Source organism: Pongo abelii, chromosome 12, assembly GCF_028885655.2.
Source record: "Pongo abelii isolate AG06213 chromosome 12, NHGRI_mPonAbe1-v2.0_pri, whole genome shotgun sequence".
Lineage (NCBI taxonomy): Eukaryota > Metazoa > Chordata > Mammalia > Primates > Hominidae > Pongo > Pongo abelii.
In genome coordinates, this window is record NC_071997.2 from 114,409,130 (window position 1) to 114,553,308 (window position 144,179).

The 144,179-nt window shown below is 38.3% G+C and overlaps 1 long non-coding RNA gene across 1 annotated transcript; it reads right to left on the reverse strand.

Annotated features, from left to right (window-relative positions):
• Positions 1–7,022: 7,022 nt before the first annotated feature.
• LOC129057597 (uncharacterized) lies at positions 7,023–113,442 on the reverse strand. The gene is made up of 5 exons (XR_008522236.2): positions 113,148–113,442; positions 24,006–24,060; positions 23,473–23,739; positions 13,397–13,491; positions 7,023–7,247 (listed from the first exon to the last, which is right to left on the reverse strand). It is a non-coding gene; the product is annotated as an uncharacterized LOC129057597 (long non-coding RNA).
• Between the last annotated feature and the right edge of the window lie 30,737 nt (positions 113,443–144,179).

The window sequence follows — 144,179 nt, forward strand, 5'->3', positions numbered from 1 at the left end:
GCCCCAGGGCTGAGATCCAGACCTTGGTGGAGGGCATGATTATGGATGGCAGAGAAGTTCTGCCACGCATACTCATCTATCCTCTAGGGTGCTGGGCAAAGGTGGTTTTCCTGAGACACTGTGCTACAAAATCACTTGCTGCTGAGTACTGAGGATAGCTGTGCAAGTGCTGGGGAAGTTGTCATACTCAAGGAGCCTGGTGCTGGGGACGCTGTGCACTGCAGGAACCTGGTGCTGGGGAAACTGTGCATACTCAGGAGCCTGTTGCTGGAGAATCCATGCACTGCAGAAGCCAGGCACTAAGGAAGCTGTGTGTACTGCATGACCCAGGCATGCTGCAGGAGTCTGCTGAGAGAGCACACTAGAACTAGAAAAGACTTGCTTCCTCCTAGAAGGACTTTTCAGTGTCTCGTACTGACAAAACTTAATATCATGCCAGACAGCAGGGGGAATAATTATTTAAAAGGCCTATTTATGTTTTTGCAAAGCAGATAACAAAGGGTAAATTTGAAGCTGACAGGTCATAAATTGATAACTGACAAAGAACCTCAGAAATGAAGCACCTTCTAATGTTATGCTGAGAGCCAGGTCACTGTCACCATGGGTGTGAGACCCTTTCTGTATCCTGGGTGAAGCCTCAGTAGTTGTGCCCTCTTCCCCATGTGCCACTGAGTTATTCTTATGTTCCTAGGCTTCTCCTTTCCTCCTTTTACAAAAATGCTCGAACCTCTATCAGGAATAATGTGTTCAATATCTGCCACTGTAAAACAAAACAAAACAAAAAAAACTCTATTCTGTCTGGATTTATTTCAATCAAGTGAGAAACAGTGTACATGTATCATGCGCCTATTATGTGTCAGGCACTCTCAAAAGGTACTTCTCTGTCTTGTTTTAATCTTTAAAGAATGTAGGTATTTCAACCCCATTTAATAGAGGTTCATTAACATGGTTCAGATTAATCAGCTATTAACTATATGCTTAATGTTTTACGTGAATTTAGTTATCCACTTATAAACTATGTAAATTTTGGAAAGTAACTTAAGCCTTTGATGCCTCAGTTTCCTTGTTTGTATAGTAGAGATAAGGGTAATATTGACCTCATACAGTTGTTGCAAGGATTAAATTAGATAATGGTCCAAAGTCCTCAAAACTATGCATTGCACATTATATGAGCTCAATAAACATAAGGAAGTATAGTATTAGTGGCGGCGGTGATATAAGTTGCAGTAGTATTCAGGCCCAGATCTACAGACCTCTGAAGCTCATGATCATTTTCTCATGCATTACTGCTAACCATTTTTTCCTTTTTTACACAATCAGTTTCTACAGAGTATAGCTCTAATTCTAGAGGTCTGAAGCACATAAAGGACTCAGTGGATGGATGTTATGAGAAAACTGCATTAACTCTACTAGGATAAGCATTTCAGAAATAGACATCATAAGAAATTGTCGTGTCAATGAAGTTTGTATTCTAATATATCCCTATTCTCTCCTCTCATCTCCAACGTATGCTCTCCATCTTTAAACCAGCTCTCAGGCTCTTGTTAGGCTGTGGGTCTCATGCATGGTAAGAGCCAAGCTTATGATCTTATCTTGGATCCAGGAACAGTGAGATTAGAACCTACAGTAAATAAAAGATGTTCTGAGAAGCCCACTGCCTTTCCAGTAACAATGGGACAGTTCAAACCTTTGGCCGTATTTGTCTCCTTCTTTCCTTCTTACCCTATACAACAAATAAGTTGAGGTTTCTAGTTTGAAAGTTTATTATTGGCAGGAAGGTTAAGCATAATCCTCAGATCTGCCTTTGGCAGGAATTATCCTGTAAGGTCAATATGATCAGCTTTCAAAATGGCTGGTTCCAGTAAATCTTGTTACTATTGAAGCTCTGGGTTCAGTGTATCCACTCATAGAGATGTGTCCTATCTCTGCCAGTTAGCAGGTATCTAGCCAAAGGGGTTACTTAATCACTCTGAGGCTCATTTGTTTATAATATATGCATAATAATAGTAACTACCTTAAAGGGTTTTGTGGACAAAGATTTATAAACTATTTACATTCACAGATATTTGCAACTGTGCCTAGACCACTGTAAAGTACTCATGATACAGGCCAGCTAGTTATTTTACAAACTATTTTTCTCCTCTGGAATATAAATCTAAACTACCATTCCAAACTTCCTTTATGTGTGGCCAAGGACTGAAAATTCAAAATGGACAGAAGTAACATATAGCACATCCAGCACTGACTTGTGAAAACCTCTCGTGTTATTTTCCATTCTCTTCCTCCATCTGCTAGCTGGATGTAGACATCCAGCAGAGGACTCCAAGGCCCTGGGATTGGTAGATATACAGATGGAAAGATGCTGGGTTCTGAAGCACTGCGTGAAGGCTGCCTGCCAAATCCCCACATTGAAAATCATTTGAGTGAGTACATAGAACTCTACTGTATTAAGCTACTTAGGTTTTGGGCTTCTTTCTTAGAGCAATAATCAATGACATTCTGGAAAATGTTTAAGAATCAGCACTCTGAAAAATGATTCCTGATTTGTAGTGTTTGCCAATTTCCATGGTGTAAATACTCTCACCACGGCCAATTTCAAGTTACCAATGTGACATTACTGAATGCGGAGTTGCAAAAAGTGTGCATAATTAGTCCTCATGAGCTGGTGAGCGCCAGCTCCAGGACACCATACTCAAAGTAATCATTTCCTGACTAATATTGCACTCAATAAATAGCAATGCTTGTTGCAGAGTCGTTATATAAGTTAAACTTTAAAATAAATCTTAAGCCAGTAATAACTGATGGAATATAGGGATTTTTGTACTTACTGACCATAAATTGAAGTCTTTGTCTTGTAACCTGAATTCCTACTCCAGCCTGTTGCTGTTGTTTTATGTTTGTTTGCTTGTTTTTCCATATAAGTACTAATAGCATAAAAGAAAGTGAAAGAAAGAATTCAAATTCTGACCAATATATTCTGGCTCCTCAGAACACATGGAAGGTAGTTTTCTCATATATATTTCTCATGTATATTTCTCTGAAAATATGCCAAAAATTACCTAACAAAGCAAATCAAATAAATGAAGACCCTAAAGTCTTAAGACAACAAGGAAACAATTAGCCTACACTTTGCTGTCCTTCTGGATTAGCCTTTAGAATTTCTTCTTTTGTTTATCCTTCCTTCTGGAATTAAAAATTGATCAAGGATAAATAAGCTTCATCCATAAGGCATTACATCCTCTCTGTTGGTGCACAGGCCCTGGTCAGGTAGTAGATCTCCTTACAAATTTATCTTTTCACGGGTTTAACATAGGAAATGATCTGTTTGAATTAATTTATTTTTTTATAAAATATGGTTTTCAAAATGTTCAAATGCTGGTATTGTTATGTTAAACAGAAGACTCTCATCTATTTGCCCTTTTATTTTGGAAATGACCTGCATTGGTGAACTTTATTTTATTTTTTGGGGAGCCAAAGACAATCCTAAAGAGAAAACTGTATAATTTTTGTTGTAGAGTCGTTCAATAAAAATCGCTTGTCATCCAGTAAAGTTTGTGATTTGCCTTGTATTTAAGAAAATAAACAAACTTACAAACATAGCGTATTAAAGGGATCTACTCTCTTTTCCACCAACATCACATCATTCACACAGGCTGTCAGTGGGTTCTCCAGAAGGGGTGTGTGAATGTTAAGTGAACATCCAGACTGTTTTGGGATGAGCTGCACTGAGGTTCTTCTCTCCATCTGGGTGTCCACAGGGTCCACAATTGTTTAGAAGAGGAGAGGATGAGCACTTAAAGGAGTGCCTGCAGCAGGCACCATCCCATGTGCAGCCTCAATCATTTCTCATGACCGTCTTATGCGAATGATAGTATTATTGCTATCTTATAAATGAAAGACTGAGATGAGAAAAAAATAATACATCCCATGGTCGCAGAACTTAAAAGTATTGAGCAGGGATTTCAATGCAATTTTGTTAGATGTAAGGCCCATTCTCTTTATACCATACCACTCTTACATTCTCTAAAGCTAAAAAATCTCAATTAAAAAATGAATTCCAAAGAAAAGAGATACAAAATTTCCTTCGACCAAGCAATTGTGAGAAAAATAAGTTATGTATTTCCATGTAAAGTATAGTGTAGGTGGAAGTATGCTTTAATATGCAAAGAGTTTTTCCTTAGTAGGTAATTTAGAGAAACAACAAAACATTTAAATTAAAAAAAACACCAAAATTCTGATCAAATTATTTAATTTTAAAACAGATTCTTAGCTTTATAGCATACTCAGGTTTTCTTTAAATAACCAAATCTGTTAGTGTGTTGAAAACACTATTGTTGGCACAACTTTAATTAGTGAATTTTTAATGAACACCCTTTACATATGCATCCTTGTGCATAAAATCACTTTATTAACTTGAAGAGTGCAAACTAACAGGCAATTTTAAATGCCATTTATGATCAATTGTAAAAACAGATAAGAAAATGAAAATTCAGAGTTTAGGGAGGTTTTTCAGTCACACAGTTAATAAGTACTGGGCTTGGATTAGAAGCCAAATTAATCCAATACCAGAGCCCTTTAGCTTTACCATAGTGCGTTTCCCAAACACAACAGCATCATCATTATTTTTATAATATTCTCAATGATAGAACAAGAGTATCACCATCTTAACGAGACTGCACCATCTTAAAGTATCAAGTTTCCATTTCTCAGAACTGTTTGTTGACACTTGGCCAAACTGCAAATGTCAACCCTGACCATAGCTTCAACAGAACATAAGGGCCCTAACTGTAACAGAACAGCCAGCACTTTCCCAACCCCTCCCTAACAGAATCTTGCTTCAAAGCACACTTCTCCACCCGGCCCTTTAAAAAAGGCTCAGGCTGTAAGAAAAGTTTTCTCCTGACCCTGCCGGCCAGAAGCCCTTCTCAGATTTACTGTCAATAAACCTGTCTCAACTGTAGATCTGCCTTCTTGCCTCTTCTTTCCTTAATCTTTCTATTCCAACATGCAACATACTTATTTCCACTGCCCCCTTTTAGTAATGGTGCCAGCAATAAACCCTCTGTCTTCATACTCTGGCTGAAGCCAATCTCCTCAAAGCACCCCCTGTTTCTACCACTCTTCACCAAGGCTCGTCTTTCCTTTACATCCTGCCTCCTCCACAGAACCTTCCTTGAATACATTAAACTACAAGAAATTCTTATCTCTGGACTGCCTTGGTTTTATTTTACCCAAAATTTAATTTGTCATTCAAATTATTGCTTATATTAGTCATTATCCTAATTTTTTCCACTTTGTATTCTTAACGTGGATTGTATATTTAAATGTGTACAGGGCTGGACACTGTATGAAATGTTCTACGTCTTCTACAAGGAAGCATATAACACGGGGGTGCCAAGAGGGACTGTATTTACTCAGGTGCTCAATAAACAAATGTTGAATGAATATCATCTAATTATTGGTGAATATTCTGGGTTATGAAATCATTAAGGGCACAGCAGTCAATGCATACAGCATTCATTTAGTCACTGGTTCATAACAATAATTGAATTCCAGGGATGTGCCAGCCATTAAGCATAGATGCTGCTATGTATAAGTCATAAAAGGTTTGGAGAATTCCAGGCAGTTATACAAGCTAGGCAAAACACAATGTAGGCCTGAACTAAGGCAGTGTGCAGGAGGGTGGAAAAGAAAGCATAAACATGAAGAATTTCCTAGGCCTAATGACTGATCAGATAGTCAGAGTACAGGGCAGAAAACAGCTTAGGAAAACCCCCAAGTTTGTAGTCTGGGTCTCTAGACTAAACTAAACTGATGATGAAGTACAGGTAAAAAGTAGGGCTAATGGGATTGACCATTAGTTTAATTTAGGAAATACTAAGGATAGGACCCAAGGAATATCCAAATAGACTAGATAGTCTTGATAATTGTAGAGCTGAACTTCTTTGGAGTGGCAAGCCTGAAATAAAGGTTTGAAGTCATCAATATATAGTTAGCAGTTAAAATTGTACAGGTGGATGAGATTGTGCAGAACGAGTATGAAGGACCAAAGAAAAGTGAGTCTGGTAACGGACCCAAGAGAACACCAATACTTAAGGAACAGGTAAAGAAAGAATTGTCAGAGAAAGAAACTAAGTAGGAACTTTAAAAACAAATAGTGGCAGAAGCAGGAAAAAGATGTCTTCCTCGACGTTCATCTTTCTTATTCCACTCAACGGATGTTTAAAATTGTTTGCATTCTTCTCAACAGGGACACTACATTTGTACACCTCTAGGCGGTGCCATTTACATAGGATGCAATGTAAACGGCCCCTTCAGGGAGCTGGCAGCTCTATGACAGTATGTATTCCCCAACCCCTTTACCATTCGACTTAATGCTCATGAACAAGCATTTGTCTTAATTTATACACATTAAGAACAAGCTTTCTGCTCCCACTTCCTTCCCACTATCACCTCAATCTCTTCATCCACTTTAAAGAGGTTTCTTTAGGTCCTCTGCACATCATGGAAGCCAACTACTCTATTAATGCTTTCCTGATGATGCAGCCCAGTTCTGCATACAGTTTGTACAGAAATGCTATATTTATGGAAACAGTTGAAAAATGAAATGTCAATATACCCCTAATAGTCATTTCTACAAAGGTGCTTTGTCAGTTCATTTGGGACTTGCCATGATTGTGGTGTATTTCTTCTACTGTAATGATAAAATGTTCAAAAGTATCATCAGATAGAGAACTCAGTACGTGCTCTATATGAAAAGATGTTCCCTTAAAGATGCTGTTCTTAATGTGCAGTGTAAAATGCTTGCAGCTTTTATTATGTCTTAGATGGGAAACATGTTTTACTGCATACCAGAGTAGCAGACGTCAACTCACTTTTCAAATTGAGAACAGCTTTTCATTTTGTTCTGTTCAACAATTTCTGGGTCCTAATTCAACCCTTCCCTCCCTCCATCCTACCTCCCACTACCATGAATTTGTACTAGCAAAACAATGTCACAAGCTGCTTCTTCTAACAGCAAGGACAATATGTGCGAGGTGACAGGAGGAAGATTTTGGAGACAGGAATCTACCATGCTCTCTCTCCTTTTATATACTAAGAATAAAAAAGGGGAACTGGAAGGTGAAATATTTATTACCTCAACATTGCTGATTGAACACAATCCACAGGAAACCCAGATGTCCAGAGAAGTAGATCAGAGAGGGAATATCATGGGCCTGTAGAGCCAAATTTTGATTTCTAGCCTCCTGTGTAAGTAAAAAAAAAAAAAAAAAATGACCATCTGTGAGGCTATTAAAACCCAATATGGGAGCATCTCTCACAATCCTCTTCCAAATGCTACTTCCTTGTTTTCTGATGACTACTAAAACAAGTTTATTCCTTATAAACTTTACATATCACTGAAAGTTTCAATTTGATTTATATAAAATTTTGATGTATTAAAATAAATTCGTGACTTTGTACTTCTTAGAGAAAAAAATTCAGATCTCATTTCATTTTGTAATTGAACACAAACTTTGAACCAAATACTATTAATATATCTTAAACACAAAGTTGATGGAGACTAAACAGGGTGTAACACAGACATTCTCTTTATAAATGTTCTCTGCTGGTGAAAGAGACTTTTGGTTTTGTTTTCAAAGAGAAGAGAGCCCACACTCTAAATGTAATCCTCAAAATTAGGAGGCCTGAGTTCTAATCCCAATCCCGAATCTGGATGAGTCTGTAACTTTCTGTACCCCATGCAATTCCCCAAATGCAAAATAGGAAAGATATATTAAGTTTGCTCCAAAAAGCCATTACAAGCAGAGGTGAAGTAATTGGTGTGAATGTACATTGGCTTCCTCAAAGAATGGTGAAGAAATGCAAGACAATGAATTTTTTTTTGCAACAATGGATAATTATTTTCCTTCAGCTTTTTTAGATAGCCAAGTTTAAAGTCAGTGATGCCCATTTAAGAAGCAAAATCACAGAAACATGCAGAAAAATTTGGAATCAATTTATTTAAAGACATGTTCTTTGCAGCTGTTGTTCATTAGGATACTTTTATTGACGTGTCCAGAAATCTTTCCTAGTAGTTTAGGCATGCGGGGGCTTTGAGCCCTATGAAGTATAGCAAATTGCAGATGAATTGGTCCAGAAGTATAGGTTTGCTTTAAAAAAATGCTTTGTAAAATAGAATATTCTCAAGGGAGTGATTGGTTTGGGGGAGGGAAGTATGTACTGACACTTAAAAGATCCTTGACCTTCTGGAATGCACATCTAAACTTCTGCAACAGTAGCCCAAAAGGACTGAAACTCAGTGTTCAAAAACCACTTTTAATAAAGCCAGGTTTCTCCAAGGATCCCAAACCAAACGATCCAGGGATAATTAGTTTATAATAAGGCAATATTTTTTTAAGAGACCTTTTTTTTTTTTTTTGAGCAGGCTTTGTTTTGGTGTACCACAAATTTTTCGGGTCTCAAGAAGTACAGGAGTTTGCCAGGTGAACTTGGAAAAAGGTGGAGAAGGGAAAAGAGCAATTTATTAGATGGACTAGCATATTCAAAGACACGGAGGCTCTGAACACAGAGCTATTTTGGAAGAACTATAATCATTAATTAATTTATTTATTTGTTCACTTATTCTTTATTCTTCATGCATATATTGAGCTCCTACTACATGCTGGGTACCACACCAGGTAACTGATACAATACATAACTGGCATCAAGCAATTGTTAATACAGTGGAAGAGATGGACATACAAATAATTTGAATATAGTGGGTTAAGATTTAGATGGAGAAAAGAATTAGTCCTTTTCTCAGTGGTGGAGAAAAGAGAAAGGAGAGGGGGAAAGGGGTGGTATCAGCAAGAAAAGACTTCCCAGGAAAATGTAGCACCTGAACTGTGTCCTGAAGTACAAAGAAAATGTAGCTATGTGGAAATTGGGAGGAAAGGGTCTTCCAGGTAGAGGATCAACATAAGGAAATGACCCAAAGCTAGAGAAAATTGGTGGGATGCAGAAATTACAAGTAGTCCTGGTTGGAGGTTGAAGTATGTGGGAAGGGGTGATGGTGGGGGCAATAGATGAGAGAAAAGGTGTGAAGATAAAGTAAATAGAAGAGACAGATGGGAAGGGGTGAAATCCCATACAGGGCCTTGAATGTCATAATCAGTTAAAGAATTTGGGTTTGAAATTGTATTGGAAGGTCTTTGGCAGAGGAGTATGCTGATTGAATTAGCTTTCAGGAAAGCCTCTCCCTAAAGGGTGGGGTAAGAACATCAGTGGGGAAGACCAGGGAAGGTTGGTGCTGAGCCTCTACATATGGGCTACAAAGTTAGCAGAAAGTTAGTGAGGCCCAAGCATCCATAGGACTTGGAGCTTAGCAGTATTTTCCTCTGGCCACTCCCACTGACGCTCCCTGAAGGCTCTGTCCACCATTCCTGGAGCTCATTATGATTATAGCACACAGGTCTGCCTGTTTATTTAAATTGAGCTATTTGAAAGGAGGAACTGTGTTGTAGTTGCTGCTTTGTTTCTGGAGCTTAGAGTCTTCAAGAGTAATTAGCGATAGGAGAAGTGGAAGTCACAGGAGGAAAAGAGGTAGGCTGTGCACATAATAGGTGTTTGGAAACACCTGCTGAAGTGAATTGATAACTCTCACCAGCATTCTCACTTGATAATGAGGCTTCAGAAAAGCAGGGACCTTGAAAAGAGACAAGATCTGGCTGTTATTTGATCCTGCTGAAGTGAAGGTAACATCTTCCTTTTTGGATTGTGACTGGACAATTAGATGTAATATATGAAAACGACAAGGCAGGTTTTTAGATCCTGAATACACTGTTGATTTTATTTGTAAATAAACAATGAGAAGAGATGATCAATCCCTTTCATCTCCCAGTTTCTGAAATAGGCTCTCCTCGACTGTCTTCCTCTGGTAGCCCTGCTTTCCCATCTACTTCTCCACAGCTAATGACTTGTTTCCTGATTTACTAAAATATGAAAGTTATTACAGCAGAACTCATTTATCTTCCCACAACCCAAACCACCCCATCTCCTATATCAGTGCCCATACTCCCTGTCTTCATCCCGTCACCTGGGATGAAGTGTGCTTGTCTCTGTCTGAGGGCAACACCCTGACTTGTGCACTGGATCTCATCTGCACTGACTACTTGAGAGTCCTGTAATTAATCTTTTTCCTGCACCATCAACTTTTCTTTCTCTACAGCATCATTTCCATCATCCTACAATCACACTATAATATCTCCATCTTCAAAAACAAAAAAAACTGTCTTTTGTCTTCAAATCCCCATGGGGCTAACACCTCATATCTGCTGTCATTCTTGAAAGATTTTCTTAACTTCTTTCTCCTCATTCCTTCTCACCTCACTTTCTGTCCTTCATCTCTTCTAACTGGGATCCTGTCTTGCCATACCACTGAAGCTGCATTTTTTAATCACCAATGCCCTCTGAGCTGTCAAATCAAACAGCTTCTTTAGTTTTTGCCTTGACCTCTCAGAAGCATTCAGAATAAATAAATTTTTGAAACTCTTTTTTCTGTTCTTACTTTCGTAAAGCTACTCTTTGCTGATTTTGCCCCCACCCCATACCTTGCTCCTTGTCAGTGACCTTTGCTGAATTATTCTCCTCTACCAAATCTTTAAATGAAATAATACCCAATGCTATCTGACTGGTTCTCTTCTCTATTTGAGTTTTGGTGATTATATAGAGCCTATAGTTGTATTTAAATTCTAGGTAATCTCATCCAGTCAATAGTTTGCAAAACTATCCCTTTGCTGATGGCTTCTACACTTACCTCTCCAGCAATGAAATCTCTCAATTGCCTACTTGACTTTTGTACTTAGAGGTGTAATGGATATCTCAAAATTTGCATGTTAAAAAAGAAAGAACTCTTTATTCATTATCTTAAACCCAGTCCTTATTATCTCAGTAAATGACTCCTCCATATCTAGTTGGTATCCTTGACCATTCTTTTATTCATCTGTGCAAACATTCTATGAGCAGGTTCCATATTTGTTCATTATTTTCTCCATCCAAAGATGCCATTCTAATTCATTTCCCTCCATCTCTCTCCTGGACCACTGTAATAACATCCTAAATAGCATCCCCATCTACTTCCACTTCCTCATAATCCATACTCCATACAATTCCAAGAGTGATATTTTCAAAACTTAAATAAACTATGTCTGTCCCAACCATAAAGTTCTTTAGAGACATTCAATAGCACTTAGGATCAATCTCGTACCCTGGTGTAAATATCCTACTTCATCTGGCCCTGGACCAACTTCTTTCCTCCTTTAGGACTACTTGTAACCTTACCTCATACTCTAAGTCTCTTTCATTTCATGAAACACACAAAGCTCAGTGTTCTTCGTGGTTTTTCTGCATGCCTGGACCTTGACAGGGCTACCTCTTAGCCAAATGTCACTCAAAGACAGCCCATTGTGTTGATCACACCATCCTCTAACAGTTCTCTACATGGCAGCCTCATGTTATTTGCCTGTATTTATGTTTATCTGACCACCCAACTCTCACCTAGGTTTTTTGTCCATCTTTTTACAACTATGTACCTTCAACACATAGAACAGTTCTGAGCACATAGTGGGGACTCAGAAATAAGTATTGAATGAGCCAACTGACCTTCTTTTTGTGCGAGAATGGACCTCTGAGATCAGCTCAGCCCCATAACCTCGTTTTACAGATGAGGAAACTGAGGCCTAAAGAGGAATAGTTGTTTACTCAGAATCACTTGTTGGCAGTATGAAGGCTCTTTCCAGTTGATGCCATTAGAATCCTGTTTATTTGAAATAATACCAGAGCCCTCCATGTAAAACAGCAATACATACAAACCCTATTCCATTTTCTGTGGAAGTATCTCATGGGACAGGTCAGGTCTACATCCTGGTCTCAGCAATGAACTCTGATAGGAGGCATGTCTCCTAATAGGTAATCTCTAAAATTCCAAAAAGGCCTAAACAATAAAAAGCTAGGCTTCTGGAAGCCCTGGGCAACCATAGGTCTCAAAATGGGTAGATTCTACATTTATGTCAAGAGAGGACAAATGCTGAACTTTGTCAGAGTGATCGAAAACACATGTGTTGTCTTGCTTCATGTCCCAAGGAAGTTGGCTAAGACTTAGCTTTTAGTTTCCATTTCTTCCACCTTAAAAGACCAAACATGTGCACCCTGGCTGCATCCCAGACATTTGAGCAATGTAAGGCTGGAGAGTTAGGGTCAAAAAGAAAAGCTTTGAATGCCAATAGAAGGTGTTTGGCATTTTGAATTTCTTTTCTGTGAAGTCAGCAGTCTGCCATTTAAAATTTAAAGCAGAAGAGATGTGACCAGGTCTATATTTCAAAAGGATTACTCTGCCTATATTTGTGGAGGATGAAATGGAGGGAGATAAGATTGACAATGAGGGGGCCAACTAGAAAGTAGTTCTACTGATCTAAGCAAGAGATAAGAGGGCGTGAAGGGAGAAATGGCATTAGAAATAGAGGTAAGTGGACAGATTTGAGGTATAACCATACTCAGTACATATGATTAATAGGACTTGATAATTTTTCCTTGTTTCCAGATGCAGCCATGAATTAATTTCAGGCCAGTGAAAAGAAAGCAGAAACAACGTGTACAACTTTCAAATCATCTTCTCAAGGATTTCTATCCTGGGTTCTCTAGCCCTTTCTACTATCTACAATTTTGTAGCAGTTAGGGCAATCTTAGAAGCCACATTTACAGAATGGCAATGGCTCCATTTTATTTTAAGGTTTTTACATGAAAAGGAAACATCCTTCTATTTAAATCCCTGTAGTTTTAAATTTTCTAATAACTTTTTCTTGAAACTTTGTGTTCCTTGTCTGTATCCTAACTTATCCTCTCATCCATCCAACCCAGGCATAGGAGAAAGAGCATCTGCAAATCCTGAAGGGACAGTAGTAAGAGGGGTTCCTGCAAGGACCTTAAAGAGCCAATCAACACAGGAACCAGCAATTAAAGGCTCTCCATGAAAACCTTGTTTTATAATTTCTTCAAGGAAAGTTGGAGACGATGTTGTGAATTTTTGAAAGCTTAATAACATTCATATCCTTTGCTACACTTGTATTATTTAAGCCCAAATAATAAACCAGAGGTGTACACAAAGAGTACATAAAAGGGCATTTATTACACACTTGTTTTTATTAGCAAAAAAAACCCTGAAATCAACATATACACCTAACAACGTGCAATGACATGATTAAATAAATGTGATATATTTTTAAAGTGCGATACTCAACACTCATTAGAATCATAATTCAGAAGAATACAAAATACTGTATTAGTCCATTCTCACATTGCTATAAGGAACTACCTGAGACTGCATAATTTATAAAGTAAAGAGGTTTAATTGACTCACAGTTACACAGGCTGTACCGGAAGCACGGCTGGGGGACCTCAGGAAACTTACAATCATGGCAGAAGGTGAAGAGGAAGCAGACACGTCCTACATGGCTGGAGAAGGAGGAAGAGGGTGAAGAGGAAGGTGTTACACACTTTTAAACAACCAGGTCTCATGAGAACTCTCTCATTATCATGAGAACACCCTGCAGGGTAGGGCTCTTAGCCAGAGCCTCTAGGAATCAATGTAATGGTACAATCACCACATTAAATATATAAATCATCATTAACCATGATTCTCAGGGGATGGTTTGCCTTCTGGAAAATTAATTTACTTTCTTCATTCACTCAGTAAATGTGTATGGAATGCCAGCTATATACCAGGCATGTTATAAGTGAGACAGAACAGTGATAAAAATGGCCAAAACCTCTGTCCTCATGGAGCTCACATTCTTGGAGTCTGGAGCAGACAATAGAAAGGTGAACACATAAAATATTCAGAATATAAGAAAATGATAAGTGCTATGGAGAAAAATGGAGGAGGGCAGATCAGGAAGGGAACCAAGAAATGCCATGTTGAGAGGCAGGAGTTAGGAGTATAGGAGGGCTGTGTTATTTAAATAGCACAGTCATAGAAGGCCTCACTGATAAGGTGATAATTACACAGACATCTGGAAGAGGCAATTCTTATTGGAGCCTCAGTTTAAAAACAAAAGTGTTTCAGAAGTCCAGGTGTTATAGAAAACAAGGTATTACTTACACTAATTTGCAATTTCACTAGTTTGCTGGGGACTGTACGCATTCTCTGATAGTTTCCCCATCTTCGCATAAATGTTTGGACTAGATGATGTCTGAGGACACTTCTGGCTCTTAAAGTTTCCGGTTTAAGCACAGGGGTGGAGAGGGGGGATCATTCTGTGTTCCAAATATTAGACTCATACATTCATCCAACAAACATTAAGTGAGAGCCAAATGTATGCTGGGCTTGTAGGCAGTACCGTTAACAAGGTTAGGAAGCTGATTCCACCTTCCAGAAGCTCCCAGTGGAATGAGGCAAACATGTTCATTGTGACTTGGAGGCTGTGCCTGCATTTCTCTGCTGCTGGCTGAGAAGCGAAGACTCTCTGCCCTCCGCTCCTCCAGCCATTCTGCACACTCATCTAGGGAAGCCCAGGACCATCCATCACCCAGAGGCTAGGGCTGGGCACCATAGCCTCCCCAGGGCCCAGCCTCTCCCTTCAAGAGAAATGTTTCCTGGATGGGGGAACTGTCTCCGAGGCTGATGATGATGATGGATGGGCCAAGGAAAGCATTTTTCATCCTCAAGCAGCACACGTGTGCATTTTCATTCTGGGGCCAGGTTCTGGCTGGGATGCCTGCAGTTCTACGTTTTCTTAGCTGTTGTCACCTTCCCTCTTTCCTGACAAATGGACCCATTTCACAGCCTTAGTGACTCATGACTGCTTTAGGAAGTCTAGATTAACCTAGTGTGGCATAGGAGGAAAATGAAGACTATTATTTTTAACTTGACATCTTAAACCTCCATCTTCATCTTACCATGCCCCTGTGAAAAAATCTACAATGATTCTTTCTTGTGCTTGGGATATGATCTAATATTCACTTCCATCTGGCTTAGACAATTCCAGCCTTCTCTCCCACTACTAAACTGTGCAAGCAGAACTCTATCTCCCAAACATGCCATGGATTTTTCTACGTTCACACCATATTTAAATGGTTTATTCCTACCAATCCCTTGCCCAACTATGAGACCTTCTCTGGGAAGCTATCTCTGACCGCCCCAGGCCACTGTGATGTGTCCTTTGAGGGGTCACCCTGCACCAGCTGCACAAAGCCTGGGGTGCAGAGTGCTTTTTTCCACAGATGAAAGTCTTAAATTATCTGTGACTTCTGGGTCAGAGGAACCGTATCCTATCCATCCCCTCCCGGCCAACCGCACCAGGCCGGGTGCCCAGCACATGGAAGTTGTTGTATAAAATCTCATTAGCTGATTGATTCTTTCAGTGGTTCTAATTCCATCAGCAAGCTGGCAGAGGACCAGGTTTCATAGTTTAAGCCTTGATCAGCCTAAGATGAGACTATGTTTTACCAGCCCCAAGAACGTGATATAGGAACACCTGAGTCTGAACTCCTAGTTCAATGCTGATCAATAACTCCCTGAGTCAGGTATTTCTGATGCAGAAAGAGCAACTTTCTAAACCAAAAACATCTCAAATTACTGGCTTTGCCACCAATTCTATTTTGCCTGTATAGATCTGCCTTAAATAATAGATGCGTCTTTTTTTATGTCTGTAACTCTGCAAGCATTGTTTAAAAAACTGTACCTATAAGTATATAATTTTAAAAAGTTAAAGAATTTTCAGCATTTCTTCACAACAGTGGCTTTCTAACTCCAGGGTGAATCTGAATCACCTGGAGACTTGTTAAAGCACTGGTGTGCACCCGCCACTCCAGTTTTGGACTCAGTATTTCTGTGATGGGGCCTGATAATTTGTATTTCTAATGAGTCTCCAGGCAATGAGGATGCTGCTGCTTACACTTTGAAAATCACTGCCCTATCCTAACACTTTTACTTCAAAATTTTTTTCCCAAGCATTTGTCTGCATGTTATTTTCCATAGTTATTATCCTAGTATATGAAATTTGTGCATTTTAATTATTTTTCTGAATTATAAAGAATCTACCTCCGTCACCAAATAAAAGGACCTGTTGGAGTTTGGGGATAAGATGTCCCAAGAGGCACAATAAGAATTACTTAACTCTTCTACAAGGTGGAGCATTATTAAGAAGATTTTTTTTAACTTTTAGGTTCAGGGAGAGGTACATGTACAGGTTTTGTTATACAGGTAAACTTGTGTAATGGAGGTTTGATGTACAGATTATTTTGTCACCCAAACACTAAGCCTAGTATCTAATATTATTTTTTCTTCTCCTTTCTCTCCTCCCACCCTTCATCTTCTGGTAGGCACCAGTGTCTGTTGTTCCCCTCTATGTGTCCATGTGTCCTCATCATTTAGCTCCCACTTATGCGAACATGCAGTATTTGGTTTTCTGTTCCTGCGTTAGTTTGCTAAGAATAATGGCCTCTAGCTCCAACCACGTTTCTGCAAAGGACATGATCTCATTCTTTTTTATGACTGCATCGTATTCCATAGTATACGTGAATCATGCTTGCTTTATCCAATCTGTCACTAATGGGCATTTAGGTTGATCCCATATCTTTGCTATTGTGAATAGTGCCGCAATGAACATATGCGTGCATGCATCTTTATAGTAGAATGTGTTATATTCCTCTGGGTATATACCCAGTAATGAGAATGCTGAGTTGAATGATAGTTCTGTTTTTAGCTCTTTAAGGAATCAAAACACTGCTTTCCAGAATGGTTGAACTAATTTGCAATTCCACCAACAGTGTGTAAGTGTTCTGTTTTCTCCACAACCTCTCCAGCTTCTGTTATTTTTTGACTTTTTAATAATAATCATTCTGACTGATGTGAGATGATATCTCATTGTGGTTTTGATTTGAATTTCTCTAACGATCAGTGATGTTGAGCCTCTATTCATATGATTTTTGGCCACATATGTCTTCTTTTGAGAAGTGTCTGTTCATGTCCTTTGCCCACTTTTTGATGGCATTGTTATTTCCCTTGTAAATTTGTTTAATTTCCTTATAGATACTGGATACTAGACCTTTGTCAGACTCATAGTTTGTGAAATTTTTCTCCCATTCTGTAGGTTTTCTGTTTACTCTTTTGTTAGCTTCTTTTGCTGTGTAGAAACTCTTTAGTTTAATTAGATCTCCATTTGTCAATTTTTGCTTTTGTTGCAATTGCTTTTGGCATCTTCGCCATGAAATCTTTGCTAGGTCCTATGTCCAGAATGATATTGCCTAGTCTTCCAGGGTTTTCATAGCTTTTGGTTTTACGTTTAAGTCTTTAATTCTTCCTGAGTTGATGTTGTATATGGTGTAAGGAAGAGGTCCAGTTTCAATCTTCTGCACATGGCTAGCCAGTTAACCCAGCACCATTTATTCAATGGGGAGTCCTTTCGCCATTGCTTGTTTTTGTCAGTTTCGTCTAAGATCAGATTGGTGTAGTTGTGTGGCTTTATTTTTGGGATCTCTATTCTGTTCCATTGGTTCATGTGTTTGTTTTTGTACCAGTACCATGCTGCTTTGGTTACTGTAGCCCTGTATATAGTTTGAAATTGGGTAGCATAATGCCTCCTGCTTTGTTCTTTTTGCTTAGGATTGCCTGGGTTATTTGGGCTCTTTTTTGTTTCATATGAATTTTGAAGTAGCTTTTTTCTAATTCTGTGAAGAATATCATTGGTAGTTTGATGGGAATAGCATTGAATCTATAAGTTGCTTTGGGCAGTATGGCCATTTTAACAATATTGATTTGTCCTATCTATAAGCATGGAATGTTTTTCCATTTGTGTTTGTGTCATCTCTGGTTTCTTTGAGCAGTGGTTTGTAATTCTCATTGTAGAGATCTTTCACCTCCCTAGTTAGCTGTATTCCTAGGTATGTTATTCTTTTTGTGGCAATTGTAAATGGGTTTGTGTTCCTAATTTGGCTCTCAGCTTGGCAGTTGTTGGTATATAGGAATGGTGGTGACTTTCGTATGTTGATTTTGTATCCTGAAACCTTGCTGAAGTTGCTTATCTGCTTAAGGAGCTTTGGGGCTGAGGCTATAGTATTTTCTAGATACAGAATCATGTTATCTGCAAACAGAGGCAGTTTGACTTCCTCTGTTCCTATTTGGATGCATTTTATTTCTTTCCCTATCCTGATTGATCTGGCCAGGATTTCCAATACTATGTGGAATAGGAGTGGTAAGAGATGGCATCTTTGTCTTGTGCTGATTTTCAAGGGGAATGTTTCCAGCTTTTGCCCATTCCGTATGGTTTTGGCTGTGGATTTGTCATAAATAGTTCTTATTATTTTGAGGTTTGTTCCTTCAACACTAGTTTGTTGAGAGTTTTTAACATGAAGAGATTGAATTTTATCGAAATCCTTTTTTGTATCTATTGAGATGATCATGTGGATTTTGTCTTTAGTTCTGTTATGTGATGAATCACGTTTATTGATCTGCATAGTAAGAAGATATTTAGCCCAAAATGATTCAGTCAGGAAATCAAGTTGATCTGGTGTTAAACTTCTCTGGTTTTTTTCCATTGGTGTATCTCCAGCTCCTGGAAAAGTGGCTGTCACCAGAAGGTATTCATTAAATATTTTTTGACTAAATTAATGAATTAAACAAACATTTTCTTCATATACTCTAGGTAACTTAGAGGTCTCTAGGAGGGGTGTTAAGTGCAGGCAATTGGGGCAGATTTCTGCAGCACTTGATGAATACTTTGCTTCAAAACAAGCCACTTCACAAAGAAGAATCATTAACAAGCTGCGGTTGGTTTTCATGTACTGCAAAGGATTTTTGTCTGTGATGGGCAAGCAAGAGGCCCATGTTCAACTCTCTCCTTTTCATAGTTATATAAGCAACCTGTGTCCACAGAGATGCTCTCTGTGGTTTGTGTGTTCACTCATACTCTGTTACACATGGTTTATTATTAAGTTAGAAACACTTGCGTGCATAGATCAGTTCAAAATCAGAAATTAAATGCAACATGGGAAGCACTGGTGGGGACCCAGCTTCTAAACACGTATTACATGAAAATAGTAAGACTTTTCTTTAATGTCAGTTTAATTAAAGCAAATAAATTATGCAATGTTATTGGCTTATTCCACTGCCCTTTTACCAAAACAGAGTTCTCTGCGCACATAGTTTTTTTTTTTTAACATTTAATCAATAAACTAGAGTGATCTGAGCATCTGGCTCCCTTAATAAGAGGATTGTGGAAACCCTGGGCAGTAAATTAGATTTAAGAAAATTTCTAAAATGAGAGAAAATTACATTATAAATATGACATTAACATTCCAAGGCACCAGAACCTTCTTGAGACTGCAGAGTCCCTGAGCTAGGTAGGGATCTATACAGAGCACAGCAAATACTTAGATCACTCTTAAGATGTGGACGGTCAAACCTGTCAGGAATAGTAGCTTCATGCCAAATCTGCAGGAGCCCTTTCCCTTCTTGACCACTGGGCAGCTTCTTTGACAAACACCTTTTAGGGATTCTGAGAACATTTCACCCCTGCCATCTTTTGGCAAAGAACAGCTGAATGCTAAAGGCATATTTTCTCAAAGTGCTTGTTAATGACTCGACTGTGGAATTACTTGCTGGGCTGCTGCTCTGGAGCGGTCATTACAATATTTCATTCTTCTTGCTTAATTTCAGACTGTGCTTCCTCCATACATAAATACATCAAGCTATATAAAAACCAGAACTTTTATCTGCATACAGGGGTTTAGAGAGTTCGTTTCTCCTGCTCTGTAGGACAAGAAAAATCATTGTTTCCCGCTTTGATTTAGAGATTTGATTTATGCAGGTTTGCCTTTCAAGCTTCTGTTTCAGATGTGCTAACTCTCAGGTTTATGTGGATTTACTGACATGAGTTTAATTCCTGATTTACAACCCGCAGGCTTCAGATGAAGAATGAATTTTGATTTAGGGTAACACATTCTATATGGCTTCTATTTTCCACTCAGATTCAACTATTAGTTGGTTTTAGCACAAACTGAGTTATGGCTTTTCCTAAAAGGCCCTTTTTTGATGAAATTAAGATGGATTGAAAACCGAATCTTTCCCATATAACTACATGAAATAAAGTCCCTTCCTACAAGTCTGACTGACATAAAGTGGGGCCTCCAGAGAGAAGCTCCCCTGCTTCTGCACCATTCTGCTGATTCGTGGCTGAGTATTGAAATCTTCTGGTTCTTCTCTCATGATCATAGGTTTGTTTCTTCATTTATCCATTTTCAAAACCCTTTGCAAAGATCTTTTACAGTTGTGTGTCACAGGATAAGCAGAAAATGTTCTACGCCTTTTAATGTGTTGATGAACATCCAGTGTTCTGAATCACCCCAAACACACAAGACAAGTAAAACGACAACAAAAGAAACCCAGCAACACTTGTAAGTCTTAATGTGCATATAATTTAGTATATTCTTCTATTTGGATCTTTGAGATATGCTCCTTAAAAGTTGGACAGCTCTTGATGTGTAATTAATAAAAGTGGTCTTTTCTCCAATCTCACTTGGGTAACAGTTTCCTGAACTGATCAACCTTCAATCTGCCAAGGATATCCATTTGCCTCAAAGATATTTATAACCATTATAGCAAAAATGTGAAGTGAAAGGAAAAGGTAACTTCTGATTCTATCTCAAAACTACAATTTAATGGCAAACCCCATCTTTAACATGGCCTGGATGACTTAAATATAGAGTTTTTTGTTTGTTTTGTTTTGTTTTTTGTTTTTGTTGTTTTTAAGACAGGGTCTCACTTTGTCATGCAGGTAGTAGTGCAGTGGCCCAATCTTGGCTCATTGCAACCTCCGCCTCTGGGTTCAAGCAATAGTCCTGCCTCAGCCTCCCGAGTAGCTGGGACTACAGGTGCATGCAACCACATCTGGTTAGTTTTGTATTTTTAGTAGAGACAGGGTTTCGCTGTGTTGGCCACGCTGGTCTCAAACGCCTGATCCTCAAGTGATCTGCCCACCTTGGCCTCCCAAAGTGCTGGGATTATAGGTGTGAGCCACCGCATCCAACCAATGTAGGGTTTTACATAAGGAAGACTGATCGGCCTAGAAGAAGAAGAGGTGAGAACCTGCCCTTTGTGGCGTTTATTGGGCAAAAAAGGGAGAAAGGAGAGCAAAGTGATCAAGCACTGGATGTTCTGAAGAAGGAACATAGACACATCAAGAAAGGGCTGGTGTACCAGCAAAGGTATGGGATCAGAGCAAAGGCCAGGGTCAGGCCTTTGAGGCTTGAGCCAAGCAGTGTGGACCCAGACTCCAGCCGAGCAACTACTTTACAATCAGGAAGAGCAGAGGGTCAATATCACACCTCACAGATATCCTGCTCCCATAGCCATCAACACAAAATCACAAAGACAGTCCTCTGCCATAAACTCAGCTACCAGCTTGGAGAAAAACAGAGGAAGAAAGAAAACACCCAAAAGCTGAGAGTTTATTTGGATTATTGACCAGAAAGAGAGTTATTTGAAGAGGCAGCTTTAATTATGCAAATGAACAGAATTGACCAGAGAGGGGCATATACAAAAGATGCAATCAGTTATCAAAGAACAGTAGATATATATTTTATTTGAATTTATTTATTTAATTACAACTCTAAATATGTTTGCGGCTTGTTATGATTATTGAAATGCACTAATCATTGTAGCTATGTATTAAATGACTTATTAAAATTACCTAGGGCTGGTACAGCTTACTGCAGATCCTCAGGAATATTTTAATATATTGATTGGTGTATATATTATTTATGTAATGCACTATTTGATCACTTGGTTTCTTTTAATGGTTATTTTTATGTTAACCTTTTTATTTATTGGATGTGATACTAGCTTTCCAGTTATAAAAATGATATAAAGTTTCCTTTTAAAATTAAGTTTTTTAAAAAAGAGTTGATTTTAAAAAATATTTAACAAATAATAGTGCAAATGGATAGCAGACATAGCAACAATTATAAAGTTGGTATCAAAATGTCTGAAGTTTGAGAGGTAATACTCTAATGAAAATTATGGGATCTTCATCCACAAGGAAACTTGAAATGTGCACAAGCACCTAATAATCCTTTCAATAACTGGAAGCAACAGCACCAGGCTGGGCCCGTTAAGGGAAGGCTGATTGGTTAAGAAAATCATTCAAAGAATGAAGGGTACTCACATTGGAGCTCTTTTTATGTGCTGATGCTTTACATATATGGTTCTAATTTAACCTTCACAGCAGCTCTGTGATTATATTTTAAATGAGTACACCGAAGGCCTGAGAGTTAAGAGATGTATCCAAGTTCATGTAGCTAGTAAATAGCAAAGCTGAAATATGAACCCTACTCCCTAAGAGCCAAGATATGGACTAAATCGAAGAGTTGAAGTTTGTCATTGAGATTCATTAAACAGCTATCCAAAACAAACAAACAACAAAAAGCAAACAAACAAAAACAGCTGTCCCAACAGTAGTTGGGCCTATGTCTGTCTCCTTTCAGATTTCTCAAACAGCAACTGGATGTTGCTGCCCCAAGGGATGAAAAGGAGGAAGACAGTCCCTTAGCCAATAAGTAAAGAAGACGAAGACGGCTCGGAGACCTTGACCTCTGAGACTGTGCTCGGGATGCACCTCAAATCACCAGGGTGTGACCACTCATGGGCAAATAGCATGCGAGGGTTGTCTGCTGTGGTCATCCTGCAGCTAAACTAGAATCCTAGCCTGGAGAGAGTCAGCAGTAGTGTCTCTTAGTTTATAATTCGTTAGAAAATTTCAATCCCCACTTCTTGGGATAGTTCAAGGGTATGGTGACAGGAAATCTGAGTCGGCTACTGGTCGGTTAGGTCGTTGGTTTCACAAGCAAATGCTTCCCCCTAGTGGCTATAGCTGGTCATTGCATGTACCTCCTCTCAGGACTCACTTCTGGAAAACTCTAAGGTGACTGTGCAATGTGGGTCACAAGCAATTCTCCCTCACCTCCTACCACCAGTAACTGCCCCACCCTATTATTCCTCAACATTCCCTCTGTGCTTGCTGGACTGCCTTTGCGCCTCCTGCCCACCCTTCCCAAGGTATACTGGCTGCTTTCCAGACTTCCGGGTCCCCTCACCCAGGACACTGGTTCTTCTCTCCTGTGCCTGGACCAGGCTGACAGCTCTTTCTGAGCATCTGCAGACCCTGAAGCTTTGGGTACAGCGCCCTCTCCTGCTCACTTCAGTTTCACTCATGCAACTGACTCGCCCCAAAACCGGATTGGAAAGTCTTCTCCAGACTTTCTATTGCTTAACGCAACCAGCCTAGAGGACTAGGCCTGTGGGTTAGAGGGATTTTCTTAAATGCTGAACTCTTTTAGGAAGATGACTGAATCAGTCAAGGTTTTTCAGAGAGCTAGAACCAATAAGCTAGAAAGAGACAGAGAGAGAGGAGAAATGATTTATTAAGGGAATTGGCTCACTTTGTAAGGCAGGCTGAGAGGTGTCATGACAGGCCCGACTGCAAGCTGGAGAACCAGGAAAGGCAGTTGCATGGCTCAGTATGGATATGAAGGCCTCAGAACCAAGGAAGCCAATGGTGTAACTCTCAGTCTGAGGCCAAAGGCCTGAAAGCCGGTGGGTGGTGGAGGTGGCAGGGACAGGGAATGCTGGTGTGAGTCCTACAGTCCAAAAGCCAGAGAAACTGGAATTCTGACCTCCAAGAGCAGAAGGAGAAGGGCATCCAAGCTCTGGAAGAGAGAGAGAACAAATTCACCATTACTTTGCCTTTTTTTTTTTTTTTTTTTTTCCATCAGAGCCCTCAGTGGACTGAATGGTGCCCCCACATTAGGTGAGGATGGCTCTCCCTTATTCAGTCCATTGATGCAAATGCCAGTCTCTCCTAGAAACATCCTCAGAGACACACTCAGAAATAAGCTCTACCAGCTAGCTAGGTGTCCCTGAATACAGTCAAGCTGACACCTACAATCAACTATCACAATGACTAAGAAAGTACCTTGATTTCAGTAAGTCATCTTCTCAGACTCCTTTTGCAGCCGTACCCTGGGATCCTACAGGAAATAGAAGAGGAGAATTGTGTTTCTCTGAAACTCATCGCCTCTGCAGTATGACCCTGGGCTACACTTCCAGATAAATCTTCCCAAAACTATCAGCACTTACTCCAAGAACTCCAGCCCAAAGGGGCCAATCACTGCTTCCCACTTCACTGACACCCACCACCCTGTCTACTTGAACCCTGTTAATTTCCCAAACTTCTAGTCATTCATCAAAGTTCAACTAAAATGCTTCCTGGTCCACAAAACTGTCATTATTCCCTAAGGCTTCGGCCTGAGATATTTCCCTCCTCCCATCTCCCTGTTTGTTCTGAGACTTTCTTTAGAACAATTGTCACTTTATTACCACCACTGCTGCTATTGTTGCTATGGCTAATTCTACTCTTTACTCTTATTTCTTTTTAAATTTTATTTTAGGTTCAAGGGGTGCACATGCAGGTTACCTGGGTATATTGTATGATGCTGAGATTTGAGGTATGAATTCCTGTCACCCAGGTACTTAGTACCCAATAGGTTTTTGACCTTTGCCCCCTCCTTCCCACTCCCTCCAGTTCCTACTGTTGCTATCTTTATTCCATGAGTACTCAGTGGCTAGCTCCCAGTTATAAGTGAAAACCTGTGGTATTTGGTTTACTGTTCCTTCATTCATTCGCTTACTATAGTCGCCTCCAGCTGCATCCATGTGGCTGCAATGGACATTATTTCATTCTTTTTTTATGGCTGCATAGTATTCCATGGTACATATGTATCACGTTTTCTTTTCCAACCTAAGCAAAGTCTACTCTTTGTGGCTTTCCAGTGGTTGGTTGGAGGAAATAGGAAGACTATGAAAGAGTCAACAGTTCTGAGTGGGGACTAACCCTAACATAAAATTCGGGAAAACACTGGGCAGAATATGATTAATATCAGGAAAAAGAACATTGCCATAATAAGAATATATTCATGCTTATTGTGTGCCAAGTGTTAAGCAAAACATGGCTTATTTAATGGCTTCTTAAATATATTCCCCCAAACCCAATAGAACACGCATAGAACACCCACTTTATAGTTAAGGAAGCTGAGGCTCCTAGAGATAAAGTAGCTATCAGCTAATTGTGACCACAACAATGTGGGATAACAGCCACAGAACTTTACTGGCCTACAATGATCCGCCTTTATTTACTCATGGGACACAAGGCTGGGGCTGGGCTGATCTCAGCTGGGTTTGGGTGTTAGTTTGCTAGGGTTGCCATAACACAACACCACAGGTTGGGTGGCTTAAACAACAGAAGTTGATTTTCTCACAATTCTGGAGTCTGAGGGTTTAAGATTAAGGCCTGGCTGCCGGCTTGCTGTTTCCTCACCTGGTCCTTTTTCTGTGTGTCCAAATGTCCTCTTACAAGGACACCAGGCATATGGGATTAGGGATTCTATTGGCCTCATTTTCACTGAATCATCTTGTTAAAGGCTCTATGTACAAATATAGTCACATTCTGAGGTACCGCATTAGGGCCACAGATGAAGTTGGTGGGGGCGGATGTAATTCAATCATCACAGTTGTTTGTGCGTTTGTGGAGAAGCTGATCCTTCATCCATCTGTGAATCAGCTGGAGGCTCTGCACCTACTTATTCATTAATTCATTCAACACATACTGAGGCCAATTGTGTGGAAGGAGCTCATGAGGTACAGGAGATATAATCGTAAATTACACAAGCTTTCTATACTCTTATAGTCTCATGGGGGATACAGACAATTGCAAAAGGTTATCTTTTTGTTAATAGAGTAATAAACACAAGCAGTTGGTATTAGAGTCTTAGATTTGGCTTCCTGCAGGAAGTGACACATTGGAGCTGGAGCCTCGCTCCCCACATAGAGAATAGAACAGAACACAACACACCTTCCTAGTATAAGGTAATGTGCTTGGGAAAATGTCTCATTCATGCTTATACCAGTATGATGTTTAGCATATGGACTAACACATAATAAGCAGTACTCAAAAAATATTGCCTAAAAAGACCGCAGAATCAGTTTGGGAGGGATCAAGGACCCGGTTTTTAAGTTGTTTTTTTTTTTTTTTTTCTCTCTCCTGTTTATCTAGGTATCAAAGAAGAGGTAAGCACAAAAAAGAAGTCAACAAGAAAAATTGGGCCTTTTATCTACCACACTGAGATTAAGTAAATGAAACTGATTTGAAAAATAACTGAAAGTTATCAGATGAAAGTAGACACATAAAAATAAATACTATAACACTATCGACACATATGGGAGACAGGCCTGATTTTTGTCCAAGAATCTGGCATTTTTCAAAAGTGACTCAAAATTAGGAAAACCAGAATCATAAATAAAAAGGCTGATAAACTTGTCTACATATTTTTTAAACTTTTGCATGGTAGCATGCACACATACATACACACACACACCTGTGAGGTTGACATTTAAATAATAATTTTTAAAAAAATAATTGCAGCATATATGAAAAAAGAGTTACATCCCTCATCAAAGACCTTTCAGAAAATAACACCCAAAAGAAAAGTAGACGACTCAGTCTATACTAAAAAGAATTATGATAAAAAGTAAATGTATGATACATATAATAAAAAAGTTAAGTCTCACTATGAATCCAAGATATGTAATTAAACACAAAAGACATAATTTATCATCTGCTGGGGAAAATTTAAAACATTGGAAATTGCCTCTTCCAATAGGTGTTGGTGGGAGTGTAAGTTGGTACAGCTTTCTAGAGGAGCATTTGATAATATATATCAATATGTGCAATGTTAATCACCTTGACAATTCTAGAATGTTCAGAGATAACTTGCCAAACTGCACAGATGTTGCACAAAAAGATTCATTGAATATTTATTGCAAAAACTGAAACAATAAAATATTTATCTGCAGGAGAACATTTATAGATTAAGTTTTTTAATAGGTATAAAGTGAATCAAATTTTCTATTTATCCTTATACCAGTTTCTAAAATGTGTATCATTTAAGGAATTCGTCAAATTCATCTAAGTTGGCAAATTTGTTTGTGACACAATATATTTGCTCATACTATTGTCTGGTTATCTGAGTAATCTCTTTAGGGTCTGTAGTCATGCTCTTTTATTCCTAATATTGGTAATTTCTATCTTCTCTCTTTTTTCCTGATCAGCCCAGGTTTTGGTTTCATTTTTTCTCTATTAAATTTCTGTACTCGATTGCATTGATTTTCCTATAATCTGTATCATTTATTTCTTTCTGATTATTTTGGGTTTAATTTACTCATCTGTTACTGGCTTCTTAAGGTAGAAGTTTAGATCAATGATTATAGACCTTTCTTTTTTTCTAATGTGAGTATTTAATGGTACAAATTTCCTCTAGACACCATTTTTTCTATCCCACAAATTTTGATATGTGTGTTTTCATTAGTATTCAAAAGTTTCTAGTTTCCCTTATAATTTTCATTTTGACTCATAGATTGTTTAAAAGTATATTGTGTTTTTTAAAATAATATTTGGGGATTTTCTAGATATCTTGTTACCGGTTTCTAATTAGGTTCCATTGAAGTCATAGAAAATACTCCCTTTAACTATTTAAAATTTATAGTTACTCGCATATGATCGTTCTCATAATCGTTTTATATGTTTTCAAAAAGAACTTGTATCTTATTGTTGGTTTATCACCCTCTGAATGTTGATAAAGACTGTTTGATACTGATCTTCAGGTGTTTGAGAATCTCATCAATTTTGTGTCTACTTGTTCTATCAGTTACTGAGAGGTGGCACCTTGAACATTTCCCAGCAGTTCTGTGTGGAGTAATTTACTCAGCTTACAACCTGGTATTCCTTCTTTTCCTAGCCTCATGGAGTGTGACCCTATGTGTTTATAGCTTAATGTTTAGCAAAAACTCAAGGAAGCCCCTTTGCAGATATCTGGACCTCTTTCTCTGCATAGCTTCCTTCTGTCCTGTGTTCTGCCCTGGAAATTAACACCAGCTCAGCCTCCCAGATTTCAAATACCTGTCTCGTCATCTCAGCAAGTCCACCGTGCTCCTGTAATCATTCTCACCTTGTGCTGCTGCCCAGAAAGTGCCTCCGTACAGAAAGGCGGCGCCATCAGGGCTTACTTTGCTGATTTCCCTTGTCTCTGTGGTCCCAGTTTTATTCTGTCAGTTGTCTAATGTGTGAATGTAGTTATTTTATATATTTAAAAGCTCAGTTGTCTGGTTGTTTGCAGTGGAGGGAAAGTCTGGAACCAGGCACTCCCTCATAGCCAAAAGCTGAAGTTCCCAGTTGCCTGATATTAATATAGGATCACCAGTTTTACTTAGGTTAATATTATTTAGTATATTTGTTTTTCTAAATTTTTAATTTAAACCTTTCTCTGTCCTTATATTTCAGGGGTATTTTATTTAAACAGCACATAGTTGAGGTTTTAAAAATACAGGCTGAAAGTCATTTTCTTTTAACGAAAGTAAGATCTATTTACATTTGTGGTAATTAATATTGTTCTTTGACATTTTCAGTTTTGTTTGGAAAGGGTTTTTTTTTCCTTCTTTTGTATTTAATTTGTGCTTTTTCTAATTATACTTTTACTCCCTAAGCTAATTTGGTAGTTATGTTTTTGTAGCTATTTTTAGATAATTTCATATGCATACTTAACAAACTCTTAATTAATTAGCTGACCTTCCTCCTGAGTAAAACCAGTTTACTAGTTTTTTCTTTGACTAGCCTTTGACTAATCTTCTGGTTTAATTAATCTATTATATTTTAAGTTTCATTTATATTTTTTCTAGATGTTCTATTTGGTTATTTTACAAATTTGCTTTAATATTCTCTTGTTTCTTGCTCATATTTTCAAGTCTCCTTTTTATTACAAAAACATATTAAATATACTTATTTTACATCCTGCATTGGATATTCCAATTCAATTTCACAATCCCTTATGTGAGATTCTTCCATTAAAATGTTCTGAAAATACAATTTCATTTTCATCCGGAGGGTAGACAATATTTGTTCATGAGCAAAATTCTAGCTGCATTGCCATAGGCTGTTTAGAGGCTCTGTTTCTAACCACTTTTTATATTCTGCTCTGATGTTTTTCATTATGTAGTATTGCTACAGACCCCATGCAGGCTCTTTTGGAACCTACCATAAATAAACTCTATTACATTTCTGGAATCCCAAAAAGATTTGAATTTTGAACCATATCTAGTTCCAAATATTTTTGTTAAACAAATGTAAACAGGCTTCTGGAATTCTTGTGGATCTAACACTATTATCTGTGGCTGCTGGCTCTTATTCATGGTAAATTATTTTATTTTCACCATGAGTTCACATTCTTTATAACTTAATCTTTGGGAATACTTTAAGGCTGGGGTTGAAGTTGCATTTTTCCAGAGAGAATTTGTGTTTGTTTCTTCCAGTTTCCTGGAACACTGTCAATCAAGGCTAACTTTAATGCAAATTATCTGCTTGTGAGAAATGGTTTATGATTATAAATTCTTAGGTCAAACCTTTTTTCCTGCAATGCTAACACTGAAATATGTGTGTTTTCTTGCCATCTTCTTCGGTGCTGTAGGTTTGTTTTTGTTTACCACAAAAAAATGTGTTTCTTTGGGGTCTCAACTTCATGTGGGCAATTCCTAGTTGACTAACCACACTGAACAGGCTTTGGGTTTATTTCCTATTTTATAAACCACATGCAACCATAAAAATGGAAGTTTAAAGGCAACAGGGCTTGACAGATTCCCTGAAATAAAAGCTAGGATCAGCATTCACTTATCTCACTTCTTTTTGGGTTTCTAAGGAATCGTTACTTTCTTGCAGAATGAGCTAAAGGAAGAGATCTTTGTTTCCAACATATTACATGGATTTTTAAAAGTCATTTTTTTCTTGGGGTGATGCCTTCGAGATACCTAGTGCATAATATTGCAGGAAACAGAATCCACCCCCCACCTCCCACCTGCCCCACATGATTCCTTTTTCTCTTTCCGCTCTATTGGTCCTATGTCTGGCTTTTACCTGCATGATTTTTAGGTGGCTGCTATACCTCTAACAGTCTTTTGGGCATTGCAGGCAGGAAGGCATGGAAACGACAATGGAAAGAAAAATCGTGTGTTATTTTAGTATCTTCTTTTTTTGTCAGGAAAATATTAGCTTTTCTAGAAGACTTCGACTGACAGTTCATTCACCAGAACTGTGCAACATGACCACCCTTGGTGCAAGAAAACTGAGAAATGAGCCAGACATGCTGCATTATGAAAAATGGGCTCTGTTAATAAGGAAGAATTAGGGCATAGATATTGCAGTAGGAACCTGGAAATGTCTTCTATTCCCTGGAATCATCAGAATAATAATTATAGTTTTTTTTTGTTGTTGTTTTTTTTTTTTTTTTTTTTTTTTTTACTGTGGGTTATACACAGTGACAAATGAGCTATGATGTAAAACAGCGGTCCCCACCCTTTTCGGCACCAGGGACTGGTTTTGTGGAAGACAGTTTTTCCACAGTTTGGGGGCTGAGTGGTTTCAGGATGAAACTGTTCCACCTCAGATCATCAGGCATGATTAGTTAGATTCTCATAAGGAGCACGTAACCTAGATCCCTAGCATGTGCAGTTTGCAATAGGGTTCGCGCTCCTATGAGAAACTAATGCCTCCACTGATCTGACAGGAGGCGGAGCTCTAGGTGGTCATGTGAACGATGGGGAGTGGCTGTAAATACAGATTATGCTTCCCTCCCTCGCCTGCAGCTTACCTCCTGCTGTGCAGCCTGGTTCCTAACAGGCCACGAACTGGTACTGTTCATGACTTGGGGGTTAGAGACTCCTGATGTGAAAAATAGACAGCTGATATAGAGACAGATCAGAATCTCTCAACATTAGCACTACTGACATTTTGGATCAGGTCATTTTTTTTCTTGACAGGGACTGTCCTGTCAAGACCATAGGGTATTTAGCAGCATCCCCTGTGGTCTCCACCCACTAGATGCCAGCAACACTCCCAGTCCACGACAACCAAATATGTCTGAAGACATTGCCAAATATCTCCATGGAAGAAAATCACTCCCAACTGAAAACCACTGATATATAGATACAGATGGACATTACATAGATGTAGATATGCATATGTAAATATGTGCACATATAACATGCACAGGTGCGCACGTGCCTGCACACAAACACACACACACACACACACAAACACAGTAAGATTTACTTGCTGTTCATCCCTAACACTAAGGTCGTAGCCTTTGGGGTTCCAGCTTTATGTAGGTCTCGAGTTTTCACTGAAACTGTCTGAGGAAGGTACTACTATTATTCCCTTTTGACACTGATGAGCAAACTGAAGCTCTCAGAGATTGAGTAACTTGCCTAATACCACACAGCTAGTCATACTGTGGTGAGATGAGGTGGTGGTCTCTAGTCAGCTATGAACAATCTCTAAAACTTATTTTATATCTTCGATTTGGCTGAATCTTACCAACCTTACACCTTCCTGTTCCTCTTCACAATAGTTACCTGTTTGTTCAGACTATTGCTGTTGCAGAGACTTCTGTAATGTTCTTCCTCTAACCCTTTATGTCATTTACATCATATGTCTGACTTTCTCTAATGCATCCTCTTGTGCAAAGACTTCCATTTCTCCAAGCTCAGCTCAAGTAACACCAAATGAAACCTAACACTGGGATGCAGACACCCTTCAACTAGAGATTTCATTAATTTTTAGATTCCACAGTTTCCTAACAAGACTCACTGAATAGATAACTGTGTTACACAGTCCAGATCCCCACTTCAGGGCCAACATACCCTGGTCTCAGCATCTGGAAATATCAGCTGCTAATTTATAATGTGACCCTGACAGAAAATTGCACTTGACTTTAGGGAACTGGTTTGTCCAAGGTTATACACCTCACAGGAGCTCGCCCATGGCCAACAATTGGCCAATGCAGGGACACAAAGGCCCAGTCTCCCTTAATTTGGGACAATTCCAAAAGGCCATCTCAGCTCCAGAGCTCCCCATGAGACTGGCTGAGGCAGCAGTTCTAACTTCGTTGTTGGTCGGCTTCTCTTTCTGCACAATTCTGCCTGTGTAACTTCTTCATAGGTGCATCTTCTGAGAGTAATCACCCATGAACCATCTATATGCTACTCTTTGTTTCATAACGATCTCCAGATAATCCAATCAATCCAGTTGATGTCAGCGGTGGATCTAAGATGTGGACCAAAGAGAAATGGATGGAGCATCTGGTAGTTTGTGATACAGAAAAAACACAACTATCAATAAGCATACTGGTATTACATATTTTAAAATCATGTTGCACTTTCTAGTTGGAAATATATTCTTTTGCAAAATTTCCTATCAAACATCCATAAAGTCCTTGAAAGTTTGCAGAAATTCCTCCTAATTCCATGGAAGAGATATGCATGGCTGTATCACCTATGCCAGTGTCCAGAATAAGAGCCATTCTCCTCCTGACTTCTCATCCTTGGCCTTTGCCTCCCTTTGAGGGTCTCCTGGCTCCACAGTCTTCTTCGGTGAAGAGTTACCCCTATCCAACAGCAGAGGGCAGCAAAGCCTATATTCTGACAACAGAGATTTCTTTACCAGGGATTTTCAGTCTCAGGGCAAATAATTTCAAAGAACTTTGTTACTGAAGACTAAAGTTAATTAAATTATCACTCTGGAGTGAAGATTACACAGAATTAGTAAAAAACAAAATTTGCATATATTAAGTATACTGACTCCTGGAATAAACCCGAAAGCACAAGGGCAAATCAAACCCAAGATATCCAGTAACCTCAGGGCCTCATCTGAAATCTCTGGACCCAGGAGTGAAAGGAATTTGAGGTGAGGCTGTGGCTCCATGAGCTTTCCATCGCCCTCCCATTCAGTCCATTTGTGCTCCTCCCCAACTGATTGGACAAACGCCACTAGGAAGCAAATATGACAAATCACAGTCATGGCTCCAAATGACCTCAGGAAAGAAGGAAAGTGTTCCTATTCATAAACATATGTCTCCCAATTTATTTAGCATTTTTTTAAAAGTATTTGAAAAATATTTTATAACTTTTCCATACATGCTTTGCACAGATTTGCACAGATTTGAATATCTTGTATTTCCTTACTTCACTTGCAAACTGTATTTTGTTGAAACTGCATGTTTTAAAACTATGGCTGGTGTATAAAATACAATTGTCTTTTATTAATATTAGAAAAATAATAATATAAATTATAAATTTAAACAATTTTTATAGGTGTTTTTGGCTTTTCTGTGAAAACAATTATATTACTTGAAATTAATGATAGTTTACTTTCTCCTTTCCAAACCTCATACTCCTGCTTTGTCTTATACTAGTTTATTGGCTAGAATAACCAGTAAATGGTTAAAATAAGAGTGGATAGCTGGTATCCTTGTCTTTCCTCATATCTTTGGGGGAATACTCTTAGTATTTTATTATTGAGCATGATATTTTCTGATGGAATTCTTTAAAATACATCATTTATCCATTCATAAGAGATATTAATAATGATAAAATGTTTAATGTCTTCAAATATTACTTTAAAATTCATTGTGATGATTCCACAGTTTTCTTCCCTCTGTCTGTTAGTATGATGCAGTAGGCACATCATCCATGATCTCATTCCTGGCACCTGTGAGTTTGTTAGCCCACATGGCAAAAGGAACTCTGCAGAAGGGATCAAGTTTAAAGATGTTGAGGTGGGGATATCATCCTGGGTGATAGAGGTGAGCCCTGTCTAATTACATGATCCTTAAAAATGGAAGAGGAGGGGGAAGAGTGGGTCAGAGAGATGCAGTATTGGACCAACCCACCATTCTTGGCTGGGAAGAAGGAGAAAGGAAACCATGAGCCAAGGAATGCCATGGCCTCCCAAAGCTGGAATCAGCACACAGTTTATGGCCAGTAAGAGAACAAAGACCTCGGTGCTCCAACCACAGGGTACTGGATTTTGCCAACAATCCGAATGACCAAGGAAACGAATTGTCCACTGCAGCCTCCAGAAAAGAATTCAGCCTCGTCGGCACCCTCATTTTAGTGCAGTGAGGCCTCCATCTGACTTCTGAGCTTCAGAACTATAATATAAATTTTGAGGATTTATTACATCAGTAATGGAAAACTAATACACATGGCAAATCACATGAAAAGATTTTCTATTTTGAATCAACCTTACATTCTTGGAATAAAGACAGCTTATCATAAAGTATTAATTATCAATTTGTTATACATTGTCCAATTCAGTTTTCCAAGAGTTTGTTTTGGATTTTCCTCTATCATTAGAAGTGGCCTGGCACTTTCTTTCCTTATACTGTTCTTTTCAGACGTTCCTATCAAAGCTATCCTGATCTCATAGCGTTAGGGAGTGCTCTGTGTTACACATCCTAAAATTGTTGCTGTGGGACTGCAATTCTTTCTTCTATCAAAGCTTTGTAGAATTAACCTGCTTATTCATTTGTACCCTGTTTGATCCTTGTGGGAAGACCTTAAGCATTGATTTAATTTTTTAATAGTTATAAAACCCTGCAGTTTTTCTATATATTCATAAGCCAGTTTTTATTATTTTTATTAGTATTCATTTTATTTGGCTGTATATGACAAAACAAAACAACTTTAAAAAACAGGCCCCTGCTCTTCAATGTATGTAGTTTCACTTATGCATGATAAATAAATTCTAGAGCTCTGCTCACAATATTGTGCCTACAATTAACAACATGGCATTGTGCACATAAACATTTGTTAATAGAGTAAATCTCATGTTAAATGTTCTTGTCATGTTCAAAAAAATAAGGCTTAAATAAAATAGAAATTAATTTCTCCTTCACATAAACATAAACTCTCCAGGACTGGTATAGTAGCTTTGTGATGGGTAGAGCCCTAAGTTGTTTCTTCCATGTTTGCCCTAGAGTTTCCAGGATACACTCACAACCAATCTTAGTCCATTACAAGCATCACTATAGCACTTCCTGGGTAGTGCCAGTGCCTGTAACAGAGTATTCTCAGTGTCTCTCTTTCATCCCCAATACCCTTGCTGTCATTTTTCTCATGTATTCATATGCTATAATGATCCAACACATTGCTAGCTATTAATACTCTAAGGAATTATCTGTTACATTAATTAGGAATAAGGAAAATACAATATTTTATTTTACCTTCACTTATTCCTTCTCTGATTTTTTTATTCTTTGTGTGGACCCAGGTTTCTAACTTCCATAATTTCCCTTCTTTCTGAAGAACTTATTTTAACATTCCTTTCAAGGCAAGTCTATTGCTCACAAATTCTCTCAGTTGCTGTTTGTCTGAGAAAGTCTTTATTTTCCTTTACTTTTGAAGGATAATTTCTATGGATAATAATTGTAGCTTGGTGGGTTATTGTCACACTTTAAATATTTCACTCCAGGCTGGGCGCGGTGGCTCACGCCTGTAATCCCAGCACTTTGGGAGGCCGAGGTGGGCAGATCAGAAGGTCAGGAGATCGAGACCATCCTGGCTAACACAGTGAAACCCTGTCTCTACTAAAAAATACAAAAAAATGAGCCAGGCATGGTGGCGGACGCCTGTAGTCCCAGCTACTCGGGAGGCTGAGGCAGGAGAATGGTGTGAACCCAGGAGGCAAAAGTTGCAGTGAGCCGAGATCGTGCCACCGCACTCCAACCTGGGCAACAGTGCAAGACTCTGTCTCAAAAAAAAAAAATTTCACTCCACATTTTTCGTCCTTGAATGCTTCTTGAATAGAAGTTTTATGCAATTTGTATCCTTGTTTCTTTTAAATAAGGTGTTTTTATTTTATGGCCACTTTCACGATTTTCTTGTCTTTGGTGTTCTCTGATTTGTATATGGTATACCTAGCTATAGATCTTTCAGCATTTATCTTGCTTGGTGGTCTGTGAACTTTCTAGATTAGGGTTTGGGTGTCTGTCATTAATTTTGGAAAATTCTTGGGCATTATTAACTCAAATATTTCTTCTGCTTCTTTTTCTCTTTCTGGTATTTCCATTATATTCATGTGATATCTTTTGTAATTATCCCACAGTTATTGGATATTCTGTTCCATTTTTCATTTCTTTTTTCTCTTTGCATTTCAGTTTGACATATTTTCAAGCTCACTGACTTTCTTCAGCCATGTCTAGCCTACTGATGAGACTATCAAATAAATTCTTAAAAGTTTTCTGTTACAGTGTTTATTTCTAGCATTTCCTTCTGATTCTTTCTTAAAGTGTCAATCTTGCTTCTTAGATTAACCATCTGTTCTTGCATATTGTCTGCTTTTCCATTAAAGCCCTTAGCATATGAGGGGACTTCAAAAGTTTATGGAAAATTTGAATTCAACAATAAAAGTAAAAAATATAAACTTTGTTTTCTAACATAAACTCCATCAAGGTCCAGACACTTTTGTAAGCAATGATACCAGCCATTTAGTCTATCACTAAAAAACTAAGGGCCCTGGGAATTTAACCATGCCAATGTAGTCTATTTACTTTTTTAATTGAAGAGAAATGGGTGCCCTTTATAGGTATTTTAAGATTAGGAAGCAAAAATATGTCAGAAGGAGCCAAATAGAACTATAAGCTGGGTGCCTAAAAATTTCCCATCAAAACCCTTGCACAATTGCCCTTGTTTGATGAGAGGAATGAGCATTGTCATTGTGGAGTAGCACTGTGGACAGTAGCATTGTCATGGTGGAGAAGAACTCTCTGGTAAAGCTTTCCCAAACTTTTTTTTATTTTTATTTTTTTCTTAAAGCTTCGGCTTTCTCAAAACATTCTCATAAGTAGATGTTATCATTATTTGGCCCTCCAGAAAGTAAGCAAGCAAAATGCCTTTAGTATCTCAAAAAATTGTTGCCACGACCTCTGCTCTTGACTGGCCCACTTTTGTTTTGACTGGACCATTTCCACCTCTTGGTAGTTATTGCTTTGATAGTCCTTGGTCTTCAAGATCATACTGGTAAAGCCATGTTTCTTCTCCTATTACAGTTCCTCAAAAAATGCTTCAGGATCTTGATCTCATTTTAAAAAATCCATTGAATGCTCTGCCCTTATCTGCAGCTAATTTGGGTGCAGTGGTTTTGGCAACCATCAAATAGAAACTTTGCACAACTTTAATTTTTCAATCCCAATTGTGTAAGCTGAACCAATTGAGATGTCTATGGTGTCAGCTATTGTTTCTCCTGTTAATTGTCGGTCCTCTTCAATTAGGGTATGAATAAGATTGTTTCCTCTCAAATTGATGTGGATGATCTGCTGTGGGCTTCGTCTTCAACATTGTCTCATCCCTTTTTAAAATGAGTTGTCCATTTGTAAACTGTTTTCTTTGGAGTGTTGTCCCCATAAACTTTTTGTAAAGCACTAGTGACTTCACCATTCTTCCACCAAAGCTTCACCATAGATTTGATGTTTATTCTTGCTTCAATTTTAGTAGAATTCATGTTGCTCTGATAAGGGCTCTTTTCAAACTGATTCTTGTCCTTCTTCGAGTGCCTCAGGCTAGATCCTGTTCTGACATGTTGTAAAAAGCCATTACAAGTTTATTTTGGTACAGACAATTTTTGGAATCCATGCATAGTTTTCTCATAATATGCATTTTTTGTGAGCTTTTTGAAGTCCCCTCATATTAAACATAGTTATCATAATTTCCCTATATAATGATTCCAAAAGCTGTCTCATCTCTAAGTCTGCTGCTTGCTTTCCCTCTTCTTGTGTTTTTCCTTGTCTTTCAGCATGCCTTGCAATTTTTAATTGAAAGTGGGCATGACATATTGGGTAATAGGAAATGAGGTTAATTAGGCTTTCAGTGTAAGGTTTTATGTTAATTTGGCAAGGAAATGCAATGTGTTTATTTGTTGTAGTTTCAGGCTCCAGAGATTTTGGTATCCTCCAGCTTCCTTGTATATTTTAGTTTTTTTCTCCTCTGTTGTTTGGGTTTCCCTAAGAACTTCTTCATAAATATAGTCCATGGCTTGCTGTTCTCTGTCGTAATTCATTTTTATTATACTGGAGTCCTGTTTATGTTATGGTAAGCTGCTGAGAAAGAGAAGCATTGTATATTCTTATGATTAAATCTCAGTTTTTTAGTGGGCCTGAGTTTCCGGGCTGTGAGCTTTAGAAGCATTTCTTGGGCTTTTTTTGCCCTCCCTTGCATGAGACAAGAAGGCTAGAGAGGTCCGAAAATGTCTAATTGCCTTTCCCCAAGGTGTGAAGCAGTATATTGCCCTAGAGGACAGGCTATTGCTACAGAATTCTCTGATAATATTTCAAAATGGTTTCTTTTTTGTTGGATATATTTCAGGATGTATTTCAGAATGTATTTTTACCCACTCCTCCTGCCTGCAACATAGGAGATATTTCTCTGATCCTCACTTTGAGAACCTGGTGGGTGTTCTGGTGGCAAACCAACCACCCAACCACCTGTTAGGTGTTGGGGACCACCTAACACTGGGTTCTTTAGGAGCGTTTAAGTATCAAGCTAGTATACTCTCTACCTTTAGCAATTCACAAAAATTATCGTTTAGGTGGTCCTACCAGTTACTGAGTGCAGTTCCTTCTGCTCTTGGGCTAATCTTGGCTGTGGTTCTTTGTATGTGCCAGTGTCTCCAAATGTCAGGGTAGTAGTTTGCCCCGTGATCTTAATCCTCTGATGGATCACAGAAATGACATGGATTTTTAGTTTGCTTGGCTTTTCTTCTTCTTGTGATGACTAGAGTGATGACTTCCAAACTGTTTACATGCTGAAGTTGAAATCAGAGGTCATACTTTTCCTATTTAATCTGACAATCTCTGTCATTTAATTGGAGTGTTCAGACCATTTATATTTAATGTGCTTATCAATGTGGTTGGGTTTAAATCTATCATATATAAATTTTTAAAATTTAAACCATGTCTTCTTTTCTCCTGTTTCCCCTTTTCTGACTTCTTTTGAATAAATTACTTTTGTAATCAATTGTATCTCTGTCTTGATTTATTAACTATATCTTATTGTTTATTAACTATATCTTATTGTTTATTATTTAGTGGTTGCTCTAGGGATTACAGTATTGATATAAAATTTATCACATGCTACCTTATAATATTTTACCACTTCACTTACCATGTAAGAGCATTACCACAATATAGTTCTATTTTCCCTTTTCTTTATCTTCTGTGCTATTATTGTCATTTAGTTTACTTTTGCATATATTTTAAACCCTGTAATACACTGTTATTATTTTTACTTTAAGCAATTATCTTTGAAATAATTTTAAATGAGAAAAATATTTCTTATATTTATCAGTCTACTCAATATCTCTAGCACTCTTTATTCTTTTATATAAATTAGAGTTCCCTTTGATATCATATTTATTCTTCCTAAAAATTTTCTTATATATTTCTGTAGTGTATATCTGCTAAAGTTGAATTTGCTAACCTTTTCCTTTCCTGAAAACAATTTTTCACCATTATTTTTGAAGAATATTATTCACTAGGTATTGAATTCTATGTTGAAATTTTTTTTTCTTTCAGCAGAAATATGTTATTCTATTGTCTTCTAGATTTTACAGTTTCTGGTGAGAAGACTGTGACTATTTTCAGTTTTGTTCCTCTTTATGTGTCTTTCTTCTAGTAACTTTTAATATTTTCTCCTTATTGCTACCTGTTTTTAGCAGTTTGACTACAGAAGCTCTTTGACTCACAATGGGGTTATGTCCTGATAAGCCCATCAAAAGTTGAAAATATTATAAATTGAAAATTCATTTAATATACAGTCATTCCTCAGTATCTGTAGAGATTTGATTCTGGGATTTCCTGCAAATATCAAAATCCACCAATACCCAAGTCCCTTATATAAAATGGGGCAGCATTTGTCTACAACCTATGTTCATCCTCCTGTATACTTCAACTCATCCCTAAGTGACTTACAATACCTAATACAATATAAAGGCTGTTAAAATAGTTGTTATAAGATATTGTTTTATTTGTATTATTTTTTGTTCCTGTTGTTTTTATTCTTTTTATTTTTTCCCTAGTATTTTGAATCCGTGGTTGGTTCGATCTGTGGATACAAATAATCAGTTTAGCTTGGCCTTCCTAAAACATGCTCAGAAAACATACATCAGCTTACAGTTGAGCAAAATCAGATGGAAAGACAGTACACTGCAGAGCAGGGGTCATTTGCCCTCATGATCACATGGCTGACTGGGAGTTGTTGCTGCCTGCCACTGCCCTACATCATGAGAGGCTGTCATATTGCATATATCTAGCCCGGAAAAGATCAAAATTCAAAAAATACAGTTTTCATTGACTGCATATCACTTTTGCACTATCGTAAAGTTGAAAAATAATCATAAACGGAACCATCAAAAGTCAATGACTAGCTCAATTTTCAAAATGTGTTGTTTATGGCAGAAGGTACATCTGTTCCCAGTTAGTGCATTACTGCATGGCATTATTGTCCCTTTCTAAATACATACTGATGTGTTTTTGCTCAATTATCTTTGACTGCAGCAGTTACCACCCAGCCTGTTATTTTCCCTAAAATAGAATAGGGTGAATACTCTTAACATTCCTCCCTATTTAATCAAGAGGTCATTAGTGGCTCCTGCATTAGACACTGGGTAAAAAGCTGGATATTCACTATTCTTTTATTTCTCTGAGGCCATTCATTTAAGCTGAGGGGAGATTACTGGTGTATGGAAAATGTCGAACCAGGGAATTCTGTTACTGAGTTTCCCTGTAAATAAAAGAACATCTTTACTGTTTTCAGAACATAGCTTATTCTTTCAAGAATGAGAATCCCCTAGGTTTTTGGATTTCATCCCATAGCCATGAATCAGTTGCCGAGTTTGTTGAGAAGTGGGGGCAGCAATGCATCATCACCTCTTCTCTCTGATGAATAGACGTCTAGTTTACCCTGGATGGGCCCATTGCTGGGAAGTTGACTCATGTCTTTATTTCCTCAGTCCTGTTTGGAAGTTGGAGCAGAGAAAACAACAGTAAAGAATGGCCATTTAATCTCTTCTCTCACTGACCATCTCTGCTCATCTACAGAAGTTGAAATGCACTCCATATTATTATTTTTTGTCTTTTTCCCCTGCCCTTTATGTGGTCTATCTAAGCTCTAGGCTTGTTACCTCCAAGCATAGGAACATAGAGATATTAGTAGTAGCCTGCAGAAATATTTTTTCTTCACACTTACTTCAATTTTGAATTTAAGGAGAGTTGTTCATTGTTAGCTTCAGGTCAGTCTCAATTTGATGATAAAAATAAAGTAAGACTTCATCTGACAGATATTTTTCAGAACTTGTAGTATGAGACTAGAGACCTTTCCTAGTTTCAGCATAGCTGAGGTTTTCTTTCAATTTCATGTCTGTGTGCTGGACAGTGGAATCTTTTGTAAATGTATGATTACTTTGTCACATTTGCTGGACAAAAAGTAAAGCCTTCCTAAATTCTTTTAAAAAAGAAATCAAATTCTTCAATTTCCTTATTTTCCTCTCCCATCAATGTAGCAAAGTTGGACACAGGACACTTCTTGTCCCTCTCAAATCTGTAGCTCTGAGTTCCTTTGGGGTAATTTGCCTTTTTCTGTAATTAAGTCAACATGATTACCCACCAGCAGCCTTTTCAAGGTTATCACTGCTGTAACATTGATATTTCCAAAGAGACTGAAATGTGAGAAAAAAAAATGGTCTTTAAGCAGACTCAAGAGAGATTTAATTGAGATTCATTGTGCACATTAAAATGCAAATGTTTGTGAAATTCATTGTAAAAAAAATATACACTTCTATGTAATGCAATATTTAACACAACCAGTAGCAATGCCCTCAGCACAGAGCAATTAAGAGCACATTCCAGAGGAATAGGTTCTTACTTTCCACAAGTATAGAAACTTACTGATTAGATATGGAGGGTGAAATGAACTCAGTTTAGTGTGGTCAATTATAATGCATTCTTAAAAAACAATTTGTTGAGGTATGATTGACATACAAAAAGCTGTACCTATTTAAGTATACAACTTGATGAGTTTGGAGATAAGTATACACCATGAAACCATCTTCACAAGCTATGCTGTAAACATATCTATCACTTCCAAAAGTTTTCTTCTGCCCCCCTTAACAAATACTTTCTTATAATTGGTTCATTATGGTAAATTAAAGCTAAGAGAAAAATTTCCCTGAGTGATCTGAAAATTTATTCCCTTCCTGTTAAACAACACGGATAGGGTAGTAAAATATGATTCTTCTAACTGCAATTCCATGGGGTCCTTGGACCCTATGGTCCTACTTATCACATTGCTGCATTGAATTTATGGTCCTTTAGATACATAGAGAGAGATAGAGATAGAGATAGAGATAGAGAGAGATAGCTTTAGCTTTACCACTAATATCCAAAATATGCTGAGTGTTCTTCCATCATCATTTAAAATCTAATCTGTGAAAAAAAGAAAGATAATTTAGAAATGGGTATGCTTATTTCACCTTAGTTTGAAAGTTAAGCAGATCTTGAACAAAGGCAGCAATACCTAGTGTCACTGATCAACCACTCTGGAGTCTTTCAGCTCCTTCTCTTCAGTTGGCCTGCACTCTGGAAATCCATTCTGGGAAAGCAGCTGGCGAAAACAGGTGCCAAATCTGACTCATTTCTGAAGCTATAGATGTCAGGTGTGCATGAGGTTTCTTGTTGGTTTTGATGATTCCAGGGGAACTGGTCATCTGTGAGAACTACTTATCTATATTGTTTGCCTTCTAAATTTTCTGATTCAAATTGAAGTTTAATTTTTTAGGACCTTATATTAGTAAGAATCATTTTATGTATCTCAACTAACAACTCCTTTGGGACAGAAAATATATCTTATGCAGTTTTATATTTCTAGTGCCCAGAAATAAATTCAGACTATTGTGGAGCCTTTTCTGCCTATGTAATTAATCAATTAATTTATCTACGTTTTGGCCTCCTTAAATCTCATTGTAAAGATGGAAAGCTAGCCACTAAGAAGCACAGGCCCATTATTTGTGGAAAAAGCCAAAGTTGGAGAAATATGCTGCTTTAGGAGTAGATTTTTCTAAGTTAGGCATGCTAAACAAACACAGAAACAGTTTGCCATAGAGGCAGATTGAGAAGGCAGACAATATTCTCTATAACAGAATTAATGCAATTCTAAAGTAGAATTGACAGATCACAGATCCTTACTGCTGCAGCAAGTCTCTGAGGTCATTGAGTCCATGAGGATTCATTAATTTATCAATAAGATGTTAACCTGTGCCAGGCATCTTGCAAGAATCAGAGATATTGGGATGAAGCAGAAATTATCCCTACCTTCAATGATCAGGGCAGTGTTATGGAAGGAGCAATGCATGGATCTAACCTATATAATGCTGCACACTGATGGCCAATGATGTGGCCAAAGGATCTGGCCTAAATTCCATCAACAGCAAACTATGAATTCTTAGACTTGTCTTATAATTCCTTTGAAACATATTTACTTATTTGAAGAAGAAAAAATTTTAAAGAGGCTACAGAGATAACTTAAGGTCAAAGACCAGGCATGTGAGTGTGCCTCCTTTTTCCTGAGATCCCACTGAAATAAAAAAAAATAAGTAAAATAAAAGAACAAAAAGGAATAAAACAATGGTGATGAAGAGAAAGCACTGGAGGATAGAAATGTTATTTATATATAGTTATAAGTATTCTAAAGAAAATTGGATATAAAATGAGGTGACAAATAAAATGGAAGGAGAATGTCCAGCAGATAATATACAATGAGAGCCACCAGGGCAGCAGAAGCCCACCTGTCCAAAGGACCTCAGAAAAGCACTGCGTTCAGAGTCAGCTTATGTGTTGCTTGGGGAAGGACAGAGGCAGGAATTAAAAGTTGAGTAGAAGACAGAACGGGCAATCGAAAGTCAGTATATTGGACAGTTGAACAAAATGTGATGTGGCTTTTCCTGCCCCACCCCTCCACAACCCACACCCCCTCCAGCCCACAGAAAACAGGCAGCAAATATCTAGCAAAAGGTAATACATGAGGTGGATATTTCTAACAAAATCAAATGGAATTCTTTGAATAATCTAATTCTTCTACCATAACTATACAGAACCTAGACTAAAACCTTTTACTTTCTGATGTAGAATGGCCAGATTTCAGCCCTCTCAACCCATGGTTAGCATAATCATTAACATGTTCTACCTTGAGATGCTAGTTGTAACTCCAATCCAGGTGAGAGCCCTAGCCAGGGAACTAACTTCAACGATGCTTAAAGAAAACCATCTCACAGAAGCAAAATAAATATGACATCAGATTTCATGTTGGAAAAAATGCAAATTAGAGGACAGTTGAACAACATCATTAAAATTCTAAAAAGAAAAACCTAGAATCCTTTACCCGATGAAAATACTTTTAAAAATGGAGGCAAAAAAAGCCTTCAAAAACACAAAGGCCGAAAGAACTAATCACCAGCATATATATAATATAATAAATATTAAACTAAGTCTTTCAAGCAGAAGGAAAATAATATCAAATGGAAATTTGGTTCTGCACAAAGGAGTAAAAAGTACCAGAAATAACTACATGAATAAATATAAATACTATTTTTCTTATTACTTAAAAATATTCAAAAGATAATTGACCACTTAAAGCATACAGAATAACAGTAATTTGGAATTTTTACTTGATGGATGTATAAGTAAAACATATGACACTAATAGCATAAAAAAGCAAGAAGGGAGAAATGGAGGCATGATGTCATAGGTTTTATACTAAAAGGTAAGTGGTATACTACCACCGGAAGGCAGCTGTAAATTAAAGATAGCGCATTAGCCCATTCATGGTGCTATAACAAAAACACCAGAGACTGGGTGTCTTAACAATAGTAGAAATTTATTGCTCACAGCTCTAGAGTCTGGGAAATCCTAGATCAAAGTGTTAGCAGATTCGATGTCTGATGAGGGCCTACTTCCTGGTTCATAGCTGGACATCTTTTCACTGCATCCTCACATGGCGGAAGGCATGACCAAGCTCTCCAGGGTCTTTTGTTATAATATAAGGGCACTCATTCCATTCATGAGGGCTCTGTCTTCATGACTTAACCTTCTCCTAAAAGCCACACCCCCGAACACAATTACACTAGGGGTTAAAATTTCAACAAAAGGATTTCAAGTGGGCACCAACATTCAGTTCATAACACACATCTAATAGATCTGCTCATGAATGCTTCACACGTCCTCCTCCTGCTCTGGCCTTTACTTTGGGAGCATGAGTTATTGACTTTCCCCAGAACCACAGACAGGAGAGCAGCAATTCATCTGCCCTGCTGGCAGCTTGCACTGAAGGCAATGGCTGCCTCCACATTCTCTAGGTGACAGGCTATCACACATGGCTTTCATCTGATTCTCCTGCAAGATTTGGGCTGTGGAGAAATAGAATCTTTTATCCAGATATTTTAGTGCATAGAATTGTGTGTGATTAAATCATTTATCCAGAGCTTGTACCTAAAGCAGGCCCTGATGTGAACCTAAACCTGTATTCTAAGCCTCCCCGCATTCATCACATCGGGGTCTGATACTCCCACCACAGGGGGACTACTTTCTTTTTTATCATGCCTGTGAGTTATTTGAAATCAAAAGTGGAATGTTAGCCCTGGCTGGGGCTTTAGAGATCTAGTGTTACCCCTTATTTTTGTACTGCAACATAATATTTGTACATACTGATGGGGTACCTGTGATATGGAAGGGGGGCAGGGAAGTGCTGAGTAGAGAAAGGTGCCGTCCCTGGCTAGGGTTCCACCCCCGGGCCTGTGCCCATGGACCTAGGTTTGGACAGGCACTCCTGTTTTTGTGCCCAAATGTTGCATTTTCTAAGACCACACTGGCCTCCCACACCCCCATCCTGTGCCTATAAAAATCCTGAGGCCCTAGCAGGCACAGAAATGAGCAGCTGGACATCAAGAGGAACAGACCAGTGGAAGAACACATAAGTGGTTGGATGTCGAGAGAAGCAGAGGGGCAGAAGAACACACTGGCAAACACCAGGAGACACTGGCAGACACCAGCAGATGCCGGCAGGCCACCTATGGTGGGACAATGCAAAGTTTGGATGAAGACAGTCGGAGAAGAGCCACTGCTGAGCATCCCAACTCCAGGGGAAGACCACCCCACCTCTGGCTCCCATCCATCGTCTGAGAGCTACTTCCACCACTCAATAAAAGCTTGAACTCATTCACCAAGCCCACGTGTGATCCGATTTTTCCAGTGCACTAAGGCAAGAACCCAGGGATACAGACAGCCCTCTGTCCTTGTGATAACGCAGAGGGTCTAAACTGAGCTGATTAACAAAGCTGCCCACAGACAGCAAAACTAAAAGGGCACATGCCCCGGGAGCTGTAAGCATTCACTTCTAGATGCTGCCATGAGGTCGGAGCCCACATGCCTCACAACCTGCCCATCTGCATGCTCCTCTTAGAGGTTTGAGCAGCGGGGGCACCAAAGAAGCGAGCCACACCCCCATCACACGCCCTGTGAGGGGGATAAGGGAACTTTTCCTGTTTCACATATAATATTTTGTTACATGCATAGAATGTGTAGTGACCAAGTCAGGGTATTTAGGCTATCTATCACTGAGTGCATTTATCATTTCCGTGTGTTCGGAACATTTTAAGTTCCAAACATTTGAGCTATTTTGAAATATAAAATACATTGTTGTTAACTATAGTCACCCAACTCTGCTACCAAAAATTAGGTCTTATTCCTTCTATCTAACTGTATATTTGTAACCATTAACCAGCCTCTCTCATCCTCCAAACACACCCTTCTTCACTTCATTTTACAAATGGAATTAGAGGAATAACAGGGTTAGGGACCTTGCTGAATGCACCTGAAGGTGAATGAATGTCAGCCTAGAACCACTGATCCCTGATCTGTGGGCTGGTGCTATGTCCGCTCTCCCTGACATTTACAGGACCACATGACCGTGAACTCAGGACTATGAACCTCATCCAGGGACTCTCCCAATAGGCCCCGACCCAATAGGAATGACCCACTTTCATTCAGCTTCTTCTAGTTCAAAGTACTTCTTGAGATTCCTTAGGATTTCTGTGAGCTGAGATGTGTCATGGCTGCAAATTTTAACTGTAGCAGACATAGTTCTCACTATGGTAAAAAGCAAACAGACATTTCCTATTATTGGTCTTTGTAACCTTTCAAGAATCCAGACTGATAAATGTCCCTGGCTGTGGGAGCCGACTGACAGGCAGGAGCCTGGCAGCGCGTTGTCATAGGATGAATGACAGCTGAGGGCCTGTAACCTTTTCCCATCATAATAGGGAGACAGAAATGAAAATGATCTGTGTGGAGCATATCAGATTGTCTGTGATTCAGAGCAGGGAGGTCAGGACTAGGAGTCTATGGACTTGCAGAGGGAGATGAATAAAGATGGGTGCACGCACAGGGCAGCAATTTTAGGCCCACCACATGCTGGGCATCATAAGGGGGATGAGATGGGAAGACGTGCATTTCCATGAAAAGCTGATTGTCCCAGAAAAGTGGCATCAGCATCTCTATAGACTCAGCCATGGCACTGGTTGTTCATACATTTGTCATGTGATTTCCTTTAGGATAGGGACTATCTATCGTTCATGTAAAATTGATCTTGAACTCTGTAAGGAATGTGGATGATGTCATCTGTTATATCATAACTCATTACAAAATGTTAGTTTCAGGCTTTGTGTTAAGTGTGAGGGAGCAACAATGGTTGAGATAGATTCAAATATGTTCTTCACTCTCATAAAATTTACTTAGATAAGCAAGTATGAGTATGTGCATATGTGTGTGTACACTCATACATATATATGTTTACATGCACAAATGTGAGCTTAGTAAGTGCATAGCTTTCAACCAAATGATGTGTTGGGAGACCAGCCCAAAGATTTCAGCCAAGCAACATAATACACTGCGATGGAATGACCAAGGGCTTTGAAATGTGAGCCTTGCCACTAACTGTTCACATCATTAGCGGGATTATTTAACTTTTTAGATTTCTCCTGCCCCGTCCAACTTCCACACTTATCTGTCCTATTGCAGGGCTATTGTGAAGGCAATGGGTGGGGTGTACCTTGCAGAGGGACCTTTCAAGCAATAGTCATGGAACAGTGATGATTCTGTGGCTCCTCAAGACGTCCATGAAACTAAGACAACGTAGAGAGTTTGTGCCATAGACACCGGCATGTGGCAAACCCCAAGAGCTTGGGAATGAGAAAATTATGATTACCTCTGGGACTTACACTGCAAAACCAATATACAATGGGCCATGCACAGTCATGCAGGGCCACCTTAAGAAAATAGAATACCTCCCAGGTGTAAAAGCTTCCAAAGGTACCAACATTTTATCGGAAGGTGCTGGTAAGCCTCCAAAGCATAACAAAAGTAAGGTCACCCAGGGACTACCGTTAGGAGAAGGGACTTGAGATGGCTAACATGGTTGTGGCCATCTCCACTCTGCCAGAGAGGAAAACCCCCAACACAGAGGTGGCCACTTCAGAGCTTGATGCTATTGCATTTCCCGATAATTTGCCTGAGTTTCCATGTTATGAGTTCACTTATCTGATCTTTTATCAGTTCTGCCTTCTACCTTCCTCAAATGTATCCACTTCTGCCTTCCCCTTTGCCCCCACCATTCACGTCACCAGTGTTTCTCACCGCATCAGCTTCCTCACTTTTGTCTGTACTTCCAGGCCCACCCTGCCCCCACCTCCCTTCCAATAATTCTATGCACCGCAGCCAGAGACATCGTTCTAAATCATGAATTTCTTGTTACTTTCCTGCTAAATCCCTTCAGATAGGTTTCCTATTATGTTCAGTATGCAATCTGAATACCCTGACATGGTTCTAGGGCTTAATAGGCTGGCTCTGCCACACTCTGCAGTATCTGTTCCAACCTGCTTTCCCCTCCGGATATAATCTCCTTCCACACTGCACAAAGGCCTGCCTCCTTTATGGTGTACTCACCTTCCCTGCTTCTCAGGTGATCTGTTACACTGTCCTCAATTTTTCCTGTGAGTATCGCTTTCCTGGGCTGGGTGCCCCTTCTATGTGCTCTCAGCTCCAGCACCTGCCTTCACGTCTGCCTTTTGCACATCAGATGGGACTGCTTGCTTGCTTTTGTGACTCATTGGCAAGGGGACTGTAATCCTTGTAAATGAAGAAACTGTGGCTTCCCCCTCTATGCTCCAGGTTCCCCATCTGAGAACTAGGAATGAGGATAGCAGTGAGTTCACAGAGCTGTGATGAGAATCAAAAAAGCTAATGATCACAAAACACTTAGTTTCTGACAGAGAATAACTATCTGAGTGCTTCTTTATATATGACATAAGAAATCACGTACATAGAATATAAAGTCATACTTTTGCATATAGTTACTATTACACTTCTTTTCCTGCTACAACTTTAGAATACTGTACAGTGCATGGCAAAAAGAAGTCTCAATAAATATTTGTTAAATAAGAAAATTAGTTTCATACATTCCATGCAACCATCTGATTTTTATTTGATTTCTTATGTCTCTTGATTACTAGGGGCAATTTAACCTTGCCAGGACCAAAAGCAAAACAAAACAAAACAAATAAACAAAACAAAAAGAAAATCATCTTGTACAACTAACAACCATACTTTTCTAAACGTCACTAAATGGTCATTTTTGCTTTCGTATATTAGTATCTTATAAGATCTGTTAGGGAGTCAGTCTCTCCAAGCCAGTCCAACTCTGGGAGTATTGAACTTGAAGGGCTGAGGATGCAATCATGTGTGCTGGCGAAATCACTAAAGGTAACACTGATTTTTAAAGTTTTGGTTTTCTGAACTCTCAAGTCACTCATCTTCCCAAATATCCCATTGTAAACCTTCCTCAAACTTATTCCACAAGTACCTCCACATTCTCTCTCGCTCCCCTGTAAAAAGGGGGAAGGATGGAGAAAAATAAAAAACAGATAACAGCTTCACTTTCTATACTACTCATTAGCTGAGATAGTTTGGAAGATATGGGAGTGCAGCGTTTGCGCAGCGAGAGGTGCAGGCCACGTGGTGGATCTCAGGAAGTCTGGCAGGAAGGTAAGAGCATGGCTGTTGGCCAGTGCAAGTGAATCCCAAATCCCAAACGAACTGGCCTTGGGCACTGGGCAATGATAATAGCCAACTTTATTGATCATTTCTCATCCTCTCGTGCAGTGTTAAAAACACTAAGCAGGGAAGTGGGGAGCTAATTTTTTTTATTGTACTTATTTTTCTTCAAATAAATTTTATTGTGTATATTTGAGAATTACAGCATGACGTTATGGGATACATGTAGGTATACAGACACTAAACATAAAAAGTAACTGAGGCATTGAGAGCTTAATCACTATTCCAGAAATCAAAGAGCCAGTAAGAAGCAGAGCTGGGATTCAAAGCCAGGCAGTTTGACTATAGGGCTTGTACTCTTTACCCACAGTCTCTCAGTTTTCCTCTATCAAAAATGGGCCCATTACCCACATGCTATAGGACTTTTGTGATCATTACAGAAAATGAATATGGCAGGCACATAATAAACAGTGGCTACATCGACCACCAACTCTGGGATCTCTAGCAATTTCCTTTGCTTCTGTGGTCTTCAGGTTTCCCAAGTACTTAATGAAAAGGATAGAGAAGTAACTCAGAATTCTGAGGTTACAGCTTACATCTGCCCAAGAGCAATATGTTTCCCTCTTACTGAGATGTCAGTCTACTGCCCTCATCCTTCGAGGCATTTAAGCCTAAAGGCCAAACCTCCCCCACAGCCACCTATATCTCAAATTATAGCTTGTGAACTTAAATAGAGCCACTGCACACACATTATTTTGATGGTGGCTTGCTAAGCTGTCTTTTAAGGTATGAAAAACTCAGAGTATAGAAAGAGGAATGAAAAAAGAATTACAAGATAGAGAGATGGACAACAGTCTCCAGCCACAGATTGATTAATGGTCCAACTTAAACTTGGAATTAGACAACCCACTGCATGGGCAAGAGAACTCATCTCCGAAGAATGTTCTAGCAAATCTGTCTAATTAAGGAACACCAATGACAAGCCAAGCCACATAGATTTCATGGCCCTGACCCATGCTTGAGACTTCAGAAATGTCCTAACGTCACTGGATACAAACATCACACAATTTCTTGTATGAATTTCTCTGCGGGTAGTATTGAATCTGGGAAAAAAGCATTCCAGAGTAGAACATTGTCCCAACCACCTGGTAACCTGGGTTGGCCCTGTCTCAGAGAAGACAAGGGAGATGGAGTTTGGGGCAAGATGCCATTTATCTGTTGTATTCTCAACCTCACCTCATCACCCACCCACCCACCTAGGAGCGCCCTTGAATGGCTTCAACCCAAGTAAGACTGATTAAACTTTCTTCCCACAGCAAAGACAACCATATCTTCCAGACAGGAATATTCTCACTTTGTAGTTACGAGGTTTTTTCCTAGAAAAGAAGGATTCCTTCTAATTTTTGTGATTTTATGAATTTTTATGCTTCGGAGCTAAGGATCATTTCACTGTGACTTTCAGCAATATAATTTAATGATTTGGGGAATAATTGTTGCAGTTACTGGCAAAGAGTATAAGCCTTTTTTGCCTTATTGATGGATAATAAAGTTCTTCCCAATGTATGTATTTTCTTCTTTTTGGATACTTTGAATAAATCTCAAGGAAAGAATCCAGGTTATAGCAGTAATTTCTCAGGTTTGCACAAAATTTCACCATATCCTATTTTATCTTTTTCCTCAGTAAAACAACACTAACTATGGGATGTGTTAGGTGAATGCAAGATGTACATATCTTAAAGTAATGAAGACAATTAATGTCGACTGCATGTTGGCTGGGTGTGATGGCTCACACCTGTAATCCCAGCACTTTGGGAGGCCGAGGCAGGTGGATCACCTGAGGTCAGGAATTTGGGACCAGCCCGACCAATATGGTGAAATTCCATCTTTACTAAAAATACAAAAACTAGCTGAGCGTGGTGGCATGCACCTGTAGTCTCAGCTACTTGGGAGGCTGAGACAGGATAATTGCTTGAACCTGGGAGACAAAGGTTGCAGTAAGCCGAGATCATGCCACTGCACTCCAGCCTGGGCCACAGGGTGAGACTGTGTCTCCAAAAAAAAAAAAAAAAAATATATATATATATATATAGACTGCATGTCTACACATGTTGGGGCATCAATGAAGCCTCATCTAATCTTTATAATAATCATGTAGAAGTGGAAAAAACTGCTACCTCCTTTTTGTAGATAGGAGAACGGAGGCTCAGAGAAGTGAGTTAACTTGTCCAAGGCCTCACCCGCACAAGTTTGGGGCAAATTCAGGCTTGGAAGCAAGGTCTGTCACTTGGAAAGACCTTGCCCTTTTCCTTGCCCCAGTGAATGAATGGATACCTTGGTGCTGCATCTCCAAACGCACGTCTTGTGGGAGGCAGAGCAGGAAGATAAGATATGCATTCTGAGGCCTAGGGAAATCATTGAGATTATGCCTCAGTGGAAAAAATAAAGGCTTGCATATGGTGGGTTGGTACTTGGTGAGGGAAATGAAGGTAAATGGACCACTAGGATGAAGGATACAGGGACAGTTGCAGCAGGTTATACAATGATAAATAAATGTGAACATGTCCCTCAAGAACTTGACAGTTATGATCCTAGGGAAAGGCTGGTGACTGAGGTCAGATTCCTCCAGTGTTTTGTGGTTTTGTTTTGTTTTTGTTTAACATCAAGGATTCTATAAGAGTTAGAGAAAGTAGCTTTACTTCTCTTTACCACACATTTCCCTGAAGGTCTCCAATTTAGGCTTGGTTTGGTGGCCCCTGAAAGGAAAGTACTTAGGAAGGTGTTGGGAGGGGCGTGAAGTTCTGGAAACAGGTGAATTTTATCTAATACGATGAGCCCTGTAATTCCATTGTTTTCTAAACTTGCTAAATTGACAAGGAGACTTACCCTCTCCACAGAGGCAGAAATAATTTATAACATCAATTTTACTATCTGGATGGCTCTACATATCTTTATATAATGGCTCATATTGTCTTTGTAGATTTTTTTTTCCTAGGGAACATTTTAATCTAGCTAGAGTAAATAATATCAATCACATTGCTCATATAATCATTATTGGCTTGGGTCTTTTCTTTGATTAATTTCCAAATATTATTTTTACGCTGGAGGCAGCATAGAGGAGTAGAAATAACATTGGCCTAAAAATAGATTTAAGGTTAGAAGTCTGATTTCCTCAACAATAGACTCCAAACTTTCCATTTACTACCACACCTTAGGGTCAGCACTCTGCATAAAGTGCTTTACTCTCAGAAAAGGCAGAACAGAGACATGAAATAAAGTGTGGCCCTGGGGCAGCCATCAGTGTTAGAAGTCTCCATCACCACTTCCTAGGTCTGTGACCTTGAGCACATTAGGGAACCTCTCCTTGCCTCTGTTCCTTAATCTGCAAAATGCTAACTGTAATGAAGCATATCTTCCTGGTTTATTGTAAGGATGTAATCAGAGAATTCATCAAAAAGTACTTTGGAGAGTACCTGCACCATGGTAGTGCTGTAAAATGCTAACATTTATCATAATTACATTCTCCTTTCCATTCAAAAATGTTCCTCATGCACACTTAGCAAACTCCTGCAAATATTTCTAGTCTCAGCTAAATGCCACTTCCTCTAAAAACCCTTTCACAACCACCCCCTGCTTCTTCCCCAAAAGAAGTCATGCTTTCCTCTCTCTGATCCCTCCAATGGTAGTTTACTTATCCTTTCAGTCAGGAAATATTAACATAGCTGAGTGTGCGCAAGCACTGCTGCCATAGAGTTGTCAATGAGGAAGGCACAGTCTCCACGGACCTCACAGCCTGGGAAGACATCACAGGCACAAAGGTTCCTTGCTAAGAGATGGGTCATTTCTCAAGCTGTATAAAATCCAGGGGCAGTCTCTGAGACCACATTAGCCATGTTTAGTTTTTCCTGTCTTTTTTTTCTTCATTCTGTTTCCTTTTCCCACTTTTCATTTTACTTTCTAGTTTTCCCTCCTCTCTTTTCTTCTCTTACCATTCTTTATTTTTCTCTTGTTTATTGTGGTTTTTTCCCCTCTCTTTCTCTCTCTCCCTTTCTCTCTTTCAATATGTGCTGTATGTGGGAGTAGAACACTCAGGGAAGGCTTCCTAGAATGGACAGTGTCTAAGCCAAGTCTTTGAGGCAGGGTGGGATTTAGATAATAAGTGGAGGAGTGGGTGGGATACAAATGGAAAGAAACAGTCAGATGGAACATCAAATGTGAGGCCCCTGAGAAGAAAGAATGAGAGGGAAAGTGTATGCATGCATGGCAAAACGTACCAAGTTTAGTAAGGTTGTCAACACCCTAAAGGTGTAGTGGGATTGGCAGGAGAGGTAGATTGTGAAACCCAGGTCACGGGAATTCAGGCTTTCTACGCTATGGTTGGATTCTCTTCTTGATGGAATGAGTTCTAAATTGGGGTTTTAAGGAATAAGGTGAACATGACAAGATTTGCATGTTAGAAAGATCACTATTTCAGGGTGTAGGATGGGATTCAGGAGGCCAGATGGACATAAGGTGTTAAGGTATGCTACTAAAACAGTCCAAGCAAAAGATATTGATGCTTCAAGGATGCAGGCAGGATGGAACAGTGGATAGACATGTAAGCGCCACTAAATCACTGGGTTCTAATTCTGGTGCAGCCATTCACAGATGCCAAAAGAAAGGGCAACTGCCAATGTTCTACACTTTTAGCCAAATATCTTAGCATTCAAAAAAGGCTTTTGGTCCAGGTGGCCAACTCTTTAAAATAAAGATAAAAAGAATCCAAGATCTGCACAACACTCTATCGTCAGATTTCGTAGGTAAGAAACACAAGGCCTGCATATTTATTCATTTGTTGTTTCAATATTGTACTGAAACCCAACTATTTGGCAGGCACTAGAAAAAAAAAAAAAAACAAGGTAATTTAAGGGGATAGAGCCTGATCAGGGTACATGTTTATATAGAATGGATAGAGAAGTTCCCTATAAATATAATAAATTTGATATAGATGGAAGTGAAGGAGACAGCAAGGCTAATGCTTGAGAGAAAAGTGCTCCCGGCTGAAGGAACAGCAAGTGCAAAAGACCTGAGACAGGAGTACTTGTGGTTCTTTAAGCATCAGCAAGGAGGCCAGCATGAGCTGTAGAGAGTAGCAGAATATGACTCAATGAAAGAGACAACAGGTTGTGAAGGGCATTACAGGCCAGTGGCTTGGATTTATTTTCTACATGTGATGGGAAGCCATTATAGCAAAAAAAAAAAAAAATCATATAATTTGATGTATGTTAATGAATTGCTTTGCCTGCTGTATGGAAAACAGACCATAGCAGAGCAGAATGGAAAAAGGGAACTCACAGAGATTATTATAGTGGCCAAAGGAGAAATTATGTTAGATTGACACAAACTATATTTATGTGTGGAAATAGTGAGAAGTGGTAGAAATCCAGATCCATGTTGAAGCTGGAACTGACAAAATAGGCTAATAGCATTGACATGGAATAGGGAAAAAAAGATAGAGGATTCAAGGATGATTCTAAGGTTGATCCTGAGCAACTAGGTAAAATTGCTCTAAGTTGGGTAGGGTTCAGCTTACTTTTGGACATGATAAATAATTGACAGTGTTGAGTAGGTAGATGGGTGTGTGAATCGGGGGCTCAACGAAGAGGCTGAGAAAGCAGATGCAAATTTGGGAGTTATCAGCACATATCAAACCCCAGAACCCCATGTGAACAAAGATGAAGAAAAATTCCAAGGACTGAATCCTGGACTATCACAGCAGTTAGAGGTTAGAAAAATACATAAAATCTATCAAAAGTGACTGAGAAGCAGCAGCCAATAGCAAGTGAAGACACGGAAGAGAGGGAAGAAAGTGTGTTAGGAAGGGAGTAGGTTTGGAAAATGTTGGTGTAAAATCAGCCTTTTCCCTTACCTTCCATACATCACATAAAATAAAAAATGGAGAATGAAAAGAAAGCCATAAAGCACATATTTAATGGAACTAGCATATAGTTATAACCACAAAATAGGCAAAATTGTGCCAAAAGCAATCGAGTATTGAACGGGGCTATGGGAGAAAGCAGAAAGGTGAAACCCTTGATAGCATATCTTGGAAAGACCCATCACAGGACAGTTTGCTGGGATGCATAGCCTGGTCCCCAGGTGCAAATCCAGCAATGGGAGTGCTGCTGGTGCTGCTTCATCAAGAAACAGGTGGTATAACTAAATGAGAAATCACACAAGAGGCACAAGGTAAAAGAGGAACTTTACATTTTGAACAGTTCTACAGATGCCTGTCTCTAATGAGTGGAAAGAAATAAAAGCTAAAAGAACTCACAAACAATGGGCCCTAAGAAAATTTTGGTTAACCTGGAGTACTTCTCTGTTTCTTCACCACAAGCAGGTTGTCCAAGTAGCTGATCCAGGAAAGAGTCAACTGTTTAAGATACATATGGAATCACAATAAGTGCCATATAGAAATAAAACAACAAAGAGATGAAAGAAACAGAGAAAGCACATGATATATAGAAAACATCCATCAGAAAAATATAGCCACAGAGATAAAAGTTGTGATCAAACATTTTATTAGAATGTGGCTGATATCATAAATTGGCTAAATCAATATTCACTCTCATTCCCTTCTAGCCTTTCTAGCTGGCTGAGAAACCACACAGTATAATTTCTCAGACTTGTAGCTCAAGTTTTGCCTATGACAAAGATCCACTGAGGAAAATCACCACCTGAGATTTGGAAAAGAAAGCAACAATGGAATCCACATATGAAGCACTGGTCTTCTGGCAAGCACATGGACGGAGGGCACTGGTTCTGGGGCACCGGAGTGGAGATTCTAGTTCATAGTGTTCAGTGCCCTGGGTGCTGAGTATGGGTGATAGCAGCAAACAGTTTCTGCTAGGACACTGGGGGTGTGTATTTGGGCATTGTCCCAGGCAATGTGTAGTGTTCAAGCCTAGTGCACTAGCTCCTTAGGAGAGCTGGTGAGTTACCAAATACTCTTTAACAACCCCTTTTGCTTTAATCATCTAGTATAAATTATTTTCTGTAGTTAAAGACACTGATCAATATTCACAAATTTTAAAAAAGAAAATTTAATGAAGCTATTTTAAAAATGCACAAAACAAAGTACACATTGGGGAATAGATAATGATACAACAAAAAGAGATAAAACATTAGCTGCACACATCAAGAAGGAGGAGTGAAAAACATAAATGAAGGAAAAATTTAATATAAATTTAAATATATAAGTATATATATATATATTTATATATATATTTCTTGGTGTTGACTATTGAGTCAGTCTTTCCTTGGACTTGTACATCTTTTAAATCTCTAGACATTGACATGTTTTGAACTGTAATTTTAAAAACCTGTTCTGCTTATTCATTTGAGTTTTCTTCTTAAGAGGCTCTAGTTACGTGTTGTAAAGTCCTAACCTGTATAACCATGTAGGGAAATATATCTAGTTACGCATTGTAAAGTCCTAACATGTATAACCATGTAGGGTCTATGTTGAAGCCTTATTGCCTGTTTTTTATGGCTGTTTTGTTCTTTTATCTTTCTCTCTCTCTTTAGTGATATAGATCAGTTTCTCTTTAAAATATTAGTCATCATTCATCACTAGAAGAAGCAGTACATTTAAACTATTCAAAAAAAAGATGTACAACATAAAAATGTTATATCCAGCCAAACTCTATTCAAGTATAAAAGCAAAATACAAATGTTTTTGTTTTTGTTTTTGTTTTTTGAGACAGAGTTTCACTGTGTCTCTTAGGCTGGAGGGCAGTGGCGCGATCTCGGCTCTCTGCAACCTCCGCCTCCTGGGTTCAAGTGATTCTCCTGCCTCAGCCTCCTGAGTAGCTGGGACTAAAGGCGCGTGCCACCACACACAGCTAATTTTTGTATTTTTAGTAGAGACAGGGTTTCACCATGTTGGCCAGGCTGATCTCAAACTCCTGACCTCAAGTGATTCACCTGCCTCGGCCTCCCAAACTGTTGGTATTACAGGCACAAGCCACTGCGCCCTGCCCCACACAACTGTTTTTAAACATGAAACACATCAGAGAATTATTTCCATTAGTCCTCAAAGAAATTTAACTAATAGATGAATAGGAAAAAATATAAAAATAGAATGTAAGCCAAGAATCAAGCAATCGGAGTCTAAGTATAGCTAATAGTATAAAAGTGAACACTGGTGTGATAATATACTCAAATTGTGGGGTGGAAGAGAGAAGGCAGAAAGTCAGAAACAAGGGATGTTTATTACTATTTAATTCGTTCACTATTATTTAACATTGTCCTAGGGGTTTTACCCAACATGATCAGACAAGATAGATACATTAAAAATATAAAAATTGAAGAGGAGGTGGTAAAATTATTCTCATTTACAGATATCATGATTAGGTATCTGAAAACCCTGAGAGAATCAATTGAAAACTACTACAAACAAAATAATTCAGTAATTGACCAGATACAAAATTAATATAGAGGAATTGGCAACCTTTTATATAAACAGCAAAACAGAAAATATCAGAAAAGATCCCAGTTTTTTCTGTTGGTTGCAAAAATTAAAATATTTAGAAATAGATTCAAGAATAATGTGTAAAACACATCAGGAAAAATACCTAATGTAGACGACGGGTTGATGGGTGCAGCAAACCACCATGGCACATATATACCTATGTAACAAACCTGCACATTCTGTACCTATATCCCAGAACTTAAAGTATAATTTAAAAAAATTATTAAGCAGTAAAAAAAAAAATATATATATATATATATATATTAGCAAAAGAAAGCTTAGATGCTCCCAAGAAACCTGGCCTACCTAGAGAGCTTCATTCTCACTATGTGCTGCACCATTCCTTTCACCTCATCTGGACTCCACAAACACGTTTTAAAAACCAATTATTCTGAGTCATTTAAGCCTCATAGAGGTCTCTCCTCTCTCACCCCTTCATCTGGAATAATGTCTATTTCCCCTTCAGATCTTGAGACAGACACTCTATCATATTGAAAGCTATGCCTAGCCAATCAAGACTGTTTTAGGTATCCTGACATACAATGTATTTAAATTGCATGTTTAACTATTTGTCTCTCATAATAGACTTTGAGCTCATCAAGGCGAGATCAAGTATGTTCAGCTGTGGCACCCTGGTGCCCAGCACAGAGCTAGTGCTCAATAAAATAATGAAGGATAGAATAATATAGACATGGAGAAAGAACACTGACTGAAAGAGGACATGGAAACGTGAAAATCATTTAATTTTATGAGATTGGGGTTGTAATGAGTTTTTTCTCTCTTTTGTTTCCAATAAATATTAATATATTTGCCCACTACAAGCAAATGAAAAGCATGGGGAAAAACATTAATGCATATATGCACACACAAATCTATTCCAAAACCAGTTTATCTCCCAATGGGACCCAAAACATATGTGATGTAAGTACTTTTACAGGTCATCAGGAGGAAACAGGAAAACATATGCAATAAAGACTAAGAAGAGACAGTAGGGTGAAGAGCAGTCAGTAATGAATAAAGAAAGTGTGGTACATTTATACCATAGAATACTATGCAGCCATAAAAAAGAACATGATCATGTCGTTTGCAGGAAAATGGATGGAGCCGGAGGCTACTAACCTTAGCAAACTAACCCAGGAACAGAAAACCAAATACCACATGTTCTTACTTATAAATAGGAGCTAAATGATGAGAACACATGAACCCATAGAGGGGAACTCCACACACAGGGGCCTTTCAGAGGGTGGATGATGGGAGGAGGGAGAGGATCAGGAAAAATAACTAATGGGTACTAAGCTTAATACCTGGGTGAGGAAATAATCTGTACAATTCCCAAGACACAAGTTTACCTATGTAACAAACCCACACTTTTACCCCTGAACTTAAAAGTTAAAAAGAAAAACAGTCAGTAAAAGACAAAGCTAATATTTATAAAATAGAAGTAACTAGCAGAAGACATCTTTTCAGAGCACATTGGAGTGAATAAAAGCCTCCTTTAAAAACAGTTGACAGGGAGCATTTATCTAACACATTAACTTCGGGCTATTACAGATGAAGGATTAAAGTTTTTAAAAATCAGTAATAATGTCCCTCATGCAATCAGGAAACAACTTAATATAGAATGATGCAAAACAAAAACAGCATGAGGAAGATTAGCAGATACCAGATGACACTAGAAATAAACCTTAGTTAGATTATAGCAGTCACACACAGCAAGATTCTTTTATTAAAAATTATTTTTCCATAGGTTATTGGGGTACATATGGTGTTCAGTGACATGAGTAGGTTCTTTAGTGATGATTTGTGAGATTTTGGTGCACCCATCACCCGAGCAGCATAAAGGTCTTGAGCTAAGATGGACTGAAAATTAACATCAGAGTTCTACCATATACCAACAGTTTGTATGGCATATAGTTACATTTTTGTGAACTGTAGTTTCTTTTCCAAAGCAGGACTCTAAAAAACCCTGTGTTGCATCCAAATGTCCCAAGTCAAATAATCCATTTAAATAACCTAATTGGATCCACTTACCTATGAATGGCCCCCATTGACTCTATCAAGACTGGTACCCAGACAGAGTAGAAGAGTGAAGACTCCAGTCCTGCATCACAACCTAGCTAGACTTCCTGTTTGAATGTCCTGTTTGGTGTGCTCAGATTTGGAGCAAAATTTTAATTCATCCACTTACCATCTTTGACAAGTAACTCAACAACTCTGAAATCTCAAATTTTTCATCTGTAAAATCAACATAATAATAGCTACCTCATAGGTGGTTTTGAGATTTAATTATGGTGCTATGTAGAGTGTCTAACATACAGAGAAAACCGGATAAATGATAGCTACTATTCAGACCCAATCATCCAATAATTGCATAGTCTCTGTTAATATATCTTTATTAGACTTTGCATTTCAACATGGTCAGTGCCTGACAAGTGGTATTTATACTGATGACTCTGAGGCTAGCCTGTTTGAATGTACTGCTAGTTCCGTGAGGAAAGGAATTTGTGTTTGTGTTATTCACTGCTGTATCTGCATCATTTAGAATGGTGCCTGGCACGAAGTAGATTTCAAATATCACTGACTGAACAGTGATTCTCTGAATGAAGGCTTATGAGATATCTGTACATTCTCTGTGACACTCTTTCTCTGTCCCAACAAATCTGGCAATTTTATCAATGCTATCTGTCATCCCGTGTTCATTTACATTATATACACCCAGGAGGATGGCAGTCTCCTTAAAAGCTCACGTACTTAAATGTAACAGTGTTCCTATTTCTCCACATCCTCTCCAGCACCTGTTGTTTCCTGACTTTTGAATGATTGCCATTCTAACTGGTGTGAGATGGTATCTCATTGTGGTTTTGATTTGCATTTCTCTGATGCTGTTGGTGGGACTGTAAACTAATTCAACCCTTGTGGAAGTCAGTGTGGCGATTCCTCAGGGATCTAGAACTAGAAATTCCATTCGACCCAGCCATCCCATTACTGGGTATATACCCAAAGGACTATGAATCATGCTGCTATAAAGACACATGCACACGTATGTTTATTGCAGCATTATTCACAATAGCAAAGACTTGGAACCAACCCAAATGTCCAACAATGATAGACTGGATTAAGAAAATGTGGCACATATACACCATGGAATACTATGCAGCCATAAAAAATTATGAGTTCACGTCCTTTGTAGGGACATGGATGAAATTGGAAATCATCATTCTCAGTAAACTATCGCAAGAACAAAAAACCAAACACCGCATATTCTCACTCATAGGTGGGAATTGAACAATGAGAACACATGGACACAGGAAGGGGAACATCACACTCTGGGGACTGTTGTGGGGTGGGGGGAGGGGGGAGGGATAGCACTGGGAGATATACCTAATGCTAGATGACGAGTTGGTGGGTGCAGCGCACCAGCATGGCACATGTATACATATGTAACTTACCTGCACATTGCGCACATGTACCATAAAACCTAAAGTTTAATAATAATAAATAATAATAAAAGAAAAAAAATAAAAAATAAAAAAATAAATAAAAAAAACATTCCTAATCAGTTTAATTCTGAAAACTTCAAATGATTCCAGAGTTACAAGAGTGATTTATATTTCAATAGCCTAACTTGTTAATTTTTAAATCACCTATCTCTACAACTTTTGCAAATGAAGAAAGATATGCCATGAAAATATTAATCAAAAGAAAGCTGGTATAATTCTATTAATTTCAAAAAACATAGAATCCAGAATAAGAAATATTAGAGATAAAAAAACTCATTACATAACCACAAACATGTCAATTCTCCAAGAAGACATAATCCTAAATGTGTATACTTCTAACAGCTGAACTTCAAAAACTGATTTTAAGAAGAAGCATAGATCTCTAAAATTAGAGTTCAAACTTGCTCTCTCAATAATTTATAGAACAAGTAGAAATAAAGTAAGGTTATAGACAAACTATCAATCAATTTGACCTAATTGATATTTATAGAACACTCCAATCCAACAATAGTAGAATATACATTATTCTCAAGTGTGCATGGAATCTTCTCCAAGAAAGACTTAATCTGAATCATAAAGCAATTTAACAAGTGTAAAAGAATAGAGACTATATATTTTCTTGAGTCACAATGCAATTAAACTGGAAATAAAAACAGAAACATAGCTGGGAAATTCCAAAATATTTAGAAATTAAATAAGACAATTCTAAATAATTCACAGGTTCAAAAAGAAGTTAACAGGGAAATTTTTAAATATTATAAATGAAATTTAAAAACATATCAAAATTTGTGGCATGCAACTAAAGCAGTTCTTAGAGGGATATTTTTATCATTAAATGTTTATTTTAAAACATTTACATGACTCAAAACTAAAAATTATACAAAAAGGTGCATGCATTGAGATGTCCTTTTTTCAAACCTAACCTCTCCATCCATTTTTTTTCCCATACCACCACTACCATCACCACTTTGCTCATAAAAGTAATGGTTTTTATTGGTTTCTGGCTTATTTTTTCCAGTGTTTCTTTTGCAAAATAATCAAATACATATAACTATACTTACATTTTATCATTCCTTATATAAAATGTAGCATCTTGTATACCCTTTTCTATACAAGAAGATAGTTTTTAATATTCAGTCTTCCTAGGAAAAGATTTATTTAAATAACTTTAAGAAATCTGTGACTGTGGTATATTACTTCATTGAACTCTCTGTGTTTTTTGGGATTAACCATGTTTAATTTAAACATAAGAAAAGTACATAGTTAAGGTTATGGTAAATATTAAAAGAAATAATTGCATATAGAAGCATAATTCTAAACTATGAAATACTATTGAAATATACAACAGTGGCATAAGAATAACTGATTTTTTAAAAGAATGCACATTTAAAATGAAAAAAAGTAATTATCTGTTTTGAACTAGTTTAAGGAATAAAAGAGCATTTATCTACTCATGTAATTGTCTGATAGGTCAATGCTAGAAACTTTCTCCAGGATAACAGGAGCTGCGGACTTAAACCGTCTCCCCATACATCATATTAATAAATTTAGGACCTGTCCCTAGTACAGATAATATGTTGGAGAGAAAAGTTAAGGTCGAGTGTTCATGAAGAATTTGGACGTAGTGAAAAATTTACAACATTTTAAGGTGCTGTTTGTTCTTCTTGATTTCTAACTTGGTAGATCAGTTAATTTAAAATTCAACCTTTGATATATAGACCAATAACACATTCTTGATTTAAGGACAATAACCACTGCAGTTGTGAAAATAAACACCACTACTTAGGCTGCCTGGCAGGGTCTGCATTGTAAAACAAGCCTGAGTTGTGTTTATATTGCATTTGGATTGATGGGGAATGTGGCTTTCATCTTCCAGGGGTCACTTCAGGCTTCCATGGTGGAAATATAATTTAAAAAATTAAAAAATTAAATTAAATTAAAAAGGCCCTGCAGTTATTAGCTAGTACTGCTTTATACTCAGGAATTCAGGAATTGAGTATTATAGGGTAAGGGGTGCTTTAAACACAATCTTAGGATTCTGCAGGCAAATGACAGAGGAAGAGACATGGGCCATGGAATAATCAGATGTGGAGCAGAATCTTAATTCATCCACTTATCACTATGCATCTTTGACAAGTAACTCACAACTCTGAAATCTCAAATTTCTCATCTGTAAAATCAGTATAATGATATCTATCTCATTGAGTGGTTTCGAGGTTTAATTAAGGTGCTATGTAAAGTGTCTAACATACAAAGAAAGCCAGATAAACGATAGCTACTATTCAGACTCAGTCATCCAATAATTGCATAGTCTATGTTAATATATCTTTATTTGACTGTGCATTTCAACATGGCCAGTGCCTGACAAGTGATATTCATATTGATGACTCTGAGGCTAGCCTGTTAAGACCCTAAGGGAGTTTTAATCCACAAATAATAAATGGTGATCAAAAAGGTTTTAGTGCTAATGTATTTAATCAGTTTTTATTAGCATCACATTGATAAATTCAATGGGAACATCTCACAGTCTTATTTTACTGGCCTTCTCTGCAGCTTTTGACACTGTTCAAACTCTTTCTTGAATATTAGGGTTTTAAAATTTTAGTATGAATAACACATTTTCCCCAACCTCCCTAACTGGTCTTTCCAAATATTTTTGTGGACAACACCTGCATTTTATATTAATTCTTAAATATTGGTTTTCCTTAGGCATCTTTCAGAAGACATCCCTTCTCACCTCACTACTCTTTAGACAATGTATTTCATTCTTATGACTTCACTTGTCATTTAAGTCATGGCCACTGAGTAAGGCTGTGCAGTCTGTACACTGCCCAAAAGTGCTAGGACAAGAGAGAGTGAGCGCTGGCAGAGATTCAGTCTGTGTTCTGCTTGCCAGGATGTGTATTCCAGGGCCAGTATTTACCTAGAGGAGGGCTTTTTCTAATTTATACAAAATCATTCCATATGTGAGCAACTGCCCTTTTCTAAATGACACTTACAAATTCATGCATGCACACACACACACACACACACATATGCACAGTGCAAATCTTTATACTTATATCAAGCTTTACAAATTTAACTGCCAGTGTGAATCTCCATCTGTACGAATCAAACTCCACATGACCTAAACTGAGCCAGTTCCTTCTTCACCCAACTTAACAGTTTCATCCATGTCCCCTATCTCCCTGGATAGAATTAACATCCACCAAATGTCTCAGCCAGAAACTTAAAGCTACATTTCACCACTCCCACTCCCTTACTCTCAATATTGAATAACAGCAAACACTCTGCTGTCTGTACTGCCCAGATTGCCCTTCAGGACTTAAGCGCATATTTCTCCAAGTGGTAAGAATGCTGCCGGCTGAGAGCTTGCAGCCATCTGCCCTCTCCGGGATTTCCCCAACCCTAGAGCACTACCTCATCGAAGAGTACAGCACATCCCCAGTGACTAGTTCTTGGAGAATTTAAAGGCCCAACTCTAGACAACTCTATGGGACCGTCCTAGTTCCAGAGCTCCCAGTGAATGCCTTACAACTTCATTACAGCCCCATTTCTCCCTCTCCATAGTTCTGCTTCCTTCTCTTTCCCCCCAGATATTGATCCCAAGAGCACTTTCAAATGACATTCTGCACACTCATGGTCTACGCCATCAACCATCCTCCAAGTATCAGTGGGATATATTCATTCTCTCCATCCTTGCTATTACTTCCATATTTATGTCATCCTAATCCTTCACCTGGATGATAGCTGCTGCCTTTATCTTCTCATCTGTAATATTCTCTGCTTGTAGTCCACTGTCTACACTGTCAGAGTAATGATTTGATCATACACACACTACTTAAATCCTTAATTCTTTTCTGAAAGAGTGAAGTCTAAACTTCTTAACATAGCTTGGAAGATCCCTTCTGTTCTGGTCTCCACTATTTACCAACCTCATCTTTCATTACTTACTTCATTTTATTCCTATCTCTGACCATGCTGAACCATTTCTGGTATTTACCTACTTGTTTAATGTATCAAAATTTCTTTTGCCTTTCAGACTTTGTCCTTAAACTTGGTGCCTTTTGCTTCCCACATCTCCCTCCATCTCTATTCCTTAAGCCATCTTTTTGCCTCCAGTGCAACCTGAGAACCTAAAGCCCAGCTAAATCTTATTAAAATCCTTTAAGTCTCAGAATTAATACTACTTTTTCTAGAAAATATTTTCTAAATCTTAGGAGACTAGATACATCCTGTTCTCTCTGTGCTTCCATAATATCCTGTACTTAGTCCTAAGAAGAACTATTGATATTGTATTGCGATAGACTTTTATATCTCTTAAATAATTTATATTTTATCTCTCAATTCATTAAACTGGTCAATTATATTTACATTAATAGTGTGTCTAATGATAAAGCTTTCTAGTACTCATAGGATAAATACGAATAAATCATAAGATATATTTCAATGTGCTGTTGAATGTTAATTTTTTTTCAAATTTTTATGTTGGTACTCTTTAAGCAACATTGCCTATTATTTTCTTTCCTTATACATTCTCTGGTTTTAAAATCAAGATCGTATCAGTCATTTTAAATAAGATAGAAGCTATTCCATCTATCCCTATTTTCTACAATTGTACAAGGCAAGGTAAGTATTTTGTGTCCCTCGAATGTTTGATATAATTCTCTTATCTGAATATAGAAATGTTTGTGTATTTTTAATAGTGAGTTCAATTTACCTTAATATACACAGGCTTATTCATATTTTCAATTTTGCTTTGAATTCGTTTTAAGTTACAGTTTTCTGAAAAAATTGTTTCACCTATGATTTGAAATTTTAATAGCACTACATGTTTACCTATGTAACAAATCTGCCTATCCTGCATATATGCCCCCGAACTTAAAATAAAAGTTGGAAATTAAATTAAGAAAATGTGGCACATATACACCATGGAATACTATGCAGTCATGAAAAGAGATGAGTTCATGTCCTTCGTAGGGACATGGATGAAGCTGGAAACCATCATTCTCAGCAAACTATCGCGAGGACAAAAAACCAAACACTGCATGTTCTCACTTATAGGCGGGAATTGAACAATGAGAACACTTGGACACAGGAAGGGGAATATCACACACCGGGTCCTGTCATGGGGTGGGGGGAGCAGGGAGGGTTAGCATTAGGAGATATACCTAATGTAAATGACGAGTTAATGGGTGCAGCACACCAACATGGCGCATGTATACATATGTAACAAACCTGCACGTTGTGCACATGTACCCTAGAACTTAAAGTATAATAATAATATAAAAAATTGGAAATTATAAAAGAAATTTAATGGCATTAAGTTGTTAATAATCTCTAATTTTTCAAAAGTAAATCTTTGTTCTATCCAAGGTTATATTCTCGTTTTTAATTCCAATTTTGTTCATTTGTGCTTTCTGTTTCATAACCAATCTTGCCAGCATTTTGCCTATTATTTGTCTTTTTAAAACATATTTTTTTGTTGTTGTTCCATCATTTTTTGTTTTCTATTAATTTTTGTACCTTTATGTTCTATTTTTTTGTTTTTAGGTTTTCTCTACTTTTATTATTCAAAATTTTAAATTGAATATTTATTACTTTTCAGCCATTCTTTTCTTACATCAGCATTTATAAGTTTTCACCTAAATACTACTATAGTTGTATCCTACAAGCTATTTAGTATTTTCATTTTCATTGTCTTAAGCATTTTCTAATTGCTATTATGATTTCTTATTTGACCTACATATAATTTCAGAGTCTGTTTTGATGTTTATGTTTGTAATTTTTAATATTAATAATTGTTGGTTGAATATTTAAAATTTAATGTGATTGCATTTGTTACAAGTAAGGAGTCCAGTCCAGACCCCAAGAGAGGATTCTTGGATCTTATGTAAGAAAGAATTCAGGGCAAGTCCCTAGAGTAAAGTGAAAGCAAGTTTATTAAGAAAGTAAAGGAATAAGAGAATGGCTACTCCATAGACCAGCCCTGAGGGCTGCTGGTTGCCCTTTTTTATGGTTATTTCTTGACGACACGGTAAACAAGGGGTGAATTTTTCATGCCTCCCCTTTTTAGACCATAAAGGGTAAGTTCTCGACATTGCCATGGCATTTGTAAACTGTCATGGCGCTGATGGGAGTATAGCAGTGAGGACAACCAGAGGTCACTCTCATCGCCATCTTGGTTTTGGCGGGTTTTAACCAGCTTCTTTACTGCAACCTGTTTTATCAGCCAGGCCTTTGCGACCTGTATCTCACGCTAACCTCCTATCTCATCCTGTGACTTAGAATGACTTCACTGTCTGGGAATGAAGCCCAGCAGGTCTGAGCCTCGTTTTACCCAGCTCGTATTTAAGATGGAGTTGCTCTGGTTCACATGCCTCTGATGCATTCAGAGAATATGGTAATAGATCTTAATTTGTATTAATTTGCTGCATTTTTCTTAGAGAATGAAAATCTGGTCAATTTTTGTTAATCCTCATGTGGACATGGGAAGAATGTATGTTCTACAAATTGTAGAATACAGATTTTGATAACTCTGTTGAATACGGCTTATTAATCTTGTGGTTTAAATTTGGTTTGTATCCTTCCTATTTTTCTGTTTGTTTTATTAGATAGAAGTGTTAAAAATCTCCCACGATGGTAGTTAATTTGTCAAATTTCTTTAGATATAGTGACATGCTTTGCAGGTTTAAAATTTAAATTTTTTGCGAATTGTTCCTTTTAACATTAAGCTGGGATCATCTAGAGTCATGTGTTACTTAACAATGAGGATAGATTCTGAGAAGTGTGTCCTTAGGAGATTTTATTGTGTAAATATCATAGAGTGCATTTACACAAGCCAACGTTGTATAGCCCACTATACACCCAAACTATATGCTATAGCCTATTGCTCCTAGGTTACAAACTTATACAGCATATTACTGTACTGAATACTGTAGGCAATTGTAACATGATGATATTTGTGTGTCTAAATATATCTAACCTAGAAAAGATATAGTACAAATATGGCATAAAAGATAAAACTGCTACATCTGTAGGGCACTTACCATGAATGGAGCGGGCAGGGCTGGTGGTTGGAAGTTGCTCTGGGTAAAGTCAGTGAGTCAGTAGTGAGTAAATGTGAAGACCTAGGACATTACCGTACACTACTGTGGACTTTGTAAATACTGCACACTTACTTAAAGCTACACTAAATTTGTTTAGAAACAATTCTTCATTAATAAATTAACTTTAGCTGATGGTGACATTTTTACTTTATAAATTTTTAATTTTTTTAGCTTTTTGAGCCTTGTAATAACACAGCTTAAAACACACATTGTAAAGCTGCAAAAATACTTTTGTTTATATTCTTATTATATAAGCTTTTTCATACTTTAAATTTTTTATTTTTTTTAAACTTTTTTGTGAAAATTTAGAACATCAACGTATACATTGGCCTAAGCCTTCACAGGGTCAGAATAATCAATTTCAGTGTATTCTACCTCCACATCAGCTCCATTATAATTTTATGAACTACCATTATATATGTGGTTTATCACTGACTGAAATGGCATTATAGGTTTCATGACCATATAGCCCTAATTAAAACTTTTACCATTTCCATCTATTATATGCCATTAATAGTGAAATTGTATGGGTAGGGTTTGGTTGGGTTAGTATTGTCCTAGTATATATTTTTATTAGTTTATTCATTCTTACAACATTCTTTTTACATTCTCTGTTTTTATGTTTTATATGTGTCTCTTTTAAACAACATATAGGTAATTCTTTTATTACTAATTGGCAATCACTGTCTTTTAACCAGTTAAGTATAGTCCGTTTATCTTTATTGTGATAACATATATTCCATCTTATTCTGTACAATTTATTCTGTTTTTCCTTCGCTTCTCCATTTCTTTAATTTTCTTAAATTGTCTTTTAGTACCTCCTAGTTAGGCATACACCTATAAATAAAGCAATACTTTTAAAAATAGCCAATGAACAGAACAAAAAGTCTACTAAGTTATTCCTTTGCTAGCATTATCTAGAAGTACAACAGTAAGGAAAATAACTTTTTAAAGAAAACATAGAAAACTTTTAAATATGTGTGTTTAATTAGATAATCTAGGTTATACTATACTAACAAATGAATTCTTCAATATTATTGACTTAGAACTTGCTCATGCAAGTCCACTGTGCATCAATAAGGACTCTCCTTCATCAAAGATAGTGATAAAGGCTTTTCCATTCCTGTGACATGCTATCTCAATACCTGTATATGGACATTGTTACATAGGTGAAGACTGAGTTGGAGACAACTCAGTTGAAGAACATGCACCAGCTTTTAATTGCCTTGGCTTGGACACACATCACCTCCACTCTCAGCCTACTGGCCATAACTAGTCGTGAGCCACTCACCAAATTATGAAGGAAGTTGAGAATGTAGGGGAGCATATGGAATATTTGCAAGGCCTAAGTGTCTCTGTCATAAATACAGCATGAGTGGCTGAGATCACGGGGGGATGTTTTTGTCATTATAACTTTTGTATATCTTTAGCTTCTAGAATAATGCTTGATAGGTAGAAGGCCCCCAATTTATGCATATAAATAAGTAAGTGATTGATAGAATGAATAAATAATGAATGATTGCTACATCAGTAAGAGCCCAACCTTAGAATGTGGAGATCTGATCTCAAGTTCCATCTCCATCCCCACTGGATCCCTCTGGGCAGATTATTTGACTTTTGCTCTTTTCTTGCCTATCAGATAAGAGAAGTTATGATACTTTTATTTTACTCAAAAGGCTATGGTAAAAATTCATTTATTGATTCATACACTCATTCATTCAACAAATATGCCTTAAGTTCCAATTGTTGGCCACACTTTGGAGAAGGAAATAGAGTCTACAACAATGTGCATTGAGGATAACAGCATTTGGTAGATTTGCTGTACGAATTTAATGAGAAAATAAAAAAAATCTTAGCATTGTTTTTTAAGAAGACTAAATAAATGTTCACTGTTTCATTGTTCTCTAAGCTTCCAGAAATTTCTGCCATCTGACAATAGTAGGAGATTATGGGTAAACTACAGAATCAATTTATGCTTCCTCCATATCAGAAAGTCAGATGAATCTCAAGAAATAACTAAACAATTGTGGCCAACAAGCAATGTGATGTTTTTTCATATTCTTAAAATAAATTGAGTGATTCAAAAATTAAACATCATCATTTTCTGGGGTCATCATTGACCACGAAATTTTAGTTTGATCCTTGAAAGGAACCACCATATGTTCCATTTGAAGTCTGAGAAAACTGAATCCGTTCAGCACTGTCATAAATTGAGAATCAGGGGAGGTGCTATGTCAGAAATTGAGAACACTGAGTCAAATTTTCCTCCTAAACAGCTTCCAATGTTTTAGTTAATTAGCCAAGTTCGAATTTAGGATAATTCTTCTTAATTGAAGAACGTGGGTATTCACAAACTCTGCTTCAGTAATTGCAAGAAGAATGAATTGCCATAAAAATGTAAGAAAAGTGTTTCTCTCATTTTGTATGAATCTTATGTCTACCTCAATATATCAGTAAATTCAATATGAAATTTAAACTTGAAACCAAGTTTCTCAGAGAACTTTACTACTTCAAAAAAACTAAATTAAATTTCTACTGTAGAATATTCTCTGATTTCCCACAATAATACCACTTTTCCAAAATCATAATAAAGACACATTCCCATGGCTTTTTAAAATGTCTTTGTGAGTTATATGGAAGGCCTGCACATTTAGCTTATGCTTTGGATAATTCAAAATGAGTCATACAAAAAGAAGTCTTTTTCTCCATGAAGATAAGAGTTTTGCTTGTAAATATTTCCATTACTTTTTTCTCCAGTAATATCTGGAAACACTTGGACAGGATGTTAAAGAGATCTCTCGGCCTCTTTCTATACTTTGTCTTAAAATACAGAAAATGCCAAAGGAATTGTCTTCCTCTTAGAGGAAAACTAAAGTTTTAAACTGTTATTACAAAAAGAATACACTTTGTTATTTTTAAAAATCAAGTGGTACAGGATGGTATAAAACAAACCAAGTAATTTCCTGCCTCTAGTGTCGCTAGAGGCAGCCACTGTCCTCCCACTTTGTATAAAATAACAAAATATAAACATGTTTTCATGCATTTCATGATTTGCTTTTTTCACTTAATAATACATGCTCAACTTTTACAAGTCAGCATTTATAGGTTTATGGCAATCTTTTAATTGGTTTAAATTATTCTGCTTAACAGTAATATTGTAACTTATTTAATTAATTTAGGTGAACATTTGGATAGTTTCCAGATATTGTTATTACTACAGTAAATGCTGACCCCATATTTTGATTTTAACAAATTATGGCTAATTGTGCTGCACAAGTAGGCAAGGAAACACAAAGTCTAATATCTGCTCTTGTTTATTTGTTTATAACCAGTTCTGATATCTCAAGCAATCACTGAATGATCAAAAATTTTTTCATTAACTTTGCACAAACATTTATTACATAATTGTTTGCCTTGATTTTGTGAAAGTTTGTCACATATCTCATGGAAGTTTTCATCTGTACTCTCTTACAAAAAATAAAAATAAAATCAAGACAGTTAATGTACATGGCCAGCCTCGAAGTTCCCAGTTATTGAGATTATCAGAATGAAAATAAATGTGTTCTTTATCTTTTCTCACATTGTTTTGTAAAATGAAGTGGTTAAAGTAATCAGTTTCTGGAGTGTGAAACATTGCATTAAGCCATGGTTCTGCTGTTAACTGGCTATGCGGTTTAAAAAAATTACTTAATATTCTGAAACCTTGTTTTCTTCATTTCAAAATGTGGATGATTATAAAAATTAGTTTTATATGGACATAGGGATAGTGATAGATTACAGAAGATATGCAAGTAAATCTTCTAGCAGAGTTTAGCACCTAGTAAGTGAATACTGAATCTTAGCTATCATCACCATCATCATTGTTGTCATCATCATCATCATGTTTTTTTAATATATAAGATTCTTATTCTGATCACCCTAAAATTTACTCTTCACCATCTACAAGATAAATTAGCCTTCATGCCTCTTACTCTTAGCCTGACCTATCTTGTCTTTAATAACACATTTCCACTGTGTACCTCTAGCTTCATTTTCTACATATCACTGTCATTTCCTGAATACAAACCATTCTCCCTCATATACATACTTCTATTTTACCCAAACTGTCCTCTTTTTCTTATGGCAAATTCATACTCAGCCTTGCAGTTTTCTCTCAATAATGTATTTGTTCTATTACTATGTGGGACAGTAGAGATGTAAAGTGAAGAAGGAGAAGGCAGATATGTAAATTGGTGAGTACAGTAAAGTGTACAAGTGATGCATTGGAAGTCTTCTCTTGGAGCAATGGATTCACCAAAGTTGGAGTGGTCATTGGACTTGGTGAGGTGGGCAAAAAGCCAGAAAAAGTCTTCATGGGAAAGATGCATTTTGGATAGCAATAGTTATTATCATAAACATAATATTTCTTTTGTAAAGATTTCCACAGACATATCTTAGAAAGGATTTTGTGGGTCAAGGATAAGGGATGGAAAATATTCCAAGCAGAGAGATCTAAGTCAGCAAAATTATAAAAGCACAAACATCAGGTGCATGAAACAATCTCAATAGACGATGTGAGCAGTTGATGAGGGGGAAAGCACGGCCCAGATCTCAAGGGACTATGTTTAAGTCATAAATTTTTACTGTGGACAATGAAAAATAAGTGATAAACTTTATGTAAGCAAGTAACTATTCAATGCTTAGGATTCTAATCACTCATCTCTCCCCATCTTCTACCTATTGGGCAAAAATCAGTTGAATAGACACAACTAAATGAAGACCAAAGTAAATTATCAGGTTTACCCACGGAACTATGGTAATGACTAACTAAGGGAAGGCTTTGGGCCTCCTCCCTCTATCCCCACATGTGGGACGTGAAATATGGGATGTGCACTGCTCAGTCCTCCACTGTTAAGAAAACTTACCCAGTCATCAACCTGGAACATGGAAAGCCTGCTTCTTGACCCCAGTTGCCACCAGAACGAAACCTACAGGAAAACAGCAGGCTTCTGTTCTGCTTTTGACTTCAGGCCCTGAACTCTGGCCCAGGGGTGCTCACTGCATGGGGGCAGGAAACAGAAGATAGCCCAATGCCCTATTGCAATAACCCATGAATCATCAAGAGGCATGTTTCAGCCTGTTTCCTTTGCATTTGAAGCAAAGCTGTCCTGCCTATAAGCAAGCATGTTTCAGTATGTGTCAGGCATTTACCATGTAACCAGTAAGAATAAGAGGCTTCTACCATTGGGAAGCATCAGTAAGTTGGGAAAGGAGTGATGTATTAGTCCTCAGATCTTCCCTGATGGAACTGTCATCTCTGTGAAGTTCTCCTCTCTATGGACTGAAGAGAGGACAGGGATGGGACAGGTGACTGCTCCCTCCATGAAGTGGCACAGATAGATTTGCTCCCCTTCCTTTCTGATGCCTTCCCTGACTCACCCAGAATGTTTCAAGGTCCCTTTCCTCTCTGCACAAAGGACATCTTGTACATACCACCTTTTAAGAACTTATCATAGGATCCCTTCGTTTTTTTATTTGCATTGTCTGTATTATCTTAGACCAACAGTTCTTAATCCTTGGCAGGGAGGGGAGGAAGGGGTTGAGGATTTCTTTTATATGTAATAAAAGAAGCCAAATTCCTCTTGTTCTCTCTTCCCTTTAGAGCCCATCCCCTAAAAAGCATACAAAAGCACTTTAGAAAGTTCACTGATAACTCTGAAACACCTCCTTACATTCATGTTAACCACATCCAAACTAGGCTGTGAGCTTTAAAAAGAAAATATAGAATTAACTTTTTAAACTCTAATCATCTACTACCATGTTTGACTCAGAGTAAGAGTTAAAGTAATATCCTTCAAACAAATAGTGCACAAGCAAAACAAAGTGCAAGTAATTCACTAGCTTCTATTGCCTGACACATTTCAATTTGAGGAACATTGTTTGAACTTCTGGTACTACCCAATGCTGTTCAAGTCTCACCCCGTGCTCCACTCTATTTCCTCCAAAATAAATCGATAAAAAATGAAATGCAATCAGAGTAAAGATCTCCTACCCTAACCCTTTTATAAAAAGCAAGAATTGAGTTTAGAATGTGCTCTCCAGGGTTTTCAACATAAGCCATATGATAAACAAACCAATAGAAGGAAGAGATTAGTACAAAATTGGGCAACTATTTCAAAGTGTCTACATTTTCTGAGATTTAAAAGAGCAAAATCTTACTAAGTGCTATTGTGACAAAATACTGCTATCGTGACGATACTACGGAGTTAAAATAGATTTCAAAATGTGCATGTCACTTTATTATGCCAATATTATTTTAAAAGATATCAGTTTATGCTATGTAATCACAACATGAGTACATGAAGGGAATTTTAATTACAAACCCAAGGTCTTCAATTAGAAGAGATGAAAGGCAAGGGAGCCTGGGAGTTGGTTTTAGTGCTCAGCGCAGTGCAACTGAGAGGCAGTGAATAGGGAGACTGAGACGCAGTCAGTGTCAGCCAGGGAGCAATACAAGAAGGCTTGTATTTGTCAGTTATTTTCTGTAGCTTCCTTGTGCCAAAAGAGGCAAACCAGTTTTGCTGGACATCCAACATCCCATTGATCCAAACAAATATCCAAGCCCAGTAAGCATCAAAGAGAGAAGAGATACTACTGGCAGCGAGGGTATAAGGAAACAAATAAAAGATATCATAGAACCCAAATAAGGAGGATTTACAGAAGAACCCAGATGTAAGAGAGGTAGCACATGCACCCCATGTTTGACTGCAAAGCTGCTCTGAGAAGTAAGCCCTACCCAGCAAGTCCTTCTACAGAAGCTACAGAAAACTGACAAATACAAGGCTTCTTGTGCATGAGTAGCTTTTGGGAGGTGTGGAATTACATCAAAAATCTTTTTATCCTTCATCTTTATTTCTTGCATATCAGAAAATACTTTAATAATGACCTACTATGTGCTAAGCACTGTGGTGCACAAAACCCAGACTTGTACTCTCATGGAGCTTGCAGTTAAGTCGAGAAGACAGTTATTAACCAGATAGTCCCATGAATGAATCTATTGTTCCAAATTAAGATTAAACAAAACAATTCCTTGAGTGTATAAGTAAAGAAATACGACTTAGACTAGGTGCTCTGAAAAGTTACCCTCTAGAAGTAACACTTAATCTGAGAGCTGAAGGAGGAATAGGAGTAACCAGGAGAAGAGGGAGACAGGTTTTTCAGACAGAGAAAACAGCTTGTGTGAGAGCTATGTGTTGAAAGATGAGGTGAACAGTTCTAGGAGTTAAAGCCCTGGTAGCCAGCCCTGCCACAGCACAAAATGAAGGCAAAATGTGTATTAAAAATTAAATAGAATCACTACAACTCATCAGTATAGCCAATGACACTAATACTCATAATGATGATCATACTGATAATAATAAATAGTACTATCAATTTTGTATACCTACTATATGCTAGACCTTATGTTAGGCAATGGAAATACATGCCATTTATTGCACAAACTTAACTGAAAAACAACATGTAGTTTAAGTATTGCCTTATACCCATCCCATCCTTCAAATAAAATGACAAAAAGAAAAACCCGAGTTATAGTTTCTGCCTTTTATCCCAATAATAAAACATTGGTTAAGAATATGCTTTCTAGGATGTTAACTATGTGTCACTCAATTTATTAAATAGGTCAGTAGTATGGTTGAATCTTTATGAATTTTAAAAACAAAAAAACATTGAAACTCTTGTATTTCTCATGCTGAAGAGTTAATTAGATAAAGAAAACTACTGACAGAAGAAAGTTGAAAAGAATAACTTATCTAAGAGCCATTTTCTTATCATTAAAACAATTTTGCATAAAGGCTATTAAGTTTGTTATTGATTTTAGTACAGTAAAATAATAATGTTTATTCATTAATTACAAAAAATGTAAAATGTTCTGTAGCTATAAAGATCTGCCTTGAGGGTGAATGGCCAAAGCGTCAGTAACTAAATTCCTAGTAGTCTAGGATTTGAACTAACCTGAATTTTCATTTCATTGTACTCTACTTTTAAGAGAAAGATGCTATGGATACACAAAGAAGCTGTGACACTATTTTAGTTTACACTTTTTAAGCAAATTTCAATTACTCTACAAATATTTAGCATATGCAAGGTACTTTACTACATATGGTGGAGGACATAGATAATGAAAGACCTGTTCCCTACATTCAGGAACTTTATGATTGAGAACTACTACTTCTGATTAAGATGGATACACATGGGCTGGATTCACATTCTTGCCTGAACCAATCTGAAAACCAAAATCACATGTGAACCAATGGATTTCTGAACATTGGTCCTAAACTAATGAAGGACACTGATTTTTTGGAAAATAGGGGAAGTAATCCCTACCACTTCCTCAGCACACTGTGTTGGGATAGTTTCCAGGCCACACTGCAGGGAGTGAGGAACAAAGCAGAGTCCATTAGACTCCTTGAGTAGAGAGAATAAAACTAAGATCCAGGGGAGACCAAGTCAACTAGAATTGCAGGACACAGGACCAGACAAATAGAGCTTCACAAAGAGACAAATCCAGAAATCTGCATTTTTCTTGGCTTCATCAAAATGAAAAACTTCTGCTCTTGCAAGGAGGCTGTTAAGAATATTATAGACAAGCCACAAGTTGGGAGAAAACATTTGCAAATAGTTTATCTGATGAAAGACTTCTATTCAAAAAAGAACTTTGAAAATTCACTAATAATAAAGCAAACAACTCAGTTTTAAAAATACGCAAATATTCCTTATAGATTCTGAATATTTCACCATTGTCAGATGCACAGTTTGTGAAGATTTTCCCCCATTCTGTAGGCTGTCTGTTCACTCTGTTGATAGTTCATTTTGCTTCACAGAAGCTCTTGAGTTTAATTAGGTCCCACTTACCAATTTTTGTTTTTGTTGCAATTGCTTTTGGAGATTTAGCCAAAAATTCTTTGCCAAGGTCAATGTCAAGAAGGGTATTGCCTAACTTTTCTTCTAGGATTTTTACAGTTTGAGGTCTTACATTTAAGTCTTTAAGCCATCTTGAGTTAATTTTTGTATGTTGAAAGGAAGGGACTCAGTTTCATTCTTCTGCATATGGCTAGCCAGTTATCCCAGCACTATTTACTGAAGAGAATCCTTTCCCCACTGCTGGCTTTTGTCATTTTTGTCAAAGATCATATGATTGTAGGTGTGTGGCTCTGTTTCTGGGTTCTCTATTCTGTTCCATTAATCTATGTGTCTGTTTTTGTACCAGTACTGTGGCAGCTGTGCACTGTCTCAAGAAGCTGCTGCCATCACACTGGCTGCTGCAGGGAGGGCTTGAGGAGGAGGCACACAGCCCCCTGGGGCCACTGCAATGGGGACAGGCCAGGTCACCTGCTGGTAGGGGAGCAGCCCGGCAGGACAGCAATGTGGTTGGGCAGAGAGGGGCCCTGAGGTGGAGCTGGGCCCCAGGCAGGGCTGCACTTGCACACAGAGCACAGGGCCCAGACCCAGGGCTTGGAGCTGGGGTCATGCTTTGAGGAGCTGTACCCACTTCAGGAAACCAGCCAGCAGTGTGGGCAGGAGCCCTGACCGCCCCCCCCAGGCTAGGATGTGCCTGCTCCCACTGACTGGCCTCTCCTAACTTCCAGCACCTGCTCCCATCTCCGAGTGAGGCTGGGGCCAAGCTCAGGTGCTGTCACAGCCTGGCTGGGTGTGTGCAAGCTTGGGCCCTGCTGCCACAGCCCCCTCCAGACTTTGGGCACCAACAAATGCGAGGGTGTGGGAAGCCAAGGAGGGGGATGAGGGCAGCTTGGCCCTGGCCTGAAGGTGTCCCTTGGTATGAGCAGCCTGGGCACTATGAATGATGGCAGAAGGCAGATGGGCTCCTAGGTGGAAGGGGACAGGTCCCCTCTGAGGCCCCAATTCAAGCCAGGGAGGGCCTGAAGGATGGAAGCTGGGCTGCCAGTCCCATGGGCCAGACTGGGGACTTGTGGTGCCTTTTCCGGCCTGCCCATGGCCACCCATGGACAAATTGGCATGCACTTCCTCCCCTCTGAGGCCCACAGAAGTCCTGGGCTCAGCCAGAGCAGAGCAGAGGATGGAGAGATGATGGGATGACCAGCTGTAGAGAGGAGCCAAACACTCTAGGGCCTCTTCTCTGCTGAGAGCTGCAGAGATGATAGAATGACCTGCCTGCAGAGAGGAGCCAACCACTCTAGGGCCTCCTCTCTGCTGAGAGCTGTAGATGATAGGACAACTAGCTGGAGAGAGGAGCTCTCTCTGCTGAGAACTGAACACTTGTTGGGAGGACCTGCCTGCAGAGAGGAACTACCCTCTCTGCTAGGAGCTGAACACTCATTGGGACACCCTGGCTATGGAGAGGAGCTGCCCACTGCTGGTCTTCTCTGAGCTGCTCTATTGCTCAATAAAGCTCCTCTTCATCTGAGTCCTTGTCCTGTGACCAGGAAGAATAAGGTATGCAAACAAGTGAAGGGTGAGCAAGATGAAGAGGAGCTTTATTGCCACACTAGGTTAATCTAGACTAAAAAAGCTACTGTAACACAAACAGGGCTGAAACATGCCACCTGCTCACCACATTGCAGGCAAAGAGGAGGAGAGAAGAGCTGTGGCCCTAGCAGCTGGGCATGGTGGCTTACGCCTGTAATCTTAGCACTTTGGCACCCTGAGGTGGGAGGGTCACTTGAGGTCAGAAGTTCGAGACCAGACTAGGCAACATAGCAAGACCCTTGTCTTTACAAAACATTTAAAAATTAGCCAGGTGTGGTGGCATGCTACTGTAGTCCCTACTACTTAGGAGGCTGAGGTGGGAGGATTGCTTGAGTACAACAGTTTGAGGTTACAGTGAGCCATGTTTACATCACCGCACTCCAGCCTGGGTGACAGAGAAAGACCTTGTCTCTAATAAATAAATGAGAAATCCCTCATAGCTATAGATCCAGACTCATCATTTACAAACTCTGCTTCTGTCTAACTGCAGGAGTCAATTTTGCTATGCTTCTGTCACTACATAACAAGTATACTTCTTTCTCCAGTTTCCAATAACTTGTTCCTCATTTCTTTCTGAGTCCTCATCAGCAGTGTCCTCCAAATCTAGATTTCTACTAACAGTCTGTTCAAAACGCTTTAATCTTTTTCATATTCCTCAATATGTCTTATTTTTATGTATTTGTTACAGCAGTATTTCACTTTCAGCTACCAGAATCTACATTCATTTTCTATTGCTGTGTAATATATTGCCATAAACTGAATAGCTTAAAACATACATTAATTGTCACACTTTCCATGCATCTGGACTCTGGGCATGACTTAACTAGGTCCCACCACAAAGTTGTAATCAAGACATTCATCAGGATGCATTCTCATCTAGAAGCTTGACTGAGGAAGTATCTGCTTCCCAAATCATTTAAGGGTTTGGCAGAATTCAGTTCCCTGTAACTCTCTGACTAAGGGTCCTGGCTTTTTGCTGACTGGAGGGTAGAGGCCACCCTTAAGTCCTAGAGGCTACCCTTAAGTCCTAGAGGCTGTCTACAGTTCTTTGCCATGTGTGCCTCTCCAACATGACCAATTACTTCATCAAGATTGGAAGGGGAGTCTCTAGCTCTAGCCTGCTACATACAGACTCACACAACATAATGCAATCACAAGAGTGACATCCCATCCCATCCTAATATTTCCTCTGTCATTTTCTACTGGTTAGAAACAAATCACAGGTACATTCAGCACTCAAGAAAGGATTATGGGAAGGCATGAACACCATGAGGTAGAGATTACTGGGAGTCATTTTAGGATCTGTTTGCTACTGATAGAGTTCCTATCTTGGCTCCAACACTTTCCTTCTGTGTGACCTTGAAAAAATTCTTAATTATACTGTGACTCAGTTTCCTCACTAATCAAATGAGAAAAATATATATACATATATATGATAATTAAATGTGTACTCATGTAAACAGTATGGAAAATATTTGGTGCAAACCTTCAATAGATTATAGCTATTATTATTATTGTAACTGACAAATAAGTAATAGAAAATCATCAACAGATTTAGAGTAAGGGGTGATATGATCAAAAATGAGATTTAGGAAGGTAGAAAGACAGCATAGTTGCCATGCATTTGAGATAAGATGTGACAAAGCTTCTGGTTAGGAATAGAGTCCCTGTGTTGGGCATCTCCAGGAAACGCTATTCATACAGAATACAAAGTGAACATTGTTCCTTGTGGTTAAGCAATAGAGACGCCCTGACAGGAGGCTCTATCAATAGCCAAGGTAAGGGTTAAAAAAATGGAAAATCAACGAATGAATGAATCTTTATAAATGTGCTATATCCATACAATTCATCCACAAAAAGGAAAGAAGTACTGCTACAAGCTACTATATGGATGAACCTTGAAAATAGCATGCTAAGTGAAAGAAGCCAAACACACAAATCACAGATTGTATTAGTCCATTTATATGAAATATCTGTAATAAATAAACCCACAGAGACAGAAAGTAGATTAGTTGTTACCTGGGGCTGTGGGAAAGAAGGTAAGGGGAGTGGCTGCTTAATAGGTATGGAGCTTCCTTTTGGGATGACCATGTTTTTAAGTAGATAGAGATGATAACTATACAACATTGTGAATGTACTGAATGCCACTGAATTGTATACTTTTAAGTGGATTAAGTTATATAAATTTTACCCCCTTTTTCAAAAAGAAACCAACAACAATGAAAAAAAGAAGAAGCAATGAAGGCTTGAACTTGGGTATTAGCCATAGGAACAGGTGGAGGAAATGCATAAAATATATAGGGTAGGGGTAGAAACAAGAAAATGTTCAAGAAGTTGTTTTACAGAGGGACAGAAGCAGGCAAGACAGAGATGCTAGAGTTGACTTTGGGGCTTGGAGCTAGCTATGTAACTCAGAACATGGATCAATGTCTCAGCCTTTAACAAGGCCTCAGGTCAGAGTTTTTGGGTTGAAAAAAAGAAATCTTTAAGGCTTCAACCCACCGTTATCTGATATTTAAAATCAATGCCAAGTAGTCATCTAATTTATACCAAGGAATATGATTTTTTTAAAAAGTTGGGCTGAGGCCAAATGCAACATAACAATAAGAAATGTGATGGAAGAAAAATGTAAGGATAACTGTTAATCGTATATCTATTTATAAGGCAGCTACTTGATACAGCAGTTTGTATGCATCATCTCCTGGAAACCTTACAGCAACTTGTAAGTCATGTGAGGTAGACACCTGCTCTTTTTCTGCTCCTATTTTTCACTTGCTATTGAGGATCTGCTAGCCATTTTAATTCCATTTTTAACTCCATGTGATTTAAGTGGGACTAAGTCTTCCCACAACCCACTTTCAGACCTAGAAACCCATATCAGGCAAGAGTACCCAATCCCCACTGATCATGGCCATAGTAACAGATTCATGAATGATCAGAGCATCCAGCCAGAATGAAGTTTTTTATGGGTGTTGTGCTTGCCTGGTGAGTAGAAGGTATGCACTATTCCTCTAGGATGAATAGCTAAAAAGATAAAACTACATAGGCCAATGGCCATCTTTCCTACTATGTCTGGAAAGTCTACCTAAGAGTAAAATCAACCCACAGGAAAGTTTAGCCGAAAGATAAAAGGTCTCTACAGAACACTTATGACATTTGTTCATCCTCTAGACCCACCACCTGAAGCCAGACTATGCCTTGACTCTTCAGTTATAAAAGCAAACACATCAATTCTCTCTCCCCTATTAATTTTGCTTGAGCTCTATTTTCGTCACTTGCTGATCTGGTCTGAAAAGCTGGAGTTCTGGCCAGGTCTTTGAGGTAGAAACGTAGCAAGAGCAAAAAGACACAGCTTCTCCTCCTGGCCAGAACTCCACTAAACTCGTTCTTTTTAGCTATTCCCACTATTCCTACCACTTCCTATTACAAATGCTATAACTATTACTACTAAAATACTACTGTTATCACTACAACTATTACTACTAAAATTATATAACTATTATTACTAATAACACTTCTACTTCAACTAATCATAGAGTTCTTGATTGAAAGTGGAGAACATTGTGCTATTCACTTACATCTGCAATCCTTACAAAAGCCCTGAGATACTGTCACTAGACTACTTACAGATGAGGAAAACTGGACTCAGTAGGCCAAATTCACAATGGTATTTCAAACCTGTGTTGAATGGCTCAGTGTGCTTCTTGTTGCTGACAACATATTGGTCTTTCTAAGGGAACTGGCCACCCACCTCCCTGCCAAGTGACAGAGATGGACGGAATCACCATGGCTGGTATCACAAGACCTTCATTCCATCATCCAACCATGATTGAATCAAGGATGGATACCTGATTCAAGGATGAAAAGTTAGCAACTATGTAGAAACTTGCAGCCTTGTACAAAAATATAACAGGGCCTTTATCAGAAATTTACAGAAGCAAATAGCTGAAAAGTATTTAGCTATTGGTAGCGTCGGAAGCAGAAAGGATGCCCAGAGGTAAAGTTAAGACTAAGGCAAGCCTCCCTTGCAGGGAGGAATTATAAGGAAGCAAAAAATATGAATAACTAGAGGACACTCACTAGTCAACAGAGAGTAGAGAATGAAATAGGTTCACAGACACCAGAAATGTCATTACAAACAGAAAGCAGGCGGCCCTGAGGGAGCACAGAAGAATAGCTGGCTGCTGAAGTTGCTGTGGTTTCTGATGACTGTTGGTTTTGAATAATTCACATTTGTTTTTACAATTTGAGGTATTTGAAGGAGATCACTGTTTCTTACAACTAAACAAACTTGGTTAGAATTCCCAGCGATGAGATGGAACATTGGGCACAGGAAAAGCAAATCATAGTGACATTAATAAAGATTTCACCTCAATGTTAGCTGGAACTCTGCCCGCCCCCATCCACCAGTAGCTGTCACAGGGAATAGTATTAGTAGCAGAGCCTTCTGTGGGCCTAGTATGCAGGTATGAAGTAGGGGGTCTTAAAGCAGCCAGGAAAGAGAGCCAAGCAAGTGACTTGTGAGCTTCCACAACTGTCCAAATACTGCCTTCAGTTTTTCTATGTAATAAGATGTCCTTGATGTTCATAAAAAATTCTACCAGATCTTAACCTGGGAAATGTATACCAGACTCTCTACAAAGCAGAAAATGGACATTTAAAAAATTCAATAATCAGGGTCTGGAGGATATTATCCCATGAGTCATTCAAAAACACCAAACATCCTGAATGTCCATAGAACTTCAAATTCCACTTTTCAGTGGAGTTTTCATGGATGCACGTTAAGCTTGAGCCTGTGCCGAAAGAACAAACTGAAATCATTCAGAGGGTGATATTGTGGAAGGGCAGGAGCAGACTTATTCCAAACGGACTCTAACTCCAAAAGGCACCAATGCCTTAGGTTATTAACTTCAGCTGAATCATTTATATGCCACGTTTCTTACTCTAAGTTCTGTAAGGGGAAACCTTAGTACTCAACATGTCCTTTACCTCTTTTGCCTTTCCATTTACAGACACTCATCCCAGGAAAGAGTTATTTGGAAATGTCCTTGCTCCCCAGGCATATGCAGGGAAAATATGTAGGGTGGGGAGTATTCAACAGCTGAGTGCTCTGCTGTAACACAAAGGCTGTCTGGGTGAAACAGAGATTGGTTTTCTTGAGATTGGATCATTCCCTAAACAGAATTTCACTATATGAAAAGAGCAATGCATTCTCCTGTGACAGTCTGGACTAGGCAATAATATACTCTGTTGCCATGGTTTCAAAGATACTAGTGAAAGAAAGGAATAAGTATTTTGTGATGGATACAACACCTGCATATCAAACAAATATCTCAAAATTATTTGTGCAACTTGAGCATCAAGTTATAATAAGAGGAAAAATAACAAATCAAAAAGGATTCTCTTCCCATAATTAATTTCTTATAATTTTTTTCAACAAAATGTCATTGTATGGTATGTTTTTATCTATCGCTTTTTTATGTGCATCTCTTTTAAATAGTTCTAAGTACTTAAATATGTACACTCTAAAATAAAGCAATAAGATCCACGAAATTGCATTATCATATTCTCCAAAAGAGTTGAGGTAAAGTTGAATTAAAATGAGTTACAAGCACTGAATATGTTGCTTTTCATGGCAAAGTTATTTTGATATACACCTAAGTTTCAAATACACAGAGGAAAAGCAATCCAGTAATAGATTCCAGAGAACATATCCTGGTCAGAAACAGAACATTGCAAAGTCTCATTCCCAGCGAGGGCTGAGGGTAAGATGGGAGAGCAGTACTTAAACTTCTGCTTAAGGGAAGCTTCATGCACTAGAAAACATCGTCTTCATCAAGAAGTGAAGTAGCAAGGCCCAAATATGTCAGTGACTCAAATCAGAGAGGGGAAAAATCCTTCTTTAGGAGGAAGCAAATTAAAGGCTTTTAATTAGCCAATTTATTTGACGCTGACATAACACACCAAGGCTTAAAGTATTAGGGAATGGAGAAAATATGAGAACAACATCAGTGGAAATATTTGTTTTATGGTTCTCCTCCACTTATGCCTCCCTAATTTCTGCTATCCTATTAAAAGTTCTTTAAGAAGGATGACTAAATGAAGGGGGCAAACCTTCAATATGTTGTTGGCATACCAATAATTATACTAACAACAATAATAACAGTAAATTTATTCACTGAACTGCTGAGCACCAAGGTAAGTGTTTACATTTCAGGGTCATTCATACCTCTGAAATATTCTACAAGGTGGAAATAATTATACCTGCTTTAAAGTTTTCAGTCTCATTGTGACTACACTAAAACTGTAAAGAATACATAAAACTACTCACATCATCCCTGATCTCAAAGAATATAATATATAATAAGGTAAAGATGATACGTGTACATAGGATATCTAAAAAGTACAATCAATAAGAAAATTCTGGACCATAAACATAATAGTAGGACAATAACTATGAATATTTTGTAGATCTTTGTTTGCTCTTTAGTCAGCAAAACTCCAGCTCAGACCTATCCACCAAACAAGTGTCTGCACTCTGTTCAGTAATGCTGACCAACTCATTCTTCCTCTCCACATCTCATTAAAGGTGGCTAATAAATCAGAATACCCTTCTCAGCATCTTGGATCATTTCTTTCAGAAGCATACATGATCTACATTTCATTTCACATCCATCAGATGGACAGGTTTTTTTTTCAATATAGTTGATGACCTCAGATTCACTCTTGAAAGGTCATTATGTTTTCTCTTGCCATTAAATAGATAATCAAAGGAAAGAGAGTTGGTTTTATGTGATGTTCTGTCTCTTATTTGGGTTTAATGTACTTAGCTGATGCTCACAATACCTCATGAGTTTCATTTGAACAACTTTCAAATGTTCCATCTTATATGTTAAGAACCTTGTAGATTTTCTAGCCCCAGGTTTATATTTTATACATTGTGAAACTGATGAGTGCCTAATAAAGTCCTAGGTCGTGAACCTAGGTGTCATAAATTACTGTTCATCCACAATTCATCCAATATTTACTCAGGACCTATTATATGCTGGGTACTTGCTAAGGGCTGAGAATACAGTGGCAGACAACACAGCTTTGACTCTGTGTCCAGGTGCTTACAGCCTAGTATGAAATAGGAACAATTTGAATTGTATTTGAATACTATTTATCTGTACACATTATATATATATTTAAAGCTACTATGTTGATAACAAGAAGGTAATAGTCCTAATATAAGGTCTGTTACTTAAAGCATGTATCAATGTGTCAGATTCTGTGATGTTATGTTTATTATCTTGTCTAATTCTTATAATAGTCATGTAAGACATTTACCACTTCTCCCATTTTATATATGAAGAACTTGAGACTTAGGTGGATCAAGCAACATGCTCATAGTCAAATAGATAATGACTGGACAAATGCATGTCTTATTCCAAAGTCTGAATATTTCCACTGCACTTTGCTTCTGAGATCTCTTTTCTTAATGCTATATTTCTAATCTTCCCATGGATATTGATAAATAAAAGACATAGACTATGCATATGGTCAAAAAATAGTGACACCAGGGCTGGGCGTGGTGGCTCACCCCTGTAATCCCAGCACTTTGGGAGGCTGAGGCACGTGGATCACGAAGTCAAGAGTTCAAGACCAGCCTGGCCAACATGGTGAAACCCCGTCTCTACTAAGAACACAAAAATTAGCCAGGCATGGTGGCACATGCCTGTAATCCCAGCTACTCGGGAGGCTGAGGCAGAAGAATCGCTTGAACCTGGGAGGCAGAGGTTGCAGTGAGCCGAGATCACGCCACTGCACTCCAGCCTGAGCGACGGAGCAACACTGTGTCTTGGGAAAAAAAATAATAATAATGACACCAATGCTTTAGCACTTTAAAAATCACAACAATTAAAAAATGCATTTTGAGATGTTTGGGTCACTTGGCCAAGTTTTGAAAGCACAAGCACTCTAGAGCTGGGGTGAAGCAGTGAACTTGCAGGGTACCTTAGTTCTTCCTAAAAGTGAATGGCAGGATTATGTAATGGAGGGAACCACAGACTTGGTTTTAAATCTCAACTTTTTCCTTCTCTCATTACATAGTTTTGGCCATGCTTCTTGCAAACTCATAGATTCAGTTTTCTCAGATATAAAAATGCAGCTTATGCCCCTTCTCTTAAAAGATTGTGGTGGATATTGAATGAGATCAGAAATGCATCATGCCTAATGTAATGCCAGGTATAGTGGACATTTAATAAGCGTTCATTCCCTAAACTGGGTCAATTTATAAAATCAGAAGGCTATTAAAGATGGCTTGCACCAGAAGAAATGCTGTCACAGATGCTGGGAGACATGTCTTCTGAATGATGACCTTATTCCTTTGAAGAACAATGGGCATAAAAAGGAGAAGTTGGAGTAGAATTTAAATTTTTCGTTGGATGAAATTATTTACATCCTTGCTTCTAACTAAGAAAGAAAAGCCCTGCTCTCCCTTTTAAAGGTAACAAGGCAATATTAAAGGTGACAGGCAGAGGAGATAGGATAGTGTTAACGGTGACAGAGGACCTTTACCAGCACTCTTGACTTCACTATTTACCTATACATCTCATCTCTACCTCATCGCAAAAGTAAGACTGGTCTTCTGATCAGAGTGTGCAAACAGCATGTGCAATGTCCAGTCCAGTTAGGGGCTGGTGAGGGGCCAGAGCAACATCCGTGTCCCAGAATATCTCTGCACAGAATCTACTCTTGAAAGGGAAGGTGAGTCCACTTTAGTAGTACAGAGTGCAGTTATCTCACTCATTGTTCACAGGCAAATCGGCCTCTTCCTCTTTCAGAATCCCCAAATATCTGTACTTTAAGAACTGAGATGGCTACAGAGCTGTCCTCTTACATACATAATGGGCATTTAGACATTCAAACAAGGACATGAAATAGATGAAGGATAAACTGAGGTTCCCTTCAGTCCACACAGCATCTCCTTATTTGGGGGCTCTCATTCTCAGGAGAAATTGACTTTTTCAAGTGTGACACTTTACCAAGGAACTTGTATAAGCCAAACATGTATTATCTCTGAGCCACACACCAACTCTGCAGAGTAAACCTTATTTTAGATGAGGAAATGGAATCTCAAAGAAGTTAAGTAACTACTCAAGTCACAAATAAATAATAAATGGGAGAGCTGAATTTGGAACCCAAGCCTGTTTGAAGCCCATGCCAGGTCAACCTGGATCCCTCATCTGACTGGAAGCAAAGATACTTGATAGATCCTATCCACTGATAGATCTTCAGAGCCCAATATACTCCAAGTGAATTACTGCAGACTAATTTTATCGCTTGAGAGAACGGCAAATGCCAGACAACGGAGGTGGGTTGAGCCAAAGCACGAAGCTGAAACATGATTTTACTGAATGTTAAATATCAAGGCATTTGTATCCTTCTGTGTCCAACCCAGTAGTAACAGAGCCTCCTCATGAGCACATCAAAGCAGGACTCATTTGTACCTTTTATTAAATTCAAAAGCAAAACTAGAAGCTGAAAAATGCATTTCCCATGTTGAAAAATGCATTTTCTTTACAACAGCCTGTTAATAAAACTGCACATTGTCTCCAAAGCCCCTGTGTAGACCTACCCAGTATGATTAAAAGAAATTTGGAGAACACAGGCAACATCTTTAAATATTTAAATGATTAAAATAAAAATTAAAAATGGATTTCCTTTCAATGAAAGGTTTTAAATTGAATCCATAAGCCATGTTTGATTTCTAAAGCTAGCAGGAATGCATGTTAACTATTAAAGATGTTTAACGTGAAAATGCGTATTCAATAAAAAATAGATAACTCATTTTTATATGTGGTTTTCAATTTGTTTTGTTGGAACCAATCTCCTATTGGAAATGCAAGCAAACTCCCTTAAGTTTTCAAAATCAATGAGTAATAGTAAGTTCTATCAATTTTAAAAGAGAAAGGAATCTGTTTCAATGTTATCTCCCTGGGTACAATAACTTTTAAGAATCAGCAAATAAATATTTTTTAGCAGTTACTCTGCATTTAGTTCCTTGCCAGGTGTTGGACATACTGCAGGAAAAAAAAGGATAATATGGATCCCTGCAGGAGCCTGCGCTGTAAATGAGAAGATGCAGGCCAAGATCTGAATCCTGAGTATAGTAAACACTACTTTAGGAGCCCAAAAAACGGTCTATAATGAGAGATGATCTTGTTAAAGAAGATCCTGTGATATAAGAAGGTCTTGGATAAAGAAGCCAGATTGAGAGGTGATGGCTTCAGAAGGGTCATTTTTGTGCCACCTGGTCCTCCTGGGTAGAGACAGTTTATGTGGAAAAGATCTTTAATCCTCTGTAAACCACAAGAGACAGAGCAGAAGCTCTGAGACATGTAAACACTGCTCAAAGAAGTTTGTCGTCCTCACAAAGAGCCTTCAGCAGTATGATGTGCCCACTTTGGTGTAGTAAGGATATGCCACTCCTCAACCTAAGACAATTTTGCACTGTGAGAGAACACAAAAGAAGTATGGTTTAAACCTTAGATGCATAAAATTGTTTCCCTTTGGAAGGATTAGAAGAAAACTTGGAATAATTTATATTTCATGACTCACTCGTATGTAAACATATGTGTGCATGCACACACACACACACACAAACATACACACACAATTTACAGATACACATCCAAAATCTAAAACTTTCTAAATAGTGATTTCCAAAACTGCTCCATGACCTGCGCCAATCTGCAATATAAATATCACTGGGGAAATATATAGTATATTCCTGAATATTCCTGGTCCAAATGCTGTAGAACTGTAGAGTGGTGCTTTGGAGTTTTTGTTTTTTATCGACGGTCCTGAGGTTGCTTGGATTTAGCAAAGTTTAGGAGTCACTGCTCTATCTCTTCTTGAGTAGATAAGCCTCCGCCTTTGTTTAAGCAATTCTATTAATGGAGTGTTCACTATGACACAAGGTATTAGTGCTGACCATTTCAAATACATCAAAGAGTTTTCTATATACACCACCAAATCTTGCAACTTTTACCTAGCGGCTTCATTTTAGGTCTGTGAAATAAGCCTGTTATTTACTTCATGAAAGTATTCATACATTTCTTATAATCAGTCAGATATTTTTATAATCACTTGATTCTTCTCTTCTTAAGCTGAACAGCCTCAGCCATTTTTAAATTTCCTGTGATAAGTAGTTTCCAGGGACTTCATCATCCTAGACACCTGACTGTAGGTAGCTGTGGTTTATTGGTATTTTTCTTCTCACTCACTCTGTACTCTCTCCCAGGGTGATTTCATGCATATGACTTATTTATCACTAACTATGACTCACAAATATTTATGTCTACCATAGCTCTCTCATACCCCAAAGGCCTACTAGAAATCCTTTCAGATGTATTTAATTCATCATGTCTAAAACTGAACTCATCGTTTTTCCCCAAACTCACTCCTCCCCCTCCTCTTCCTCGTCTTCTTCCTGCTCCACCACCTCCCCATGCTTCTGCTTCTTCTCACCTCCTCCTCTTGTTCTTTTTCTGTTTCCTATCCAGAAACTAGAATCACCATCCACCTTGTTGCATATCGGGCCCTGGGAGACCTCTGGGTCATTTCCTTCTCTCTCACCTCTTATGAAATAGGTGATCAAGTCCCATTTATTCTACCAACTAAATATTCTGAGTCATTATCCTTCATCCCCATCATTCCTGCTTAACTTTAGGCCTCAAAGAGAGCAATATCTTAAATGTCCTTCCTAGCCCATCATGGTCACTCTATAATCAATTTCCCACACCGATACCAGAGATATTCCTGAAATGCAATGCAATCATGGCACTCTTCTGTTTACAACTGATTGAGAGATCTCAGTTACCAGACAAAGCCTAAGCTTCCTGGCATGGCAAATAAGGTCCTCATTCTCTGACCTCATCTTTCCTCAGTCTGCACATACTCCAGGCTTTAGAAACAGCTTTTCTAATATTCCTACTTTACTTCTATTTTCTCTCTCCCTTTTATCACACCGTTTCTTCTGTGCCTTCCTCACCTATGGTTTGCTCAAGAAACTTCTACTCTCCCTTCAGAGCTCAACTCAGGTTTCTCCTCTCTCAGGAATCCTCCCTGTGCTTCCCTCCACTCTGAGTCGGGTTCTTCTTCAGGTTCCCATGGAACCCTGGGCTCCATCATGGCTTTTATCTTCACACCTGTCTTGCCCACTAAGTCGTGACCTCCCTAAGTCAAGGACCATTTGACATTCATGTTTGTATTCCCGTTTACAGAGAATGTTCAAAGATGAAAACTAAAGTTTGTCTCTTCAATCCCAGGCCAACATTTTTTGTTCTATTCTTCAGGGTGCCTAGTTCTCCCACCACCACCAGCTTGGGAAAATTTCTAAGATAAATACCCACATCCACTTGAAATACTAACAGCTGACAGTTACAAGACAGAATCTAGAGGAGTTTCCAAAAGCTCAAACAATGTAAACACCAGGAAATTTGTACATAGAGAGGAATATACAATATAAATAGTAACTTTCAAAAGCCTGAATCTCCTGACCTCAGGCCAGAAATGCCACATACTGATTGCTGATAGATAAGGAGGCCAGTTCCCAACATGCATGTCATTCAGGCCCAAGGGTGTAAAAGCTGTTGATTTTGATATATTGCTGACAAAGGGATGGTTAGCTGGTGTCCCTGACCAGGCAGCATGTTGCCCAGTGCCCCAGAATGGCATAGGTTACATCTCACCCGACAGAGGGGTCTCCGCCCACAGGAACACAGGTCTGTGTGCAGAGCAGGGTCATTTTTCCAGTTGGCAGATGGTGCCATAGAAGCATCACAAAAAGCTTGCTCTAGGGCCTTAAATACAGCAAAATTAATTAAAACACGTTTTTAAGATGTTCCGAAACAGTAAGTTATGACAATTCATTTAAAAAAAACCAAACAACTCACCTATATGGAACAACAGATGGTAAATTTAAAAAGCAATTAAATTTGTTTTTTAAACTCACTAAATTTAAAGATTATGGACACGTATTAACTTGTTTCTTCCTTTATTCTATATATTTTTTCAAATTCTGAATAAATAAAATATTGCAAAATAATACTAGCTCTGTAATGGACACCAGCAGACTGCTCACTCAACATTAATATTTCCTCATTTATGACATGAAAAGCCTGAGCTACAGTAACTCTCAGACTGACACTAAGCTTATGTTTATATATTTAAAGCAAACTTGATTATAATAGCAAGGATTTATTTTATTAAGTGTGTCCTTTGTACCAGAAACGTTCTAAGTGTCCAAATGCATTATTTCAATTAATCCCTAAAATAGCTATTATCATAATTTCACGGATGAGTAAACTGAGGCAGAGAGAAAATATATTACATATGTTGTCCCAACTATTTAGTGGCTAGGCGGGGCTTTGACCACATAAACTTTTATTTTATTTTTTGAGACAGAGTCTCCCTCTGTCACCCAGGGTGGAGTGCAGTGGCGTGATCTCGGCTCACTGCAACCTCTGCCTCCTGGGTTCAAGTGATTCTCCTGCCTCAGTCTCCTGAGTAGGTGGGACTACAGGCACGTGCCACGATGCCCGGCTAATTTTTTGCATTTTTAGTAGAAATGGGGTTTCACCGTGTTAGCCAGGATGGTCTCGATCTCCTGACCTCGTGATCCACCCATCTCAGCCTCCCAAAGTGCCGGGATTACAGGTGTGAGCCACTGCGCTCAGCCGACCATAGGATTTTTAACAAGAGAGCCTGCAATCTTAGCCAACACCCTCTCCTACCCCAGCCCCTTGCTTCTGATAACTCTAAAAACAAAAGCTAGCTGGTATGTGGTAGTTCTTATTGATCACTCTGCTAACAACCTGTCCAATAGCAAATTGGCCTATGCAAGAACCACAACACACAAAACACATCAGCCTGAGCTTTCAGGCATAATTTTTTCCATCTTCTTCCACAATTTGTACTCACACTGTGAAACTGACACAGGTAGTTCACCTACTTCATCGGCCTATTGTCTAGATGTTGGTGGGAAATTTATTTTTTTAGTAGTAACATTTCAAAGCCTGACTTCTATCTCCTTTGGGAGGTTATTGATTTCTTAGGAGCATTAGTAATTTATAATCCTGAGCAAACTAGCAGAATTAAGGAAAAAAGTTATTTCGATGTTCTTGGAAGAATTGATGAAATAGTTTAAGACATTGGAATGCAAATTTAAATTTACTCACTTTACCCCTGAGTAGCTCATACCTTTAAGGGAAGCATAAATGTAAGGAAATAAACATTTCCTGATGAGTCAAAACAAATATGTCTTCCTCATCTTTGCAGTTTCTCTGTGTTAAATGAATTAACCAAGGATGTTCTGAATATCAACAGCACTTAACAATAAGAAAGACACAGAAATGTCACACCCACCCTCCAAGGGGCTGACAATGGAGGTGGCATCCTGTGATAGTTTGTACATAAAGGCTACAGCAAACTGTGGTGGAAAGGATACCAGATTAGGAGTCCTGCGATTAGGGGTCTATTTACTATTTCTGTAAAGCTTTTGTAAACATGTAGACAGTGTGTATCTGAGTGGCATTGCCTTACCAGCTCCAGGGACATGTTTGCAGTGGAACTCACTAACCTGGCTGGATTTTATTGAACACATATGTCATGTCATCCTCATTGTCTGCCCCACCCAACAATCAAAACTTCAATACCAAAAATGACATTAGGGAAAGGCAAGCAGAAAACTTCTTGGCTAGTGAGAAGAATATTCAAAGGCAACAATAAGAATTGCATTTCTAAAATGATATAGTCCTTTGGCCACAAATGGATCTTATTCTCCTTTTTGACTGTGAGATTTTAGGACTTGTACACAGTATGTATGTTCATCTGAGATGTTCTGTGAAATGGTAACCATAGCCACATGCTTCATACAGAGAAAGTTATTCAAGCGGCGGGATCCTCCTGTGCAAAATTACCGATGCTCATACCATTGTCTGTGAGAGTCTACTACAGGATATGTAGGAATGAAATCCCTTTAGAGGATATGAGAACTAGTGGGATAATAATGAGGAGAGGCAGAGTCTAACCCTGGCTCAGTCACCAAGTGGACAGCATGAAAAGTCATTGGAATTTGTCTCTTTTATCTAAGAGGGATAACAACCTCTGGCCCACCTGCTCCATGAACTGTAGGCAACTCCTACAGAGAGCCTCTTAATGGTCCTCCATGGCTGTCGACTCCTCCCCTTCTGGTCCACCCTACACTTGCTGCCAGAGGAAGCATTTTGAAATGCACACTTACTGCGACTTGCTCTTGACTTTTTTCTGTTTCATTTGTCTAGCTAATTTCTACTCATTTCTTAGGTTCAAGCTGAGACAACACTTCTTTCCAAAAGCCCCTTCTGGTCTCCCAAGTCTAAGTCTCTCCCGAGTGCTTCCATAGTATCCCATTCAAGGCACACAACCCACAATATTGGGTATGTTCATTTTTACACCATGGAGAAAGTCCAGCTTCCATGGACTCCATGCTTGTAGTGGGCAGAGATGGTGCCTTTCTCTGCTTGTCACCAGAACCTGTCAGACACAAGGTTTATAGCTAACAATGTATGGATGTTCATAAGTCTGGAACTATTCTAAATGCTTTATATATAGTATCTTAAATTAATCTTACAATATTTTAATGTGAGTGCTATTCTTATGTCCAATTTACAAATGAGAAAACTGGAGCAATGAGAGGTTAAAAAACTGTTCCGTTGGTTGCAGAGCTTGCAGGTAGCAGAAAAGGGATTTGAGCCCTAGTGGTTTGGATACAGGTTCTTCCTCCTAACCTCTACTCTTTGTCAAATGCAGAGTAGGGGTTCAAAGGAAGGACCCACGCTCAACAAATATTGGTAAAGGGAGGAATGAAGAAATAAATAAATGAATTAATTAAAAACCTGCAATAGCATCTTATTATATTCAGGATAAATGAACAACTATCATGGCAAATACAATTCTGTGAAATCTTGCCTTGCTCATTCTCCAATCTCAGTTGTCACTCATTAACATGGATCTTGAGCCCCAGACAATTACATACATCTTGCATCTATGAATTTTTCTTTATTTATTATTGTACTTTAAGTTCTAGGGTACATGTGCACAACGTGCAGGTTTGTTACGTATGTATACATGTGCCATGTTGGTGTGCTGCACCCATTAACTCGTTATTTAACATTAGGTATATCTCCTAATGCTATCCCTCCCCTCTCCCGCAACCACACAACAGGCCCTGGTGTGTGATGTTCCCCTTCCTGTGTCCAAGTGTTCTCATTGTTCAATTCCCACCTACGAGTGAGAACATGCAGTGTTTGGTTTTTTGTCCTAGCGATAGTTTGCTGAGAATGATGGTTTCCAGCTTCATCCATGTCCCTACAAAGGACATGAACTCATCATTTTTTGTGGCTGCATAGTATTCCATGGTGTATATGTGCCACATTTTCTTAATCCAGTCTATCATTGTTAGACATTTGGCTTGGTTCCAAGTCTTTGCTATTGTGAATAGTGCCGCAATAAACATGCATGTGCATGTGTCTTTATAGCAGCATGATTTATAATGCTTTGGGTATATACCCAGTAATGGGATGGCTGGGTTAAATGGTATTTCTAGTTCTAGATCCCTGAGGAATCGCCACACTGTCTTCCACAATGATTGAACCAGTTTACGGTCCCACCAACAGTGTAAAAGTGTTCCTATTTCTCCACATCCTCTCCAGCACCTGTTGTTTCCTGACTTTTTAATGATCGCCATTCTAACTGGTGTGAGATGGTATCTCATTGTGGTTTTGATTTGCATTTCTTTGATGGCCAGGGATGATGAGCATTTTTTCATGTGTCTGTTGGCTGCATAAATGGCTTCTTTTGAGAAGTGTCTGTTCATATCCTTTGCCCACTTGTTGATGGGGTTGTTTTTTTCTTGTAAATTTGTTTGAGTTCATTGTAGATTCTGGATATTAACCCTTTGTCAGATGAGTAGATTGCAAAAATGTTCTCCCATTCTGTAGGTTGCCTGTTCACTCTGATGGTAGTTTCTTTTGCTGTGCAGAAGCTCTTTAGTTTAATTAGATCCCATTTGTCAATTTTGGCTTTTGTTGCCATTGCTTTTGCTGTTTTAGTCATGAAGTCCTTGCCCATGCCTATGACCTGAATGGTATTGCCTAGGTTTTCTTCTAGGGTTTTTATGGTTTTAGGTCTAACATTTAAGTCTTTAATCCATCTTGAATTAATTTTTGTGTAAGGTGTAAGGAAGGGATCCAGTTTCAGCTTTCTACATATGGCTAGCAAGTTTTCCCAGCACCATTTATTCAACAGGGAATCCTTTCCCCATTTCTTGTTTTTCTCAGGTTTGTCAAAGATCAGATAGTTGTAGATGTGTGGTATTATTTCTGAGGGCTCTGTTCTGTTCCATTGATCTATATCTCTGTTTTGGTACCAGTACCATGCTGTTTTGGTTACTGTAGCCTTGTAGTATAGTTTGAAGTCAGGTAGCATGATGCCTCCAGCTTTGTTCTTTTGGCTTAGGATTGACTTGGCAATGCAGGTTAATTCTATTACCGGGATGCCCTTGTGACATCCTGACCAACTCTCACTCATTTGATTTTATGTCTTTGAAGGAAGCCTGGGTTAGAATGCCATCTCCTGCACACCCACTGTCATACTGTAACTAACTCTACCCTAACACCTTCTAGAAAGTTTGCAAATGTCTTTCTACTTATCTACCTCTTACAGAAGACTATGAGCTTCTCTGGGAAAGGGACTGTGTCTGACTAGTTTCTCTATCCTAGTTTCTAGCTTGATGTCTGGCACTAAAAGGCTCCAAAGAAATGCTTGTTGTGTGAATGAACTAAATGTTCTTTGTATATTTGCCTGCAAATTACTCAATGTTCCTCTTTAATCATTACATGGTTGTGATGAAGTCCTTAAAGGATGCCTTCTCTAATCCCCCAACTCTCCATCCAATGTGTACTGCCCATTAGGAGAGAGCCAGGAAGCAAGAAATGTCCTTGCTCCTGAGGAAAGGTAGAAAACCAGCACTGTTCTTAGGCCACTCAGGAGACAGATTTCAAGAGTTTCACTGGAGGGGTACTTGGTGAAAGAACAACCGAGCATTTCCTTGAGTATCTATGTCCTTCAGGAGCAAAAGGAAGGTCACTCTGCCCCTGAACAATTACTTCTGGGGCCTTCCTATGGTGATGAAAATAACCCTAACTGAGAACAAAACATTTCTTACAAAGATGAAAAGTAAAGCTTAATATATCGTGTGAAAGGGAACTCAATTGCTTACTAATTCACAGTAAATAGCAAAGTCTCTTGGAAAAAAAATTGTCAACTACAGGCCAATTATAATAGCACAAGAAGGTGCCAATTTACCAACTGAATGTTATTTAATTGCACCATATTCCTCAAGATAGGTGCTATGACCCATTTACAGGTGAGGAAATGAAACTCAGAAAGACTTAGCTTCTTGCCTGAGTCACACTGCAAGTCCAAGCCTATCCACCTCAAAATCCTATGCTCTTTTCACTGCACCATGCTGCAAGATGCTCTGGAAAGGCATCTGTGAGAAGGGAGAAGAAAACATGAGGCCACCAATCCATGAGAAGCCATGGAAGATGAGGAGGAATACTGCTGGCAGTGGAGGAAGAAAACTCAGACACATGAGTTGGGACTTTATCTCCAAGTTGTGCTAACTTTAGAGTTTAACCCTGGAGGTATCCTACACCCAGGCTCTTTTCCCATATGTGGTTACTATGTAAGCCTGAGCCAAGGAAGCATCTCATACCAGGGCACAGGAAAAGATACCTTGCTTCATCACAAAGGCCCAGATTGACAGGCATTGTCAGCAAAAGCAGGAGGCTGATTCTGAGTGTCTATCCTCTTTGCCCGGTGATGTCTTCAGGTTAAATTTGCTTCAAATACTTGTCTTCAGTCTTAAAGGACTCTGAAACAGTCCTGAGAGCAGCATACTACCCAGTTAGGACTAGGTTGCAAGGAATGGCACTTCTATTGCTATGATGACTGGTCTACCAATGTGGACATGAAAGAGTATGGGAAAGGCCAAGGGGTAAACAGGAGACATCTTAGCAGATCTTCAGCTATGTTGGGATCCTGAACCCACACCTGCTACAGGGGCTGGTTATCGCAGGGCCCTCAGATCACATTTCCAAACCACGCAATAAAGGAGAAAAATACATGTCTGAAGCTAAACATTTGCTTCTATCTAGGTTTGTATGCTTACTATTGTGATCTGAGGAACATCACCTAACCTCACTCTGTCTTAGATATTCAATTATAGAAACGATTATTGGGAGGATTGTTGCAAAGAGAAACACACTGTAGGTACACAACATGCTTCAGATGTTTTATATTGTTTCCCAGGCCCAGAAAACCTCCATGGAATAGAAATGCGCAATTACTCTTACATGCTAATGCCTGTAAGACAAGAGATAAGGAAATGAAGTGCATACATGTGTCTGTCTCTCATCTCAGATCTGCCAAATGACCTTGTAATTAATTGCATGCAAGCCTCTTTCACTCAGTGAACTGGGAGTTCTTTAAAGTTATAAGCTGTGCATATCTGTGTCCTAGGGCCTAGCACTAAGTCTGGCATGATGTGGATGCCAAATAAGTGTTGATATATGAAAGTACAAATGAACGAAAGAACCAGTGATGCCATCTGGACCAGAGCAGGTCTGCCTCAGACTCGGGTCCCACAATGAGCACACCAAGCTTTGCCGTTCTGAAGGATAAATTGGGCTAGTACCGATTAGCTCACTAAACAAATATTTCTCCATTGAAGCACATGTTTGCTCTCCCATTTCACTCTGTATTTACTTATTCATAGCCCATAAAAAGCGGTTAGCTGGAAACATTCATGTTTCCTCATTACATTCCCCAAAGTGGGAGGTTGTTTTCCTCTCATGTAGCATTTTTCCAGTGTGTGAAAATCTCTGGCCTCAAAGCACACTTGTGGGAACCTATAATTGAGTCTGAAATCATCCAACAGCAGCAGAAAGCTCTTACAGCCCCGAGAGCCTCAGGGAACCAGGAAGCTTACAGAACCTTGCTGAAAAACACGGGATCTATAGCTAAAGCCAGAAAGCCCCCAGAGACCATTTGGACCAACCCCTCCCACAGGTGAGGAATAAAGAAAAGGGAAGCAGCCTTCCAAACCCTCTTACAAATGGCAAGATTTCAAGCCCTCTGTTTGCAACTGGCTTTTGTTTTTCATTGTTCCCTCCAAACCTGCAACTTTTTCCATTTTCAAATCACATTTTCCACTTACACCCACACTCTTATTACCCCAATTGGAGACAGGGAAGTTTTCTTAGAATCTTTCCTCTTCTCCTTCCTATCCACTTCATCATCCAGTCCTGTCCGTCCTTCTCCTTCATTGTCTCTTGTATCTTCCCTTGCTCTGGAATCTGCTATCTTTCTACTACATCCATGAAGTGATGGGAGGGTCTGGAGATTTGACTTCACAAATATCCCATCCAGTATTCCTTTACATTCCCTCACATATCCTCCCTCCTGTGGACTCTTGAAACATCCCTCAGACACATCTGTCTGCCATTAGTCTTACCTCTTCTGATCTTACCTCACATCACCCCCAAAATCACTCTTAAAACTACTCAGGAAACTCTAATGCTTTCCTACGCCCTACAGCTAAGTCTTAAACTTCTCAACATTGTATCTGTCACTTTTAAACCTAGGCTTAATATAATTTTTTTTTACCTCCCACCACTTCCCTCCATAGGCACACACCAGGATTTTCATGCTTCACACCTTCATGTGCTCTGCCCCTTCCCCAGATGATAAACCAACTTAGCCTTCTAGGCCCAGGTCAAATATCATCTCTTATTTTGTTTCATTTTTAATCTTCATGCAGTTTGCAAATTGAGGAGCTAGTATCTGAACCAAATTATTTAATTTCAAATCGTGTATTCTTTGTACTATTCTACAATTATCTCTGAGCAGTGACTTTGATAAAGTGTGGACCTCAGTAAAGAAATTCACTTCCTTCTAAAGATAGATTTATTGCAAAAAAAAAAAAGTGTTGGTCAGATTAACACATGCCATATTAGGATCAAATTCTTGTGTTTGGAGGGAAGAATTTGTTAGTATTTACTTAAAAGGTGTAAGTAGCAATATGCTGTTTTACGTAGTCAAGAATCAAGGAATTCTAGCCAAGATGGATTTGCCTTTAGATTGTGGCTTTTCAATTCAAATTTGATCATTCACTTTCATAATAGAAGTTGCCAGCCATGGATGCTGTGGGAGGAAAGAATGGATGGCTTAGCCAGATTCTTTACTGGACACATGACTCTCCAACAAAATCACTCCTTATTCTTGTCCTCAAAGAAACGTGAGCCCAGCAGGAGATACAAAGAGTACCCAAACATGGTCACAGATTCATAAGCCTTCTTCCTGTTGTGTCTTCCATTGTCTTCCATTAACATTCAGATCAGAATTCAGTTAATCTACACAGTCTCCGCCGGAGAGTTGGTTTTGTTTGCTATTTGTTTATTATTGAGTTTTCATATCTCCCAGCTAAGGTGCTGCTTCAGGTACATAATTCAGATTAGTCCTTTGGCCAAGTGAACTCTTGGGTGAAATTTCTCCCTTATCACTGAACACAGCATGGCCAGGTTTGTTTGGAAAGGTATGGCTGCTCCTTCAGGGGAATTTCAGCATGTCACAATATGCCAAATATTGTGAAAGAAGAAAGGGAAAAAGAGACTGGAAGAAAATATTAGCACTTATAAACAAAGAAAAGATATTTTAGATATTTAAACACTATAAATCACATATGGTGCCTAAAAGCTATATGGATGTTTATTATTCAGTTCAGAAACTTGTGCATAGTTATATTTACATTCAACTTGAAATTCAGTTTTTATTACCCCAATTCTTGGTCTAAACACGTGCCATGGCTTATACATATTTGTTCTATGAACATATAGTACTGTTGTAGAAATGAATAAACATTCAGATCAGAATTCAGTTAATCTAAGCAGCCTCCTCCAGAGAGTTGGTTTTGTTTGCCATTTGTTTATTATTGAGTTTTCACATCTCTCAGCTAAGGTGCTGCTTCAGGTATGTAATTCAGATTAGTCCCTTGGCCAACATTTCAACCTCTGGTGATTTTGAAATAAAATTGGCGCAGCCCAAATGGCTAGCTTTGGATTGAGTTTTCTTGCTGAATATAGAATCATTGTTTTGTAGAATGTCCCTTATATTTGGCCATTCTTGCACTGCTCTAAAGAAATATTTGAGCCTGGGTAATTTATAAGAAAAGAAGTTTAATTGCCTCACAGTTCTGTAGGCTGTACAGGAAGCATAGTGGCGTCTGCTCCTGGGAGGCCTCAGGAAGCTTCCAATCATGGTGGAAGGTGAAGAAGGTGCAGATGTCTCACATGGCAGAGCAGGAGCAAGACAGAGAGAGTCAGGGCAGGAGTTGCCACAAACTTTTAAATGACCAGATCTCACAAGAACTCACTATTGGGACTACAGCATCAACCCATGAGGGATCTGCCCATGTGATCCAAACACCTCCCGCCAGGCCCCAGCTCCAGTACTGGGGATTACAATTCAACATGAGATATGAGTGGGGACAAATATTCAATCTATATCATGCCCTAATTGATGGTCAGTCTGTACAATACCACCAAATACTAAGGGATGTTTTTCTCTGGGAAGCTTCAAGTAACTGAAAGAAAAGTATATCTTGAGCTGAGTTGCTGAACTCTTCATGATGTTTCTTCTTTATGGTTCCTTCTTAGTGACTAATAATTTCTGTTAGATTTTCATAGAAAAAAAGCAGAATTATTATTACTATTGTTGTTATGAATAGCTGTACTGATCCTTTCTTTTTGGAGACTCAAAAAATTATGATGAGTAGAGCTAATTTCCTTTCCTTTGTGGGAGCAGGACTTAGTGACTTGTACCTAATGAATAGAGTACAGAAAGGGAAAAATAGTGGAAAAATAGTAACTTTACAGTTACTATAGTTACAGTTACTGAGAAATCTGGTAGATACCACCTTAACTAAGAAAAGTTGCCATTTCCAGTGATAACTCATGTTGATATCATGTATCCTTTGAAATGATGTGATGAGAAGTGTACCTTACCACTGTGGTATTCTTTCCAAAAGCTATAAACCCCAGTAAATAAAAAGTGAGCAACAGACAAACACAATTGAGAAGCATTCTACAAAATACTAAACTAGCACCCTTCAAAAGTAATAAGGTCATGAAAAACAAGGCTAAGAAATAGTCAAACTGGGGTAGACTGTGGAGACATAATAACTAAATGCAACATGTTAGTCTTGAATGGATCCTGGAAGAGAAATAGGACATTAGTGGAAATACTAATGACATCAAATAAATACTAATGACATTGAATAAGGTTTATAATTTAGTTAATATTGTTATGCTACCGTTAATTTATTCGATTTTATGAATGCACCTTTGTTTTATAAGATGGTAACATTAAATGAAGCTGAGTAGAGTGTATAGGAACTCTGTCCTATCTTTACAACTCTTCTGTAAATCTAAAATTATTTCAAAATTAAAAGTTTAAATAAGTCACAGTGGGTAATTATAATTATTTTCCCCATTTTACAAATATAAAAAACTGCTTTCTCAAGACAATGAAAAAAACAAGCCACAGATTGGGAGAAAATATTTGCAAAATACTTATCTGATAATGGACTGTTATCCAAAATATACGAACAACTCTTAAAACTTAATAATGAAAACCAAAAAACCTGATTAAAAAATGAAAATAGGTTAAGGATGTGACAGATGCTTTACCAATAAAGATATAGATGGAAAATAGGAATATGAAAACATGTTCCACATCATATAATTATAAATTAAAGCAACAATGAGATACAACAGCACACCAATTAGAATGGCCTATATTTAGAATGCTGACATCAAATGCTGGTGAGAATGTGAAGCAACAGGAACTCTCATTTATTGCTATTGGGAATGCAAAATGATATAGCACTTTGGCAGTTTCTTACAATACTAACCACATTTCAACCATATAATGAAGCAATTGTGCTTCTTGGTATTTATCCAAATGAGTTGAAAACAAATCCATAGAAAAACTGCACACAGGTGTTGACAGCAGTTTTATTCACAATTTTCAAGACTTGGAAGCAACCAATATGTCTTTCAGTAGATGAACAGATAAATAAACTGTAGCACATCCAGACAATGAAACATTATCCAGCCCTAAATAAAATGAGCTATCAAGCCATGAAGACCTGGAGGGACTTAAAATGCATATTATTAAGGAAAGGAAGCCAACTTGAAAAGGCTACATACTGTATGATTCTGATTCTGTAACATTCTGGAGAAGGCAAAACTTGTGACAATAAAAAGATTAGTGGTTGCCAGAGATTAGGGGGTAGAAAGGGATGCATAGAGCACAGAGGACTACTTATGCTGTGAAGTGATTCAGTATGATACTATGATGGTGGATGCATGTCATTATACCTTTGTTGAAACCCATAGGATGTATAACACCAAGAGTGAAGCATAATGTAAACTATGGACTTTGGATGACAATGATGTGTCAATGTAGTTCCATCAACTGTGGGGGATGTTGGTAGTTGGGGAGGCTGTATGTGTGAGAAGGAGGTATATTAATCCGTTTTCATGCTGCTGATAAAGACATACCGGAGACTGGGCAATTTACAAAAGAAAGAGGCTTAATTGGACTCACAGTTCCAAGTGCCTGAGGAAGCTTCACATTCATGGGAGAAAGCAAGATGGAGCAAGTCCCATCTTGTGTGGATGGTGGCAGGCAAAGAGAGAATGAGCTTGTGCAGGAAAACTCCTCTTTTTAAAACCATCAGATCCTGTGAGACTTATTCACTGTTATGAGAACAGCAGAGGAAAGACTTGCCCTCATGATTCAATTACCTCCCACCGGGTCCCTCCCATAACATGTGAAAATTCAAGATGAGATTTGTATGGGGACACAGCCAAACCATATCAGGAGGGTACAGGGGATAGATGAGAACTCTCTGTACTTGCAGCTCATTTTTGCTATGAACCTAAATATGCTCCAAAAATTAAAGTTAAAAAAAAAACCCTGCTTCCTAGATATCGCAAATCTTATATGTGTGCCTGAATGCCATAAGCAATTCAAATGCAGCATACCCTAAACTGAACTCATCATCTAATATGTCTCTACCACTCTTCAATTTCTGATTTGCATTAATGGCCTAATAATCTACCTAGGGCTCAAAATTAATCCTCCACTCCTCTCATTCTGTGCCTTGAATCTATCAGTTACAATATCCTGTTGAATTCAATCTTGTATATTTCTTTCAAATCAAACTTTCTCTTTTCATTTTCCTGGCACTGTACTAAAAACAATTCTTCACTCTAGCCCTGCTATCTTCCAATCTGCCCTCCACCTTGTCTTCAGAGTGGCCTTCCAGAAAGCAGTATGATTAGGTTTCTCCCTGTATCATAACCTCCAGACCCACTCCACTACCCACAGAATAGGGCCAGGGTAGGCCTACAACTGCCACCAACCCTTTGTTCCATCCCTGAGGAGCTTAATAGTGATTCTTGCCAATGCCAGGCCCAGTCCTACCTTCTACCTCTGTACCTGCTGGTCTCTCAGTTCTGAGTTCTTTTCCTTCCTCCCACAGGCACAGCCCTCGCTATCCTTCGAGCCAATACTCAGATCTCTCCTCCTCTGAGAAGCTTTCCCTACTAGCCTCTAACCCCCTGCAGTGTGAGATGATGTCTTCTTTGGATGCACATAGCATTTTGCTGGCACTTGCAAAAACATCATGTTCAAATTATTGTGCTCAGTTATGTGCCTGTCCAATGACATGATGAGATCTTCACCAGCAAAACCCTGTCTTACTCAACTTCATATAACCCAATGCCTGGCATTCATCTAGGCCTAATGCTTCAAGATTTCCACTAAACTTTTTATTACTGAGAAATTGAAAGCCTTCACACAGGGCAGCATCGTATGTGTAGATGGCAAACCAGTGTCCATGTGATTGTGAGTGAATGCACAGTGTAAGATACCCTTATTGACAGACATATGTGTTTTTACTTCAGTTTACCCATGTCAATGCTGGTATGTATCACTCTTCCTTTAACCATCATGATCCATTTATTCATCCATCCATTTGTTCATATTTGTGTTAGAAATGGTGGTCCTTGAATGAGGCATACTTTTTTTTTTTTTCCAGAAACTACAGGTAAAGTAAATTTTACTCTTTTTTTAGGTTTCTGCCTGGATGCAATTCGTAAATAAATGATCACATGCTCTTTACTTGTGAAAGCAATGAGAATATTCAAGATTTGAGCTTCAGCTGGTTCTTCATTAGGTTTGACAACTGCGTCCTAAAATTCTCTTCCATGAAGAATGAATGCAGTGTTTATGGCAGATAACCATCCTAGCCAAGAAAAATTTGAATAATGCAAGTATTGCATAATCATGTTATTTGTATCCCTTGACAGCAGAATTTACAATGCCTTGTTTAATGAGAAATTGAATGGAAGATGTGTTTGAAAAATTAATCCATTTTAATAATATATGGTATTGATATTGGCCATGTCTGTCAGGTTTTATACCTATAAACTAAGAGCCCATGAATATCAATTACAGTAAAAAATAATGAGATATGTATTATTTCCCTAAGGAAATTGCTTTTAAAAATACGCATTCTGACACTCTCAAGATTAATTACACAATTATGCAGTTCCAAAGTGTAATCAGTGAAATTCTAAGCAGCAGTGAGAATGAGTATTTATATTTACTAAAAACTCAAAAGCCTCACTTCTGATGAAACTTTACAAAGTCACTGAAGTTTAGAGACTATAGCATTCTGATAAAAATATTTATCAATCTTTTATCTAGCAAAGTCTGGGGATTGGGGGTAATTTAACAGTAATAAAGAAATAATGATTAGAACATTGCAAAATACACTGAGTCAAAACAAAGGCTGAATATTAAAGAACCAAAAGAAACAAGGTTTTTCACCAAAGGGAGGCTAGAAAAATAGATTTAAGAAGAAAATTCCTTTCTGGAAATGTTTTTACAATGCTTAATAGAAGTGCTACTTTAGAAAGGCTGACATAGAGGTGAATAAACTGGGATAGAAATCATAAGTGAGAAATTAGCTTTGAGGCTCAAGAGTTTCCCACTCAGTCCCTGTATTTCTGAGAGCCCAGGCCAGAAAGTTATACAAAACACAGCCTAAGTAGATTAATAGCATCTTGGGGCCCCACTAACACCCTTGAGATTCCCATAATGTCTCAATGAGAGATCAGCTCTTCTGCAGAGATGAAGCTCATCACATTGCACTGGAGCTAATTTCAAAGTCAAGCAGCTCTGATTATTAGAAAGGTCTTCAGTACATTAAGCAGTATCAAAATTATCTGCTCCTATTAATCACCATTCCTAGCCCCTTTGTCTAAGACTATTCAGCCATTATTTGAAGACAGCTACCATGCTTCCCTTCCCTCCTCTGCTCCCAGGCTTCTACTCTCCAGGCCAAAATGCTTCAATTTCTTATTTCCAACACGTAATTTACTTTTCACTTATTTCCCAAAAATCTAAAATTTTTAGAGAGCAAAGGCCTTGTCCTATTCATCCAGCTATCACCAAGCCAGTTTCTGGCACCCAGTATACTTTCTGTAAATGATATTCAGACAAATAGCTTTGTTTCCTTTCAGTAACCAGGTCCATCTCCTATGATTTTATCCTTCATAAAATTAGGTTCATAGACATTGTTCTTTCTGTACGTCAACTTCAGGCTTATATAAAAGGACAATAAGGCATAAATAATTCACATAAGCTCCTCAAAATTAGGATGAAAGAGGCTCAAGGGTTTGGGGAAGAGAGCAGTCAATACCACCCTAAAGAGAATCAAAACAAACATTAACTTCTTAGAAGGAGTCAGGCTGGAGAAAGAGACCAAAAGAACTTGGTAAGTCCTTGGTAAGAACTTGGGAGCACACTTTTGCATGTTTATATTTCTTTACCATATGTTCTCCCACAAAGCTTATAATGTAGGGTAGCAAGAAAGAACATATGTAGAGGATCACATCTCACTCTGTAGGCTCATCTTAGGTATAAAACCTCTCATAGGGAAGAGAGGAAGTTGGAGCAGTCAATGGAAATGAAGGAGAGGCTTCCCAGGCCTGAGCATAGGGAGGCTGGCTTGGACATGGAAGGAACCCTAATACTTAGAAAAGGAAACACTAGTGTGAAAGTTCCTGACAAAAAGCTATATGGTATAGAAAATATATATTGTATCATATTATAGTTTCATGTTTCATGGACATGTAATTGGGATCATAGGGCTTGTTTTAGATCAGTTTAATATAGCCAATAGTCTTGGCCTTCTAGAAGGATCGATGGAGGCTGGTGGCCAAAAACTCCAGGCCATATTGTTGGCCTCCCTCTTAGCTGACCCTGCTTTTGAACGGGACTGTTCTGTCCCTCAGCCTTCCCTGTCTATCAGCCAATGATAAAGAGACTTTTCTGTGCCGGGAACAATGTCATGGAGGCCTAAAAGATGAAATCCCCTGTGCTTAATATTCCTCCCAAGGTAAGGCCTGGAGCTCCAAAGGGCATTGACCTGTTCTTGGTTTTTCACCCTATACAGGTTACAAGTATCTTCAAAGTAGGCAACGACATTTATTCTACTCTTATGCCATTCTAAAAACCTAGAATACCAATTAGCACTCAGCTTCTGACTCATACTTTTTAGGATTTTGTAGTTGGTTAAAGTAAAATGACAGTAACTGAAGCACACAACACATTATAAACATTGGTCATAATTATATCTACATACTGAATTATCTATACAAGTAAATAAATTATATAGCACTGATACTTTCTCATGAGGAACCTAGAATACTTGCTTGCACATATTAGTGTTACATATTTAATTGTTAAAATCATCAGAATCCATTTTGTGCACATAACACTACTAAGAAATAGGAAGGAGTAAGAAAAATAATAGTCTTGCCTTAATAAATTTATTACATAGATTATCGCAGAAGTGATGCAACCCAGGCTGCTACAAAGCAGATTGTTTTATTTTATACATTCTTGAAATGTATGTTTCTGAATAAGTATATTTAGAAATAAAAATATATATTTCTAAGATTCTGGAAAACTAGTGATATGCAAGATATCACACGTTCAGTCTAGATCAAACATTAACCAGAGTCTATAATCAATGTATGCAAACAAAATATTTTGCATATTTCTAGATGGGCAATAACTTGATTTTTAAAGCTTTTATTCATGACATGGTTATATGCAAGAGCTGGTGGTTAGAAGACAGTGAATGTCTTGATAAATGTACTTGCCATCCATTCTAGATAAAAGTCATGAACATCTGGATAAAGCTTCACTTGGTCTGAAAATGAATCAGCTAATGTTAAAGAATCCAAAATATTTACTTAATCACATCTGTTATTTTATGAGGATGGACAGGAAAGAAATTTAATGGCTGATACTAGCATAATAATTTGGGGATTTTTGAAAATACGAAAAGATGAGCTGTCAGAATAGAGACTACAATGGCTGGAGCCCTCTCTAGGAAGATACTATAAACATAGCTTTCTTAAAGATCCCAACCTCACAAAAATTTTATGTATCTACGTTTCTAGAAGATACAGAATGCCAAATATTCCAATGTAAGGATGGTCCTGAGAAAAAAGATCCTTGGAAGTCTTTAGAGTGGTAATCATATGCCAATGTCCCTGCTGAGAGATGGTATAACCTCATGTTGAACAGCTGCTGTTAGAGTTGTAAGAACATAATTCCCTAATGGCTTATCATCTATCTTGTGTGTTTTTCTGGAAGTAAACCAAGACATCAAACTGAAACTCAGGAGACTGAGAATGTAACTAAACAGTCATAGGTCACTAATGTGAAGTCAAACATGGACACTGGAGATGGGCTGTAATTGATCTCAAGGATCTATGTCACATGAAACAGTTTTTCCTTTCAAGCCCAAGGTACTATGGTGGGAAAGAACCATGACGAGGTCTGGGAATTGAGCATCCTTTATTTTTATCTTGGTTCTGATACTAAGCAGCCTTTTGATATTGGCAAATCAATTCATTTTATTGAGTTTGTCTTCCAAAAATGTGGAGAATCTCCTTACTTGAATCACCATTTTTGTGAAGCTCCAGCTACACTGTGGGTGAAAGTGTTGTGCCCCTGTGAGACAGCATTGTATAACAGGGAAAGATGATATGGTCCTGATTCTAAATAAGGACAACGACTTTCCATATTTATGAATCAGTCAGAGACACCCATACATGAAGGCGGAAAAATAGATGAGAAGCTCAGATGCAATATTCCTGCAGAAAAAAATGCTGCAGCATTGTGAGGTTTCAACATTCAGATTCTAGAGCTGGTATTTTGGTTGCTGTTATTCAACCTACAAAGGATTTATTTCCCTTTACTGAATTCACATGTTAGGCCATATAAGTCAGATCTGCTTCTCTTGAGATGAAGATGCTGGCCCCGACCTGTCTGTTTATATAATGCCTTATGTGTTTTTTCCCCTAACATAACCTCACATGCAATGATTTGCCACAGAACAAAGTGTGCAGTATGCAGAGCAAGGATGGTTGTTTCTAGTCCACACAGAACGATAAAATCCAATTAATTTAAATCAATTAAAGTGAAATATCTTAGTATCTTCTAGGTACCTCGAACTGCTGAGTGTTATTGGACATAAAAGATGCACAACGATGCCTGTTGACCACAGTCTAGCTGAAAAGGCAAGAAGCTAAATGTGCTGTATAGTAAGCAACTTACTCTGTAAGTTAAGCTGCACTCTCTGTGCAACTTTTAACAAGGTATCTTTCCTGACTAAGTGGTACAAACAGAAACAACAGGAAAGATGTCTATTAAAAGTTGCACACGGAATCAATGATGAGTTAGGATAAGGACCAATATCTCCTAACTACCAGGCTAGTGTTCTTTCCACTACTTCACATAGAGTTCATGTTCAGTATACCTTTAACAGATGGCTCTGCAGCTTTTTTTTTTTTTTTTTTTTTTTACATTCAGAAGAGTTGTTCTTTTACAACAGAAAAGACCTGTTGTAGTTCATAAAATTGGATAATCCAAAAGGTGTTTATCAATAGTACTAGAAACATGCAAAATTCAATCTTTTTTTATTTAAATCAGTAATCCATGTATTGCCAGCTACCAACAAGGCTATGTCTGAGGCTTTAAAGGATGAGTAGAATTTTCTACAGGAAAAAAAAAATTAGGGAAAAGCATATTGAGAAAGTGTGGGATACATTTGCAGGTCAGATTTACACTGCTATTAAATGCAAAAGTGAGTGCTTTGGCTGCTGTTCATTCCTAAGTGTGTGCACATGCCTAGACAGGGCGACGTACAGGCTTCATGAAATATGCATAAGCCATCGCCTAATTTCCTTACAACGATTATGCAACTATTTCAAAGGTATTGTTCAGGCGTTCTAACAGCGTTTATTCCTACAAAGCCTGTATTTGTTTCATGAGCTTTTATGCGTAATTATTTTGATGGACTTACCCTAGAGTTAGTTCCCTTTATATTATTTTACTATTGTACTCATTTTTCATTCATTCCACAACAACACTGTCCTCAGTTAACCTTTGTGAATTCAGAAAGTTTAGGTTGAATTATTTTCCCTTTCCTTTAGAAAAGTAGTCTTACAGACAAGACACTCCTTGAGTAACACCAAAGGCATCTCAGCCACCAACCAGCATTCCAGAAATTTCTGCAGGCTGATTACACATTGACAGAAGCAGACAGACTTCCACTTGTCCTGGCTCATAACTTTTTGACCTCAGGAGGTAACCTAAACTGGGTCAGGCTCATTTTTAGAAAATAAAGATTCAATGTTTCAATGTGTAGGCTGGGCATGGTGACTCAAGCCTGTAATCCCAGAACTTTGGGAGGCCAATGTGGGAAGATGGCTTAAGGCCAGGAGTTTGAGATCAGCCTGGGCAACATAAAAAGACCCCATCTTTCCAAAATATTTTGAAAAAATTAGCTGAATGTGATGGTGTGCACCTGTACTCCCGGCTACTTGGGAAGCTGAGGCAGAAGGATCACTTTAGCCCCAGAGTTTCAGACTGCAGTGGGCAATGATCATTCCACTGCACTCCAGCCTGGGTGACAGAGTAAAACCCTGTCTTCAAAAAAAGAAAAAAAAGATTCAATGTACGTATAAATATAATTTTTATTACAAGGCAAAGTGTTTTTAAACAACCAAATATAGCTGGTAATAAGTTACTTTCTCAGTAATGTCTTTCCTCCATTCTCTACAAAAGTGCACATTTCTCCTTTTTCAATTTGGTTAAATTGCATGATTATTTTTGCCTATACAGATACAACCTTTCCTCTTTTTTTTTTTTGTTTATTTTATCTTCTATGAGTAGAAAGGCAATGAGATTTGAAATCATAAGTGGGACTGAATACTAATAATGTGACCATGAAAAAGTTATTTTAAGCCTTCACTTCCTCACTCGTAAACATATAATAGACAGCTTGTAAAAGTATTATCTGTATGTTCACTTGTATATATACACACATATATCATATATGTATGAACAAAATATTTACCACATATTTTGGGGGGAGGATGGAATGAGATAGTACAGTGGGTTGCTTAATATACATTAGTCTTTCTCCTTCTGAACTCTGAAACTTAGACTGATCAATTGGACATATTATATAATATCTCTGCAGATAATCTTTTTGTTGTTGCTGCTATTTAGTACCAAATCGACATCCATGTTACCATGGATGAAAATCACTGTCATTGGTCCTGAAATATTATCATCAAAGTCATGACTTGTAGAATTATGTCCAAAGAGAGAATAAAAAAGGTCAAGATGATTAAGTAAATATATGTAAAGATTTTCTCAGAGACCCAACCCACGACTTTGTAGCTATATTAACCTAAAGTCAATATAACATGATCCCACATTAATAGAAGTATAGCATTACTCAAATTGTTATGAAGATAAAGAACTTACTACTCTCCACAGCAGCCTGGTACACTGTTGAATATCTATTATTATTATTACAAAAATAGTTATTTTCACTGAGTCCTATAACCTTACTGTAAACCTGTGCTATGCCTCTTGGGGGCACATTAGTTCAATTCATGCTTCACAGGGTCATCTAGATATGATAGTTTTGGCAAAATTTATTAATAAGATTATTGATAAGAACATAAGCAAAGCAGATACAAAAAGATTAAAAATAAAATTATGACTAGGAAGCATTTTAAAAGGGCTACATAATTTTACCACTTGTTACAGAGCAAAAGAAAAAGAGAGTGAGAGATGGAGAAGGCAAAATAGGAGAATTTAATAAGATACCTGTAATGTATCAAAACTGATTTCAGATGTCAACTCTTTAGTCCAATCTTCTCAAAATACTTCAGAGTCCATCACTCTCTCCTCTGATTTCATCTGGAATTTTCTAGTTTTTCCTGCTATAGGCTTATTGCCTGGTGTACTAATAAGCTGTTTCTGTTTCTTTCATCTCACTGGACTGTGATAGACTCCGGGACAGAGACACGTTCTTATTTTTCCCTTTTTAGGAACTCACTGTTGATTGAATGAGTAAATTCGACATCCAGGGAGGAAACTATCAGTAGAGGGAGAGAGGTGCTTCTGCATAATCACATGTATTCCACATGCTGGATGTGTTGGGGGTGGAGGGCGGGTTACATCTAAAGAGGGAGGATGAATGCATGCCTTCTCTGGCCCTTTTGATTCTGATATGCTCAGGAATAGGATACTATTATAATCACCAAGTGTTTCTATTCGAATTCATCAATAAATACCATGACAATTTTATTTGAAATGGAAAGGATGTACATTTAAGCAAGAAATTCTATTGCAGAAAGATCAGGACCCAGGAAATATATATTTTTCTCTTCTCTGGATTTAGCTACATTTGCCTGTTTAACACTACAATTTCTCTGTGGTAGTCGAATACACTCTTCAGTTTTTCTATTATTCTTTCTAGGTTAACAGTATCAGTATTGAAATAATTTCTCGTTGTTAACAGATATCTTGGTTATATATATTTTCTCCTCTTTGAATATTTGTCTCAAAATCTCTGTGTTTGCCAGAAGTCTCTGCTTAGTTTTTTACTTTTGACACACTGAAGTGTGTGTGTGTGTATATATTACATGTGTACATATAAACACACAAATATATCAATTATTATATAATATATATCCATTATATATCAAATATATTATGTGTGCGTATATGCATATATACATTATATTTATATATATTAGTATATATTAGTATACATATATACATGTATATATGTGTATATATACACATATACATTATATTAGGATACTATATAGTATACTATACATTTTATATTGTATATTATACATCTATTATATATTATACTATACATTATATATTATAAGTGTATATGTATACACATATATACATTATATATTAGTATACTATATACACTATAGCATGTATAGTATACTATACTATTATACACACATATATCCATTATATATATATAAAATATATATTATGGGTATATATAGTATTATGGTGATGCATATGCATATATACATACATACATACAACATACCTATCCAAACCTAAAACACCAAATAGAATGAAAACAAAAATGTTTTAATATATTAGTATTTTTCAAATCTTACTATTTTATTCAAGAAAAGATAAATAGAATTGATTAAAGATATAATGAGTCACTCGAGTGGCAATAATAGAAGCAAAGTGCAAATTATAATAATTCCACTTTTAAATGAAAAAGGGCACATCAGAGCAATAAATTATATTGTAGAAGGACCAGGACCTACATATTAATTTTTTTTCTATTCCAAGCATGACACTCCACTCTGCTTACATTTATGAATACACCACCGCTAATTGCAACATTTCTATGTTATGTGTCACACACTTATCTTTATAATCACATTTCAAGAGAAACTGTTCAATATGTTAGTTTGAGAAAATGGTATATACATCAGGGGGTAGTAATTCTGGTGAGGCAGACACGAAAACAAAACAAAATTACATGCATTCTTAATTTTTTTTCATATATGAATGATTAATTTCTTAAATAACACACAGGAATTCTGTCCTTATATGTCATTCCTTTTCTACATATGGTAGAAAGGTTGTAAAAAACACAACATTTTGGAGCAAGAACAGTATGTTTAATATATATAAGGGTACTAAAATGTTTTGTGTAAATCGAATTCTGCTTTCTACGGACTTGCATTGCCATCTCAAGGCTTTGAGATTCTCACCAAAGCCCACTCTTCAGGAGCACAGCCAACTGGCCTTAAACTAGTTGTGAGGGGGCAGGATCAGCTTAAAATTAGTCAGCAAAATATTTATCAAGAGCACAAAAAGACCATGAGGGACCTTCCATGGTCCTCTAGGAGTTAAAAATGTTTGTATTTTGGGAGAGATGTTAGTGTAGGGCCCGGAATTCACAAACAATGGAAGATGAGGATTAGAGCCAACTTATTTCTCACTTTGGTAAGAAAAACAGCTGCTGCTATACAGGAGGATTCTGTTAAAGCAAAGGAAATAAGAACCTAAGAAAATAACAAGATAGTTTGTTAAAAGATCTGGGTACCCCTGGAACTTTTATCAACTGGCTGTGTGACCATAGGCAAGTCACTTCCTCTCTCTGGGCTTCTTGCTGGTCCCCAAGATGACTTCAAATTCCTCATAACAATATATGAGTTCCAAATTATTCCCAGTATATGTCCTGGCCAAATGAATCCTGACCCTGTGTAGGAGAATTCTAGGGCCTGAACAAGTCATTGACTCATTGTTAATGCTTAGTGTCAGTGGTTTGCAGAGATTTGGTAAGAAGCAGAAATAATACGTGTGAAGCCCCAGCCACAGTGCTTGGCACTTTACTGGCAATGATAGATGCTCATACTATCACTTATTACCAGCAACCTCAAAGTCAGCACAATACGTGCCTCAAAGTCAGCAAATAATTATGTGTTATTATTTAAATGCAATGATTAATAAAAGTATACACCTATGATAGATTTCACTGATAAATTTTCCACCGAAAAAGGGATACTCTGACATAAACAGTTACTTGACTATTGCCTTGCCTTTCAGCCAAAAATAATTTAGCTCAATTTTAAAAATAATTTTACCTCATATTTGTGTAGTACTTCACAAATGCCAAGAATATTATCTCACATGACAACCCAATAAGATAGAATAAGTGTTTAAAGCTCCAGATTATAGACAAGTAAATAATGACTCAGATTGATTTGTTCAAGGTCACATGAGTAACAAAAGGCCAGGATGAGGCTAACATTGAAATCTCCAGACTCTGATATAGCATTTATTTATTCACACTAAGATGTCTAGCTTTTGTTGCCCGATGTCTACTTTTCTTGTTTTTGCCTATATGCATAAAAACAAAGATTAAGTATAATAACCATCTTACCTGATCTGAAAATAAAGTGGCTATGTACACAATAGTTTAATTCACAACAATAAATCACCATGCACACACACACAAACACACACATTTTACTCTAATATCAGAAGATAATAAAAGAAATTAGTTATTTTACCTAGGTTTTTTTTGTTGAAACATAAAGATGATTTCTTATTAGACAGCTTAGTCTAATGTCAAATGACAGGGTGTTTATTAGTGACATTTTATAAGACATTTAACCATTTGCATTAGAAGCTGCTTCAGCCCAAGCAAAACTGGAAATAGAATACATCTTCCATAAAAAGAAAGGTCACAATTGGATATTCACCAGAGTAATTTAAATTTTTTAATACCATGGCGCAGCTAAGGTGACAGCAGAAAGTTGTAGGTGTAAGAAAAAAATAATTCCTTTACCCTGCAGAATTCAGAAGAAAATGAGCAAATAGCTCAGTGGAAAATTGAGGGAGGGTTATCACCCCTCCACACCATGTAAAGTACAGTTATTATTCATGCTGAATTGCATAGTTATCACAATCTAGCACACAGTACTGTTGCTGATAATCAGAGTAGAAAGAGACTAAAGGTAATTAGGAGCTACCATATAAATCATTTTGAAGCACAGATGAATTATCCTCTTTTGTTTCTTAAGTTATTTGTCAGGGTTCAAGGTATTATAAGTTTGTAGAGTTTATTTTTTTGATTTCTATATAATATTTTATTCAGAGAGTAAAAGTTATTTTCCTTAAGAAAATAGTCCTGGATTTTTTCCCATTGCTGTTCATTTGTTTTTGCTTTTGAGTTACACAACATATTGCAAACAGTGACACTGTGATTTATAATAAGATATACGTATGTATATACATATATGTGTGGTCTTCTCCATGTTTCCTGGCACAGAGTCCTAAAGCCCTTGGAATCTCTAAAGTGTGAGTGCCTCTTTTATGCTAGTGAGATGGTTAATGGCTGGTAGCTTCAGGATGGGGCTCATAGTCAGAAAAACCAAGGCATGATTTGGGTGTTGAGACTTCCACCTCCACTCTCCAGCCTCCAGGGAAGAGAAAGGAGCTGAGGTTTAAGTTAATCACCAATGACCAATGATTTACTCCAACATGCCTAAGAAATGAATGTTTCATAGAAACCTAAATAACTAGATTTGGAGAGCTTCCAGATAGCTGAACATGTGGAAGTTCCTGGAGAGTGGTGCACCCAGAGAGGGTATGGAAGCTTTGCATACCCCATCCCATACCTTGCCTTGTGTATCTCTTCATCTGGATGCCCATCTGTATACACTGTAATGTCCTATATAGTAAACTAGTAAACAAACCTAAGTGTTTCCCTGTGAATTCTGTAAGCTTTCCCAGCAAATTAATTGAACCCAAGGAGAGGGCAATGGGAGCCCCAGTTTATAGCTGGTCAGTCAGAAGTATAGGTGACAACCTACTACTTGCATTTGGCATCCAAATTGGGGGAAAGCCTTGTGGAGCTGAGCCTTTAGCCTGTGGGATCTGATACTATGTCCACATAGATAGTGCCAGAATATAATTAAATTATAAGACACTGAGTGGGTGTCCACTGGAGAATTGGAAGAAATCTCTATACACATTTTGTTGACCAGAAGTGGGATGTTGTGTTGAATATTGTTTAACTGTGTGTGAGAATAGGAAAAACATGTTGGTTGTTCTTGTATCTCTTTCACAAGCATGTAGTCAAAAGCATTATGCAGAGATTACAGCAAGATGTTTATGTGCTAACAATCCAAACCTGCAGGCACATGAGTTCCTCAGCAGAGTCACCACACAGACTTGAGTGTACAGAATGGGACCCAACTTAAAGTCCAGTCTGTAATGACCAATGTCTGCTACTAAAAAGAGAAAAGCAAAGCCTTATAAAAGAATCAATTTTTATCTAACCCACACAGAAATTGATCAAAATTGACCAATACTGGTTAAAGATCATTGGCTAGGTTAGAAGTTCAAAGTCACTCTTCTCTACATTTGGGGCTTATTATGATGTCTGCTAAGAAGGTTACTTTGCTCCTTATCTGGAGGAAACACACAGAAAGTAAAGATAACGTGAATCTATAAATGTACACATACACACACTCATAATTACATTCCATGAGACAAGAAGAGTAAATTTTTAGTAACTGATTTGTAGATATATTTTCTCTATGAGCTTATGGTAACAGATAGTGAAAGGAAATAGGAAATTCTTGTTCATATTCTTTTTTAAAAGGAAAAATGACATTAAATCCAGAAAGTCAGAATAAGTGACCCATTTTAAATGTACTCATCTAGATTTCTATAGGAGTAGCTTAGTTATGATTATATATTCTTCCTAAGAGATTTTTTAAAGAATGAGTGTGAGTTAAGTGAGATCTTCAGTGGTGAGATTATTTATACTTAACTGGTGGAAATATAAACTCCAGGAGCCAACCTGAAACACCTTCCAGCATCTCTCCACCTTATTCTTACCTCCCTCTGGTTTCCTATGTGACCATGGACTCTTGCATAAGTCCAAACACACCAGCAGCTCATCTAAAACCTGGGAATTACTGGTCTCCCACCATTGACAAGGCTGCAGCTTCTTAGAATGACTGACTGCTTCACAGTGGTCAGATCCCAACTCCTTGATAGGTATCAGCCCTTCTGGAAATACTATATCATAGTCTGTAGAATTGCACAGTAAATCGAATGCATCGTAAATCCCACACATAGTCTCTGTTTTACTAAAAATTAATAATATATTTGCACTTATTTGTTAATAAGTAACATTTGTTCTTAAAATCTATGCATTTCAAGTCAGGAAAAGTTCAAAAAGACATGGAACCTAAGCTATTGAGTCTCTCTTGCTACACTTATAATTTCATACAAATGATTTAAGAATCCAGATAATATAATCTATAAAAGGAGAAAATGTTGAATACACATTAAGCAACTATTGACAAAAGTATTACTTTAGTATATGTCAATCTGAAAATTAAATATACCAATAAGGTCAGTTTTCTGAAAGGAAATTAGGTTGAGCAAGAGCTACATATAAGAGGGAAAAGGTCCTACTGTGAAATGGCCACAGTGAGGAAGAAATCCTAGGATCACAGACTAACAAGGCAACGGATCACCATGACAAAGTCCAATATATGCAGCAGATGGATCTTTCTCTCTCTCCCTCTCTCTCTCTCTCTTTTTCCCCCCTCCCCTCCTCCACTCTCAGTTATGGAAATGCATAAATATTTCCCTCTCCTAAATCCAAGATGAGATAGAAATAAAGCCACTAAGCCAAAAAGTACATAGTGTGATAAAAGAAATGAGAAATATCAAGTAAAAAAAAGTCCTTCTGCTGGCCCAGGAATTAAAATTCCTAAACACGAGCTGCACAAAGGCTTCCCAGATATCAGCAGCACCACATGGCCATATCTCAAAGCTTAACTCACTACTCTTGTAGAGAAGATTAAATCTTCATTTTGGGAGTCACTGAGAAAGAGAAACATGAAACCCAACATGTTTAATTGTCTAAATGATAGGAACATTATAAACCACAACTGCATTTGGTCTTTCCCTCTCCATCTCCTCAAAGAATTCCTACCTTCACTGAGCTTCTGAATACAGTAGAAGTGATTGCATACAGCCCCTCAATGAACACCATTGACAGCTTCAGCTTCCCGATATGCTAAGACTAGCCTAGCCCACATGGAGGGAAGGTTCTATCCCAGCTTCTGACACTGCTGCCTGATACTCTGAAATACTCTTTTCCCCTTTAACTCGTGGAATTGCTGATTGCAATATTGTTGGTGTGTTACTGATGGAGTCTCTCCTTGACCAAATTTTAGTTGGGCTTCTCTGAATCCTCTTTCCAACTCAGTCCTAACTTTTGGACTTCTGTGTCCTTTTTTTATCACTTAATTTTAGCAAGACTCCTGTTGGTCAGTTCAGTCAGAATCTCTTCTTACCCCTGATGTTTCTTCTTAAGAGTTTTCCATGCACTGACCCCACTCTGCTCCTTGTCTATAAATTCTCATTTTTTCTTGTATTCAGAGTTGAGCCCAATCTCTCTCTCTTATTGCAAAACTCCATTGCTGTAATCCCTATACCTATTACGATAATCCTGAATAAAGCTTGCTTTAATGTTTTAACAAGTGTCATAAATAATCTTTTTTCTTTAACATCTTCTCTCACTTAAAGCCCTGACCCCTGCCATTCACTATGGGAGAAGACAGCAATGGCTTTTCTGCCCCACTGGTGTTCTCTAGGGCTTTCTGACCCAGGTCCTCATCAGCGCAGTCCCTAGCATTAATCCCAGCAACCCTAGGATCAAGGCCTTGAAAGACAAGGTTTTGGGATCTCCCAAAGGTAATTAGGATGTTTGGCATTGTTTGCATATTAGTCTGGAAACCTCACATACATCGCTTGCTCCAGCACAGATTACACTTTTTAAAAAAGACCCCAAAAGAACATCAGGATATTAAAATACAAAATGCAACACAATCGTATGTGAATTTCTGTGCTCAAGAGAACATAGCGAAAATTAATGTTGTGATCTTTCTGAGCACATATCTTTTGCCAACAATGTTTCTTCAACCACTGTTAACTAAATCCAAGGACCTATTATATCGCAAATGGTAGACCAAAGAGAGTTTTTTTCTAAGCAGATTTGTTGTACCCTTGCAAGGCAATCTCTTGCTCAACAGAATTTTTTATCTATGGAAAAATATTTTACTTTAAGCAAAGCTCCCACAAAGACCCTAACATAACTACTCTCTGATAGCTATTTTAGAGACACATTGAGCAAAAGATTCACAGTAACAGGAAGTTCATGAAATTACTCGTTTAGTACAATAAATTGTTCAAAACAATTCTAATATATTGAAGAGTTAAACTTCCTCAGATATTACAATTATAAAGATTACAGAAAAGTATTTTATATATATAGTTATCTAAGATTCTTTCTGCGGGTGGAGGGAGAAGTGGTATCAATTTGCATTGCATGTAGATAAGTTCAAGATTTGAGCATCTTCTAATCTTATTTAATAAACTAGACAATATTGACATAGTCTCATGACAGGATTAGGCAGCATTGCTTAAAATAAAAAGGTATCAATCTTGAAAACTAGAGAAACCCTTCAGAATCATTCTATTTAACTCCAAGAGCAGTGCCAAGTACCACATGGAAGGAGAGCTCTCTTTCATATTATTAATAACTACTCAAGTAGTGGAAGAACACCTGAGCTATGTACAGCACTGGGTGGAAGCAACAGATTCACAAACAGCACAAAGAATCACCCCTGTTATCCAGGAACTCACTCCACAAGGGGGGTTGAAACCTCAGACAGGCAGAGGCCAATCCAGGTGATGTGGGACTGCAGCATATTCTATTTTGAGGATTCTTTTAAAAAATATGAGTAAAAAACTAAATTTAAGAATGAATATTTATTGAGATAAGAAAAACAAATTATGAATTTTAAAAGAACTGACAAATACTATAAATATCATACCATTCAGAAATGTCAACATACTAGTTTTATTAAATAACTGCCTAGTGCCTCTATTATTTTTTTCCTTGCATTTTCTGGCTACATGTGTTTTTATCACCGCTTTGTGCAGTTTGTAAAACAATTTTACATGAAGAGAATAGAATATAATTCTTTCATTTTGTATGATTGAACAAAAATTGTTTAATTAGTTAACTGAATTGTATAAACACAACTTCATATATACATGTACTTGCTGTTTGTAGGATGGCAACGGGTTTGTGCCATACAAACACAGAAATTCTAGTATATTCTGATAAATTTACACAATTCCTATGAAAAAAGCAATTTATCTTCCTTTTTAAATTATTTTTTAAATTATACTTTAAGTTCTGGGGTACATGTGCAGAATGTGCAGGTTTGTTACATAGGTATACACATGCCATGGTGGTTTGCTGCACCCATCAACCCATCACCTACATTAAGTATTTCTCCTAATGCTATCCCTCCCCTAGCCCCCCACCCCACAACAGGCCCCAGTGTGTGATGTTCCCCTCTCTGTGTCCATGGGTTCTCATTGTTCAACTCTCATTTATGAGTGAGAACATACAGTGTTTGGTTTTCTGTCCTTGTGTTAGTTTGCTGAGAATGATGGTTTCCAGCTTCATTCATGTCCCTGCAAAGGGCATGAACGCATCCTTTTTTATGGCTGCATAGTATTCCATGGCGAATATGTGCCACATTTTCTTTATCCAGTCTATCATTGATGGGCACTTGGATTGGTTCCAAGTCTTTGCTATTGTGAACAGTGCCACAATAAACATATGTGTGCATGTGTCTTTATAGTAGCATGATTTATAATCCTTTGGGTATATATCCAGTAATGGGATTGTTGGGTCAAATGGTATTTCTGGTTCTAGATCCTTGAGCAATTGCCACACTGTCTTCCACAATGGTTGAACTAAGTAACACTCCCACAAACAGTGTAAAAGTGGTCCTATTTCTCTACATCCTCTCCAGCATCTGTTGTTTTCTGACTTTTTAATGATTGCCATTCTCATTGACATGAGATGGTATCTCATTGTGGTTTTGATTTGCATTTCTCTAATGACCAGTGATGATGAGCTTTCTTTCATAAGTTTGTTGGCTGCATAAATGTCTCTTTTGAGAAGTGTCTATTCATATCCTTCATCTACTTTTTGATGGGGTTGTTTTTTTCTTGTAAATCTATTTAAGTTTTTTGTAGATTCTGGATATTAGCCCTTTGTCAGATGCACAGATTGCAAAAATATTCTCACATTCTGTAGGTTGCCTGTTCACTCTGATGATAGTTTCTTTTGCTGTGCAGAAGCTCTTTAGTTTAATCAGATCCCAATGGTCTATTTTGGCTTTTGTTTCCATTTCTTTTGGTGTTTTAGTCATGAAGTCTTTGCCCATGCCTGTGTCCTGAATGGTAATGCCTAAGTTTTCCTCTAAGGATTTTATGGTTTTAGGTCTTAAGTCTTTAATCCATGTTGAGTTAATTTTTGTATAAGGTGTAAGGAAGGGATCCAGTTTCAGCTTTCTGCATATGGCCAGCCTGTTTTCCCAACACTATTTATTAAATAGGGAATCCTTTCCCCATTTCTTGTTGTTGTCAGGTTTGTCAAAGATCAGATGGTTGTAGATGTATGGCGTTATTTCTGAGGCCTCTGTTCTGTTCCATTGGTCTATGTATCTATTTTGGTACCAGTACCGTGCTGTATTTGTTACTGTAGCCTGTAGTATAATTTGAGATCAGGTAGTGGGATGCCTCCAGCTTTGTTCTTTTTGCTTAGGATTGTCTTGGCCATGTGGGCTCTTTTTTTGGTTTCATATGAAATTTAAAGTAGTTTTTTCCAATTCTGTGAAGAAAGTCAATGGTAGCTTGATTGGGATAGCATTGAATCTATAAATTACTTTGGGCAGTATGGCTATTTTCACGATACTGATTCTTCCTATCCATGAGCATGGAATGTTTTTCCATTAGTTTGTGTCCTCTCTTATTTCATTGAGCAGTGGTTTGTAGTTCTCCTTGAAGAGGTCCTTCACATCCCTTATCTTCCATTTATAATTGTATATGTTACATTATTGGGAACATTCGTGACAGAAGAGAATTCCCATTTGACTAAGGCATCAAAGTAAACTGATAACTTTACTTGAAATTTCATACATCCGGTTATAGGAAAAATTTTCCACTGACTCACTTCTGGTTTCATCATTTGCAATTTTCTTTATTGTCTACCAACGTCGGGCACCTCCAGACAAGTTCATGTCACAATGCAAGCCTGGCTCTGCCTACTGTGCCAGGAAACTAAGTAACTCAGCATACTGATTGGGGGAGAGTTTCTAGAAACTGTTGCTACACTGGATGACCACCAATATACTGTAAGCCATGTAAACATGTCCCACTAAATCCAAACTAAACATATCCCCAACTTTTTGTCAGCCAAAACCCGGTGATGTTCAGCCAACACTTCCAATGCCACCCAGGATAGAGGAGATGTCAGAGTGAAAAGGATTCATGGCCTTACCTGATTGCATTCCTACAAACAGCAGGATACATGTATATATGAAGTTGGGTTTATACAATTCAGTTACCAACTAAAAAAAAAAAAATTTGTTCAGTCATACAAAATAAGAGGATTATGTGCTATTCTCCTCATGTAAAATTATTTTACAAACTCTACACAAAGATGTGATAAAAACACATGTAGCCAGAAAATAATAGAGGCACTAGGATTTCTTTTTCTTTTTTTTTTTTTTTTTTTTTTTTTGAGATAGAGTCTCATTCTGCCATCCAGGATGGAGTGCAGTGGCGCAATCTCGGCTCATTGAAACGTCTGCCTCCCAGGTTCAAGCGATTCTCATGCCTCACCCTCCTGAGTAACTGGGGTTACAGGCACCGGCCACCATGCCAGACTAATTTTTGTATTTTTAGCAGAGACGGGGTTTCACCATTGTGGGCCGGGCTGGTCTCGAACGCCTGACCTCAGGTGATCTGCCCACCTTGGCATCCCAAAATGCTGGGATTACAGGTGTCAGCCACCGTGCCCGGCCAACGTTTCTTATATACGTTTTACAAAAATAGAACTACGTTAATTCATTGCTAGCACACCTCCTGGAACCAGGAGAGGGACCTCTGCAGGTGAGGGGACTTGAAGCATAAACTTCATTAATATCAAGATTATCAGACTCTGTAAGCAGGAGAACACCAACAGACTCCTGCATCCAGGAGCTCAGAGGAGGACAGTTCTTTATGGATGGTATTAATGAGAAAGAGTTCCCAAAAGAAATTCTCTTAAGCTGGCCTTTAAGAATAGAAAGTGTTTTATAGTAAGGAATAGAAAGTAAAATACGTTCCAGGCCAGGAACATAGCCATAGCAAAGTTTGGTGTTAGAACTGAATAGAAAGTTTTTTTTTTTTTTTTTTGGAGAGGGAGTCTTGCTCAGTTGCCCAGGCTGGAGTGCAGTGGCGTGATCTCGGCTCACTGCAAGCTCCGCCTCCCGAGTTCATGCCATTCTCCTGCCTCAGCCTCCCAAGTAGCTGGGACTACAGGCGCCCGCCACCACGCCTGGCTAACTTTTTCTTGTATTTTTAGTAGAGACGGGGTTTCACCGTGTTAGCCAGGATGGTCTCTATCTCCTTACCTCGATGATCCACCCGCCTCAGCCTCCCAAAGTGCTGGGATAGAACTGAATAGGAAGAATTTTAGGTAGAGTAATAGGAAAGCCAGGAATCAAAATACAATTTTGGAAAAATTAAGATTTGTCACTTGCATGAACAAAATCTAAACTTTCTGTGTGTTGATCATATAATTCATTTCCTGTGTTAGCTATACATCACTTTGTTTCTGTGATTTGCCTGTGCCCATAAAACTACATTCACATTATCTCTGTGCTACATTGCAGTATCTAAACTGGCCACCAGAAGACACTGGTCAGGGCTGTCAAAATGTTGCATGTACAGTGGTCTTGGGCTACCAGTACATCACTCTAGCAGAGATCTTCTCTTGGTTTGTACCATATACTTAATGAGCACATCTTCTTTTTGTTTGTTTGTTTTTTCTTTTTTACCAATCTGAGGTCTGAGAATCTTGAGTGACACAGACATTTGATTTTTTTTCTCTTACTTTATATGCTGAAGATTCCACTTCTGTTGGTTTCTCCATTTATCTGCGGGTAAATGTGTTGTGACATCTTGTCACCAGAAAAAGCCAGCTAATCTTATCTCCCATGCACTTGATCTTTTGAGTAAGGAGTAAGGAGTCCTCTGGATAATTTCTCCCAATGACGGCAAGCTTTTGTAGAGGGCTTGCTACTTGTCCCACTCTGTACATGCTGCTTTACATATTTCATTGACTCACTGTGATTCTGAAAGTAGATATTATCTCTATTTTATGTAAAAAGTTAATTTTGTGCTTTACATAACCTGAGACCTAGGCCAGGCCACAGAGTCTGGGATGGGTTAAAAAAAAAATCTATAACATGAATGTCCTCAGGTGCTCCACTCAGAAGGGGAACATGAGCCAGCCCTACTACTTGAGACCAGAGATTCCATTGAGGTTTCCCCACTCACAGAAGGAGGCTGAGAAAACTGCTGCCAACTACAGGCAAGGATATACCTTTATGCAAGCTACCTGGTGATCAGGAAGTGAACCAAGCCTCTTACACATGACCATCTGTGATACCCTCTATGTCACTAAAATGGCAGCTCAGACTGGACTAGAGGACTAAAGACTCAGTAGAAGCAAATGTAAAATTGCTAGGAAGTGAGACCTGAACACTAAAAAAAGGAGAATATATATATTCCTACCAAAATTAGCTCACAAGTCAAAATTCTAAAACAATGTAAAAAAATTTAAATGCATAAAAGACAGGCAAATATCAACAATCGGAACATTGATTACTCCAGAGATAGTACATTTTGTGGAACAGTCTAAGTAATACTATAAAATAAACAGGTTTAGAATGTCCACTGAAACAGAGTAAGAAGTATGAAAGAATGAAAGACAGAAATAAAACAAGAACATACAGATAAATTAGGGAAATAAAAATATGTATATAAAGAAAACTCAGTAAATGGGATGAACTCTAGACTGAACACAAAGAGTATCAGTGAATTAGAAGTGTGTTAATGAATGCACCCAGGTTAGGCCATGGAGACACAGAGGAAATAAGATTAAAGTGTTTTGTTTCCCTCCACTTATATGACAACTCCCACCTGACTTCTCTACCTTACCACCTTCACAGCTCTCACCCTGTCCCTGATAAACCCATCTCTAATCTTGGAAGACTAAAGAGCTGAAAAGAAAGAAAAAAACAAACTTGGTTTTTCATGCATGCTCCATTAACGAGAAGGTTTTGTAGAAGGGAGTAAGTGCAGACACCAGACTGAGCACAGGGACAGAGAGCAGACCCTGCAGACTCTATTAAGAAGGCAGCATAGAAGAGAGCCCTGAGTGCCTTGGGAATGGGTGGGAGTGAGAGTGTTTGAGGACATTGTGCCCGGAATCTAGCACTTGCACCTTCTTATTTGGGGTTTTAAAATTAATGTGGGCAAAGCTGATGCTAGGGCACGGGAGATAAGAGGTGAGACTGGCACTGAAGAGGAAAGTATTTTCCTAATTTTTAACTCTGCTCTGTATGTCCTTTATTTAATATGCTTTCACAAATGCCCTATTTCTTATCCTGTAGCTGAGCTAATCATTGCTTATTTCTGGGAGATATAATCAGGCATCTCTCTAACAGAGGGGCCTGAAAGGAGAGAAGGGGCCCAAGTGCCAGGACAAAGATGGGCTCTCTAAATCCAGGAAGGATGAGCACAGCTCCCCAAAGCCTTTCTCCCTTTTTTGGTCCAGCTTGCAGGGAGTCTCAGTAACATTATTGGAATATCAGCAGTTACAGCTGGACACTCTACAACCAATTTGTCATTCTGTTTCCCGAAGGAGGCTGATTTCACACAAAGGACCACGGACTGGTAGTCAGAAGACCTGAGTTCTGTTCCCAGCTCCAACACACATTCCAGCAAGACCATGGTCAAATCACTTTCTGTTTCTGAGACTTATTTTCCTGCTCTGTAAAAATGAATCAGTGAACTAAATCATCTGAAGTGATCTCCCCTGACCAGCTCCCTCAGTCCTCACCAACCAAAAACTAATGTCCATGATACAACACTATTGTTTTACATTATTCAATTAATCTTAGTGTGCTTAATTGAAAGACAATAATAACTTTCTCCTAAAACTGGGGCAAAAACTGCATTAGGTAATTAACTAAACTGCTTGCCTAGAACATAGCAGGTGTTCAATAAAATAACAGGTTTTTACTATTTGCACTTATTTGTTAATGAGAAAGAGAACTAAAATCTTGTATTAAAAAGTTGTACTTTGGCTGGGTGCGGTGGCTCATGCCTGTAATCCCAGCACTTTGGGAGGCCAAGGCGGGCGGATCACGAGGTTAGGAGATCAAGACCATCCTGGCTAGCACAGTGAAACCCTGTCTCTACTAAAAATACAAAAAATTGGCTGGGCATGGTAGCGGGTGCCTGTAGTCCCAGCTACTTGGGAGGCTGAGGCAGGAGAATGGTGTGAACCCGGGAGGCAGAGCTTGCAGTGAGCCGAGGTAGCGCCATTGCACTCCAGCCTGGGCGACAGAGCGAGACTCCATCTCAAAAAAAAAGTTGTACTTTAGCCTTCCAGGAACTCAGAAATTGAAGACATAAGAGTTTGATTACAAAAGAGGAGTCCAAAAGCAGTGACAGCTTTGTTAAGGGGTAGGCCTAGACCAGGCAAGATGCTCAGTGTGGCTTGGATTAATGAAACAAGTCTCAGGCTAGAGGTCAAAGTGTCTTAGAGATACTATAAGTTCTGGAGGGTGGGGTTAAAAGTAACTCCCTATAGGGTCAAGTTTTTAGGCTTCTGATAGGGTTTGGCTGTGTCCCTACCCAAATCTCATCTTGAATTGTAGCTTACCATAATCCCCACATGTCATAGGTGGGACCAGTGGGAGGTAATTGAATCATGGGGGTGAGTCTTTCCTGTGCTGTTCTTGGATAGTGAATAAGTCTCAGGAGATATGATGGTTTTATAAAGGGGAGCTCCCCTGCACATGCTCTCTTGCTTGCTGCCACGTAAGATGTGACTTTGCTCTTCCTTTGCCTTCTGCCATGATTATGAGGCCTCCCTAGCCATGTGGAACTGTAAGTCAATTAAACTTCTTTCCTTTACGAACTACCCAGTCTCAGGTATGTCTTTATTAGCAGTGTGAGAATAGGCTAATACAGCTTCCCAAGAGAGAAGGCTTTTGTATTGTCTGATATCTATCTACCATTGTACCTATATTTCTAGCAGTATGTTTCTGTATAACTTATATATAAATATATTAGTATTTATTATATATAATATATAAAGTATTTATTCACATAAATATATAATTTTCCCATCTGTCTATCTCCAAAAGGCCCAAATTTCTACCTGTCTTCCATGTTTCTAAATCCACTCTCCACAGCACTGACCAGGCTGAGCTCTTTGGCTGTAATTAGCGGGTGTGAGTGAAGTAAATTAGCATTGCTATATTATGAAAAAAATAATTTTACAATTATAGAGCAACACTATTCTCTCAAAACTCTCCCAACTTCCTCATCTCCTGCCAAAACCGAAAACAAGATAAACACATCCAAAACCTCATGCCTCACTTTGATAAAAATAGAAATAGGCTTCACAATGATTATACATAACCAATTATTCTGGGTTTACCATTTTTTATTGTGCTAGAAATGTTCTTTTTATAGTCAAATAAAGATAATTTTTGCAGCATCCTCTATTTCCCCAAAAAACAAGACTGATTGAGTCTGGGTTACAAAACAGAACCTGCGGGCTGTCTCGTTTTATTTGTAAGCTTAACATAAGAAATAAAGGCCATGTGATATGCTCACACATCTCAGGTTAGGATTCTTTGATCTGTGTGTGTTGGATTTTATATACTCATACTACAAATAAAGTATCTTCTAAATAAATATCAAGAAATTCCAGTCTCCTTGAATATTTGTTGGACTGTTCTGTCTGCTCTCTGAATATTCAAGGAATAGGAAAGTGGTTATTTCTCTAGCATCCACTACGGTATTTTCTCAAACCTAAGGCATAAGATTTTCCTTTCACATTTTCATGTTTTTTAAATCAGAAAGTGTCCTTATAGTTAATCTATAAAGTTTATCTATATAAAGTCCTTTCTCTGCCTTCTCCATCCTCTTGCAAATTCATAAGTTCTAAGACTGTCGTATAAAATATGGTACTTTAGAATGTTGAAAACACAACCAAATGATTGCATATGTTTTTGATTTGACTTTATGAAGCAGGTATATGTATCCTCATTCTAAAGAAAGAGAAACCAAGATACATTGTGCTTTAATAACTTACCCGAGATAATTCACCCAAAGGCACACAACCTATGTGGGGACACTCATAATTGGAATTCACTTCTGTCTGCTTCCTATTGTAGTTCAGCCACATTAAAATGTAGAAAAAGGCAGAGAGTAGATGTCTTCCAGAAAGACTGCAGCTGGGACATTTGCCCTCTAAAAATAAGAGACCCTATTTGTTATCCTTGTTTTTTGCTTTCCCCAATATCAAAATTAGCTGGAATAATTATGAAATGTATACAAAGTGATTTTAATTTATTTTTTAATTATTCCATAATAAGAAAGTTATTTTTATTGGCCATTTTATTGTATATTTTTAACTGATTAGTAAGACACATGAGAGACCAATGACTAAACACCTTCCTGAGAATAAATGCTGCCATGTTGCTATAGAATGCTGTGACTATAGTTTAGACTTCCCTGGTAGAAAAGCAGGTGACAACACCACACCATATTCCAGGCACTAAGAAGATGGTATAACAGCTGCTGAGTCTTATGTTTCATTCCTATTTGGGTGCAAACTGTTCCCCCTAAGTAGCTACCCATATCAGTCAACTCTTTTTCCTGAAATCAACAATACCCGTAAACATCTCCCTAAAATGCTAATTTAGTTGCTGCTGATGCTACTACAAAGCACAGTGCATTCACTGACTTCATTAATTGAGTAATCAGGGAAATTGAGTGTCAATAACTCAAGCACAGATTTTGTGTAATAAAATTATTGTTTAATTCTGTAGATCTCAGTTTTTCTGTCCTCATTGCAGAAGGATGTAAGTACATTTACAGTCTGTAATCTAGCATCATAAGCTGTCCCAGAAGAACCCATTTTGATTGAAAAAAATACCTTCTCCCTGCAAACATTAGCCTTTAAAAATAAAAAATAAAATGTTGCTAGATTGGGGGCCAATTATCCTGATAATTATCTAATTGATGTAAATGTATTCACCCTAAGTGTATAATAACAAAATGTCACTTAAATATTTTAAAAGATCTTGTGTAATTTCATTATTTATAGGATAACCAAAGGAGGAAAAGTAATTAAATGTTTATAAGTCCTGGGCATATATTGTCAGGGAATGGGGGTGGAAGTCAGGGCAGAAATTAAGAGCATCAAGTATCTCAGGGCCCCAGGGCACATATCTGTTCATTCCCAGTGACATCCAACATTCAAGGTTGAAAATCCTCTTGGGAGAGAGATTATAATATTAACTCACAATAAGATAAAAATCTTCTCCTGGGCTGTGATGTAGAGAACAGAGCACTGAGTACTTGGAATAGGTTAGCACAGGGGAAGAAACACATAGAAAGGGAAAATTGTAAAAGAGGTCAGCCAGAGCCACAATATGAGTGACTGCAAGGAACAAGCAAACCATGTTACGTGCCATCCTTCAGGCAGAGACAAAGGAGAAGTTGCTTCTCTCTCTCTTCTCTGCTGAAGCCAGACCCTGCAGCAGTCCATCAATAGGGTCTCAATTGAGGTCTGAAGAACGGGGTGAATGAAGGGTCACAGAATAGGTTTGTCAACACAGCCAGATCACTGGCTTCAATGTGCTCTTCCATTTGGACATTCTGATGACTAATGCACATATTCAATATTCATCAATCAGTGAACACCCAGCATGCTGAGCTAGTGCTGAGTGTTTTCTGTTCAGTTTCCTAAAACCAGATGCTCAGGCATATGGAGATTAATTAGCATTACTGTCAACAGGCCTGCTTGTCACAGTCACTGTTGGTGGCTTTAGCCTTAGTTTAATAAAAACCATGAAAGACCCATGTTTACACTAGGGATCGAGATTTTTTTCTCTATTAACAGCAATTATCCCACAGAAAATTCAAATTAATTAAGAGTCAGAGATGAGTAAATAGTAACATTATTGGCATTTTCAAAGAAAATGATTTGTGCCTATGCATATAGGATCAGAAATGGGAGAGCTGCTAATCAAAACAACAAAAGGCTGGCATCATATTCCATTTCATTGAAAAAATAAAATAAAATATAGCTAAAGGAGATTAATTTCACTCAGACAATCAAGCTACTAAATGGCTTAAACAGAATTTTGATGCAGATCTGTTTAATCCTTGCAATAACTAAAAATCCAATATTCTATTATTAGAGTCCTATATTGGAAGGAATAAAGGCTAAAAACTTCCCAAATTTGAAGAAAGATATATATCTAAGAATTTAATAAGCTGAGAGAAACTTAAGTAAGATAAGCCTTAAAAAAATCCATGCTAAGACACATTGTAGTTAAATTTCTGAACACTAAAATCAAAGACATTAGCTTGAAAGCAGCCAGACAGAAGTAAAACATTATCTATACAGAAATACAAATCAGAATGACAGTAGATTTTTCACCTGAAACAATGAAGGACAGAAGGAAATGGCACAATGTTTTTCAAGTACTGAAAGAAAAGAACTGCCAACTGTAAATTCTATAACTGGCAAAACTATTTTTCAAGAATGAAGGGAGAATAAATGCTTTCTCATATGAAGAAAAGGTAAAATAATTTGTCACTTAACAGACCTACCCTTACAGAAAGATCAAAGAAAATTCTTTAAACTAAAATGATAAAGAGAAATCTTAGAGTATCAAAATAGTCAAATATGAGAAATGAGAAAAAATAGTAATGGAAATAACCAAAATATTGCTTGATATGGTTTGGCTCTGTGTCCCCACCCAAATCTCATCTCAAATTGTAATCCCTGCGTGTCAGAGGAAGGGCCTGGTAGGAGGTGATTGGATTATGGGGGCAGATATCTCCCTTGCCGTTCTTATGATAATAAGTGAGTTCTCATGAGATTTGATGGTTTTAAAGTGTGGCATTTCCCCCCTTGCTCTCTCTCTCTCCTGCCACCATGTGAGATGTGCCTTGCTTCCCCTTAGCCTTATGTCATGATTGTAAGTTTCCTGAGGCTTCCCCAGACATGTAAAACTGTGAATCAATTAAACCTCTTTCCTTCATAAATTACTCAGTCTCAGGAAGTTATTTTTAGCAGTGTGAAAATGGACTAATACATTGCTAGTCACAATAGACTATTCTCTTGATGAGTTTTCTCAATCTTATTTGAGGAATTAAACAAAAATCATAATGAATCTGTATTCATCAGCTCAGGCTACCATAAAAAATACCATAGACTAGATGACTTAAACAACCGGAATTTATTTTCTCACAGTTCTGGTGACTGGAAAATTCAAGATTAAGTTTCTGGCAAGGTTCAGTTTTTTGGTGAGGACTCTCTTCCTGGCTTGCCAATGGCCAACTTCTCCCTCTGTCCTCATTTTGCCTTTCAAAGGTCTGTACTTGCAGAGGGAGAGGAAGCACTCATTGGTGTCTTTCTTTGTAAAGACATTAAGCCTATTAGATTGAGGCCCTGCCCTGATGACCTCAATTATAAACTTAATTATAGACACTATCTCCAAATAGAGGTGATCTTTGAGTAGTATCTGGGCTTCCAGAACTCTGGTGCAGTTGAAAATCCATGTATAACTTTTGGCTCCCCAAAAAGTTAACTACTAAGAACCTACTACTGGCCCAAATCCTTACCAGTAACATAAAGAACGATTAATTTGTATTTTGTACGTTATATACATTATATACTATATGTGTTACAGTAAAGTAAGCTAGAGAAAACAAAATGTTACTAAGAAAAATATAAGAAAGTGCAAATATATTTACTATTTATTAAGTGGAAGTGAATTATAAAAGTATTCATTTTTGTCATCTTCACATTGAGTAGGCTGAGAAAGAAGAGGAGTTGGTCTTGCTGTCTTGGGGTACTTTATGGTAATAAATAATAAAATATACTACTATCTATATAGATTTTATACATTCATGACACATCTTTTTCTTAAATTTTTAATAGTTTTAGGCTATGGGATTTATCTGCTTTTTTTTTTCAAATTTTTGAAAATCTCCCAAAAACCTTTAAAAATATTTATTGAAAAAAATCTGCATGTAAATGGACCCAGGTGGTTCAAACTCATGTTCTTCAAGGGTCAACTGTATAGCCATACTGGGTGTTAGGGCTTCAACATACGAATTTGGAGGCAAACACAAGCATTCAGTCCATAACACCATCTGAAACTCAAGACAATGGTATTTCAGTAGTGAGGATGGTAAAGTGACCCAAATGGAAGTGAGACTTTCATGCTACACTCAAAGTGATAAAATGTTGATATCAATTGACTATAAGACATACAGAGAAATATATGTATATCTGTATATATAGTAATACCAAGAGCAACCATTAAAAAAATTATACCAAGCAATGTACTAAAAGATATGTTAAATAAATCAAAATAAATTCCTTAAAATATTCAAGTATCTCACAGGAATAAATGATAAATAAAACAGAAACCACCAAAGAAAACAAATAATAAAATAGCTTATTTAAGCCCTAGTAAATTTAAATGTACTTAATCTAAATACACCAATTAAAAAACAATAATTGGTACAGAGGATAAAAAAATAAAAGCTGCAAATATGAAGTGGCCCTTAAAAGGAGAAGGGGCCTTTAGTGGGGAGATTATAAAGGCAGGTTAAAAACAAACACACACGAATCTAATCCAATCTTTGCTCTAACCTCTACCTTCTATTACCTCTCAGGAACCAAGCTGAGTATGCCTGAGTATCTAAAATTGTTATTTCAAATAAGGACTCAGACTAAAACTTGAACAACTTATACTCTGCTGCATCAACTGGTAGTTGCTCTAATAAACAAAGATTGAATGCTCCGGCTGTCCAAATAAGACATTAAAGCACTCCACTCAAAAACAATTGATTGGTTGACTTGATATTTGTGATGGTTAATTTTGTCAACTTGACTGGGTTAAGAGAAACCTGGATACCTAATAAAATCTTATATCTGGGTATGTCTGTGAGAGTGTTTCCAGAAAAGATTAGCAATTGAATCACTAGACTGAGTAAAGAAGATCTGCCATCACCAATGTGGGCAGGCATCATCCAATTCATGAGGGCTGAGACAGAATGCAAATGCAGAGGAAGGGAAAATTGACTCTCCTCTCTTCTGGAGCTTGGTCACCTATCTTCTCCTGCCCTGGGGTGTCAGAATTCCAAGTTCTCCAGCCTTGGGATTCCAGGACTTATACTAGCCATCTCCCTCCAGCCACACCCAACCAATTACATCACTGGCTTTCCCAGTTCTCCAGCTTGTGGACAGCATATCCTGGGACTTCTTGGCCTTCATAATTACCTGAGCCAATTCCCATAAAGCAATCTCTTCTTATTTATCTAGATATGAAGGGGCTTCAAAAAGTTTGTGGAAAAATGAGGTTAAAAGGTAAAAATAGTATATGAACTTTATTTCTTAACATAAGCTTCATCAAGGTCAAGATATTTTCATAAACAATGACCAGGCATTTAGTCCATACCTAAAGAACTTAGGGTCCTGGGATTTTAATCATGTAAGTGACGTCTTTTTCACGTTATTAAGTCAAGAAAAATGGGTTCTCTTTACAGATTTCTTAAGATTAGGAAACAAAAGGATGTCAGAAGGAGCCAAATCAGAACTGTAAGGTGGATGTCTAATAATTTCCCATTGAAACTCTTGCAAAACTGACTTTATCTGATGAGAAAAATGAGCAGGAGTATTGCCACTCTGGTGAAGCTTTTCGGTGCATTTTTCTGTTAAAACTTTGGCTAACTTTGTCAAAGCACTATCATAATAAGTCAATGTTCTTGTTCTTTGGCCCTCCATAAAGTCAACAAGCAAAAATGCCTTGTGCATCCCCAAAAAAACTGTTGTCATAGCATTTGCTCACGACTGGTCCATTTTTGCTTTGACTGGACCACTTCCATCCCTTGGTGGTTATTGTTTTGATTATGCTTTATCTTCAAGATTGTACTGGTAAAGCCATGTTTCATTCCTTGTTACAGTTTTTCAAAGAAAAGCTTTAGAATCTTTATCCCGATGGCAGCGGCGGGTTGTTTGGTTCAGCCACTGCCATCACACCCGCCACTGCAGGGAGGGCACATGGAGGAGGCAGAGAGCACCACCCCCATCCCCTAGCCAGCCACCCAGAGGGCCGCCACAATGGGACTGGGCTAGGTCACATACCAGGTAAGGGGGAGCTCCAGGCCACCCCTGAACACCAGGGCCACAGGGGAAGCTCACCACAACGTCGCCCCCTGCCCTGGATGCAAGGACCTGGAGCCCCAGCCCCAGGCTGTGAGGGGGCGTGGCCGGGTGCTGTGCTCCCTTGAGCCCCCAGGAGCCAGGGACAAGCAGGAGCCCTGCCTTTTCCAAGCTGGCAGGGTAGGAGCTCCCCAGGTGAAACTGCAGCCTCCCAAGCCCCCAAGTCAGTGGCCGCAGACCAGATCCCGGCCTCTTGCTACATGGAGCAGGCAGGAGCCCTGCCCACACCCCTGGCAGATGAAGTCGCCCAAACTGGAACTGCAGACCCAGGCATTCCCGCACTCTTGGGGGACCTGGGAAGGCGCCCCTGCCCTTGCAGGCTCAAAGGTGCCTGCTCCTACTGCCTGGCCTCTCCCAACTCCTGGCACTCACTCCAATTTCGGAGTGCAGTTCCGGCCAACCCCAGGTGATATCACAGTTTGGCTGGGTGGGGACACACTTGGGGCAGTGCTGACATGCTGGCCCCTTGCCGCCTCGGCCCCCTCGAAACTTTGGGCACCAACGAGCACTGGAGGGGAAGCTGATGGGGGGCTGAGGGTAGCTGGGTGCTGGCCTGAAGTTGTCCCTTGGTGTCAGCAGCCTGAATGCCATGGATGACTGCAGGAGGCAAACAGGCTCCTGGGCAAAAGGGGGTGGGTCTCCAGAGAAGCCCCACCTTCAGGCCCCTGGAGCAGGTGACCAATGAACCAATCAGCAGGTCTGGGGCAGCTGCCCCTGGACCAATCAGCATGCACTTCTACCCCACCTCTGTGGTCCATAAAACCCCTGGGCTCAGGGGCAGCAGGGCAGAGGAGGGCTGGAGAGACATCCCGAGGACCAGCTGCAGAGAGGAACTATCCTCTCAAGGGCCTCCTCTCTGCTGAGAGCCCAACACTGGATGAGATGACTAGAGAGGAGCTACTCGCTGCGTTTCTCCTCTGAGCTGTTGTAACACTCAACAAAGCTCCTCTTCATCTTGTTCACCTTCCACTTGTCTACATACCTCATTCCTGGACGCAGGACAAGAACTTGGGCAAAGGTGCCACCAGCCACAGAAGTTTCTGGCCAGAAAAGCAACACCCCAAAGATCCCATAACAATCCCACTTGACTGAAGTTTCCATTGAAAGCTCTGCTCTTGTCTGCCACTGATCTGGGTGCATTGTTTTGGCATTCATCAAGTGGAAAGTTTGCTTAAATTTAATTTTTCATCCAGAATTGTATAAGCTGAATCAATTGAGATGTTATAATGCTGACTACTGTTTCTGCTGTTAATCATTAGTCCTCCTCAATTAACATTAACAAGATTAATTCTTTCCTCTCGAATTGATGTGGACAGTATGCATCTTCAACATCTTCTCATCCCTTCTTAAAATGAGTTATCCATTTGGAAACTGCTGATTTTGGTGAGGGGAATGGATGGTTCCCTTTAACTTTTTGTAAAGCATCAATAATTTCACCATTCTTCCAGCCCACTTCACCATAAATCTGATGTTTGTTCTTGCTTCAATTTTAGCAGAAATAATTTTGCTCTAATAGGGACTCTTTTCAAACTGACACTTTAACCTTCTTAGTGCCTTAAACTAGATCCTATTTAGACATAACATGTTAGTATAATTTATTGCAGTCCAAAAAATGTTGACATCCACGCAGTTTTTTTTATATATAACATGCATTTTCCATGAACTCTTTGAAGATGCCTCGTGTGTATGTGTGTGTGTGTGTGTGTGTGTGTATCTTATTGGTTCTATTTTTTTTAATGGGGAGAAGAACCCTAAGACAATACTCAAACACAACTCATATGACATGTTTCTCAATTGCCCTATAATAATTATTTCAGAGCCTACTGATACAACTTTCAAGATTTTCATTCCTCTCTTGCCTCAAATAAGGTAGTGCATATGTAAGAAGGCACACCATAGTACACCAGGATCAGCAACATCAGCCTTTGAGGCACCTCAGTGTCAGCATGCCCACAAGGGGACAATATGAAAAAGTCACACAGCAGATCATCTCAGTGGAATGATGGCACTGTAGAAACCTACCAAGGTGCAAGTAAATTTGTCATACTTTGAAATTAAAAAGATTACTGTTAGTATCCAAGCAGGCAAAAAAAAAATTCAATAATTATTTAATTACTTTATACCCTGAGAGCATTTAACAGCTTTGAAAACAAAGTTTAAAATATTTCACACAAATGTGAAGTATTCTGAGGGTAATAATGAGAATTTTTCATGTCATTTATGAATACTTTTCCAGAAGAAAAGTGTAACTTCTGACATTCTTAAGAAATGAAGTGGTGAGCTAGGAGCTGAAAGGAGGCATTTGAACCTAAAGGTTGCATAAAGTAGTAATTTAGTATACTAGAGGAAAAAATAAGGGAACTCAGGATTCAATCTTAACTCTGCCTCTAAATCACTGTGAAACACTTGTCAAGTCACTCAATCTCTCCAGACCATGAAGAAAAGTAGCAATAAAGGCATTCTGAAAATCGATGGATGGAAGTGACTTTTGATACATCAGGAGAAAATGCCTACCAGAGCATTTATATTTTTATAGCAAAAACAAAAGAAATATAGGCTTTTTTTTTCTCCACAGATCTCTCAGAGCCAAAAAATATCCCTAATTGATGATGGCAAGGCAGGTTGTAATGTGCAGTAATAGGTATCCAGATGGATACTTTGGCGGTGAGCTGAGAAGTGGTCTAGAAATGGAGCCCCCAGATGTTCCCCACAGGAGGACTCCAGCCACTGTGAGTGTCACAGGAGGTGCATTTCCAGAAGGTTGTATTGTCTGAGAAGACAAAGAGTGGTTCTCACAATCAAAAATGAATTAATGTGACAATATTTAAATACAGAGGTTATTTACTGTTTTCTCCTTTAGACTTAACTAACATTGAGTTTCCTCTCTCTGAGACTGTCAATAGCTTTCTGAATACTAAGGGGAAGACTGGTGTCTAAAATCAGATTTAAAAGGCTTGAGTATCGCTTTTTGACTACTAATTTTTTTACATTCCACAGTTAGACCAGTTATATCATGTTCAGAAGTGGAAAATAAAAGAAAAGGCTAATGATTTCAGCAAGGCTGAATTCTCTTTTTATTTATTTATTTTTTATTTTTATTGAGGTGGGGGTCTCACTATGTTGCCCAGCCTGGTCTCAAACTCCTGAGTTCAAGGGATCTGCCTGCCTTGGCCTGCCAATGTGTTAGGATTATAGGTGTGAACCTCCTTGCCCGGCCAAGGCTGAATTCTCTATGATCTGTCAGTGACAAATTTTATCTTTCACGCTTCTCCTCATCAAATAATTTTCCTTCCTTCTTAAGAAATCAGAGATATTTATTTTGGTACTGACCAAATATTTAAAAGCAAAAATTAATCACTTGGTAATTACATCATTTTTTAGAGGCCATTTTTGGACTTGAGCGTTTTGATTAAGTCTAGGTCCTAAGACTTGGTCAAAGTCACTTAATCTCTCAAGACAATGTTCAGCACAGTCAGGAAAAGATGATTCTGGTTGCACCTGTACTATCCACAGGCTGAGTAACCCGGACTAATCCTTTAGCTTCTTAGTGTAACACATGCTATAGTTTTTGGTTACATGTGAGCTGTTGGAGAAGTCAAGAGTCACAGGTTAAACTGAAACATGAGAAATAAAAACAATCCCAGCAACGAAGTTTCCTCAATGTCTTGTTGATGTGGGATGACTCAGTCTTTACTAGGTATGCCAGCTTGTCCTGGACCTTAGGGACTAAGGTCACTAATAAAAAACACAACTGTTTGTCTATAGGAATTTCTGATTATGGAGTAGGATGAAGAGGATGAACATTACTGAGCAACATGTTTAGAAATTAGCTATTATCCCCCATTTTACAGATAAGAAAAATTATACTGAAAGAATTTAAATGACTTTTTCAAGACTACTCTGCTGGCAAGTGGCAGATGAAGAGTAAATTACAAACTAGAGTGACCACATTATTTTCTGAGTATCATACTGCCTCTTTCTGCTAAGGCCCAATCAGTACCACAAAAATCACTCATCATCCTTGGGAAAAAATTAATAAAAATTCATCTTCAGGCCAAAGGAATACAGAGTTAAATAAATGTAGTGAGAAAAATTGCACTTGTAAAGTAAGGGAACTAATCATTAGTAATTATAATAATAATTTTCATTATTATTTTTTAGGCAGAGTCTTGCTCTATCATTCAGGCTGCAATACAATGGTGCAATCACAGCTTACTGCAGCCTCCACCTCCTGAGCTCAAGCGATCTTCCTGCTTCCCCCTCCAGAGTACCTAGGACTAAAGGCGTGCACCACCACACCCAAATAATTTTTTTTCTCTCTCTTTTTTTTGGTAGACGTGAGGCCTCTTTATGTTTCCCAGGCTGATCTTGAACTCCTGAGCCCAAGCAATTCTCCCACTTCAGCCTACCAAGTTGGATTAGAGGCGTGAGCCACCACTCCTGGCCAGTAATTATTGTTGAGTATCTGTTAATATGAAGAAAGTGACTACAGTATTGAAAACACACAAATTACACTGGGTGCAGTGACTCATGCCTGTAATCCCAACACTTTGGGAGGCCAAGACAGGACGATTACTTGAGTCCAGGAGTTTAAGACCAGCTTGGGCAAAATAGCAGGAACCTATCTCTACAAAAATTTTTAAAAATTAGCCAGGCATGGTTGTGCATGTCTGTGGTCCCAGCTACTTGGGAGCTTGAGGTAGGAGGATAGCTAGAGCCTAGAAGATTGAGATTGCATAAGTTGTGATTGTACCACTGCACTCCAGCCTGGGCAACAAAGTGAGACTCTGACACACACACACACTTGCACATACACACAGAGAGAGAAAAATCACTGCATTTAACAAACATTTATAGTCTGAAGGAAAAATCCAGAACATGCATTCACTTTAACAATTCTTTTAAATGATGAGGAAGGCGGGGGATCTAGACTTGAATAAACTCCATTAATTCAAGTCTCTGTTCAAACGTTACCTCTTCAGAGTCACCGTCTAAATACCCTCATTATGCTGCATTGCATTACCTGCTATTTTTCTCCAGAGTGTGCATCTCTATAGGTATCTATGTGTTTATTTGTCTGTCTGTGATGGTTAATATTGAGTGTCAACTTGATTGGATTGAAGGATGCAAAGCATTGTTCCTGGGTGTGTCTGTGAGGATGTTGGCAAAGGAGATTAACATTTGAGTCAGTGGACTGGGAGAGGCAGGCCCACCCTCAATCTGGGTGGGCAGCTGCCAGCGAGGCTAGAATGAAGCAGGCAGAAGAACGTGGAAGGACTAGACATGCCAAGTTTTCTGGCTTTCATCTTTCTCCCATGCTAGATGCTTCCTGCCCTCAAACATCAGATGCCAAGTTCTTCAGCTTTTGGAATCTTGGACTTAACACCAATGATTTGGCAAGTGCTCTCAGGTCTTTGGCCACAGACTGAAGGCTGCACTCTCAGTTTCCCTGCTTTTGAGGTTTTGGGACTCGGACTGGCTTCCTTGCTCCTCATCTGGCAGATGGCCCATTGTGGGACTTTACCTTGTGATCCTGTGACTCAATATTCCTTAATAAACTCGCCTTTTATATATACATCTATCCTATTAGTTCTGTCCCTCTAGGGAACACTGACTAATACATTCACTAAAATGGAAGCTCCATGAGGGCAGGCTCTTTGCTTTGTCTTGCTCTCCATCGTTGTCTCAGTCCTAGAAAAGAATCTGGCAGTGTAGTTGGCACTTAATGAATATCTGTGGACCGAATAATTGAGTAAATGAAGGAGACTCGCTTTCTCCCTAGGAGTCCTACAGATAGTGGCTGCAACTACCCTGCTGGCCTCCAGGGGTGCTGACCCCGTCCTTTAAACTTTTACCCCAGAAGAAATTCTGGTCAATGTTTAATTCTCTGAAGCACAGCTGAGATCAGCCAGGAACAATTAAATAACCCTCTACTAAATGCTTTGGAATTTTAAAAAGGGAGTTAAATATTCTGGCATGTGACTAGATAACTAGATAACAAATCTAGCTGCCTCTCCAAAACCCACAGGCCCAACGCCATCTTCAGGAGGCTGAGAAAAGATGAGAGAGATCTCAAATTCTGCTTTGTCATACTTGTGCTTTTTTTCTCTTCCTTCTGCTTTTCTCTGTCCTCCTGCCCCACTCTGCACATAGGCCCACAGATGCAGACACACTTCCAGAGAAGAAAAGCCACAATATGCGCCACCAGTTACATGTTCATTAAGGCATGTTAGCTTGGATTTAGGAGAATGCAGCCTAGTGTTATTTTAGGACACTAGGAAATACTTACCTGAGTCCCTGTTCCTGAAATAGTTATAATAAGGGACAATCTCTAGACCTCATGTGAAAGCTGCATCTCAGAGGACAAGTTCCTTGTGAGGAGAGAACATAACAAGCACAAGCACAGCCAGAGGCAGAGGTGACTGGTGATTGAAACCTCCCACAAGTGGCATGGTGATGACTGTGGCAGATTGTAACCTTCCAAAAATATTTTCCACAGTACCTCCAACCCTGTGTGTTTTTCTAGAATATTTCCTTCTCATCTATCAACAGGTAGAGTCTCATACTCCTCTCTTTCAATGAGTGTGTTCGTGCCTTGCTTATAACCAGTCAAATGCACCAGAAATGATACTGAGTGACTAGTGAAGCTGGATCATGAAAGGCAATGTAGCTTCCATCTTGCTAGATAGGATAATCATTTTGAAAGACTTCAGCCTCCATGTAAGAAATCCAATTGACCTGAAACTACCATCCTCTGAAGAAGTCCAACTTAGACCACAGATGGGGAGACTCTGAGATGAACTGAACAGTGAGAGATGCTTGGCCAGCACCAGACAGCTCCAGAAAGCAAAGCGCACCTAGTCTTCCAAATTTGGGGTATTTATTCCACACTCCAACCAAATCACCCATAACTTGGGGACAGAAGTTACAGATAATAATTCTGCTGCCTTAATCCATTTGGCTTCATCTTGGCACTCCTTATAGCTGTGGTTGGCAGGATCAGTGCTGTTAGTCTGGCTTCCAGCAAGAAGCGGGCACCAAAGGAAGCAGGGAATGTTCTCCTGTGAGTGGGGTTCATCCTAGACTATACATGTCTTGTTTCCAGCTGCACAGTCTTCCATCTCAGACAAAGCTTATTAGATATAAAATTGGTGATGACTGAGATGGAAGACAGTGTAGTTCATCCTGCCAGCCACAGCTGTAAGACACACCCTTTATGGTATTCTTCACTGTGAGATCAAGTCATTCCCCAGTTCCCACAATTTCACACAATGTTAACTTTACCCCTGAGAAGATACGCTTGTGTCCTCACCTGCCAGTATATGGATAGTTAAGGTTCCACAGCTGTGTTTTTAATCTTCAGATTGGCCATATTTGGAAGCTGCCACAGAATAGGCTTACTTGAAAAAAATGTAACAATTCAATGTAAATATTTTTTTAATAAGCACAAAAGAAAAAGCCATTGGGACTCAATATCTTAAGATAATCGGGCTGAAATCCAGTTAGAATTTGGAATGTGCATAAATTTTCCTTGGCACTTGCATGTATTTTTCAAAATAAAGTTGGATATTTTTTCACTTTTTCAGACCCACCCAGCTCCATTTTCCTGACTCTTTCCTTATAGCTTCTTCCATCTCAGGTAGACCAACTTTACCATGCATGGCACAGTTAGCACGTGAGAACATAAATACCTCGTGTACACAAATGATTGACTCAATGATGTCTTTTTGCTTTTGCCATCTTAAAAACAAACATAAATGGAGCTAATGCTTACAGATCTCCTTGCTAGATATAATTTACCTGTATGGTATTTACTTCAATGGGCACCCGCTGGCCACCCCATTCACACGCACGTCAAT